The sequence below is a fragment of the Solanum verrucosum genome, unplaced genomic scaffold (assembly GCF_900185275.1).
Source record: "Solanum verrucosum unplaced genomic scaffold, falcon-dt-bn FXZP01000161.1, whole genome shotgun sequence".
Classification (NCBI taxonomy): Eukaryota; Viridiplantae; Streptophyta; class Magnoliopsida; order Solanales; family Solanaceae; genus Solanum; species Solanum verrucosum.
Genome location: NW_026020127.1, coordinates 438387 through 552523, shown reverse-complemented (window position 1 = coordinate 552523; position 114137 = coordinate 438387). Strand labels below are relative to the sequence as shown.

Here is a 114137-nt window from a genome sequence, read left to right as displayed (position 1 = left end):
CCAAGATAAGCTCTATCATTTACGACATCTAGTTAGCAAAATTGAGTTAATTGTCATTTATTCGGTAAATTTGAATGCATTTATACCTTACTAGTCATGTTTTATTTATTGCAGAATCGAAAATATTACGATATAACTTTTTATAAGCTTGCGTAATCAAATCAGTTTTATACGACGATGTCTGCGTGATATGTACTTTATTGTCGTGTACCGTAAAAGATAGTTATCACGAGTTATGTTCGAGATCGTTTGAAAGTCCAAAATGTCCAAGATAAGCTCTGCCATTTACCATCTAGTTAGCAAAATTGAGTTAATTGTCATTTATTCGGTAAATTTGAATGCATTTATACCTTACTAGTCATGTTTTATTTATTGCAGAATCGAAAACGTTACGATATAACTTTTTATAAGCGTACGTAATCTTTTTATAAGTATACGTAATCAAATTACTTTTATACGTCAATATACTCGTGATGTATATATAATCTATTGTCGTGTAACGTAAAAGACAATTAGTATTATTTATTAATTACGACTGTCTATTCGAAGACATTACGACGTAATCTTTTATAAGCATATGTAATCAAATTAATTTTATACGGTAACGTAACATGCATGTGATATGTAATTTATTATCATGTTTAAATAAATATATTATAATAATCTTTCATCACCAAAGTCTACGATAGGGGGAAAAAGAATTTTAATTTACAGTGTGATTCGGTGTTTTTCATCAAAATCATTAAAAAAAAAAGTCTCCTCCATGTTTCTAACCTAAAAAAACAATAAAACCTAAATTGAAAAAAATAATATATAATCACCAGTAATTATATTACGCTTCATTTAGAACCTCTAATTATATCTTATGAACGTAAAAATAAAGGCTTTTATACATTTTTTTAAATTATGTCCGAGATCGTTTGACAATTCAAAAATACGCAATATAAAATATGTACCATTTACAATATTTAATTATCAAAATTGAATTTACTAAGTTGTATGGAAGATATTTATACTATACAAATCATATTTTATTTATTGCAAAACTAAAAACTTTACGGCATAATTTTTTATCATTATATACGATCAAATCAAATTTATACGATGGTGTACACGTGATATTTAACTTTTTATCACATAATGTAAAGGGCAATTATTATTTATTATGAGTTCAAACATATATATCATTCTTTTCATGACTTAATTCAACGATAGAAAAAAAATATCTTTTATTTGGTGATTCCCTCAAAATCACAAAAAAATAAAATAAAATAAAATAAAAATCTCCTCCATATTTTTGAAGTAGGTAAAAAGTAATAACTCCAAATTAAAATTTAGCATTTTCCATTTATTATTTATTTCTTTTTTTGAGTGTGTGGATATATGCACGTGGCATTTAGAAATAAAATAAAAACAAATAGCCCATGCAGGCATTCAGATATGTACATATATATAATTGCACTTTTAAGCCTTTACTTATGTATATATTTCGATTTGGTTCTTATAGTTTTTTACCATACATATTTACCCTTTAATTATTCCTACTCAAATTCATCATTTTCAATTTTTGATTCTTTATAATTCGATTTTCGATTTAACCAGTAAAAAAAAGGCTCATATGATCATATATACATGATATTCATTAAAATATAAATAGTAATAAAAATACAAGTCCAACACAATTTTCTACATTGATCACTTTTGTTTAACACATAATCGTTCGAATTCCTTCTAAAAACCCATACAATAAATTGAAGAAATAACATTAATAGTTTGCGTTTGTCACAATCAAATCTAAAATGAACATAATATTAATTTCCGTCGAGAAGAGAAAAAGTGTTGTAATAGAGAGTAATGCTAATTTGTGTTGCCTACGACTAAAATAATACTAAAATTTAAGAAAAAGGATAAAAATGTTAAAATCATTAATATATAATACTCCTTATTTGGATTATCAATTTAACCATTAACAAATACATCCTCTTATATTAAATACCTTTATTCCCAATTTGTTTAAAATGTATTTGACTAGAAAACCACAAGGACCAATATTAATATTTATCCAAATTTGATATACTAGTATTACAATTTTTTCCATTTGAAGAAATAAAATTTTAAAAAATACCATATATTATATGGTCCCTACATTTTCATCAGTCAAAGACTCCATTGACTGTTCTTTTCTTCCTATATAAAGAGGCACTTTCCCCCCTACGTTTTCTCTCAACCGTGCCCTAATTCTCTAATGACTTGTTCAAATTCTATACGTATATATATATAATTGTCCATTTCCGGTAAGCGGCGAACTGAAAATGGCGCCCAAGCAAAAATGTGCGACGGCGGCGACGGCAGTGACAGCGGCGGCGGTGAAGGAGGTGCATTACAGAGGTGTAAGGAAAAGGCCGTGGGGAAGATATGCGGCGGAGATAAGAGATCCGGGGAAAAAATGCCGTGTTTGGTTAGGTACGTTTGATACCGCTGAGGAAGCAGCGAGAGCGTATGATAAAGCTGCGAGAGAGTTTCGAGGTGTGAAAGCGAAAACTAATTTTCAGATTGTGATGCAGCCGGCGGATGTGAATCGGAGTCCGAGTCAGACTAGTACCGTTGAGTCATCGTCTGCGGCGGTTGCGGTTGCGGCGGCGACGGTGACGGTGACTGCGACGGCGACGGCGGCGGCAATGGTGGAATCGGTTCCGTTGGATCTAAGCTTAGGAAGCTCATCATCCGTTGGTATTTTTAGCAACGGTGTAGGTAAGTTTTTGTTCCAGAATTCTCCTACCGGAGGAATCACTCCGCCGATGTACTATTTACAAGGACCTGGAGTGATTCGTAACGGCGGCGGCGGTAGTGGAGATGGAGGTGCTGCTGCCGGCGGCCAGAGTGGGATGATGAAGAGTGAATCCGATTCATCAACTGTGATAGATTTTATGGGTAACGATCTCAAGCCAAAAGCTAATTTCGACCTTAATCTTCTTCCGGCACCGGAAGACATGTGAAAATTCTTCTGTATGGATCGGAAAGTTGCCGGAGTTGATGATCGGAGATTCTGCATGCTTTTTGAACTTTTGCTTTATTTAATTAGTTGTAAGCTTGTTTAATTAGCGTTAATTCCCCTTTTAATCACCAGTAATTAAGGAAAAAAAAGATAAGGGAAACTATAGTCTAATATATATTTTATATATATAGGGGAAAACGATGACGTTCTGTTCATCGAGTTACTAATGTGAATATCGAAAAATTTGAACTTTTAAGAAAAGAAGCTGGAAATAAATAAATCTTTTCATGTTGTTCAAGTGCTATGGTTTTAGTAGAGTATTGTATTTGCTCATATTAGCATAGACTGTTTACATCATATTTTTTAAATATAATATTTTTCAATCTTACGTGAACGTGGAATGATTAGTTTTGTTATTGACGAAGGCCGGAGGAAGTGATGATGGTGGTGGTGTAGCGGTGACGATTAAAGGGAGAAAGAAAAGGATAATTTGACACGTGTGGGTTAATGATAGTATGGACATTGCACAAATATTGAGGCAATAGATTAGGTTTGACCGCCAAAGAGAAAAAAGAAGTTATTTGACAATTATGGACCTTGTTGCCACGTGGACTATTGCTTAACTAATTTAATCTACTTGGTTTATTTATATCCAAGTTAAGTAAAAGTCTAATCAATAAAATAATAATTGATACTTCCTCCGTTTCAAAAAGAATATCCTAGTTTGATTTGGAATGGAGTTTAAGAAAATAAAAAAGACTTTTAAATCTTGTAGTTTAAAATTAAAGTTATATCAAATGTACCAAAATGCTCTTTAATCTTGTGGTCTTAAACATGTCATGTGGAAAGTTGAAGTTAAAGTGTTGTAAAAAAAAATGAGTCATTCTTTTTTAAACAGACTAAAAAAAATGACGTCATTCTTTTTTAAACAGAGGTAGGGAGTAGATTTTATGAATATTAATAGATAGTTACATGTTTGGACAAGTGGATAATGATGAATATATATATATATATATATAATGCATAATTCGTTGTCCAAAGTTGTGACACATTATCGATTTTTACCTTAAAAAGACAATATTGTTAATCCAAGCTAAAATTAAATAAGCATATATTTTAAGCCAAACTCTTGTCTAGTATATCTATGTAAAATAAAACATTGAACAAATTAAACGAGTGCATAAAAAAATATATTATTCATATATGTGTGTCATTTTATATGATAATTGTTTATCCCTAAATCAATATTTTGATGTCGTTCAAAAACATGCAAATTGAGATGATCAAATAATAACATTATTAATGTTATTTTGCTTGTTAAACGTAGTTAAGATAACAAGTGAAAATAATAGGTAATAAAGTAATTGATAAGATATAAGTAACAAATATTATTAGCATATTTGCCAATATGATAGTCCGATAGCGTCCATCGAAAAAGCACAGCTTGAGAGATTTAGGTTAGAGAACTTCAATAACAACAAGCAAACAATGAAAATTGTAATGGAATACTAATAAGGAATACAAATACATTTAAAGCGAAATTCTAGGAAATGTCTCACGTGAATTTTGTTCCCATAGTGATCTACATCTGCACGTTATTTCTGTTATATGTAGAACTGTGTAATCGCTGAAAGGAATTGTGGATTCTTCAAAAATGGTTACACTCTTTAACTTATCTTGAACTATAACTAAAATTTTACTAGCCTTGCGGCTTTGAAGTTCAAAATCAAATTGACCAATAAAGATCAAAGGTCTGAATCTTCGGAAATGCGGACAAATTTTATCGTACAAGCTCATACATTGAGGTTAGTACCACTTTTACTATGTTATATTTGATTTGTCTTCAAGCTCCATATCTTATCATTTGATATGTTTAATTATTGAATCCGAATCTCAAATCATACAATAATAATTTTAGAAATTAATAATATTTTTTTCGATTCACATTTTTAGTATTTTATCAACGATACGTAACGTTTATGCGTCAAACCGAATGAATAATGATGAGCGTGGTGGTTGGTAATATATAGGAGTAGTTCAGTAGGTAGGATAGACCAAAAGGTATAATAAGTGTAAGTGTGGATTGGAGGATTAAATTATAAGGAATTATTTGATAACTAATTATAGTTATGTAGTAATAGTAAGGCATATATTTATAAGAAAAATTATACATTAGTTATGCATGATATTATTCTCCGCAAATTTACTTTGTGGGATTACATTAAACAAATTTTTGTTATTGTTGTTGTCGTATTAATAATTCCACCTCTATTTTATATAAACTACAATAATATATAGATTCTTTCATAACTAGTATAAATATTTTATGTATTTCTATATTATAAATTAAACGTCATATTATTAAATTTATATATGAATAATCTATATTATTAAATATGATATTATTTATATAAAATTTAATATCAAATAATTCACTTCCGCATTATCTACCAAATGACCTCGACAAATTAATTATTTTATTTTTTGAAAGTTATTTTCACAGTCAGAACTCGTGACCTCCTGATCATATTTCACTTACTTTATTTTACTACCAAAAGTAGTTTTGGCGACCATGAAAGGGCCCATGTGGAAAATGAAATGAAAACGCGGCTGCCGCATTTTATGGGTCCTGGTATTTTGTGGTTTACCAATCTCACTTAATCTTATTTTTATTTATTATTATTTAATTACCATATTTTATTTATTATCTTACTTTTTTTATTAAAAAAAAAACTAATAAAGAAATACTGTCAAATAAGATGGAAAGGAAGGAATATTATTTGTCAATTAGAAGTTCGAGAAAAAAAACTAACTTTTTTCTTATTTTATCGTTTGGTAATTGTTTTTGAAGAAAATGTACAAACAACTAAATAAATAAAATATTTAGGACATAAATGTGGTTTAAATAGTCAAAAGTTCCTCTTGATTGATATTCCTTAAAAGGCATGTAAAAGAGAAATACGATAGATAATTTAAAACAGAAAATATGATTAAAAAAATTTCCTTCTAAGCTCTCTATTCCCACTTAGTGGGATTTCACTGAGTTAGTTATTGTTATTTAAGCTCATATTCTCTTCCTTGTTCAATTTCAACATCCAAGTGAAGTTGATTCCACTCACTTACCATATCGAGAAATAACCGAGGTACACGAAAATTTACTCAATCTTTTCAATTGAGACCGTATAATGCGATCACATTCTGTGGTTCTATTGTAATTCACCATTTCACAGTTTACATGAGTGTCTTTAACCAAAAGCTCCAAAACTAATGACAAGAATACATGTATATAATTAAAATATACAACACACTGTCTCTGGCTTGCTCGGACTCTCCAAAAATGTTATCGCACCCGAGTCAGATCCTTCAAAAATACACTATTTTTAGAGAATCCGACACGCACCCATCGACATTTTTGAAGAGTCCGAACAACATAGATCTCTTGCACTGAATTACATCTATGGCATTTATAATTGATTCCTGATCTGTATAAACCACTATACACATTTTCTAGCCACAAAACAGCAGCATTGTATCTGGAAATCTTCTCACTAAGCCTGCGATGGAGTTACAAGGTCTGCGGATGGGATTCATATTATCCTTCCTTTGTCAAAAAATTATACTGTGTAAGTAGGATACGAACAATGTTTTTGTTGGTATATGTATAAATTGTTGAATCCTCTTGACGTGAAAGAAGTTTCTAGTGTGAGTTGACTCAAAAATTGTTCGAACTCAGACAAGCAAAGGAGGTCCATTCTCAACAGCTGTCCGAGTATGTTCGTGATGATGACCATTGTGATGGTGTCTTGTCATTTGGATGTGGTTTAAATGTGTTCTTTTCTTCGCATAAGGAGCGTCTCTCACTGTATAAAAAATGAAGAGTGATTCATCAACGAGAAAGCATGAAACTCGTTTACTTTCATCGTGTAGAGATACATCTTCACTCGAAATTCATTTCTCAAAAACACCATGTTGACAACAATAGACATGAAAGAGATGGGAAATATATTTGACTATGGATATAGAGCATGTTATGTTGAAAAACTCTTACCAGCCATTCTTTTAGCGCGGAGGATATTTTGCCGCCTTTTCCACCAACATGTTATGCATGTAGCGATAACTACAACAGCGACACACGCCCCTAAGCCAATGCCTATTTTGGCACCAACAGTAAGATGTGGTCCACATGTTGGTAATCCAGGAATACCACAAAGGCCTGCATTATCAGTAAAACTGAAAGCATCCAAAGTAAGTATTTAGCATAAGTACTAATGAACAAAAAAATTCACAGTTTTTTTATCTGATCCTCGAGTTTATACACCGATGAATTGTCATATTAGTTTCACCACATGAATAGTAAGGTTTAATTAGCATCTCTGCCTTAAAACAAATGACACTGACACCTATTACCGCAGCATTTCTTTTAAGGAAATATGCTAAATGTTACTGTTAGAATTTGGACATACGTTAATTGGTTATAGCCTCAAAAGACAGTGATGTGGCCCAGAAAGAACCCTAGTTAACCCCCGTTTACCTAGCTATCAGAAAGAAGCCTAGCATATTTATTTGTTGAATATGTGGTAATAGTTAACGCCCATCCATCGAAGTAGCTAGTGGATTATGGAAGTTGGTGTCAGGTCTAACCGCCAGTTGTGGATGCTAAATCAATGGAGTTTAACGGTACACTTGTTTAACCTTAACTTATAATGTGTTCTAATCAAATGCTATGATTGTAGACTTCTTTGTTCTTTTCACAGTTATCATCAACACAAAATGGTGACAAGGAGACCTTCATCGACGCATCTAGAAATTGAATATCTACCATAAGTAGTATGTATTTTTGACGATAAAAAGTTGGACAAAAGAAAAACTACGTGAAAGTGATGCTCCCTCCGTTTCAATTCATTTGTCTTACTTTCCTTTTTAGTCCATTTCAAAATGAATGTCTCTTTCCTATTTCGTCAAACTCTTTAATTTCAACTTTCCACATGGCATGTTAAAGACCACAAGATTAAAGGATATTTTGGTACATTCTACGTATCTTTAGTTTAAAACCATAAGATTCAAAAGTCTTTTTTACTTTCTTAAACTATGTGTCAAGTCAAAACCAGACAAATAAATTGAAACATAGGGAGTAATTTTGGTACATTCTATGTTTCTATAGTTACGATGCAATTTCTGAAGGATGCTTCACTAAGAAGAAGCCTTATGCTAAGAACGTGCAGTTAGGAGAACATACTTGAAGCTAGCTCTGTGCAAGAGCCTTCCGCCTAACGCTGCAGGAATTTTTCCGGAGAGCAAATTGCCGTTGAGATTCCTGTAATAAATAAAGTAGTAAATTAGAGCTCTTTATTGATCCATCAAATGTCCTCAACTGAGCTTGTTGAAGTATCTTACAGTGTCAGTAACGACGTCAATTCCCCAAGGCTTTCAGGAATCGACCCGTTGAAGGAATTGTATGAAAGATCCCTGTTGTGCAACTTTTGTTAGGTAATCACAAAGTGAGGATTTAATCATATAAACAACCAACGAACAGTATGCACATTCACTACTCCCGCGGCACATATAGATGATAAAGAACAGTAATTATATATTGAATGCCTAACATACTCACAGAGTAGATTACAAAATTATTCTGTTTCCATATTTTCAGATACTATTACTCTGGCAGCTAAGAATATAATATCAAGTAAAGAAAAGCACAACTCTCCGCAAATGTACTCACAATTTCTCCAGACTAGTTATTGTTCCAAGTGCTGAGGGAATAGGCCCGTGAATGTTGTTTCCACTCAAATTTCTGTAAAATACACACAAGCAAAGCATAAGTCAGAGAAGATCATGTTTGAGAAGTGGACGCCGGCATTGCAATATACATGAACGAAAAGACATTCTAAAAGATGCTCAATATTGAAAACCTCTTAAACTGGAAGTTATATAACCGCTTAGTATGTAATTCCATCAGACAAATTATGTCCAATAATTTTGAAAAAAATGTCAATATATTGGCTAAAACTCATATTGATCATCAACTCCATTTTAAGCAGTAGAAGATCGTTGGAAGATACACATCTTTTATCCAAATAGTATATTCAAAAAAAGCAGCATTTAAACTTACATGCTCTGAAGATGACGCAATTGAGAAACATCATCTGGTAAGAAACCTCGCAAACCTTGGTTGTCCAGGTCACTGTGCTTACAGGAAAAACAGACAAAGAGGACACATATTAAGATAAAATAATAAAATCACATAACATAGAAAGAAAGCCAAGTATAGTCCAGCAAAACTTTTAAATTGGGGTGCAGAACATCAATAGAAGGAATATATGTTGAAAGTTTAGATACTGGAAAAGTATATTTTATTCATAGTGTTTCTACAGTATTTATAAGAGAACAAGTAAAGACCAAATAAACTAATCAATCCCTAATTCTTAGGAAATCCTTGAATCAAGGGATTTCCTCTAAACTATTTTCCTAGAATAATCTATTCTAATCCCATATTCACAGGAGCAGATTCTAATCAAATCTGCCAGCTTTATTTGTGGAGCAGATTATAATCAAATCTGCCAGCTCAATGGTGGAGCAGATTATGACTAAATCTGCCTACTCATTCAACATATGTCAACGAGAGTGTTACAATTACGTGTGTGTGCTTGTGCGCACGTGTGGAATGGGAGGAATTTTTCTATCTAAGGTCAAGGTCAAGAACGTACAGCCCATCGATGACCCATTTATTGCTGGAGTTGTCAAACTGACAATCTACTCCACTCCATGGATGTTGTTGCGGAAAACATGGATCACCATTCCACCCAAAACGAAGGGGAAGTCCAAGTGCAAGTTTCAGTGACTGTAAAGACTTTACTGAAAAAGAAAAGAAGATAAAGACTATCTTAATTAGAAAGGCACAAGCTTGACCACGGAACAATGGAAAAAATAACATACTACATTTGGCCCCTTTCGAGAGTGTAAAGTGTATGAGATGAAAAAACATGTAGCATCCAAGAAGTACAAGTGAAACATTTGACTTACCTTCCTCTGGTAATGTTTTAGATTCAACTGGTATAACCTCAAAAATCTCAATGGCACTAATGATGGCATGAGTCCCCGTTGTTGGATGTAATGTGATTGTCAAAATCCTGCCACTGACTGGAATGGTTGTGTTCAGTACAAGAGCACTGTTAACACCCCCCGCTATTCTCACAATGTCAATATCTAGATACACAATGTTACCATTAATCGAAATGTCAATAACCCTTTGTCCCACATCTGTAACTGAAGGATCAATTTCGGCAAAGTGTAACCAGACAGAGTAGTTTTTGTTGGGATCGACTTCTATTGTGTGCGTTAAATCCGGATCGTTGTCGGTACTAACAAGAGCAGTTTGGTAAAGAGCTTGTGGATAGAAGTTTGGAGCTACAGACGCTGACTTTATGGTGCTTTTAGTAGATATAGGCTTATCAGAATTCTGACCAAAGGTCATAATTGAGCTCCAGAACCGATCCCCACCCCAACGGTCCCCATTGTAGTCAACGTCAAACTTTGGATTCTGATCTCCACAGCTCAATCTTTTGCTAGTTCTAAAGATTGTCCCTCGACCAAATCCAGGACCAGAATAGTATGCTTTCTCATCTACTTCTTGAATCTCGATTGCGAGTATAGCAGGATCTCCATGACCAGTGCTGTGGAAGCAAAGTGAGGTAGTACCATTCTCAAGAAATACAAGAGTTTCAACAAATGCTCGTTCATCATGATTACTCCAACCAGACGGCAAAGAATAAACCAAGGTCCCTTCAACAGAAACATCAAATAGAGGTTCGTTATCAAAACTTGGTTCTTTAACCAATCCAAAGTAGATCCTCACTGAATAGTGGCCATGTGGCACTTTATCGATATTGTAACAATTATCAGGACCCTCTGATCGAGGGAAATACCGTAATGTGTCGAGTGGAGGTGTTATGTAACTTGGGCGGTTTGCTTTCGTACGTATGCCTCCTGTATATCCAAAATCTTTATGCCAGAGGGTATTTGTCGGGGAACTACGAACATCATTTTGAGCTCCGCAGCTTATTCGCGTTACATATGGTGCTGCAGTGAATAAACAGGATAGATAATTAGATTAGTAAACAAAAGAGCAACTTGAAAGAGGCTAATCAATAATAAAGGAGCAGCCTTTTTCTTTTCATGTAACAGTGCTAGCAATGGAAAGAACAGCAGAAAAAGTACATATAGGGAAGCAATAACGTCTTATAAAGTTACACTAACGTTGTAACAATTTATTTATTTATTGATGACCATGGTGTCCAGGCGAGTTTTCGTGCACCTCGACTAATTCCAGGGGACATATGAGAAGAATCACCTAGTATGTTTGCACCAAAAAAATTTATCTCTTATGAAAAAACCAGACTTCTAGCTGCTCATTAAGTTTGTGAAGACACCTCACTTATTTCTTTTTCCTCTTTAACACAAGACTCAAGATACTTCATCATATCATGGAGTGAAGCGATTAGAAATTTTGCAAATATACAGGATTATACTGACGAGCACGTGCAATTACGTTACGAATAATTAGGAATCCTGTCTTACATCCAATAACATACTCATAGAATTAACCACAACCAGCCAAGTACTTGCAAAAATCTAGCACATGAGCTAACTATTTTCCAAGACCATATAAAGAGTCTAATCGCAACATCTCACATGCTTGTGGCACTTCCAACACAAGTTAAGATTAGTGAATCAAAACTAAAACATTTTAATGCAGACACAATTACAGCTACATAATTACAACTAAATTCACATTGCATAAAAAACATAAAAGGAGCTGAGACGGGGAGAGTTAAAGAAGAACAACAAAAGTTGGATTTTTTTTGAGAATGCTGCTATGAGTTTTCTTCAATTTGCTTCAATTCCAATATTGAAAATTTAGGCACCATAAGGTCCATGACTAAATCCAACAACATAATCATAGAACCAACCACAAACAGCTAAGTACTTGCAATTAGTTAACATTAGACAATCAAGCCAAACAAATCGAATTCAAACACAATTTTGCATCATCCATTAGTCGAGTTGCGCTCAAACTGGCTCAGACATAACGAATATCAAAGAAGAAAGTTACTCAAAACATGTTAAAACTACATAATTTAGACACCCTTTAAAGTCCTTCATCAAATTCACATCATACAAAAGGAAAAAATAAACATAAAAGAACCTAACCAGGTAGACAAAAATCAATCCTGAAAGCAAAGAAGAAGAGCAAAAAGTGAAATTTGAGCATTTTGAGTCCAAATGCTGCTCTGAGTTAACATTAATCAATCAAACCAAAACAAATTGAATTCAAACACAAATTTTACATCATCCATTAGTCAAGCTGCACACAAACTGACCCAAACATCACAGTTATCAAAAAAAAAAAAGTTACTCAAACACATTATAACTACATAATATAGACACCCTTTAAACCCCTTAATCAAATTCACATTATACAATAAGAAAAAGAGAATTATAAAAAGGAGCTAACCAGGTAGACAAAAAGCAATCTTGAAAGCAAAGAAGAACAACAAAAAGTGAAATTTGAGCATTTTTAAGTCCAATTTCTGCTCTGAATTTTCTTCAATTTGCTAATAATTTCTTGAAATACATTTCCCTTTTGCCCATTGTGGGAACCAACCACCATAGATAGAGAAAAGGAATGTAGACTTAGCATAGAGTAATTGATGGGACGTGCAGTAGATAGTACTTGATTATGGACTTTTTTTGGTTCATGATCCTATGCTTATGCAGCCTACTGTTTCCCCTGTACCCTTGCTTAATCAATTGCCACGTGGCTTTACCAAACATTAGGCTGAAATTAATTCGGTAGGAGGGTGTGGAGGTCGTGCAATACAATAGAAAACAACATCTCTACTTCCACGAATTAGTGGTAAGGATTGTGTAGACTATACTCTCCTCAAACGTCACATATAAAATTTCACTGAATATGTTATTATTGTAAATACTTCATGGTCACGTGGGATTTGAAGAAGGAATAGTTTATTTTAATGCAAGTATTAATAGATGTTTTCACGATTTGACTTCGCAACCTATAAATTTACACGAAAACTCTATTGTTGCTCTATAGCTTTCTTTCATTTCAACGTCTATGGCCTTTTTATTATCTTGAAACGTTAAATAATACTAGTTTTTTTAATTTTAATATAACTATTAAGAATTTTATAGTAGTTATATTTAAAAATTTAATGAACGTTTAAATAATACTCCCCTTCCAGTTCCTAATTGTATGTCTTCAGACGAACTTTATTAATTAAATAAAATGTCCCATTTGCAATTTGAAAAAAAAAATACAGATCTTATTTGTACCATTAAAGATAAAGAAATTATTTTCAATAAATACGGAAAAATAATACTTCAATGCCGTTATGAAAAATAGTAAATGACGAAAATGACTAGTAACTAAAATACTAGGAAAAAGAATAACAAACGTGGAAATATTTAGAAGCTACAAAATGCGAGTGCATGATAAGAGCACACATATGAGAATATTTCCCTCCAAGTTTTGGAAAAGTGAGTTGGGTCCCATATCTTTTTAAATTTACATTAATGTCCTTTAATTAGTGGGAAAATGTTTGAATTTGTTCATGCTTCATTGGACTTTGATACACGGAATTGGAATCAAATGGCCATTAATCATTGCGCCATTAACGGGTGCCAAAGGTAGGGGCTCCTCCAATGCCAAGCTAAATTAAAATCGGTGAATTATGACATGTAAATTATAACGGATATGATATGATATGATATGATTTTATTTTATATTTTAATATTTTTTTTTGATATGCTTATAAATTATCACGTTGGAAAAATATATTCAAAAAATGTAACATGCAAGTTATGATTGGCTGATATGATTTTATATTATATTCAAGCTGGAGGTTATGTTTATTGGACTAGTTATAAATCATGTTGGATTGTTATTGCGTTAGAGTTGCAAATAAAGAGGAGGAATTTAAAGAAATGCATTTTCTAAATGTGGCATGTAATCATGACAGAATCGATATGACTTTCTATTATATGTATTTAACATAGATGTCTTGTTAAACTAGTTACGATATGACATACTATCTGACTGGTTCATATGATAAACCGCCCTACTCCTAAGCTCTCCCCTTCTTCTTCATCATTTCTAATTCATTTTTCTTCTTCTTTATAGTAGATTTTCTCAACCATCTTCTTTTTCTTCATTTTGTTGTCTTTTTTTTTTCTTTTTCTCGTTGATTATTTTTTTCTTCATTGGTGAATGTCTTTTGCAAAAGTGAAAAACCACTGTTGGGACGAAATCATTACCGGAGAAGAAGAAGTTTGATGAAAATCACAATTGAGATTTAGGTGCGACAAAATAAAACTCGATTCGTCCAATCAGTCCGACTCGTTTAAGTTTGGGCAGGTCATTCATGAGTTCAACCCATTAAAAGTTGGGTTGATATGTAACCTGAATCGGCTTATGAGCTATCTTGTCAAAACATTTTTAAAAAAAAACTTTTTTCTAATTTGATATGTTATATATAGGAATAATAAATATATTTTTTATTAAATATTAAAATATTTTAAAAGACCAAGTAAAATAATTAAACTTGATAAAAATTGGATTAGATTGGGTCTTGACCCGTTATGTAACCGATTACCTAACTCATTTTGACCCAAACAAAGTTGAGTTGGGTTGGCTCTATGGCCCGATCATTGTTTGAACCCATTATGACCCGTCAAATTGCCACCCCTAATTGAGATCTATTTTTTTTAGGAAAAATTACTTGGATGAGTACCTTTTAATAAATAATTACTGATTTTAGCGATACTTTTTATTCATTATTCCCTTTGTCCCTAATTACTTGTCCATTTTGACAAATCAAGAAAGGACAATTTTTTTTTTACCTATTATACCCTCAATTAAATAACTAATTACTTTGAAAAATATAGAACTTTTCATCCACTTCATAATTAATAGGGGTAAAATGGTAAACTCACTATGTCATTAATTGATTTCTTAATAGGTGTGTCAATTCAAAATTGGACAAGTAATTAGGGACAAATGGAGTACAATTTATAGCAATACATAACAATACTATATTAAATATGCAATATGTATTAAATGTGAATTATGTATGCAATATATATGTATTATAATTGTTTTCTTAAATATATTATGTTTGTTTGGTAAGAAATTTATACATTGTATTATAAGTGTATTAAAATGTATGATAAATGTACTACCCATCAATAAAATTTGTATTATATGTGAATAATAAATTGTTATTTGTAATATATATTAAAACTGCATTATAAATGTATTAAAAGTGATCAAGTGAAAAAAATATTATTGCTATAAATGATAAATATTTTTTTAATATAGTATATTTATGTAAGTTCCTTTTTTTTACAATGACATTTTTCTCTAATTTTTTACCCGAATATAACCCTTTTGACTTTTAACCCCTCCATTATTTAAGTTTTGCCACAATGAAATTATTTATTCATGTGTTATATAGGTTGGCATCATTATTAAAAATTTTAAAAAGTGTATAGACATTTTGAATGATGCTAGTGAAATAGCTCTTTCGGTTATATTTTAGTTACTTCACCTACACATATCATTAGATTTTAATCGAAGTGTGTTCGATAAACAATTCAAACAAGTTATCTGCACACTTGATAATTCACAATATAAAAATCGTAAAAATATGGACTTCATTATTTTTCCCATTCACTCAAATAAATATTATCCCTTTAAAAAGAAAAGAACACTCAGGAAAACTAGTATTTGTAATAATAAAATAAAATCGTGGTAATGATTTTAGGAAGAGATAATTACATTATAGTGTATCTCACAAAGTTACATTACAAATTAAAATCACTATACATGAAAATTCACCATAATAAATAAATAAATAAATATAAAATATATTGGTAAATATGTATAAATGGCAAGAATAGTCTGGTTTTGAAAAAACAATTTTCTGGAGAAATTTTTAATTTCTTCTCAACAATAGAAAAACTTATTTTGCTTCCAATTTAAAATAGTTTTATATGTTAGCCAAACACCTTAATTTTCTTAAAAAGTTTTTTTCGTCAAAATAAGTGTTTTTGGTCTCTTAACAGCAATGCCAAACTGGCTCTTTGTTAAGATTGTTAAATTATAATGAAACTCCATCATTGCTAACAAGTAACAATAGATTCCGATTAATTTTTTTTTTACACTCACATCAAATATACCTTGAAATTTTTATCTTTTACCATGAAAAATTGAATGGACCCAGTTACTTCATTTCCAATGAGATACTGGGATTGAATTTTTATTTCGAAAATCATCTTAATAATTAACCTTCATTCTCCATCTCAATCGACTTACCAAAAACACTTATTTTCCGCCCCTATTTCATAATTAAACTCCACTATTGTCAATAACATATTTTTATAATTTTTTCTTTCACAAACTTAATAAAAGATTGATGTCCAATTACCGTTAAAGTTTGAAGTTTCAAAATTTGAAAATTGAATTTTCGCAAAATAAAAAGAATAATTATGTATTTTGATCTTATTTCGAAATTTTTGGGTGATTTGGAGTAGTTTTTGGATGAATATCATGCTTACAACAACAACAACAACAACAACATACCCTGTGAAATCCCACTAGGTGGGGTCTGGGGAGGGTAGAGTGTACGCAAACCTTGCCACTACCTCGTGCGAGGTAGAGAGGCATGAATATCATGCTTAGATTCAACAAAAAAATAAGAAGTTAACTTTTTGTATAAGTCATATATAATACTGTATATTATTATATATAATCTGTATAAATACCTTTTATAATTATATAAAAAAATATTATATATTATGTGTACAATATTGTATATAAAATTTTAAAGCATTTTTGTAATAATAAATATTGAAATTTCTGTATATTATTATAAACCGAATGTATATTATTGTATACTGAATTAAATTTTGGACTAAAAATTCGTAAGACAAGTTTTGAACTATATTTTTATTTTATAATATTTAAATTAGATAACTGTACTTCTCTGAAAATTTTCCCAATAATATAACCATATAGTAATAGTTTGGGAAAATTGTACATAATGACAAACTATTAGTAATTCAAATTAAATGGTATAACCACACTTTGATTTAATTGTGTCCTGTAGCAAACTGTTTGCCTGCCGCCACTCTCCCTCAGACTCTCGCTCGCCACTCTCCTCTCTCGCTCACTCCCTCTGTGCTCGCCTCTCTCGCTTTATACAACAAAATTGTATAAATTGTGTTTATGTTTGTATAAAGCGAGAGAAAATTGTATATACACATACAAATACATATATATTCGTCTTATACACTTATAATTATATAATAAAAATATTTCCCTACCTAATTCTCTTTTGCCTTTTTTTCTTTCTCGTTTTATACAACATAATTGTATAAATTGCGTTTCTCTTTGTATAAAGCGCGAGAAAATTGTATATACACATGCAAATACATATATATTCATTCTATACACTTATAATTATACAATAAAAATATTCCCCTGCCCAGTTTTATGTTTGTATAATGTATAATTTATGTTTGTATAAAACGAAAGAGAGAGCGATTTTTGATATACAAATATTTTTGTCAATGATTTATACAAACGAGAGGCTAACAACAATTTATACAAATGGTCTGCCAACGAAATTATACAAATCTGAAGAGGAGCCAACGAATTATACAATTACTTCTTTTTGTATATATGTATAGCGAAATAGACAACTTTCAATTGTATATATAGCGTGTATATGTATAGCGAATTATACATATATATTTGCCATGAAACGCAAGTATGCAAATTTTGCTATAGCATACAAATATAATTTTTTTGTTTGCTATATGTAAAAGTTGCTTTAATAACATTGTTTTTCTTTTTCTTTGTGGCAACCAATATATTTTTTTTGGCAAGTCAAAAAATTAAATATAAATATTTAGAAAATCTTTTTAATGATAACAAGAAGCTTTTAAAGAATTTTGCAGTGAACCTCCCATCACTCGGCGTCACTGTACCGCTTCCGTCCGCCGCGAACCACCGTGCCCATCGCCTCTTTCTTACCGGCCCCGATGCCTTCTTCCGGTGCGGCGGTTGATCCATCTATCAAGAGTTCATCATCGATACCTAATCCAGAGGTTGAAGAGGATGAAGACGAGGAATACGAAGAAATTGAGGTTGAAGAGGAGATTGAAGTTGAAGAAGAAATAGAGGTAGAAGAAGAAGAGGTAGAAGAAATGGAGGTAGAAGAAGAGGTAGAGGAGGAGGAGGAGGAGGAGGAGGAGGAAGAAGTAGGAGGCGAAGGATCAATTTCACCGAATGTAGATGATCAAAAAGGTTGGTGCTTTGTGTTATCAACTCAGTATGCTGATATCTAAGTTGTTGATCATTCTTATTTGAAGAATTAAAAGGTCAAAAACACACCTAAGTATTTTGATTTGTTGAGTTTCATACATGAACCATACCAAAATGTTCAAGTGAGGTGTGTGTTCGATAATCATTTGGTGATAGTTTAGTTAGGAAACTCACACACCCTATGATTCAGGTATAAAACTAAAAAAATAAGAATTGTTTTTGATCCTTCACTCTTATTTAAAATAACACATGTGTATCTACTTTCGTGCTATTTTTAATTGTCTGTATGCTCTTTGCTTGCCTGCTATTTCATCAGAAGAGGTAGAGGAGGAGGAGGAGGAAGAGGAGGAGGAGGAGGAGGAGGAGGAAGAAGAAGAAGAAGAAGAAGAAGAAGAAGTGGAGGAGGAGGAGGAAAAGGGAGAGGAAGAAGAAGTACAAGGTGAAGGATCAATTCCAATGAATGTAGATGGTAAAAAAGGTTAGTGCTTTGTGTTACCAATTCTAGTATGCTGATATTAAGTTGTTAGTCATTATTATGTGAATTTCTTTTTAGATACAATACTTGGGTATCTACTTTTTTGCTATTTTTAATTGTACTTATGTGTCTTTGTATTGCTTGCCTGCTATTTCATTAGAAGAGGTAGAAGAGGAGGAGGAGGAGGAGGAAGAAGAGGAAATACAAGGTGAAGAAGAAAAAGGTCAAGGATCAAGTCTACTCAATGTAGATGATCAAAAAGGTTAGTTCTTTTGTATTATCAACTCTAGGATGCTGATACTTGGTTCTTAATCATTATTATGTGTTTTTTTTTTTTTGGAAATAATACTTGGGTGTCTACTCTCTTGCTATCTTTAATTGTCTTGTCACTTTTGCTTGCTTGCTATTATGTCGAGTAACTTTCATTGTTTGTCTGGTTGTTTTTCATGCCAAATCATTGTCATTTTGTGAGAAGAAATTGAACATTAATTGACTTAGGGAGAAAAGTGCGTCTGCTACTTTTAAGTCTTATTGGGATTTCTATTTACGCTCTCATGCAAGCTTTTATTTTTCATGCCTTTTCCTTTTTGATTTGTGTCCGTTTTTAGGGTGTGTGTGTATGTGTGAGTGTGCGCCTGAAGGAGACTTAGAGAGCCAATGACAAAAAAACATTCAATAAGAGTATGCATTATTTTCCTTTTTAAAGAAACAAATCAATTTACATTTAAAACTTGCCTTTCTTGTGATTTGCCTCGGATCTACTATTGTCGTTTTATTCAATGCTATTACCCATCACATATTTCTCCATTTGCTTCTCTACAAGGCTTCAATCTTTTATCGTTATCTACTTTGTTTCCTCCGTTTGTTCTTTTTTGTCATATTCCTGATAACTTATCCAATTACAATTTTAATTGCCGATGCATCTATTTATTTTCTTGAAACTGGTACATGTATTCCTCAGCATACCTCCATACCCCGTATACTAGCCACCTCCAAAAGTGTGCTTACATAGACAACTAATTACAAAAAAGCCTAGAAAATCCACCATCTGTATTTCATCTACTATACATTGTTCTGTACACCAAAAACATAAAGTAGGAATGTTGTTACTTTCTAAAAAAATAAAATAAAGTAGAAATGTATTTCCCTCTGATCTTCCTTTGCAAATTCTCTCATTCCTCTCCTTCCATATGGTCCACCATATGCAAGCTGTGACAATTTTCCACCATCTCTTCTGGCTTTTGCTCCCTCCCCTTTTGATCTAGCAGTTCAATAGATTAGCAGTGTACTCTGGCGTTGTCTGGCTTTCCCAGCCAAGGTAATGAATAGGGACCAGACTTGGGAAGTTACCTTGCAGTGGAGGAAGATGTGGTTGTTTGTTTCATTGGCTCCTTACTAAGAGGGCATATGGATGCTAAGCAGTGTTATGAAAGGCACTTGCCTTTCGCCTTTGGTGACAAGGCGAGGCGAGGGGTCATCGCCTAGTTCCAGCAAGGCAAGGCGACTTCAGCGCACCACGGCGAAGGTGACGTGGCAATGCAATAGGCGTCACCTTTTTTTTTTTTTTTGATCATTTAATTATCTGATTTGATAATTAAAAGCCAAAATTAGGGTTTTTTTTGGGGGTATTTTTGCAAACTTCACCTTCGCAAGACTGCTCCTCCTCTTCTCCTTAGATTTCGCAAGTTGCGCGACCCCTGGAGACCTCTGTCTTCGCGAATCGTGACTGCTGCTCAGGTACGACTGTAGGAGCCCTTTTTTTCTTCTTCTTCAGAGTTCAATTCTTCTCTTTTTCTCTTCTAGTTCTTCTCTAGTCTCTACTCTGTTTTTCAGTACTGAGACTATGCTCTGATTTTCAGTGGTTGTGGTAGTGACTAGTGAACTCCCTCTGTTTTAGTGGTAGTGAACTGAGTGCTCTATGTTGTAGTGCTCTGCTCACCACAATCTGCATTATGCAATTTGCCTATATTTTTTTTAATAAAATAATCTTTCTATAATTACTTTTCCCCTACTTAATGTAGTTTTATACTAATTAATATAATATTTATTTGTCCATAAATAGTGAATTTGGACTTTTAGTATCTACTATTAGTTTTTGAATTGAAATATTTGCTAATATATGTTATTGCTATTAAGATTTTGGATATTTATATATGCAATTAAAATTTTAAATTTTTGGTATTAATTGGCGCCTTAATTCAAAAAGGAGAGCGCCTTGCCTCATGGCGAGGCAGGCCCTTGTTGCCTTTTGTTGTCTTTCGCCGTCTAAATCACTGATGCTAAGTGATATTTCCTTTTCTGTAATGCCTTATGGGTGAGACATGTCTTTCTTACTACCTGCCAGGAGAAGCATGGCACCTACTAAGGTGCCACGCTTTTTCAAGTAGCTTTCCAGGGTTCTCTATCTCTCCCTGTCATCTTTAGAAGGCCTATCTTGTAGACTCTGTTGCAATTTCCCATTAGCGTTGGGACTCCATTTGATGATATCAGGCACATTGATAGTCCCTGTAAAGATTCCTATTCTGCCAAGTAGAGCAATTACTCTTTAAACCTCCCAATCAATCAAAAACCTCCCTAAGCTATCTAGATGTTCTCTACCATTGCCAACTTAAAAGGTGATACCCTTCCTCGGGTTGGGCAAGAATAACCTGATTGTCCTTCATAGTCCAACTTCATAGGTGTCAATGGACTCATAAGTGCACAGTGCACTACTGCCCATTTTGTCCATACTTCTATTGTATTACATTCTTCCATAAGGCTGGTCTATCTTTAGCATATCTCCACAACCATTTCTTAAGTAGACTGTTGTTTTGGAGCTTTAGGTTTCTAACCCCATACCTCCCTACTCCTTACTCTGTTGCACCATGTTCCATTTCACCCAATTGAAATCTTTATGTTCCCTTTTGCCATGCCATATGAAGTTTCTTCTCAATTTGTCTAGAACTTGGAGTACTTTGGCAGGCATATGAAAGAGAAGAAATCACATAGGTTGGTAACGAGTCAAGAGTACAATGGTTGAAAAGTGGAGGCAAGAACACAAAGTTCTTCCATCGGATGGCTAATTACCACGAAAGATACAATCCATTGACTTATTAGAGGTAGAAGGTCAAGTCATCACTGAGCTGGAAGCAATCAAGAGTGCCATTCAAAGCTACTACCAAAACTTGTATGAAGAAACTGAAGAGTGGAGACCTGATCTCAATATACATGGTGCAAAAATCATTTCATTAGAAGATCAGATGTGGCTACAGAGGAACTTTGATAAGGAAGAAGTATGGGAGAGCATCAAGTCATGTGCAATTGATATGGCACCTGGCCCAGATTGTTTCAATATGAATTTCTTTTATATGTTCTGGGAGGTAGTTAAGGGTGACATCATGGGTACAATTTATTATTTCCATGAGCACCAAGCATTTGAAAGAAGTTTGAATGCTACACACATTGCCCTTATCCCTAAAAGAGCAGGAGCAATGGAACTAAGGGACTTTAGGCCCGTTAGTCTGATTTCAAGAGTGTACAAAATAATTGCAAAAGTACTAGATGAAAGACTAAAAAAAGTAGTGGAGAGACTGGTCAACAAACATCAAATGGATTTTGTGGAAGGAAGACAGATTATGAATGTTGCCTTAATAGCTAATGAATATATAGATACAAGGATCAGGGGTGAGGTAGTTGGCTTGATGTGCAAATTAGATATTGATAGGGCCTATGACTGTGTGAATTGGGGCTATCTACTGAGTGTTTTGAAACAGATGCGTTTTGGGGAAAGATGGCTGAAGTGGATTAGTTTTTGTATTAAAACTATCAGGTTCTCTATTTTAGTGAATGGAGAACCTACTAGTTTTTTTCCCGAAAGAGAACTAAGAAAGGGGATCCTTTATCTCCTTTCCCGTTCATACTTGCAATGGAAGGACTTAGCAACATGATGAGAGTAGCAATTCGTAACAATTGGTTGAGGGGTTTTCAGAATTGCAGAGGGTGATCTAGAGATATTTCATCTGCTATATGCAGATGACACTATCATTTTTTGTGAAACTGTAGTGGAGCAAGCTAGCTATATTAGAGTCATGCTGGTGGTTTTTGAAGCCATCTCTGGTCTAAAGGTGAATTGGAGGAAAAACAATATTTTCCCTATTAAAGAGTCACAAACATTCAAGTCTCTTCTCCTTCTCAAAATATTCAACTATCTTGCAAGTGTGCTTGGATGTGGTGTGGATACTTTACCCAATGAGTACTTAGGCATGCCTTTAGGCAGGAAGTTCAAAGAGATAGAAATATGAGATAGAATTATAGAGAAGTCTGAAAGCAGACTAGCCCAATGGAAGTCACAATACTTATCTTTAGGGGGAAGGGTCACATTGATTAATTCAGTGTTGGATTCCTTGCCCACCTATATAATTTCTTTGTTTCTCATCCCGGACAATGTGGTGGAAACTGAACAAATTAAGAAGAAATTTTTGCGGAGAAGGAATAAAAGAGGGGTTATAATCTGGTAAAATGGGAAGTGACTCAATCTAGCAAAGGCCAAAAGAGGACTAGGAATAAGGAATCTGAGGACCCAAAACAATAGCCTTTTGATGACGTGGCTTTGAAGATTTTGTGAAGAAGAGTCCTCTCTTTGGAAGCAAGCAATTATTCATTAGTATGGGCATACCAACTCTTTGTGCTCAAATGAGGTAAATACTACATATGGGGTGGGTGTTTGGAGGGCAATCATGAAATTCCCTTCTAAATCTCAAGTCCCAAAAAATATCCCCTATCTTCCTAATATGTTGAACTGTCAAGTCTATTTGGCAAGATGTTTTCTACAAACTTGGGAATTCATCTTTCATAATCACGTCCTCAAAATTTTACCCTCCTCCTATTTCCGACATTGAATGAGATATTTTCCCGAAAATTATCTTGCCCATTCAAGATATCTCCACAACCCACAACCGAATGGCAAAATGATAACTCTAGTTCTCCAATCCCCTCCATAACCTCATTTTAATCTACTATCACCCCCCTCCACTATGCTTGTACCTCCACCTCAAACCTCCACAACCATTTACCCAATAAAATTGTTAAAAACCTTTAAATCTTCAACTCCCAATTCTCCCTTTTTTTTGAGGAGATGTGACTGTCTCCCAACGCACCAAATGAAACTCTCTTGCCCATCCTCCGCATCCCATACAAAATTTCTCTGAATCTTTTCCTACTTTTCAGTGACCGAAGTTGGAGCAAGGAACAAAGACAAGTAGTAAGTGGGGATGCTCAGCTCCTAATAAGCATTTCTTTCTGCCTTTGGACAAATATCTTTTTTGCCACCCTACTAGTCTCTTCTCAATCCTCTGAAGAATCGAATTCCACACCGTTTGATTCTTGTTCGTAGCGCCTAAAGGTACTCCAAGATAGGTAGTTGGAAGGGCCCCAACCCTACAATTCAAAACTAGAGCGAGTGATCCAAGTTATTCACCTTCGCAACTGGAATAATCTCACACTTCCTCAAATTAATTTTGAGGCCTGATACCATTTGAAACCAAGTAAGGACTTGGCCTAGGTAATCCAATCGGGTCTCACTACATCACACATAAATCAAGGTATCATCCACAAATAACAAATGAGACACTGAAACGGTCCCTAAAATTTCAACCACAACATTTAAATCCTTCAAATTATCCCTAGAACACTTCTATTCATCATCGTTATCTAAGTTTCTGTAACAAAAATAAACTTCGGTGGTAGGGGATCCCCTTGTCTCAAACCCCTTGAGCTCACAAAAAACTGCACATTATTACTATTTACCATGACAAAAATCTCACCGAAGAGATGCAAAAATGAATCCATTTCCTCCACTTCTCCCGAAACCCAATTTGTAGCATAATAAAATCTAGAGATCTCCAATTCATATGATCGTAAGCCTTTTCAATGTCAAATTTGCATAACACAACCTCCAAAATTTGTCTACCTTTCACAAAAGCATTTTGCGAAGTAGAGACGGTCTCGTCCAACACCTTCTTAGTGTAATGGAAAGCACCTTAGAAATGATCCTATAGATGCTTCCCACCAGACTGATAGGTCTATAGTCCTTCATGTTCGATGCTCCAACCGTTTGGAGATGATGACTATGAATGAACCATTCATACTTTTCTTGAATTCACCTCTATCTTGGAACATGACAATTGTATCCATCACATTGGTTTTGACCGTTTTCTAGCACCGCTGGAAAAACGCCAAGAGAAACCATCAGGACCAAGCACTCGTGTATTCATGTCTCATGCACATGCACTAGTGGTGGTATCAAATGGTTGAAGAGGCTACAAAGAATTGTTGTAAGATACAATAAACAAGTTATATTTAACGCATTGGGAGGTGGTATCACATCTCTTAAAAGGTTTGGTGTGCTCAAGTGACGGATCTCTTGGAAAGTGTCCTTGGAGGTTCATATATTGGATATAGACTCTGTGGAGGGCAAGTGATAACACATGACAACAAGAATGAGGCCGGGTGGCTAGAAACATTTTATTACCCTATGGATTTGGACTATGGGGATATATCATGAAGAGAGATGAAGTTTAGCGATCACATCACTTTTAAAGTTGGCAGTGAAGTAGTTCAGATTTTGGAAGGATAGGTGGTGTGATGATGATATTATGATAATTTCCTTTCTGACTATCAACAACATTTTGGCCAAAAGGATATGATGACTCATGAGGTTTACAAGGCAGGACATAAGATGACATATTTATTGGGATTTGAAGTTCAGGAAAAATCCACAAGATTGGGAGAGATAAATTCCAAAACTTGATGAAATGTTTTGTAAACAAAACATCACACAGTTGGAAGAAGGCACTTAGGAATTGGGATGGAAGGTGGTATTGTTCTAGCCTTCTAGGTGAAATTCCTAGTACCACAGGTTACCTAAAAGAGAGGATACAGGTTTGGGGACCTCTTTGTTTTGATTTTTAGTGAGCCAAGGGAGGTTTATTCACTTTTTTTACTGGCTGTAAGGACTAAGGAGGGTATTTGTTTGAGACAGGTAAGGCAGTAAGGAGGGTATTCTGATCGCCGAAAATCTTACTGGAAAAACAGCTATGTTACTAATGCTTTATGCAAACGATTGACAAGAATTAGAGCACTGCCTGTCACAAGTTAGTTGTGGTACTTCCATAGGGTGGATGGTGCTGAACCTCTTTGGTATATCATAGTTGATGCCTACCTACTATTTAGGATGTAATGCTCTATTAAACTTTCAGAAGAAAGAGAAGAAGATGCACAGGGATGCTCTTCCTTTGACCCATGTGGGTACTTTGGAGATTGAGTAGGATAGACTTTTCTGTTTTTTGTGAATTATTGGTGTACGCACAAGGTCACCTTTAGTTTAGCTGAATTCCTATCTTGGTTTTCACATGACCTCAGTAAAATAATTAATTTATAAAAGAATTTCAGAATATAAGAAAGGAGTCTTAAAGCATGGACCAGTGGCGGATCCAGGATTTAGAGTCCGTGGGTGCCAAATAGACTTATCGATTAAATTAATTTTATATTTGATTAAAGTATTTGTCTTTTCGATATATATCATAAATCAATCAATAAAATGTAAATAATAAGATATTACACTTTTATTGAGTATTTAATCAAATAAAAGAAAAGTCAAAGGAGTAATAATGTAATTAATTTAATTTAAGTCAATAACAATTATAAAAAAATAAAAATAAAAATTGTGCCAGTGCTTGGAGCCTTTTTTTTTTCCTTAAAAAACGTCTGCATCAAATTTCTCAAAAAAATAGGTACAAATGGGATTCGAACCCACAACATCAGCCTTCTAAAGTTGCCCTCCTACCATGGCACCACAAGACAATTTTGTTCTGTGGGTGGCACGCTTTATATTTATATAAATATTATATATATACACCTATGTATATATAGAGTTTCTGTCGAAGTTCGGGGGTGGCGTGGCACCCCCAAACCTCTGCATAGATCCGCCACTGGCATGGACATAGACATGATCAGGCACAACTTGAGAATAAAGACACATTTTAAATTAGGGAACATGATACCATTAGTACAATATTTTTGTGTAATTTAAACATATAGCTTGGAATTGATATTTAATAAATAACAAATCATGAAGACATTATTTCATCTTAGCAATGTTATAAGGTGGCATACTTCTCATAAAGATTTAGGGGTGACCAAACAATCTAATATAGGAAACAATCTGCACATTTTGTATGAATTCAGGAAGGCTGATGTGTAAGTCAAGGATACAAGTCTGAGGAGAAAACGGGATCTTCATCAAAAAATAAAAAAGGTACATGATAGTGTCTGACGTGTGTCCTCATGTGTGTTATTTGTATTGGTGTTTAGCCCATACAGTCCAGATATATTACTATATTTGGGTCTTCTCATACAAAGGTCGATTCCATTGTTTTTAACATGTTATTAATATTAATATCACTCAACAACACCTTACCCAGATTAATATCACTTATCTGCAGAATTCAGTAGAAATTTCTTTCAACTTTACATGTGCATTGAACAGTCTTGATCTCAAGATGTAGGGTTGATCCAGGAAAAAAAGAGTCTAGAATCTTCTTAAAGTGCTTCTTTTGTGTTTTGTGCTGATGTTCTCGTTCTGGGATGCACTAAGTTTCCTGTGTCCTTGGGCGATCTGTTAGGATTACACAACCTCTTTTTCTGTTTAGACTGACTTCATCATGGAGGTTCTGCCACAGAGAGCTTGCTTGTGTTTTATGGTGGAGACATTTACATTGGCAAGAGTCTTTATTGATATATTTCTTCCTTGTAGATGGTATCCAAGTTCTGGAACCTTTGGCGCTTGAACACCTGTTAAGATCAGACTTTTCTTCTCAACAAGAACTTGTAGCAAATTTACCACAGCATACCCCTTTGATTGAGGGTGCTAATGAGAGTTGCAGAATTTCTGATTCAGATGGAACAAGGGAGAGGATAGATGGTGAGAACTTGTATTATATCATATGGGAACAGTGGGTAGTTTTGAAGGAAAGATTGTATATGGTATTCTGTAGACTCACAGAGATCCATTTGGAGCTCTTGCAGGAAAAAGAACCTACATAGATTCTGATGTTCAAGCTTCTGGATTTGAGGATGGTGAAACAAATACTGAGAGAATTCAGCGTTCTGGTCAAGAACTGGATGCTGAAACATTGACTGATGTTTCTGGCAAGGTGGCTATTGGTGTTCAGTTTACTGATGGAGGTGATCAAGAAGCTATGGACGATTTAAAGCAAACATCACCAAGGTTTTAGTTATACTGCCGATTCCTTGTTCGGTATTTTTTGTTGTAGTTGGAAGTTGCGGGTTTATGCTGCTTTTGAATGTCTCTTATTGGAAGTTCTTTTCCATATAGTTTTAGTAGAACCAAGTTTGATAGTATCTAGTCTTTCCAGGTTGGATGTTCTCAAGACAAGGCAAAGAAGTTCGTCCCCTGCTGCTGATTCTAGGGGCGAAAGCAAAAGATTAGCAATGAGATGTGAGTTTTTTGCCAGGGGTTGGTGCATCAAAGGGAACTCTTGTAGATTTCTTCATATAAAGGATCATGTGACTAGCCATGATAAGGATGGTGGTCTAGATGATACAATGATAAAAAGCAAACTTGCAGATGACAAAGGTAATCCTGAACCGTAGTCCTTTAGGGTTTTGTTAACTTGTACTTTACTTTGATATTGTGAAACCTTGCTTAACTAATTGGGACGAGGTTCCTTATTACCTTTAGGTTTGGAAGAGAGTGGCAAAAGATCAGTGCTGGATGGTTCTTCTGATTCAGTACAATCAGCAGTTCAATCTGGAGAAAATCTGAAATTGAGAGGTGACGAGGAATTGCATATGCGTACAGATGGACCTTCGTCCACCCCAGACTTCAGAAGAGAGAGTCTTGGATGTAAACCGTACTTGGCTGGTTATAGCACCTCTTCTTCACCATTACTCAAAGATGGCTTCTTACATAAGAATATCCTCCATGATGGAAAGCTCAACTCAGTCCTGTTGTCTGACAGTTACCAAAATACAGTAGTTTCCCCTTACACCTCAGGTTTGGATGATATGAATCATAAGAGGAACCGGTCTGTGTTTGAAAAACATGGTTTGCGAGTCTTTAATGACTCTGTAGATAGGTTGTCTCATCATTGTTCTTCTTCGCGGAACATAGATGCCCTTGATGATCAGAAGCTTTTGGATTGTAGCCAAGAGTATTCTTCTTCTAGATCCACCTCTTTGCATCATAAGTCTTCAGCATTTCCTAGTTCCAAAACTGAACTTTCTCGGATTGATTTATCATGGGACACACGATACTTATCTGATTATAGAACTATGGCGCCTTTTGACAATTGGGAGCCATCTGTTCCTTTTCGACCATCATTCTTGCTTAGTCAAATGATCGGATGTCCTGAAAGTCTATATGATCCTATTCGTGATAGTATTGATCAAAGTAATGTAGGAGATGGACCCTCAAAATTGTCTTCCTCTGCAAAAGGAGGGCCTGTAGTAACCAAGCATATGCAGGCAAATGCTGATCCAGTTTCAACAGGAACCTTGGGTCCAGAACAGAGCTCCAATAAAGTTCCAATTTCTGGTAATATCTACCATAGAGATATATTGCCTGACAACCTGTCCGAGAAAGATATGTCTACTAATGAAACAGATACAGCAGATACAGCAGTTGCTCATCAGGAAATCAATACCTCTTCAAAAGAAGAGAAGTATTCAAGATCTGCAAACCTCAGAGGTGCCACAAAAGCAGATAAACAATTATCTACTGAACTACCGCGCACCAGGACCAGAAAAAAGACACAATCAGAGTCTGAGAAGCTCAGACACGGAACTGAAATTGATATTGACCGGAAGACAGACAGATCTGTGAACAAAGAGTCTAGAGTTATGAAGCATTTTCATGCTGCTCTTGTAGAATTTGTTAAAGAACTATTAAGGCCAACTTGGAGTGAAGGTCTCATGAGTAAGGATGCTTACAAGATGATAGTCAAGAAGACAATTGATAAAGTTGTCAACTCTTTGCACCCCAATCAGATTCCTGGTACGGCTGAATCAATCAGACAGTATCTTGATTTATCTCAGCAAAAACTTGCTAAGCTCATTGAGGTCAGACATGCTTCGAAAATAATACCTATGCTGTAAAGAGTTCAGTCCATGTGAAGTCTGTTCATTCCTAATTTGACAAGTTATTTGTGTTTGCAGGCGTATGTGGAAAAATATGGAAAATCGTGATAACATTAAATGAGCTTTGGTCAGCATAAGGGGTGCGTGGATATATATGGAAAATCTTGAATCTATTAAATCAGTTATGCTAAGCATATTGCCAACAATAGTGAATTGGTAAAGCACAATTTTGTGAGCCTAATTTGATACTTCTAGGGGTTAGAATGAAGACTTCGAAACCATTTATTTTGTGTACGGATTTTGTCTGTTTAGCTAGGAACTTTTCTGCTACCTTTATGGGTTGGAAGAATTTTTCTGTTGTGTTTACTGAGTTGTAGCACTTGTGTCCATGACTGAAGTCAACTATCATATATCTCATTGGGGTTATAGCAATGGCAGTTCCTAAATAGGTTTTTGTGATTCATGTTGTTAAGAGTATTGAGTGTTGTTAGTTTAGAATATTAAAATTGTTTAAGGTTTTAAGCTAAATGTTGTCCGGGTCGTACAAATATTATATTTATATGTGTTTGGCACCTACAAATAGGCGTCATTTATTGATCAAATTATCAAGTCATCAATATATCTGCTCCTTTTCTCTTATTCTCTGATCACATTGGTTTCAATAACTTCTGTTTTCATTCTTCTGGCACACAAAGAGTATCATGGTCTATTCCACTGGCTTATGGATTTTACTTTGAGATGGTTTCAACCTAAGAAAATACACTAAAATATGTAAAAAGAAAACTTACCTTCTGCCTATGGCACTAATCAATATCTAAATAGTACTTCTCTAATGGGGACTTGGGCCAGTGAAAAGGTTATCTGAATTTGGTTGTACATAACTTACGAAAATGTAATATGATGTAGATAGATTTTTTAGATTTTTTCAGTTACCTCTCAGGCTACAGTAGGTATGAACTGAGTTTTTGGAAGGTTCCTGGATATGGAAATTTCAAAAAAACTTGCAAGGATCCTGATGTAATCACTGCACAATCTTTGTGCTTTGTTTGTTTATAAAATGCCCATTTATCAGAAATGAAAATGTAGAGAACTTATAGTACTTCTTTGTATTTGCATATAATTTTGGTTTTAGATGAGTTTGATTGGAGAAACATGATTCATGAGGATTCATATAGCCGGCCCCAACTGGTTTGGGATTGAGGTGTATTAGTACATGTTGTAGTGGGAATTAGGGTGGTTCGAAATCGGATCGAAGCCGATAACCCGAACCAAAAAAAAGTTATTCGTTCATCGGTAATGGGTTATTGGTTAGCAATTTTGGTAATGGTTTTGATTTTTTTATTATCGGGGTATCAATTCTTAACTGTTTGAAGCTTTTTCTTAACGGGTTAACCGATAACCCGATAGTAAATTAAATAATTATATTTATACCATTTGGTATATAAAGTCCTTGACTTAGAGTTTAGTTTCATACTTTTATTTTAGGTTGTCTCAAACTTTCGGTTATTCTACAACGTGACAGTGTTTGCTTTTGAGCAAGATGCATTCTGGCAACTCATGTGCATGGTTCATTTAGTTTGTCACCTTGTTTCTAAGTGATTTTCCATAATTTATTTTGTGTCAAATCTTAACGGTTAAATAGTAAACAGTAACAAAACTTACTGATAACGATCAATAACCGATAAGCCAATATCTTTTTTTTTTGAGAAGGTAACATTTGTGGGTTGCACTGACACCATATTTACAGCAGAAAAAAAAAGACATATAGCTGACTCTAATTCTAACAAGTTCCTAGGATGTCTATAATTGAGTCAGTGTCTTCTAAGTATATTTGTTTACACCAGAAACAAAAAAGTCTAATGTAGTTTAGTTTGATCATCTGTAGATCCCAATTTTTGCTCTCAAAACATCTTGAATTCCTTTCCTTTCCTTTCATATTGTCCAGCAGATACAAGCCGGGACAATCCTCCATCTGTCTTTGTCAGCAGCTTCTACTCCTGCTTCCTCCCAGCTATATAGCAAATGAGTTATTTTGTTAGGCATGACCCAACTAATACCCCTAAGGCTAACAAAAATTCTCCACAACTGAGTAGTTGTCCTGCACTGTAGAAACAGATGGCTAACTGTCTCAACCTGTTCACCACAAAGGTAACATCTGGAACACAAGGAGAATTTCCTCTTCTTGAGGTTCTCTTGTGTCAAAACAGCCTCTCTTGCCAATAACCAAGTAAAACAGACAACTTTGAAGGGGATTTTGATCTTCCATATATGCTTCCATGGCCAATGTTGTCTTTGTAGATTTCCTTGGTTCAAAAACTTGTAAGCAGAGGTCACCCTGAAACTACCTTTGCTATCCAACTTTCACCTAAGTCAGTCTCTTTCTTCACTAGTCCCTTTAAATTCCTCCAACATTCTGAAGAACTTAATGACTGAATCAATTTCCCAGTCATTGAAGTTCCTCCGATAAGCCAATATCTTAACGGTTCTATAATGGTTTAGCATGTCTACAAATTAATAACCGATAAGTCAAACCGATTAACTTCAAAACCGAACTGAACCGAACCGACCGATACGCAATTCTAGTGGGAATAGTTTGACACTTTCTGTATGTTGATGTTATCAAAGGCTAAAAGCGAAAAAAATTCCCACTATAGTTGCGTTGTTGTTGGAGCTTTAAGTGCTAACCAAAAACGATGTTCAACTTCAAGGCTTAAATGCGCCTCAATTGAGCCTTCATTAACACCCATTCTGATATTGAGTAAAAAGTGTTTTGACATTTTGTCTTTTTGTATTTGACTGCGTAACTATGTATACACAAATTGATGGATCTTATAACATTTGGCTAGGCGTTCCTACATTGTTGAGTGAGGAATCTGTTGAGACCATAGCCATATGCTTAGGCTTTGACTTATGAATTTGGAAATTATCTATGATGTAGTGCCAAAAAGAGAAACAAGAGAGGAAGTATCGGAGAAATAGACAGAAATAGCGATTGGAGAAGGAAGTATAGAGAAAATGAATAAGAAAGAAATGGAGAGATATCAATTTATCAAATATTATTTAAGTTAAGTGTATAGCAAACAAATTTTGTAAGTATCCTATATATAAAGTATGAACTCTGAATTTGGAATTCCTAAAATAAAGAAATTTCTATCTATAACTAGGAGGTAAAAACACCAATAGATAAAATCTTATTTCTCGCTAAAAGACGAGAGAAAATCTCATCTTGCTACATGTTCAAGGTGCTATATGTCAAGAGGCTGAAGTAAACAGCCATTTATTTCTGCATTGCAAGATAGCTACAAATTTGTGGAACATGTTCGTTTGTATACTCGGGGTTAATTGGACAATACCCAGAACCACTTTTGAGGTACTAACACACTGGCAAGGAATTGGGAAGAGAGTATCAAAGGAAGATTGATGGAAAAATGTCCCTGCTTGCATCTGGTGGACAGTATGAAAGAAAGGAATGAGAGGTGCTTTGAAGGGAGGGTTAGCAGCTCCCAGATGGTCAAGATGAGATGTCGTAGTCTTTTGTATTTTTGGTGTAAGCAAGATTTAGTGGGGGAAGTAGATAGTTTAGTGGAGTTTATAGGCCAATTGTGAATTTTTGAAAATTTGTTTTTGGATTTGAGAATATGGCACCCCCGTAAATCCCTACTCATTAATTTCTTGATGAGTTCTTTTGTGTGAATACAAAGTTACCTATTTCAAAAAAAGGAGAGAAAATCTCATCTTAAAGATAAGATTGTCTTTATTTAATGCTTCAATTACTAGATAAACCTAAAAAATATCGTTCTCCTATGATGATTGGAAACCAATATAGGTTATTGTTGCTTTTGCAACTCCTTGACGATTTGAACCACTAAATGTTGTAGCTGAGATTAGAAGATGAAGAAGTTCATTAGGAGTTGAGATTCTGGAGGTACTTGCAAGATTGGGAGGTCACATAGTTCCAGACTTCGATGGAGTTGCTTAAAAAAACAAAGTACGTCACATGGCAACCATGAGTCATGACGTACTTTTGGTTAAGTCCTATTATGGGAATCTTTTGAATAGGAAGGAGTCTATTATTCCATATCTCGGGGTGTGGATTGCAAGATATGGTAACACCACAAGAAATGGAAAAATAGACTCCTTCCATATCTTGTGTTGTGGATCTTAACACACTATTTTGTTGTTGTTATTGTTTCTTTCTTGTAGACGTTATACTGCTTTCTTATTAACTGCTATGCTTTCTTCTTCTTTTATTTGGGTTTGATGCACTCGAGCTGAGGGTATTTCAAAAACAACCTCTCTACTTCCACGAAGTAGTAGTAAGGTTTGTGTACATTCTACCCTCCCCAGACCTCACTTAGTGGGATTTCATTGGATATGTTGTTGTTGCAGTGTGGATCCCCAAAGTACCGAGAAAGGTGTGTTTTTTCCACTTGCTAGTTGTGAAAGGGGTAATATTGATGGCTGAGAACTTAAGGAAGAGGAGGCTTACATGTGTCGGTTGGTGTTAAATGTGCGAAAATTTGGGTGAAGATGTCAATCTCCTCCTTTTACATTGCCCAATGGCATTAGTTTGTGGTGGGAGTTACTGTATTGGTTTGTCTTCAATGGGTGATGCCAGGCACAGTCAAAGAAATACTGTTTGGCTGGACTTTTCGAGGGCGGGATAGAAGACACAGGGCGTGGGATGTGGCTCCACTTGCACTTATGTGGACTTTTTGAAGAAGAGCTTTTAACAGTATAGCAAAGGGGCATCAACATAGCCTCTAGATGCTTACTATGCGAAGAGGCACTGGAAACCAACAAACATTTGCATTGCGAAGTAACAACACAAGTATGGGCTTTATTCTTCAATTTAGCTTGCCTAAACTGGTGTATGCCAGAATACACAGCAGACTTATTGAGCTGTTGGATCAGAAAGGGGGGCAGCAAGAGTCAAAAGAAGTGGTGGAGGATAGTACCTGCTTGTATCTGGTGGAATATTTGGAAGGGAAAGGAATCAGAGGATTTTTGAAGGAAAAGAATGCTCAATACAGAAGTTAAATGGAAAGTAAGTATTTCCTTAGGTTTTTGGTGTAAAGAATAAAATATAGAAGAGGAAATCCAATTAGTGGATTTCATAGGTTCTTTGTAATGTAAGTTCTGTTTCTTTTTCTTCTTTTTTTCTCTCTCTTCTCTGTTAATACTTTTTGGAAGTGGCCAGAATAGCCCTTAATGCTGAGGTAAGTTACCAGTTTCAAAAAAAAAGTATAGCGAAGGACTATGTACACCTAAAGAATAGCTTTGTATCCTTGATTTCTTTTGGTACACCCATGAGGTTACATTAGTTAGGTATAGAAGATCAGGTGTTGCTCCTAGGAAGTCATTTTTTGTAAGATTTTTTGCTTTTTGGTATACTTCTTGTTATGTAGGTATTTTTTTTTAAACTGGTAATGTTGTAGTCTTCGGCATATAATGCTGGCAACCTTCAAAAGAGAAACAGGGAGAAAGGGGAAGGAAACTACTTACAATGACCCTAACAGATCTACTAATTCTTATAAATCTATGTCGATCTTTTAACACCAAAAACTACTTACAATTCTAATTCTTGTATGTGGGTATTTTATGCCCTTTGCTTATAAAAGAATTTATGACCTGACTAAGAAGAATGAGTTGTAGTTGATTCTTCATTGAAACAAGTTAGTTTAAACAATCACCAACGTAATATTACTGAGATATTCAACCACTTGATGAGTACTCAAGAGTGGAGCAGGATTATAAGTCGGAAACTATGAAACCAAAATTGATGTAGTAACCTGCCAGTCCTGTAGATTCCTTCTAATTCCAAGTCCAATAAACTCCTCTTGTAATCCTGGATGTTTTTTACTACAATCTCCTTTTACTTTTAGATGGACCTTCATAGGGTGGAAGAGAAGACACCGGGCATGGGTTGTTGCTCCACTAGCAATTGTGTGGACTGCGTGGAGAGAGAAATAGGAGAATTTTTGATAGCATACATCTAAGGAATAGCCATTTGTTCCTGATTTCCTTATGGTGCACCCATGAGGTCCTTATATGTATAGAAGATTGGGTATACTCCTTATACGCGGGTGTTTTATGCCCTTTGTTTATAAAATCTTATTACTTGATAAAAAAAAATAGTTTCCTTTTGGCATGAAATAACAACCCAGTGTAATCTCAAATGGAGGATGGTGTGTACGACTGTAGGCATACCTTACCCCTCCTTGTGAAGGTAGAGAGGTTGTTTCTGATAGACCTTCGACTCAAGTAAAGCAAATTAAAGCATGTATGAAAAGGGAATACATTACGAAGAAGTCATGATGAAATTAATGAATAAAAGAACAAAGGCAATAACTAATAATACGATGTGCCAACAACAAATTAGACGACACTCGATTACTTACTAACCTACTACCCTAATCCTCGACCTCCATATCCTCTATGTAGGGTCATGTCCTCGGTAAGCTGCAGGTGTGCCATTTCTTGTCTAATCACCTCTCTCCAATGTTTTTTCGGCCTACTTCTACCTCTCCTCACCTCAGACCTGTCATGGGATTCTGTAAACGTTTAATAATGTAAGCCTCACCATTTTTTCTCCATCCGCCTATGACTACATTTTTTTGTCATAGTTTTCTTTAATCATGTTTAGTTCCTCTTATTCATAACGTCTTGTCATATAACTGTTTTTTGTGTCTATGATGCGTTTCCTGCACTTCATGTATTTCAAAATGTTAATTTATAATGCGCTTTTCTTCATTAAAATCCATGATTTAACTGCGCTTTGTGCTTAGGCTTAAAGCTAACTGTAACAAGGAGATTCAAGTTGAATGTAAGTGACCCTCTCACGCTCTAAAACTAGAAACTAAAAGAAGAGATTTCCTGTTAATAATTATTTTGATATCACTGACTTGAGTACGTATTCTCTTTACAGTTTCAGTAGCAGATTGAAAATGAGAAGCACCATTTGTGTTAGTTGAGGTAATTGGAAACACTGCTGCCTGCAAAGTGCTCAGCGTATCACACTTAGGACTGTGTCCACTTCTGCTTTCAGTGTATATGCTGCTTCTTTAGTCTGTCTTCTGGTTTGGTGCTCCTATTCCTCACTCTTCTGTTCTTTTATATCGCCGTGTTCTTCTCTTTTATCTGTTTCCACATCACCTATGTTCTATTCTTTAGACTCGTGAATCTTCTGCTTCTTCATCTGTTTTACTCATCTCTTCTATATGCTAAAATGCTCAATTTTTAATTTTACAACAGTTTTGGGAAGCCCAAGCATAGAACTTACTTGCTGGAATCTATTGTCTAGTTGGTGATTCTGAAACTTAGAAGCTGTCACTGTCTGATTTCTAGTCGATCCGTTGCCGGCTCGCAATGCTTTTACTTGACATACCAAACCATCTCACCTGTTCTGCTCTGGTCTAACAAGCCATGCAATCATTAATTTCAGAGAGGCTTAATACATAGTTTACCCCCGAGTTTTTTTTGAAAATGGTAATGTTGTATTTTTCAGCATTAAGGATATGCTGGTGACCTTCAAAAAACAGAGGGGAACAAAAGAAGAGAAAAAAATACTTACAAATTACAAGGATCCTAATAATTCTACAATTTGTTCTGTTTGCTCTAAACCTTTCTCTTTACACCAAAAATAAAAAAATACAATACAATTTTACCCTCGAGGTTCACACTCCTTGATCACTGGAGTCGTTACACACCAAATCTTTCAAAAATGTGTCTAATATGCCATTTTTAGCTATGTGGCACTTGCGTGGTCTGCACACGAGGCGAGTAATGCAAAAAACTGGTATCTGAAGCTTTATATGGACAAACTATTCAACTTTTTCTTGAATCATTTCGTTTTCCCCATCCCTTATTTCTCCATCTTCCCTTCCTTTTACCTCTCCGGCTTCTACAATTTCACCCTACTCCTCCATAAAGAACTCTTGCTACACTTGCTACTGGGTTTGACATAATTCTGATGAAAAAAATCATTTGATGGGTAAGAAATTGAGGTAGAGAAAAGTGGTTAATGGTGACTAAAGACGGTGGTGGAGATGAAATGGTTCTGGGTTAATTTTTTTTGCGATTAGGGCTCTGACTTCTGAGGGCAGACTGGTGGTTGCGATTGCTGTAGTGAAGGCAGCCTGGCCATGGTAGCAATAAAGGCTGATTGCAGGTTGCATCATGTAAAGTTCATTATAGAATTCTCCACTTTGAATCGTAAAACAAGTCTTCGAACTTCTCATATGAAGCATGAAACAAACTTCAAATTTGTATGTATTAGATACTGGAAGCTTAAGAAGGTAAATGAGAAAGAAAGGAAATTGCTATTGATAATAGATTGTGCAAGAATCTTTAACACAAATTACAACCAAGAATTAAGAAATTTGTCCATATGGAGTGGACAAAATTCCCTGAAACTGATATTCAAATATTTACTCAATCCTACCTAAAAATAATCCTAACCAGATATTTATAGGAAACATATTGTCTACAACAAACTACTAGAAAAATTATAAAGACTAATCTGATAGTAGTTAATGATATTGGTAACTGCTGGAGAATATCTTAGGAGGCAGTTGCTTAATGTTTGGCTGACTGTTTCCATCTGCAGTTCCAGACTCTCTATTTCCCCTTTCATGCTTTCTTTTTCTGAAATATGTCTTCAAAGGTGGGGTCATATCAGTATGATTTCATAACAATTGGAAAACACTTAAAACAAAACCCTTCTAGTTTCCGTACTTAAGCATGTTAACTTTGGCTTAAAATATTTATGGATAAAGCATGCTTGTCTGCTCCAATCACACACATTTAAGATATCCAATCAAACACATTTAATACATTTACAAGCACCTTGACAGTATGCTTTTTATGAGAAAAGAACCTTGGTAAAGACATGCTTTAACTCATCTTAAGGTCCTCCCTTTTAAGCAAAGGTAGCTTCAAAGTCAATTAATGGTCATCAAACACTTGGAATCTACCTTGAATGCCATCACAAAGTCAACAACTACTACCACCATTAATGGCTACTATTAGGGTTCATGAGTTCTCAACTTCAAACCTTCAACATATCTCATAAATACGGGGAAATCTTAGTAACTTAGTTGGTTAGCTACCTGAACTTTATCCTTGTTGATGAGGGTTTGATTCCCCACCTTGTAATCCTCCCCAATTTTCCTACCCCCCAATTTATTTATTTTTAAAAAATATCTCATAAATACTCTTAACCCTCACTAATATTTTCATTAGATGAATTGGAAGTGGTGGAATTACTTAAATAGATTAAATCTTGAAGATCAAATTTTGGTGTGTTCTTTATCTATTTGAAGATTAATCAGAATGGGGGGTGCTACCTACGTACATGATTGATAGATAACTACGGGAAAGGGGGGAGGGGTGCTTGATTCGAGAGAGGCATGAGTGTAATTTAATCTTATGGTGTATTCATATCCAGTGATAAGGGCCTCTTTCTCATTGAGAGAAAAATCTATGGATTACAAGGCTGATCATGTTAATATTGAGTTTGTGAGTTGTGTTAAACGGGTAAAGTCTGTGTACACACTACCCTCCCCGAACCCCACTCGTGGGATTACACTGGGTTTGTTGTTGTAGTAGTAGTAAGTTGTAATTAGCTCAAGATACCCCAAAATCTCACCTTAGCTGAGTGGAAATGATGCCTTGGTCGAATGGGGTGGAGAGAAATCATATTCATAAAAATGTGTTCATAACCCTCTCTCCTCGACCCTAGGCTGTTTAATAGTTCCAGACCTGATGGACATGCATGCTGACAGGGGCCCGGGATTGCCCATGCTCGCTAAATCCCACTGTGCTGTTTTTGGATGCATGCCTTGTTCTGTCCGCACACATGGAAGACTCTTACAAACAACCTTTAGTAAAATGCTCATAACTTTAATAGGATGACCAAATGACCAATGATTTGATGCGTTAGAAACTAGAGTTACAGTGCTTTAATTTGATTCCTTATCCAAAGCCTAATTCATTTTAAGTTGGGAGAGATGAACGTTTGAAGTTAAGCCTTGTGTTATTTTGTTTGGATTTTTGGCCCCTTCTGTACTTTTCAACTTCCCTTGTTCCTTAGGCTTACATTAGTCACAAAATCACTTACAGTTCATGCCAATAACCTACCAAACCATGCTTTCATCATTTCGATACTCAAAACTATTCTCGGAGCTGCCTGCTGTAGTTGAATGAAGTTTAATTCAATCTTTTATGGAAGGCATAGCTAAAAAGCTCTGTTATTGTGATTATTCTCCTTCACCCTTTTTGTCTTCTCAATGTTTTAATAAAGCAAAGCAAAAAAACAAGTTGCATTTTTCTAGTCTGGAGTTGAGCAGAACGTATCAAAGAAAAAGGAAAGCGGTCTTGAGCCAAACAGTGGTCCTTAAGTGCAAATGAGCGGAGCTGTTTATGTAGAAAGAGTTCATAAATTCCCTTCAGGATGGGCTCTGTGACTGTTCATGGGAAATTTTACAGATGAGTTGCAAGAACATATGACTGTCTAAGCCTCCATGTTCACGAGGCGACAATGACTTATTAGTTTGCATCATGATTTTGTCTTAAAGATCCTTTCTGATTTCCAACTCGTTACCTTGAAGATTCTGTGTATAGTTTACAATTATCCTCTTTACTAATATCTTGCAGTCTGTTGCCTCTGCAAATTACACATGAGTAATATTTGTGTGTATTACTCTGAACACTAATTATAGTAGATGAGGTATCCCAAAAAATGGTGAAATTATGGTATACTACGGATTATGGTGTTTGGTACTACACTGGGTATGTTGTTATTGGTACTACTGTGGGGTTTGACATCTTTAAGTACGGATGGGTTTGGAGGTCCTTAGTGCATGTTACTCTATTATTAGCAACATAGTGCTTTTGTTGTATGTGCACCTGGATTTTGAGTATGTTGTTGTTGGTACTACTTTGTGGGGTTTGACATCTTTATGTGCCGATGAGTTTGGAGGTCCTTAGTGCATGCTACTCTATTATTAGCAACATAGTGCTTTTGTTGTATGTGCACTTGAATTTTGTTCCTGTCACTATTTGAATGTGAATATTAGCACTAAAGCTAGGATAGTAGATGAGGTTATCATTTCATGGGTTAGCGAATACTATGTGCTATAGCTCTTGGCTGGCAAACTGAAAAATGTGATTTTTAGAAGAGTTGATGGAGAAGAACAGAATGACTCAAATCCAGGAAATGCAATCGTATAATAACACATCCATGAAACAACACCAAATGACTCAATCCAGGAAATGCAATCGTATAATAACACATCCATGAAACAACACCAAATGACTCAATCCAGGAATGCTGCAACCATGGAACAACGCATCCATGGAACAAGACCACAATGACTCCATTGAGGAATAAAATGAATTCTCTTTCAGTTGATCGTGGTATGCCCTTTGCTAAGATATGTGTTTGGTCCATTTGGTATCACAACTTTCAATTGGAGATCTGTTTTTAAGTTGTTAACGTCATGTTATAAGTTGTTAACTGATTCATTTTGAGTTTTTGAATGGTGGTATAGTGTTGGACACACCAAATCATAAGTTGTTGGAACTTCTTCAAATACTAATGTGGAATACAGTATGCTGGACTCATCTAGGAGAATTCTTGTTTAAAATTGTTAAACTTGTTTACTTCATAACACATATGGTTCTGACTCTACTTCTATTTCATCCTAGCAGGAAAAAGTATTGAGCCACTCCTCTGGAGGGCACACATTGTTTGCTAATTTCTCTCAGCTTGAGCACTGTTTATGTAATTGATACAGCAGGTTGGTCTCCGAATTGACTTGTGAAAAAACGCTAGTGTCATATGCTTAACATCCGCGTGGTGCCATAAACGTAGTCCATGACTACCTTTTGTGTACATTGAACGGTTGGATCAAACCCCATGGTCCCTCTTTGACACCAGAATGTCATGTCCCTAAGAAATGTTACATCCTCTTTAGTTCTTCATTGATTCTGTTATTTGCAGCAATTTGAATGACATGGAGACAGTGCTGTTGGTTTTAATAGGTATTGAGCTTTTGAAGGTTGTTCTAATGTGTTAAGGTTCCAACTATCTTTAAGTTGCTATCTTATTTTTAAGTGGATAAACTTCATGATTTGTCTATTGGAAAACGCCTCTCTATCTCAGAGGTAGGCATGAAGTGTACGTACACTCTACCCTTTCTGAACCCTACATTCTGAGACTACACGGTGTATGTTGTAGCTTCTTGATTTGTCTTTCGAGATCTAATCCTTTTGCTATATATCCTTTCTTGCTATTATACATCCTTTTACTGTCATTAGCTGCACAGTATTAAAACAAGTTCCATAATTGTGGACTCAGGGCCTGATGATATCACTAAGTTATGTTGCTCGGATCCTCAAATGCGCGCTGGATCCTTGTCGGATCCTTCAAAACTGCAAACTTTTGGTCAACTCGACACAACGAACAACTTTTTTTTTGGAGGATGTGAATGATACAACCAGTGCCATTTTTTGGCAAATTCGACAACATTTTTGAAGGATTTGTGCAAGATGTCGTAGAGTATGGTCATTGTGTTGATATCTCTTATTTTATGCAATATCCTGATATTATTACTCTTATCTCGCCAACCAAATGACTATGAGTAAAGATTTTTTGAAAAGTATTTTCTTATATTCAATTTCGTATTGGACAAGAAAGGAATTTCTTTTGTGTATCCATTTTCAATATTATACAAAATTAGAATTTGATTCTTGGTGTAGTTTAACCCACATCTTCCAGCACACCAAGCTTGAAAAGGACAAATTTTAACCTTTGGTCATGTGACCAAAGTTTCAAATTTATCAAATATCAATCGATACAAATCGAATGATGATGATGCTCTATTCTTGTGATTTACTCTCTTTCGCTCCGTCTCAATTTACATGACATCATTTAACTTTGACATTCTTTTCTAGACAGAGTATAAAGGAGTGCACATTAATTAAAATAAATGAAATATTGTCAAATTCACAAAAAAAGAAGAGGTAAATTAAATTTCTAGTTCCAAATTAAATATTTATCTTTAACAAATAATTATATTGAACCAATTCAATTCATTATGAATATGTAATTTCAAATCATAACTGCATAGTGGAAATATATGTAGTAATATATACAACTTCTTGTTCTTGTAATTTTTCAAACTTGTTTTGAAAATGAATTCTTTTAGTTAATGGTATGTTAAAAATAGTCTCTCTAGACTTCACTTTTAAAATTATGTTAAGTTATTTTATTGTATTTCACCTTGTTTAGACTTCACTTTTGGAATCACATTGAGTTATGTTATTGTATTTACTAATTTGATATAAACACGTGATACCGATAAATTTCTAGAGAATCCCAAGTAAATCCTAAATGAAGGCAAGTGTTCCATTATTATAAAGCAAAAGAAAAGGACAATATTTTAATCTGACAACTGACACTTGTTTGGCAACCCATAACCTACTCATCCTCTTTGGTGGGTCCCAAATTCATCCTTATCCAAAATTGATTTACCCCATCCAAAATCCTTTTTTTTTTCCCCAAAATTTTTAACAAATTTTTTAATTCATAAATTTCGAATATTATATCTGATAAAGTATATTTAATTCTTTCACTTATATATAATTCAGAATTATTAATCGTTTCATTATTTACGATCACAACAATAACGACAATATACGTAGTAAAAATTATATAAATCTCATAATAATATTAAGAGTTAATTATACTTTATTTTTATTATTTTTCAAATTTATAAAAAATTCTTAAAATTATAGGATTTCATATATACCGGAAACTTGTGAATACATAGCTCATAGGATGTATTCGAGAGAGGATATCGATATATCTGAGAGGAAATTTTATAATTTTTTTAAATGGTAGATAATTTTAAAGATTATGATAAAAATAAAATATGTATTTATATAATATTTTCATTTACATAGCTAATGAGTGAACTAATTTATTTGATTTTATATACATTTAAGTGTTTACTTATATAAGTTCAAAATTAAAAATATACTATCAACTAATGTCAAGTTAACGGATACTTTTATGTATTATACTCTTAATCAATTATATGTTCGATTATATTATCATGTCTCTTTATTTAAAGGTAAACAATATATTTCTTGCGCAAAAAGATAAAAAAGTACATATTTTAAATAATTTAAAATTTAATATGATAAGTCAACGGTATATATTATCCACTTATCCGATTAATTCAGATCATCGTGTAATAACTAAAGATTAGGCGATATATTAGCACCAAAGCTCTATAAATTTAACCCAATTTTTTTTTTCCATTTATTGTTTTGGTATTATTTATTTATTTTTTTAATAATAAAGTAAGAGTTAAAAAATATTGAAGCAAAAAAGATGGTTCTAGATGGTTGGGATGATGTTATGGCTGGGCCTCGTCCTACTAATAGATTTCTAAAGGACCTCTCTATCAACACTTCTGGTAATCACTTTTTATATTACCTTCATAATGATGGTATTTAATTTTATTATATTTATTAAAAAAATATTACATTAGAAGTTTTAGATTCGAATTCTTGTTTTAATTTTTTTTTCTAATAGTTTCTTAATAGATTGTATGCTTTGAGAGACTACAATGAAGATATTGAATAACAAATGAGACATTCGATGTTGAAATACTTTATTCTATCAGACTTCAATTCTTAATTTGATATGTTATTATTAATAGAGATTGTGGTGGGGTGATATCTTTATCCCTAATTAGAGATTATATGTTTGAATTATGAATATACCAAAAAATCTTGTTAAAAACGTTAATATTCAAAAGTAGATCTTTCCGTATAAGTTTAAATTAATCAAGATGAATAAAAAAATAATTATGAATTCAAATGAACTCGTAATTAAAAGGCTATATTTACCGCGGATTTCTTCATCAATCTGGAAATTTAAGAAAGGGAAAAAAATTCCATAAACTCTAAGATAATATCCACTATAAATATATAAGAGGGACTAAGCACACACGTCTCGATCGATTGACGTGTGGGCTGCTTGCATATTAAAACTCTCAAAATATCACATATGCCACATATATTATTTTATAAAAAAATTAAAATATTATAAAATAATTAACAATAAATTATAAAATTAAAACAAATAAAAATAATATATATATTAGGCCTGAACTTGTCCATGCTTTTGTGTCTTACACATAATTTACCAAAAAAAAAAAGAAGAAGATATTTTATACATATACACCAAACCAAAACTCTTCTATTTATACTTCTACTAGGCAAACAACCATTTTTACATTACAGAGTTAAAGAGAAAAGAGAAGAATAGAAAAAAAAAAATGGTGTTAATTGAAAAGCTTTGGGATGATGTTATGGCTGGACCTCAACCTGACAAAGGCCTTGGCAAACTTAGAAAGTCCATTACTCTAATCCAAACTCATGGTAACCTTTTTATAATATATGATCCTTTTTTTTTGTTGTTGCTATATTTATAAACTAAATTAGAACACTCTTGTTTAATTATGATAACTATATAAATTAGTGTTATTTCACAAGTGAGATTTGAGAAAGATGATGTATGTGAATTTTATTTTTATGTTGTATAGGTAGATTGACAAGTAGAAAGACTGTTTTTTTAATAGATCGACAAGATTCCATACTTTTTTTTTTTATAATATATGATATTTTGTTGTTGTTATATTTATGCAATAATTTAGAACATGTACACTTGTTTATGATAACAATATATTATATATTAGTTATTTCATAAATGAAGTCGGAGAAGGATATTTTGTGTATAGATTTTACTTCTATGTTGTATAAGTAGATTATACAAGTAAAAAGCTGTTTTTTTATAGATCGATAAGACTCATACTATCTTGTATCTAATATATGACCATCTATTTTTTTTTTGGTTGTTGTTGTTATGTTTATGCACTAAACTAGAACAATCTTGTTTATTGATAACAATAAATCGATGTTAACTCATAAGTGGGGTTTGTGAAATTTTATTTAATTTCTATATTGTATATAGGTAAATTGAATAGATCAAGAGATTGTTTTCAATAGATCGTGGATAAAATTTATGGTATTCTTTTTATAAAATATGATCATTTTTTGGTTATATATATGCAATAAATTATGCAATATTCTATTATAGAGATCTAGTAGAAATCACAAATAAATTTTATTTTTATTTTTGTTCTTTTTCTTTAATATTCATTGGGTAATGATTTTAGGCGGGGAAGGAGGAGAAGGAGCAAGCAAGAGTTACCAAAGGTCTCTGTCTATGCCGGGCTCGGGCTTGTCGAGCCCAGGGACACCGGGAACCCCGGTGACCCCAAACACTTACTCGCCAACGGCGCGTAAAGATAATGTGTGGAGGAGCGTGTTCAATCCGGGGAGCAACATTGCCACCAAGAGAATTGGTGCTGAAGTCTTTGACAAACCGTCTCACCCCAATGCTCCCACTGTTTATGATTGGTACGTCCTTTTACCCCCTCAAAAAAAATAATCAATAATCAATTTGTAACTGTCAGTTGAATGAGGTTTTTTTTTCGTCTCACAAGTAGTTGAAATTCAAATCTTACAAAAGGTCCACATACTTTGGGTCCTATCTATTTGTGAGATAAAAAAAAGGTCTCGCGCAAATATTGTTAGTTTGTGACATATAAAATTATAAAAAATACATAAGAATAATAAACAAGATGAATTTATGTTTGATGTAATGACAATTTACTTTTTAATGATAATGTAAAGTTGAATTTTTAACGATAGGTAATTCCTTGTGACGAGTTTGATATGATAACTTGAAAAATAGAATAATAATTTACTATATAATTTAAATTTCTTTAACACAAAAACTCATAAAGAGATATTATTAAACAACCTTATAATTTAGTGGTATCAGTAGGGGAACTTAATAATTTCAATTAAATTCCTTTATTGATTTAATGGCAGGCTCTACAGTGGGGATACCCGATCCAAGCATCAGTGAAATGAAAGAATAAAAGATTTTGGGTCGTGACAGAGCGGTATCTGAATAATGTTACATGTAAATAACGTATTTTCCCTTTTTAATGTACGAGTTGCTATGCTACAGAAACATGGAGATTAATTAGTGGATGTTAATCCTATGTTTTCTGTTAATGCATTATTATAAGTATTAATTAACTAGTACTAATATATGTGTAATTAGGTTTTGATGAAAGCTAACTTGAGTATATTCAGTGGCATTCTAGCTACTGCTACTACTATTATATCCATTAGTAGTAGATTAGTAGTACTATAATAATTTTTAAAAAAAACTATAATGTTGTTTTGCTATGTATTTTGAAATAATAATAATAATAATAATAATAATAATAATAAGTTTGTTGTGTATATTTTTTTTTTAATGGTAAAGTGATTATCTATTTCTGTTTATATTCGAATTCGATAGATAATGAGTTGATTGTTTTGTTGTTTGTATTATTGTACATGTTGATTTTCTTAATGGTTAGTATTTGTTGCTCTCTCCTGATTAGCGTTATTTGTTTTGATATTTTATTATCAATTTGTCATGAAACACGAATTTATCAGATTGGTGTTTTTCATGTGTATTAGAACATGAATTGATTTTTTTGAATTTAATGACGAATTATGATGGATTTATTAGGTAACTAATGGTCATCGTGAATTGTAACTAACATAGATTATTTTAATGGTCATCGTTAGTCGTAAGTAACATAATTTATTTTTGAAATTTTGAGCTCATAAAATATGATTTATGAATGTAATTGTGTTTCGTATATATTAATATATGTTATTTATTATAAATAGGGATAAGGGTCTGAAAAATACCCCAACTTTGGTCGGATTTGCTGTTGCGATACTAAACTTTCGTGAGGACCTATTACCTCCCTAGACTATTTAATACCGTATTTTAAACATATATATTTGTCCACGTGGACATAAAAAATAATGCAAAATTATAAATAGTAATGTGTCCACGTGGGCACATATATACCTTTAAAATACATTTTTAAATAGTTCAGGGGGTAAAAAATACGGTATTAAATAGTCTAGGGAGGTAATAGGTCCTTATGAAAGTTTAATATCGCAACAGCAAATTCGACCGAAGTTGGGGTATTTTTCAGATCCTTATCCCTTATAAATATAATCTAAATATTTATCACGTCGCGTAATTTTTTCAAAACTTATGAAGCTCTTATGTTCACGCTACATTTGTGGGCCGGCATCAAAGTTTGGGTCGTTGCAATCTGGGCCGTCTTGTTTGGTTAAGAGAAAAACAGAGTTTTCTAATCAAATATTGTCTCGATTTTAATTTATGTGACATTGTTTGACTTGATACAATTTTTTTTTAAAAAAAGTTTAAAAATTTGTTTTAAAATATTCCTTGACTACTTATGTAACTATAAATCATTTTATTAAGGGTAAAATGAGAACTTAAAGTTAAATTATTTTTAATTATAGAATGATGACATTTTTTTCTGGGACAGAATATAAAGAAATTTGTCGCCTAAATTGAGACAAATAGACTAAGAATTTTGCAAATAGTTGAGAATCTTACTAGCTTAGTTTGTTGGTTACCTGAACTCCTACTTTGTTGGTGAGAGGTTGATTTCCAAGTATAGGGATGACAATATGGGAGGTTTGGGGAGGGGGGGGGGGGGTGCACAACATGTTTAAAGCTATGAGGGGCGGGTGAGGCGAATTTAAAATTGTGTGGGGCGGGGAAGGATGTGGAGCGGGTAGAAGTGGTTTTTAAAAAGAGCAACTTACATAAATGACTATATTTATAGGGTTATTGAAATTCAATAGCTATAAGTATGCTATTTACCAAAAATGACTATAGTTTATATGTATATCTAGCTATATTTGTGTAACTTTTTTTTATTTTTTTAATTATACAATGATACAATTATAATTAGAGTGCACCAAATAAGATATTTACTGTAACTGAATCCCTTTAATTATGTCCCTAAAATTCTCAACTTCTCAATTTTAAATTAATAACTACCTAGTCAATGCATATCCACTTGGATTCCAATCCGTTTAACAAAAAGATTGAGATACATCATATTCAATTCTTTAATTGTCTCCATTGTTGTTAGTCAAGCATAAAGGTATTCACTTAATTTTTAGTTAAATTGATTTATCACTTTCTTGTATTTATTGAGATGAACTATCCTTCAATTCACATACCTTTAAGCATCTAAAGGTTTGATTTTTAACGCAACACTCATGCATACAAGTATATACACCAAAACATGTACTCTTAAATTTATTAAACTGCACCGGTGTAAGCTTCTCTTCAAATTATGAACTATGTTATGATTTTTGTATGTATATCTACATATGTGGGGCTTCAGTCAGGCGATTTAACATAGATAATCTAATTTCCTACCCACGGTTAATATATTATGTGTACGGTTAGCATATGAATACTTTGTTTTCAAATGGATACAAGTATTTATAAAACTTAATGTATCAATATATCAAACAAAGTAAAGTATAGCAATTTAGCATATGAACAAGACAATTTAAATATGATTTACCTTATCAATACAACTATATAGTATACATATAAATACCCTTGTTGTTAAACAAAAAATGGATACAGTGGACAAACAATGTTGCTTCAAGTATTTTAAAAAAAAATACAAACTTAATGTATTTATGTATCCGAATGTACTTGTATGGTTAATCAACTTTTCAGCTTGTGTTAATATTTCAAAACAAACGGTTAGCATAAGAATACTTTGTTTTCAAATGGATACAAGTATTTATAAAACTTAATGTATCAATATATCAAACAAAGTAAAGTATAACAATTTAGCATATTAACAAGACAATTTAAATATGATTTACCTTATCAATACAACTATATAGTATACATATAAATACTCTTGTTGTTAAACAAAAATTGGATACAGTGGACAAACAATGTTGCTTCAAGTATTTAACAAAAAAATACAAACTTAATGTAATTATGTGTCCAGATGTACTTGTATGGTTAATCAACCTTTCAACTTGTGTTAATATTTCAATACAAATGGACAACCAAAAAAATAAAAAAGCAAAGAAATATGATACAATACAAGTATTCTAATGTATAAGTATTCCACTGTATTAATATATCAATACAATTGGAGGTATAGGGTCATTGTGATTCTTTGTTCTTCTTTCATCCTCCATTGCAGTAATAGAGCCTGAAAATTTGGTTTGCTTTTGAGTAATACACCAATCGAAAGAAGATAGTTCATCCAAAAATTCGTCAAATAAATGTATACATTTTATAACCCAATCCTCGCAATACTAATTTCCACCATTGTAATGGACAAAACAAAATTTCAAACAAAACTTTGTGAAAATAGAAGGAAAATATAGATGTACACAAATATAATCGTCATAAAAAGGAAAAAAAAAACACAATTGCAAGAGTCCTAATAAAGAAGAAGCATAAAAATCACTCCTAAAATGAATCGTGAATTTCAAGGACTTGGGAAAAAAGGGGGGGAAATGTGATATTTGAGTGAGAGTAATGAAAAGTGATGAAGATCGGTAAACATGGGAACATCACCGTAAAATGTGTCTAACTATAATTGATTAGGCGTGTGATGATAATTTTGTCATTTAATACTTATTTATATACATATTAGAAAAATTGATTTTTATTTGAATATAATTATTTTTGCTATTTAATATTTAATTGTATCCATAAATTAAAAAAAGAGAGTAAACAATAGCTATATAACTTAAATGTATATTGATGTTTGCTATATTCTGAAGTTTTTCCTTTTAAAAAACTAACGTCGGGCGGGTTGCAGGTTTATGTGGGTTTATGTGACTTCAAACTTAATTTTAACTTTTTACATGTTATAAGAGTGATAGAGCATTATCATAATTTCTTTAAAGTTAGTAAAATATTCAAGATAATACATAAAAATGGTTCAATCAAAACTAATACAATTTCTTATATGCTTCTCATTTGACCTCTAACAAACAAATTTTTAACTCATTATCTATTAAGTTAATACAAGAGCAACTTACAAAAATAATTATATTTATAGGGTTAATGAATACCAATAGCTATAAGTATGCTATTTACAATAAATGACTACAATTTATATCACTTTTTCGCTGTATTTTTGTATAGTTTTTTATTTTTATTTTTTTTATACATTAATACATATTTAAGTACAACAAACTAAAAAAGGAATTGACTCTAAATATAACCCACTATCCTTACATTACGTCCATACAATGAGCAACTTCCCATAATTAACTTTATAACTTTAAATTACTCATTTAAAGACATATCATATCATATTCTTTATCAGTTTAACAAAAAATGTGATACATCATACTCAATTTTCTTGTTGTCTCCATAATTCTTATTCCGGCGTCATGAAGGTATTAATATTTTTTTTTTGTTAATTCAAGTTATTGTATGTAAGCAAATTGTTGAATTTGTGAATGAAGGTTAAGTATTTCGATTTTGAATTAGGTGAACTACATGGCAAAAGATACACTAGTTGTTAAACAAAAAATGAATACACCAATATAGAATACAATGAATACGTTGGATACAACTATACTTGTATTCCCTAATCAATTTTTTATCTTAGATATAGTACTTATCTATCTAGATATAACTGTATTCGCAAATCAGCATTTCAACTTGTGCTTATATAACAATATACGTATCTATGTATATAAATATGAAAACATTTCAACATTGTTGTTAAGCAAAATATGGATACATTGGACAAACGAGCAAAAAAGATACAATTTGTGGGTATAAAACTGAATAAGTATGGATACATTAGACACATGAGCAAAAATATATACAATTTGTGGGCATCAAACTGTATAAGTATTCTTGTAAATAAAATTTTGAAAAGGCAAACAATATTGTATTGATGTATCCAACTATACTTGAATTCCCTAATCAACTTTTTAAATTTGACAGAGTACTTATGTATTCAAATATAATTGTATTCACAGATCAACAATTCAACTTGTGGTTATATAATAATACAAATGTCTATGTATATAAGTATTCTACTATATACAAAATTGACAATCAAAGAACCCTTAATCTCTTTTTTGTTCATGTTCTTCTTGTACTCATTTTTTAACAACTATATACATACGAAATCAAATTTTCTAACAATTTCAATACAAGAGGACAATCCATAATATAATGACAATGACACACAATACATGTGTTGATATATATAAGTAAATGACATTAAACTAAAACAAATAAAGCATACAAATCTCAATTTCATTTTCCTCTTGTTCCTGCTCGACCGCTCTTTTTCCAGACCACTTGAATCACAAGATTAGTTTTCATTTTTGAACCTTTTTTCCTCTTTACTAATTTCGCATGTTCGATTTCTTCAAGCAGATTTAAGGGTATATGGTCATTAACCTTTTTTGTTCTTCTTTCGTTCTCCATTGCAGCAATAGAGCCTGAAATTTTGATTTGTTGTTGAGTAATACACAAATCAAAAGAAGGTACGTAGTTCATCCAACAGTTTGTCAAATAAATGTATATCTCTCGTAACCCTCCTCGGAGTATCAATTTCAGCCATTGAAATGGATAAATAAATTCTTGAATCAAAACCCTATGAAAATAGAAGAAAGTGTAGATATATGATGTTCATAAAAATGAGATAAATATGCAATTAGAAGATATCTGATGGATACAAAATCACAAAAACCGCTCCTGCAGTGATGTAATGGATCTTGAATTTGAATGAATTTGGGGGAAAAAAAAATCAGAAAGTATGTGATTTATGAATATTGATGAAAGAGAAAAATTTGATGATGGTAAACATGAGAAAAGATCACAAATGTGTCTGCCATAATTAATTAGGCATTCAATAATTACTTTCCTATTTAATATTTATTTATTATATTAATTATATATAATTTTTTTTATTTATTTGTACATATTTAACTTTGCTATTTATAGTCTAATTATATCCATATAACATGAATGTTTGCCATATTCTGAAGTTTTTCCTTAATAAAACTTAATGAAAAAATAAATTTGTTTTTATGAATTTAATTTTTTAGTATCAAACATAACTAGAAAAAAAATTATTAAAAAAATTATGTGCAGCGGGTCTATGCGGGGCGGGTTAAAAATGAAAAAAATTGTTATGTACCGGGATTAAATTTTTTGCGAATTAAGCTCAACCCATCTCATCCACGTTTCGCACCGCTCCATTGTCATTCCTACCCAATATAATCCCTCTTTCATTTCCTCTTCCCCCACCCCCAATTTTCATTATTACTTTTAAAAAAAGTTTGCAAACAGTTTTATTGTGATCCCTCTAATATAAAAATTCCACATAAATTAATTAATTTCATTGACGATATATTTCTTTTCTAGGCATAATACATAGTTTTTAGACTTAATAACTAAAACTTAATTCAACACAAATTGTCTATTATCTATCCCTTACAATGGAGACATTGTATATGGAAAACAATATAGGGAAAATTGTATATAATAGCAAACTATTAATTCAAATTAAATGCTATAAATATAGATTGATTTAATTGTACCTCATAGCAAACTGTTGCTATTTCACCTCTCTCTTGGTGAATCTCGCTCGCCACTCTCGTTCTCTCCCTCGCCTCTCTCATTTTTTATACAAACGCAAGTGTATAAAGTGCGTTTGTGTTTGTGTAAAGCGAGAGAAAATTGTATATATACATATATTTTCGTTCCCCTCTCTCCCCTCTCCCAGATCTCGCTCGCCACTCTCCCAGATCTCGCTCGCCACTCTCCCAGATCTCGCTCTCTCACTTTATACAAAAAACACAAATTGTATAAAATGGGTTTGTGTTTGTATAAAGCGAGAGAAAATTGTATATATACTTATATTTTCGTCCCCCTCTCTCCCCTCTCCCAAATGTCGCTCGCCACTCTCCCAGATCTTGCTCTCTCACTCGCCTCTCTCACTTTATACAAAAACGCAAATGTATAAAATGCGTGAAAATTGTATATATACATATATTTTTGTTCCCCTCTCTCCCCTCTCCCAGATCTCGCTCGCCACTCTCCCAGATCTCGCTCGCTCACTCGCCTCTCTCACTTTATACAATTGATCTTTTTGTATATATATACCAAAACAGATTATACAACTGCTTTCTTTTGTATATGTATAGCGAAATATACATATTTATGTTTGCTATGTAGCACAATTATGCAAACTTTGCTATAGCATACAAATATGAATTTTGTGTTTGCTATATGTGAAAGTTGCTCAACAATATATGGGTACATCTCTATTGATACATTAGTGGTGTTTTACCCGTGCTGAGCATTGACTCAATATTCTAATAGTAAAATAAAAAAAAATATTAATATTTAAAATTTTAAACTTTAATCGTGAATTTGAATATATAAATTGATATTTCATGAAATGTAATATATATAAATTTGAAATTACATAAAAATTATTATAAAACATAATAATTAACAGATTAAATTATTTAAAATGCATAAAAATGTACCAATAAAAAAACTTGATTAAATCTTCAAATTTTAACTCTATTACATAAATTAGAACGAAAAATACGTACAAAAAGATTGAGAAATTTTTCACTAAAAAAACATGAAAACATTTCATTTATAAAAATACAAGATAACTATTTGTGATAAAAATTAAAATACAATGCAAAAGTAGAATTGCACGTGGCACTTACAGGGACGTAAGCTTTTAAATACCAAAAATGCCCTTATGATAAAGAAAGGGTAAAACGCGTCTGTCAAATGCGATTTATATGTAATATGTGTTTCTTTCTCTTTTGCATGCTCAAGTCTCATTATATGATAGGTTTTATAAGAGGTATAAGTAGGTCGACATGATACACATACAATTTATCGAGAATATGATTCTAGATAAAATAATATGACAAAGTCGATAATTTGGGTAGAAAGCTAGTAATAGATAATCGAGAATTATTTAATTTTCCTCGTGTTCTTCAATTTTATTATTACCTATTTTTTTCTTAACTTTGTTTATCATACTATTTTTTGTTGTTGACTTTTTTTCTCCATCATTTTTTATTCCATTCGTTTTTGTTTCTTTGGTTAATTTTAATTTGACATGGATATTTAAAGATAAATAAAAATAAATAAAACTTTTGAATTTTGTGATCTTAAATTAAAGATAGGTAAAATATATCAAAATATGTTTTAATTTCATAGTCTTAAACGTGCAATGTGAAAAGTTGAAATTAAAAGTTGTCAAAAAAGGGAAAAATGTTTTTTCCGAAATAGACTAAAAAAGAAAGTAGAAAAAAGGCATAAATTCCCCCCTATACTTGTCCTGAAAAATCAGTTACACGCTTAAACTATTATGACGGCCTATTACACACCTTTACTATTTAAACTGAATTTACTACCACCTTGAGACGTCACACCACTCTCACAGCATGTAGTGTATTACACTCAATTGCCACATAAGCACTACATCAGCGCCACGTCAGATTTTATAATTTCTTTTTGTTTTCTTTTCTTTGTTTATTAACTTTCTTTTTGTTAACTCTATTTTACACTAATTAATTATTGAAATTCTCTAATAATTATATCTTCTTTATCACTAAATCCCACCCACGTTATCACTAAACTTTCTTTCTCTAATAATTCACTTTTAAGTAGTAACTATGTGTAATATGTCGTCATGATAGTTTAAGTGTATAATTGATTTTTTGGGACAAGTTCAAGGGGGAATCTATGCCTTTTCCCAAGAAAGTAAGACGAACAAATTGAAATAGAGGAAATATATGACATCTTCGCTATTTTTCTTTTTTCAAGAATTGATTTTAATATGATTTACTTGAGTTGAGGTTCCTTGAGAAGATGACTATTCCTTTCTTAGTTGTTTTGGGAAAAATATCTTAGCAAATTTATTTTAAATTTTAAATTTTATATGCGTGAACTCTTTTACAACCACATAAATGTATATAAAAAAGATTAAACTCACAATTAAACTTCTTTTTAAAACTAATATGACCCTAAGCTCCTATATTCACTTCTATATAATATTTTGTTTTGTTATTTTTAGGGAAAAATATCTGAAATATTATGGAAAAGACCTTTTACCCCCTGCACTATTTAATAGTGTATTTTAAAGGTACATATGTGCCCACGTGGACATCATAAATATTGCATAATTATAAATAGTAACGTGTCCATGTGGGCACAAATATACCTTTAAAATAGACTATTAAATAGTGCAGGAAGGGTAAAAGGTGCTCCATAAAGTTTGGTATTGTAACAACAATTTCGGCCAAAGTTAGAGTATTTTTCAGACCCTTTTCCCGAATTTTTATAATTTATAGTATTATTTTTTAGTAATTTATAAATACATTACATACTAAAGAAAACTTTTGGCAAAAATGACGTCGAAATTTTAGATCACCAAAAATTCATGGATACACGAAAATCGACAAAATGGGGGGTTTACCTGCTCTGGGCTCATTTGGCCTTGAAAATGGGACGGTTTGGCCGTGGGGACCAACTAGATCCATAATTAAGGTCTTAATGGACGTCCATGATAATTTTTGGCAAAATTGACGTCGGAATTCTAGAACACCGAAAATCCATGGACTATAACACACGAAAATTGGTAAAATGAGGGGTTTACCTTCTCTGGGGCTTGTTTGACCTTGAAATTGGCCCGGTTTGGCCGTGGGGACCAACTGGCTACATAGCTAAGGTCTTAATGGACGTCCATGAATTTTTTTGGCAAACATGACGTCGAAATTCCAGATCACCAAAAATACATAGACTATAGCACACGAAAATTGGCAAAATGGGGGTTTACCTGCTCTGGGTCGTTTGACCTTGAAAATGGGCCGGTTTGACTGTGGGGACAAGCTGGCTCCATAACTATGGTCTTAACGGATGTCCATATTTTTTTTTGGCAAAAATGACGTCGGAATTCTGGATCACCAAAAATCCATGGACTATAACACACAAAAATTGGCAAAATGGGGGGTTTACCTGCTCTGGGGTCGTTTGACCTCGAAAATGGGCCGGTTTGGCCGTGGGGACCAACTGGCTCCATAACTAAGGTCTTAACGGACGTCCATGAAAATTTTTGGTAAATATGACGTCGGAATTTTGGATCACCAAAATCCCATTAACTATAGCACACGAAAATCAGCAAAATGGGGGGTTTACCTGCTCTGGGGATTGTTTGACCTTGAAAATGGGTCGGTTTTGCCATGGGGACCAATTGACTCCATAGCTAAGGTCTTAACGGACGTCCATGAAATTTTTTGGCAAAAATGACGTCAGAATTCTGGATCACAAAAAATCTATGGATTATAGCACATGAAAATAGGCCGATTTGGCCGTGGGGACCAACTGGCTCCAGAACCAAGGTCTTAACGGACGTCCATGAGAATTTTTGGCAAATATGACGTCGAAATTCCGGATCACCAAAAATTCATTAACTATAGCACACAAAAATCGGTAAAATGAGGGGTTTACCTGCTCTGGGGATTGTTTGACCTTGAAAATGGGCCGGTTTGGCCGTGGGGACCAACTGGCTCCATTGCTAAGGTCTTAACGGACGTCCATGAATTTTTGTGGCAAAAATGACGTTGGAATTTTGGATCACCAAAAATTCATGGAATATAGCACATGAAACTAGACAAAATGGGGGGTTTATCTGCTCTGGGGCATGTTTGACCTTGAAAAAGGTCGGTTTGGTCGTCGGGACCAACTGACTCCATAACTAAGGTCTTAATGGACGTCCATAAAAATATTTGGCAAAAAATGACATCAAAATTCCGGATCACCAAAAATCCATGGACTATGCACACGAAAATCGGTAAAATATGGTGTTTACCTGTTGTGGGCTTGTTTGACCTTAAAAATGGGTCGGTTTGGCCGTGGGGACCATATAGCTCTATATCTAAGGTCTTAACGGCCGGCCATGCATGAATTTTTTTGGCAATGAGCCGGTTTGGCCGTGGGGACAACCTAGCTCCATAGTTAAGGTCTTAACGAATGTCCATGAATTTTTTTTTTAAAAATGACGTCGGACTTTTGGATCACCAAAAATCCATGGATTATAGCACACAAAAATTGGCAAAATGGGGGGTTTACCTACTCTGGGCTCGTTTGACCTTGAAAATTGGCCTGTTTGGCCGTGGGAACCAACTGACTCAATAGATAATGTCTTAACGGATGTCCATGAATTTTTTTGGCAAAAATGACGTCAAAATTTTGGATCACCAAAAATCCATGAACTATAGCACACGAAAATCAGCATAACTGGGTTTACCTTCTCTAGGGTTCGTTTGACCTTGATATTGGCCCGAATAGGCCGTGGGGACAAACTCGCTCCATAACTAAGGTCTTAAGGGACGTCCTTGAAAATTTTTGGCAAAAATGACGTCGTAATTTTGGATCACAAAAATTCTATGGAGTATTGCATACGAAAGTTAGCAAAATTGGGGTTTACTTGCTCTGGGCTCGTTTGACCTTAAAAGTGGGATGGTTTGGCCGTGGGGAACAACTGGCTCCATAGCTAAGGTCTTAATGGACGTCCATGAAAATTTTTGGCAAAAATGACGTCGGAATTCTAGATCACCAAAAATCAATGGACTATAGTACATAAAATCGACAAAATGGGGGGTTTATCTGCTCTGGAGTTCGTTTGACCTTGAAAATGGACCGGTTTGACCGTGGGGACCAACTGACTCTCCATAACTAAAGTCTTAATGAATGTCCACGAAAAATTATGGTAAAAATGAAGTCGAAATTCCGGATCACCAAAAATCCATGGACTATACTGGGCTCGTTTAACCTTGAAAATGGCCGATTTGGCTGTGGGAACCAAATGGTTCCATAACTAAGGTGTTAACGAACGTCCATGAAACTTTTTGGCAAAAATGACGTCGAAATTCCGGATTACCAAAAATCCATGGACTATAGCACGCGAAAATCGGTAAAATCTGATTTTTCTTTCTTTGGGCTTATTTGAACTTTAAAATGCACATGTTTGCTCCTCGGGATGAACTCACGCCATTAATAAGTTTGTAATGGACGTCCATTAAAAATGTTGGTAAAAAACAAGCCGAAATTCTGTATCACCAAAAATCCATGTAGTATGGCACACGAAAATCGATAAAATTTGATTTTTCTTGCTTTGAGGCTCATTTGAACTTGAAAATGGGTCCGTTTTCCCTTTCGGGATGAACTCACGCTATTAATATGATCGTAAGGACTTCCATGAAAAGTTTTGGCAAAAAAAATGGAATCATGTACCAATAAATATAACACACGAAAATGGGTAAAATCTAATTTTTCCTACTTTAGGGTTAGTTTGAACTTGAAAATCCACCTGTTTGCCACTCAGGACCAACTCTCCCCATTAATAAGGTCCTAATGGAATTCCATGAAAAATTCTATCAAAAAACAAGACGAAATCCTGTATCACCAAAAATCCATGGACTATAGCACACGAAAATCGATAAAATTTGATTTTTTTTTTGCTTTGGGGCTTGTTTGAACTTTAAAATGCGTTTGTATTCCTCCGGGACCAACTCATGCCATTAATAAAGTCGTAATGAATGTATATGAAAAAATTCATCTAAAAAAATCGGGATCACGTATCATAAAAAATTCGTAGACTATAGCACATGAAAATTGGTAAATTTTGTTTTTAACATATGAGGATCTTTTAACTACAAAATACATCTGTTTGCCCCACGGGACAAACTTACTCCATTAATAAGGTCATAACATCCATGAATAATTTTGGCCTACAGGATCACGTATCATAAAAATCCTTGGACTATAGCATACATAAATTGATAAATTTTATTTTTCCCGTATTGGGCTCGTTTGAACTTGAAAATGCGTTTGTTTTCCCTTTAGGAAAAACTAATGCCATTAATAAGGTTGTAACGGTGTCCATAAAATTTTTTGGCAAAAAACAAGTCGGGATCATGTATCACCAAAAATCCATGAACTATAGCACACAAAAATCAGTAAATTTGGTTTTTCTGCATTCGGGCTAGTTTGAATTTGAAAATTCGTCTGTTTGCCTCTCGGAACCATCTCATGCCATTAATAAGGTCGTAATGAACATCCATGAAACATTTCGGCCAAAAACAGGTTGGGATCATATATCACTAAAAATTCATAGACTATAGCACATGAAAATCAGTAAGCTTAGTTTTTTTCGCATTGGGGCTTGTTTGAACTAGAAATGTGTCTGTTTGCCCCTCGGGACCAACTCACGCCATTAATAAGGTTGTGATGGATGACCATGAATTTTTTTTGGCAAAAACAAATCGGGACTACGTATCACCAAAAATCCATGGACTTTAGCACACAAATATCAGAAATATTGTTTTTTTCCACAATGGGGCTTGTTTGAACTTTAAAATGCATATGTTTACCCATTGAGACCTACTCACGCCATTAATAAGTTCGTAACGGACATCCATGAAAATTTTTGGTCAAAAACAAGTCGGAATTACGTATCACCAAAAATCCATGAACTATATAGCACACAAAAATTGGTAAATTTAGTTTTTCCCGCATTTTTTTCCAGGTAAATAAAAAGCAATAAAAAACCAAGCAAAGCTGTACAGAAAACAACCTGCTCCAAAAGGTCCAACCCAAACAAAAATAAAGACAATAAAAACAAAACCAAAAGAAAAGCAAATCAGAATATGAAACAACAAGGATTCTCCTTTGAGGAAGATGCATCTGGAAGAGAACAAACCCATCACTCCTTGAGCTCCGAAACTCTTCACCTCTGAGCATGATTTCACCATTACCATGGATTCTTCAGCAACCAAGAAATGATGTTCAAGGCAACACATTCATTTCCCTTTCCCCAACAAGCTCCGATCAGGTAAGACGAGATCTGTATTGTTGCTTATTATACCACGAATAGTCACCTCAGCATCTCCCTCTCTTTAATAAGAACTCTTATCTTATTAGTTTTAGCTACTAAGGACCCGATATGCCTTGTTTGTTCACCAACTAAGCATTTTGTCCCCAACTTTCTTAATCACCCTTGCTATCTCTTATCTAGAACTCAATGGATTGAACATCAATTGAGATTGATACCACCATCTGAGCTCCAAATTTTGGATGACAACAAGAATTATTAACAACTAAAAGATGAAATCTTTGCAAATAACTTTGCAACCTTTTTACAAAGACAAAGAAAAACACCTTTTTTTAAATCCTAATTCCTAATGTGGTATCCCCGGACACCCCAAAGCTCTCACCAGATGCAAATACATACATCAATTGAACTTGCTTGAGACAATAGGGAATGAATGAAAAATGCTATATGTTCAACTCGTAACAGTTGTTTCTGTGAGACTAATAACCTGCAAAAATGTTGTTAACAGTTAGTAATGCTTCTTCTGATCTGTGGTGTGCCTATTTTGTCCATGTTTAGTATTGCTTTGCCTTCATTTGTGATGTCATGATATTGATTGAATTGGAAATCACTTGCATGAAAAACCAAATTCTCAAAATAATCCGCAAGAATACTTCATTCCCCGAAGAAATGATGAATTCTTGCTGATAAACTTCCCCTTAACTCATTAATCTTATTCACCTCCAAAGCAACACTCCACGAAATATCCCACCTCCCTTCCAAAATTTGAACCATAGCCATAGAGTCCGATTCTATAATGACATGCTCAATCAATTTATCCTTACAAAACAATAATCCTTCTGTGATAGCCTTAGTTTCAGCCACTATAATTGTAGTAACTTGTATTTTGAAACTTTTAGCGATAACCAAATCCCCTAGATGATCCCTTATGCAGAAAGTTGTTGTGCTGGGTCCAGGATTACCCTTAGATGCTCCATCCGTGTTACATTTCAACCAATTGATAGGGGGAGACAACCATCTCACAATTTTGAAACTATAGTTAGGACTATAGCCCTCCAGTGCCTTAACAATATGCACCCAACTATTGCTATCTGACTCTATCTTGAATCTGGATTTCATCACCATTGAGATAGTGACATTAATTTCCCAAAAGAAAAAGACCCATCAGGACAGACTCACATTATTAATAAGATCGTAACAGACATCTATGAAAAATTTCGGCCAAAAACAAGTCGGGATCACGTATCACCAAAAATTCATGGACTATAGTACATGAAAATTGTTAAATTTAGTTTTTACTATATAGGGATCGTTTTAAGTTGAAAATGCGTATGTTTGCCCCACGAGACAAACTCACGCCATTAATAAGGTTGTAACGAACGCCCATGAATAATTTCGGCCAAAAAAGTCGGGATCACATATCATAAAAAATCCATGGACTATAGGACACGAAAATTGGTAAATTTGGTTTTTCCCTTATTGGGGCTCATTTGAAAATGTGTATGTTTCCCCTCGGGACAAACTCACGCCATTAATAAGGTTGTAACGGACGTCCATAAAAAATTTCGGCCTAAAACATGTTGGGATCATGTACCACCAAAAATTCATGGACTATAGCACACAAAAATTGGCAAATTTAGTTTTTCCCGCATTAGAGCTCGTTTGAACTTGAAAATATGTTTGTTTGCCTCTCAAGACCAATTCACACCATTAATAAGGTTGTAACAGACGTTCGTGAAATTTTTCGGCAAAGCAAGTTGGGATCACGTATCACCAAAAATCCATGTACTATAGCACACGAAAATTGATAAATTTGGTTTTTCCCGTATTGAGGCTTGTTTGAACTTGAAAATGCTTCAATTTTCCCTTCGGGACCAACTCAAGCCATTAATAAGGTCATTAGGGACGCCCATAAAAAAATTGGCAAAAAACAAGTGGGGATCATGTATCACCAAAAATCCATGAATTATAGCACATGAAAATTGGTAAATTAGATTTTTCCCCTATTGGGGCTCGTTTGAACTTGAAAATACGTCTCTTTGCCATTCAAAACCAACTCACGTCATTAATAAGGTCGTAACGGACGTCCATGAAAAATTTCAACCAAAAACAAGTCTAGATCACGTATCACCAAAAATCCATGGACTATAGCACACGAAAATTGGTAAATTTTATATTTACTGCATTGGGGTTCGTTTGAACTTGAAAATACGTCTGTTTGCACATCGGGGTAAACTCACGCCATTAATAAGATAGTAACGGATGTCCATGAAAAACTTCGACCAAAAATAAGTCGGGATCACGTATCACCAAAAAATCCATGGACTATAGCACACGAAAATCGGTAAATTTGGTTTTTCCCGCATTAAGGCTCGTTTGAACTTGAAAATTCTCTGTTTGCCCCTCGGTACGAACTCATGCCATTAATAAGGTCGTAACGGACGTCCATGAAAGATTTCGGCCAAAAACATGTCGGGAAATATAAAAATTTCATTTCAAAAAATTTCATGATTACATGCATAAATTACCGGTCAAAGATAAACTGTTTGACTCTTGTAAAACGAAAAGTGCCACATAAATTGGATAAAGGGAGTAATATATGAAAATGACTTATATGATACACGATATTTCAATATTATTTTATATATATCGAATATCAAATATCAAAAATATTTAAAATGTATACCATTTATCTTATAATTCCCGAACCCCCATATCAAAATTTTTAATTCGATATGATAATTTGATATCTATTATATATATCATGGGCAATAAATAAAATATATTAATAACAAACTATTATCGTACAAGAAAGGAGAAAATCATTGTCATCGGTTTAAAAACAGAAAATCAAACATTATTATGAATTCTGTTATTTTGTTTTTGTTTTTATGTGTTTTGTTTCAGAATCTATCTAAATATTCTTCACTTACAATAATTTAAACATATAACATCACTTGTTAAAATTATCCATTTTAGTCATATTTTTGGGTAACTTGTGGATAATTCTATAAGTAAATCAGTAAAATGATTACAAGAAGGAATTATTAATAAACATTATCTTGAACATCACCTAATTGTATTTTAATAAACATTCTCTTGAATATTATTTTAATAAACATTCTCTTGAACATCACCTAATTTTATTTTATTGCAGAAAGAATATTACATGTACATTATTTCTTAGTGTAGGACTTATTTCTATAAAACAACCAAATGTTAGTTATTGGAATAATTTAGGTTTATAGTAATAACTTATATTGTTCAGACTTTTAAAAAAAAATGTTGTTATACTTTTATTAATTCTTTAAAAAATGTGTTACTTTTAAAGAATTCTACACGTATTCATTGATATATTTAAAATGTCGAGGAGTATAACTAATTATTTAAGCTTTGAGCTACTACCTCTATAACTTATCGAAGCAATGGGTTATAAGCTTTATATATATATATATATATTATGTTATTCACTTATATGATGACAGTGTCAAATTCATTTAACAACTTTTATATTTTATGTTAAAATCAGATTATGTTATTCATGCTCTAATAGATAGACACCCATGCTTAGTAAATATTAAGTTATCCCACATTAATCAACAAATATAAATTTGTATCATTAATCTAATCTAAACAAAGAAATGTAAAATATTTACTAACTTACGTGTTGTGATGTTTTTTTTTTTGGGTACGTGATAATGTTTTACTGCTTTAAACTATATAATATATCTCCTTTTTTTTTTCTTGGAAATCTCAAGAATATTCATATGTCATGTTCTTGCTTACTTTACTTTCTGTCATATCTTTGACTAAAAAAAATGTCTTTCCATAATATTCTTTTGCCAGACATTATATTATACTTCCTCCGTCCTAATTTATGTGAGGTACTTTGATTCGGCACGAAGTTTAAGAAATAAAGAAAGACTTTTAAAACTTGTGATAAAAAATGAATGATAGAAATTTGTGTTGCTGTAAATCCTTTCATTAAGGGTAAAATATACATTTTATAGTTAAATTGTTACTTAATATAGAAATATGTTATTCTTTTTGGGACTGACCAAAAAGAAAAGTAAGTCACATAAATTGAGACTGAGGGAGCACTATTTAATAACGATCTACGTTTCTTCAGGACCAAAGCAAACACTACACGTGAAATTAGGATATAAATAATGATATAATTTAACCTTTTTTATTTTTCAATTATATTAAAGAGAATTATACGAAATCAAAGTGGAAGTATATATATATGAGATAATATGAACATACTAATAGCCATATAGCTTCTTTTTTTAACCATATCGGTGAATATAAATTACAGTAAATCTCATTAAATTAATATTAGTGGGACTATAAAATATTGTTATTTTATAAAGGTATTATTAAATCGATAAATTAATATTTATTAATTTAAAGAGTGTTTTGAGATCCAATGAAAGCTAATTTTGATTACATCAAAATCATTGTATTTTACTAACTTATGTATCATATTTATTGAATTCACATAAAAATAAATTTATTATACATAAAGTACAATGAATACATCAAAATCATTGTATCTTACTAAATTATGTATCATATTTATTGAATTTACATAAGAATTCTTTCATTATACATAAAGTACAATGTATATGATTCATTGTAATATATTTTTTTGAAAATGATATAATACATTTGGAACCAATTAACCGTAGGGAAACACTTATCGCATCTAGAACTCTTCACAATTTTATGGTGCGTTTCGAAAAGCCAACACTGGAACTTTTGGATGCAAGAAGAAAAGTTAGAGATGAGCTTCAACTAGATTTAAATTTTAACAAAAAAAAAAACAAACACACAATAGAATCATTTCACTAAAAGGCCTTAAATATATTTGTACTTTCAAAGAATTATCAATTTATAATATTAATGGGACATATATTTATTATAGGATCTTCTGAAAATATTTTCTCTTATATCTTATCGAAATGAATGATTTTTTTTATTGACCCAAGTTGAGACCGAAAATATTTTCTCTTATATCTTATCGAAATGAATGATTTTTTTCATTGACCCAAGTTGAGACCGAAGGAAAATATTATTGAGCTACCAATTACTTCCTAGTTTTATGTAACCTTTTTTCTTTATAGTAATTCTAAAAAGAATATAAATACAATAAAGTTTTTCTTTATTTGAAAACTTTTTAAATAATTATTTTATATCATCTACGATAACAATTTTTTTCAGTATAATTTCACAAGTGAAATTTGGATAAAGTGATATGTATACAACCTTATTCCTATATTGTGAAGTTAGAAAGCTTGATTTGCAATAATTTTAGTCTCCGCCTATAGTACTTAAACAACACTAATAATTAAATGCAAATATCGTGGCTTAATATCTCTCTCTAAATATAAAATATTTCTTTAGCTATATATTTGTCTTCTTACTCTTTGTTTCAAACAAAATTCCTTCTTCATAGAGAATCAAGAAGCATTTAGAAGAAAAAACATGCTAGGAGAAAGTGATGAGAAGAATATGGTACACAATTTCTCTTGACCCCATTTTTTGTTTCTTAATTAGCTTTTAGAAGAGAGTATTCATTCATGATTTCATTCAACACTTTTTCCCTTGTTCTTTTTTGCAGAAAATCAACTTCATGATCATGGAGAAACAAAATATCCAAGATCAACCAGAACAACAACCACAACAACAACAAACCCTAAAATGCCCTCGTTGCGATTCATCGAACACCAAGTTTTGTTACTACAACAATTATAGTTTGTCTCAGCCAAGACATTTTTGCAAATCTTGTAAAAGGTATTGGACTAGAGGTGGAACCCTAAGAAATGTCCCTTTGGGTGGTTCCTCTAGGAAAAACAAAAAAATCCAGAAACCAAATTTTGTTACATCTTCTACAAATCTTGGTCCTAATTTTCATGAACCCCAAGTTGTTGTTGATCATACTAATCCTTTGTTTAATAATGGATTATCCACTAACCCTTTTGATCCAAACATCCAATTTCCAAGATTGTTTAATTTTTCTAGGGTTTCCAATAATGAAAACCTTGGATTAGGGTTTTCTAATGAGTTCAAGAAGATCCAAGATATTGTAACTAGTACTAATAACTCTAGTTCTTCACTTCTTTCAAGTTACCCTACTTTTGGATCTTCTTTAATATCTAGTTCAAGTTCAAATTTGACCTCCCTTATAGCTCCTACACTTCATCAACAAAACCTCATTACCAACAATGACAAATTTCAAGATTCTAATTGCCATGAGCTTAATCAGATTGAAGATATGAATTATGTTGATAATCCTTTTCTTTCTTGGGCTAGTGATTATGTTGATCCTTCAAATTTAGGGTCTAATTCACTCCCTTCTCTGATCTAAGGTAAGAAAAATATTTTGTATATCTTTTTTACAATCTACCTTATTTTTAATAGTAATATTGGTCTTCCCTAGGTAGATAATTTTTTGTTTGGTTTCTTTCTTCCTTTCTTCAGAGCCTTGGAGCAACAATAAATTTATCTTCGTATGACCGATAAGTTACGAGTTCGAATGATAGATCTTGCCTTAGGATAACTAAGCTACCTACAATATTACACCCTTGGAGTGCAGTCCCTTCTCAAACCCTACTTGAATGTGAGGTGTTTTATGCACTGTTCTTCTCCTTCTTTCTTTCAAGGCTGATGGAAAATATTTACCGAAAGTAAAAAGAGAAACGACATGACTTAACATGGATGAGCATGGTGCCTGAGTCAACTTGGGGTAACGTATTAGACTATTCTATCAAATATATTTGTTACTCTTCATCAATACAGTCATCGGTTAATTCTATACATCAAATTTCTGATGATTTGACAAAATATCATATAACGTGAGATTTGAATCTTGATCTCCCATGGTTCTAGAATCGGAGTTTAGTTCATTGTTTATTATATGTATATATATATAATATATATCAGATAGGAATAGTTACCCTTGATTTATTTTTCGTATACATTTTTCTTTTAATTTCAGTTTCTAGTTTATATATGGGAAAAATATTGGGTATAAAATTGGTATACAAGAGAGGGAGATCTTGTTTTGTAAATTGACTATCAATCAATTATTAAGTTGGTCATGCTTATTTCTTGTATACTTTAATTTGTTAATTATTTATGCTAATATAGCTTCCTTACTATTTATGTTTTCCCTAAAAACCTTAAGTCCTTATGTAATGGACTGGGGCTCGAGCTTTGAGATTGTAAAATTTCTATTAGAGACCCTTTTTTTTTTTTTTAGGAACTTTCGCAAATAGCCACTATAATAAACTTAATTATGCTCCATAGCTATAGTTTGCGTATTTATGGGCTGTAACTACAATTTAAGCTATCTCGTTTGTATAATTCGCGGGTACATTTGTATAATTCAGTTATTTTTGTATAAACTCGAAATAACGAATTTACACATTTACACAATTACAAATATCAGAAGTGTAAACAGTTATACAAAATATATTATACAAATTATGAATTATACAAAATTTATACAAATTATATTATACAAACGTGCAAATTATACAAAACTAAAAAGCTGAGCTGCGTAATTATGACTAAAAGTAGGCCACGAACTGTAATTAAGGCAAACTATAGCTAAGTTAAGTAATTAACTATTATATGTTTGCTTATATACATAATTTTCCTCTTTTTTTAAAAAAATTTAAAAAGTTTCGTGCAACATGTATTGAGCTAGTATGTGCAAAAATATTGGACGGTTAAGCAAAACAATTGATGGACAACGTTTGTTCCTCCAGACCAACGTAGGTCATTATTAAGGTTGTCACGGACGCACATAAAAAAAATTTAGCCAAAAATTCAAATATCACCCAAAATTCATGAAACACACGAAAAATAGAGAAATTGATATTTCCTGTTCTATGCCTAGTATGAACTTAAAAATACATACGTTTGCCCTTCCGAACCAAAGTGTGTCATTAATAAGGTCGTCACGGACACCCACAAAAAGTTTCATCCAAAAACCCTTCATGATCAAATATCACCTAATTATATCCATCGACTATAGCACAAGAAAAACCGATATATCCTGTTTCGGGCCTCGTTTGAACTTGAAAATGTCAACCAATGTGTGTAATTCATAAGGTCATCACGGATTCCCACAAACAATATCGTCTCAAAACTCGTCCGGATCAAATATCACCCAAAATTCATGGACTATAGCACATGAAAAATGAAAAAATCAGTATTTCCTATAACGGGCCTTGTTTGAACTTAAAAAGGCCTAAGTTTGCCCCTCCTGACCAACGCGCGTCATTAATTAGGTCGTCACAGACGCCCACAAAAAATTCAACAAAAAACCCGTTGGGATTAAATATCACCCAAAACCCATGGATTATAGCACACGAAAAATGGAAAAATCGGTATTTCCTATTCCGGACCTCTTTTGAACATGAAAATGACTATGATTTGCCCCTAAGGACCAACACATATCATTATTAAGGTTGTCACAGACGTCCACAAAGAAATTCAGCTAAAAACCCATCGGGATCAAATAACACCCAAATTCATGGACTATGACACACAAAAAATGGAAAATTGGTATTTCCTGTTCCGGTCCTCGTTTGAACTTGAAAATTCCTATGTTTGCCCCTCTAGACCAACACACATCACTAACAAGGTCGTCACGGACGCCCAAAAAAAATTTCGGCAAAAAACCCGCTGGAATTAAACATCACCCAAAATTCATGGACTATTATAGCACACAAAAAATGGAAAATCGGTATTTACTCTTCCAGACCTCCTCTTAACTTTAAAATTCCTACGTTTTCTTAATAAAGTAGTCATGGATGCCTAAAAAAATTTCAGTCAAAAACCTATCGGGATCAAATATCACCCAATCGCACATGAAAAATGAAAAAAAATCACTATCCGCGCTTTCTTTGACCTTGCAATGCCTATGTTTGCCTCTCCAGACCAACGTGCATCATTAATAAGGTTGGTATGGATACATAGAAAAATATCAACCGAAAACCCGTTAGGATCAGATATCACCCAAAATTCGTGGATTGTAGCACACGAAAAATGAAAAAAATTATATTTATTATTCTGGGTCTTGTTTAAACTTGAAAATGCCTACGTTTTACACTCCAAACCACGCACGTCATTAATAAGGTCGTCACGGATGCTTATAAAATGTTTTGGCTAAAAACCCATCAGGATCAAATATCACCCAAAATCTATGGACTATAGCACACGAACAATGGAAAATCTGTATTTCCTATTTCGAGATTCTTTTGAACATTAAAATGTCTATGTTTGCCAATACGGACCAACACGCATCATTAATAAGGTCGTCTCAGACTATTTAGACCAAAAATCCGTCGAGATCAAATAACACCCAAAATTCATGCACTATAGCGCATAAAAATGGAAAAATCATTATTTTCCGTTTCGAGCCTCGTTTAAACTTGAAAATTTCTACATTTGCTCCTCTGGACCGATGCACGTCATTAATAAGATCATCACAGACGCCCACAAAAAATTTGAGCAAACAACCCACCAAGATTAAATATCATCCAAAATCCATGGACTATAGCACACAAAAAATGAAAAATCAATATTTACTGTTTCGAACCTTGTTTGAACTTGAAAATGTTTACGTTTGCCCCTACAAACCAACGTGCGTCATAATAAGGTCTGTACGGACGTACATAAAAAAATTCGGCCAAAAACCCATCGGGATAAAATATCACCCAAAATTCATAGACAATAACACACGAAAAATGAAATAATCGGTATTTCATGTGCCACGCCTTGTTTAAACTTGAAAATGCCTATGTTTTCCCCTCCAGACCAACGCGCATCATTAATAAGGTTAGTATGGATGCACAGAAAAAACTTCAGTCGAAAACCCGTCAGGATCAAATATCACTCAAAATTCATGGACTACAGCACAAAAAAATTTGAAAAATTGATATTTACTGTTATGAGCCTCGTTTGAACTTCAAAATGCCTACATTTTCCACTCCAAACCAACGCGCGTCATTAATAAGGTTGTCACAGACGCTTATAAAAAGTTTCAGCCAAAAACCCATCGGGACAAATATCAGCCAAAATCCATGACTATAAACCACGACAAATGAAACAAATAGCTATCTTAGCGATAAACCCGTCAAGATAATATATAGCACACAAAAATGAAAAAATCAGTACATCCTATTACGGGCCTCATTTGGACTTGAAAATGTCTAAGTTTGCCCCTTCGAACCAATTCACATCATTAATAATGTCGTCAGAGATGCCCACAAAAAATTTCGGCCAAAAACCCATTGGGATCAAATATGACCCAAAATTCATGAACTATAGCATACGAAAAATAGAAAAATCAGTATTTCGTATTTCGGGTGTCATTTGAACTTGAAAATTCCTACGTTTGCCCCTCCAAACCAACGCGCGTCATTATTAAGGTCGTTACGTACGCCCACAAAAAACTTCAGCCAAAAACCTATCGGAATCAAATAATACTCAAAATTCATGGACTATCACACAAAGCTAGAAAAAACAATGTTTCCTATTCCAGGCCTCGTTGGAACTTGAAAATGCCTACATTTGCCCCCACCAGACCAACGCGCTTCATAAATAAGTTCATCATGGACGCCCACTAAAACTTTCAGCCAAAAACCTGTCAGGATCAAGTATCACCCAAAATTCATGAAATATAACACACGAAAAATGAAAAAAATGGTATTTCCTATTTCGGGCCTCGTTTGAACTTGAAAATGCATATGTTTGCCCCTCTGGACAATGCACATCATTTATAAGGTTGTTAGCGATGCTCACAAAAAATTTTGGCCAAAAACTCGTCGGAATCAAATATCACCCAAAATACATGGACTATAGTACACGAAAAATGAAAAAATTGGTATTTCTTGTTCCGAACCTAGTTTAAATTTGAAAATGTCTACATTTGGGCATACGCGCGTCATTAATAAGCTCATCATGAACACCCATTAAATGTTTCTGCCAAAACTCCATTAGGATAAAATATCACCCAAAATGCATGAACAATAACACACGAAAAATGAAAAAAATTGATATTTCTTGTTCTGAGCCTCATTTGAAATTGAGAATGCCTACGTTTTGGACCAACACACGTCATTAAAAAGGTCATCACGAACACTTGCAAAGAAAATTGGCCAAAAGCTCGTCGAGATCAAATAGCACCCAAAATATATGAACTACAACACACGAAAAATGGAAAAATTGGTATTTCCTGTTTGGAGCCTCGTTTGAACTTGAAAATGCCTACTTTTTCCCCTTCTGACCAACATGCTTCACTAATAAGGTCGTCATGGACGCCCAAAAAAAATTCAACCAACAAATATGAGAAAGTAGTCACCAAAAAGAGGGCACGGTGCTACAACAAATAAGATATGAGAAGTTAGTCATTGGAATGATGCATGATGCTACACAAATCAAATATGAGAAAGTAGTCTGAAAAAAATGTACGGTACGCAAATGAAATATGAGAAAGTAGTCACAATTAAAGATACACAGTGATCCAACTTTTTCTAACACAATTGTTGGATAGACGAGCGACATATATGGATAATAGCCGACCGCCAACAACGGAAGCTCTTTGGTTCTCTACCAAGAACATAGAAGCTCAGACATAATGTGAGAAATATCAGAGAAGAATATTATTGAACTATGTATCTACAATATTACATTATTACTCTACATAAGACTCTTTTTCCAACTTGGACACTACAATACAATCCTTTTCTAAGTGATTCTATATACTATTTATATTCTTATTCCTATTCTAAGTAAGATTGTATATTATTATTTCTATGCCTATTCTAACACCAGCTAATATTGGAATGGGATGAGGCAAACAACAGAAAATCAAATATTAGACTCATTAACTCTTGTTACTGGAATCAGCACTTGTGTAATCCGAGCCAAACATAGGTGTATATCCCTTAGATGAAATAATATGAGAATGATACTTTGGTGGACATAATTACTTGGTATATATGCTGGTGGGAGGTGGCAGGTATCCCGTGAAATTAATTGAGGTGTGCGCAAGCTGGCTGAGGCACCACGGGTATCAAAAACAAAATGATACTTATTATGCAAGTAATTAATGGAGTCCTTTGGTGGATAAGAAAAGGATGAACTTTGAGCTTCAAGTTATATTGTGATCTTTAAGAAAATTATATAGCATTGTTTACCAAATCCATACAAAGAACAACTGGAATATCCATTTTATCAAACTTACAAAAATATTGACAAACACCAAACCAATGTAAGTGTAACAAAAAAAACTAATCCTTAATCGTAACTGGTTGATATTACCTATACAAAAAACAACTTCAAGAAAGCAGAAGAGCTCCCAGACAGCACAGTTACAAGAGAACCTAATGAAGTCTCTATTTGTGTCACTCTTATACGAACGACATGCATCAGGAAAATGGTAGCCAAAGAAATTGAGAAAAAGTTCATTGACTTTCAATCTTTATAGTGCATGAAAGAAAATCAAACTAAAAATGTTCAATTAGAATAATTTACTCGCTATAGCTTGTCTGAACTTGGACTTACCTTATTTTAAGACAGATGCTTCAGCTGCTCCGAGCTTCCAACACAGGGGTCTGATTTTTTGCAGATTTCTCTTTTCAAACTGCTTCACCATTTGTTCCTCTTGAATTTTGTTGCAAGTATCACTAAGTTGACGCTCAATCATCTAGGAAGAGAAAAACAGAAGAGATCCTGAGATATTTCTCTTCAATGTATAAGTCTTTTATGAAGGATTTCCAATACAAATCAACAAACTTACTTATTTTCCAGTTATTTTCTTTCGCTAATAGGAAAGTAAGAAACTTCTATTAGCGTAAGAGTTGAGTTGAGTTGATTGTGTGATGTGCAGCGTCAATATATGATGGCTCCTTGTTGTCCAATGATTTATACTTTTCTAGGAGTCAATATTGGCTTGCCCCTTTCCTCTTATTAGTCAATAGGTTTGGAACCCTATACAATTGGCTTCTTACCACTCTGTCAATAAAATTATCAAAATTCCAATTTGCTTCTCCATTCTTTGAACTAAAAAGAAGGAAGGACCAAGTGTTGCAGGTCTGCTGCTTCAAATCCAACGACCTTAAGCCCTCTTGGGGAGTTCTTTAAAGGGGTACCTCATATAAATAAAAGGCATAAGGTTTGATCCTACTCATGTAGATTCCGCAATTTTTCCAAAAAGGTAAGTTCTTGACACATGTTATCTACATCATGTTGTGGATGCTCATGTGACTCGTCTTATCCATCTCTACAAATAGTAAATTGGATGCCACTTCATCAGCAAGTATCATAAGGTAGCCTTACAATATGATTCAGTCTGCCCTTGCATCATTTGAACATCAGATCCAATAGAAAACTGAGTAAACGTCAGTTGAATATCTCATAGCTTTAGCATGGGTAAATAGATACTTTTCAGGATGTTTACCCCTAATTGGCATAGAGTTAGATCTAAAGTAAGGCATCATAGGAGATATATTAGGTAATCACAAAAAAGATTGGTTCTATAAAATTAGGACCAAACATATTTGTTCTTGCAGAGTTGTTGCAGAGTTGGGAGTAAAGTTTGTTAGTACAAAAAGGATATAAGGTAGCACATTCACTTTAGTGTAGCCTTAGAATATAATGAATCATGCATCAGATTTATAATTGCCTCAAAAATGAATTTGACGTAGAAAAGTTTATGTAACACATCATAGGTCTCTTGGCATGCTTGGAGTGATTAAAGATGAATATATTCCACCATTCTGCTAGAAATCCCTTAGAAGAATTGATAAGAGGAAACAAATTGCAAACAGACCCATGAATTTCAAGTTCATTCTGGGAGATGCTTTATATATATCAATTCTCCACAGAAACTTCTAATGGAGCGATGGGATGTATTTTGTGACATATTCATCGTTAACCACCCGAGCATGCCCAAGAATCCTATGATGAGGTGTTACCTAAACTTTTCAAGTTAAAATCACTTTTCTAAGGAAATTGTAATTTGAAAGAATGATTCTTTAATTTCGCAAGCTACACAAACCAGGGAAAATGTGGTACCTTATATCCCTTTTGTAATGCAATCCTTTGCTGTTAATTTTGCAAGATTAACAAATATCACATGATGCAATCATTTGGCCTAATTTTACAGAATCTAATTAAAATCTTCCTTGTGATGCCAAATTTTTGTCCTATATTCCATTCGATGCCATCCTCTAGTCTTGACTTTATGTCAATAGGAGTTGACATCCAACAAAATATCTATTTCAAAGCCAGGAGATGATCAAACCATGTTTATTTAGTTTCCTATTAGATCAAGTGTTCATGTGATATAAGGGAAACCTGAATCAAATTTTTTGGCCGAGAATGCTCTTGAGAAATGCCAACTTATGACACCTGAGGCTGAAATGACATCAAATCAACAACCCTTTGACATGAATAAGTTGAGTCACATAGTGCCATAGTGCCATCAGCCAACACATGCCCAATATCAACCAACACTTTCCTTGTGATAAAAGTGGAAAACATTATCTTGCTTCTAGTAGAATGAAGCCTAGAAATCAAAGAGACGTCTGCAAAAGAATCAGAATTGAAGCATCAACTATTGTGATATTAAGCAAAATATATGATGGAGTATCATACTTGAACTTAGAAACTTACTATCTGCATCTATTTCTTAACAAAGCACTATGTGATATACTTAGTCAATGGTTTTAACAAAGATAGAACATGAGCTCCTTTTTGTTAACTTTTCATAATTCTTTTACAGTCTGTAACAAAGCTCTTGAATTATGAGAGACTATACAAAAAGGCTATAATCACATTGTACTACACTATACTTGCATAAAATTCTAATTTTACGAGTGTGACGAAGTATGCTTTTTTTTTTTTTTGAAACTGGTACTGTTGTATTCCTCAGCATTAAGGATATGCTGGAGACCTTCAAAAGGGGAACAAAACAAACAAAAAAAAGAGAGAAAGGGAGAAACTACTTACAGAGAGCCTAACAGATCTACAAGCTCTAATTCCTCAATAAGCATACTCCTTATTAGATATCATCTATGCTTCAAAGCACCATACAAATTGCTTGCACTTATTAGATATCATCTCTTTGAGATATGTAGCTTTCCTTTTCTTTTTCTTTTCAGTATCATCTATTGTAGCTTTCTGCAAGTCAGCATCTTTCCCAATCTGAAGATTTTAAGAATAAGTTGCAGCACTGCTATTCCATACTTTGTTCGAAGTAATTATACAGGTGCGAGAAAAAAAAAAGAGACTAAACAAAGAACAGGATAGTCCAATTCCAAAAGAGAGGATATGTCAGCATCAGTTTTCTTTTTACAGAATTTCTTTGTCATAAAGAATCATAAGTAGATATAGAAAAACCAATAGTATCAATCCCAAACTAGTTCGGGTTGATTCTATGAGTCTCTACCAACTATGTTGACGACTGTTTAACAAATGCAAGTAGCAACCTAGGCAGGTCTTTGGTGAATGAATACGTTTTTACCATACATTTACACATTTATCACAGTGAAATGACTAACCACCTTATCAGAAAACACTACAACATAACACTTCAAATAACTATAGGGTTGTTAAAGGCTCACTTAAAGCACTCTTAAGCCATGACTCTCAGCGAAGCCCAGCTTGTGCGCTTCACCTCGCTTAATTGGTGCTTTAGTGTAGGCATCAAGGTGTTAAGGTGTGTGAACATTCAGTAATAGGCTCTGCCTTAAAGGGGCACAACATCATATGTATAGCTTAATTATACAATTTTCCATTCTTTTGTCCACCGATTTATAGTTTGTATTTGTAATTACATTCTCTTGGCGTTTTTCTTTGCTAAATCCAATGCTTTAGTTTGTTTTTTTTAATAAACGAGAAATCCGTTTGTGACCCGCCCTTTGGACCCTCCCTAGGGTGTAGAAATTATGAAAGCACATCATTGCTTGATTTTCATATTATAGATCTAAACTCAACTATTAATTAATATTATTTCTTCTTGCAAATATTATAATTTAGTAACTCAGAACTTCATGTCTTTTACCCTTAAGAAGCAGTAGTAGCTTTATTTATTTTAGATGTCATAAAGTATCAATAGACACACTTAGTAAGAGCACTTTGTATTCCCAAATTTCTACCATTGTGGTCTCAATCGCACTACTCATAACTACCGTCCTTATCAAAACCTAATCACAACTAAAGTCATCTAAATATTTTTCTTTTCTTGTACTCCAAACTAGTACTAATGTTAATGTTTAAATGTATATTATTTCTTATAGGATTCAGTAAAAAAATAATCAAGAAAGCATGATTAGGAAACTATGAAGACAAAGCCTTGGCAAATCCAAAATTTAAACTCTATAGGTGTCTTACAAGGGGACAGGAGAAAGAGTGGACATGGAAGATGATATGAAAACCTAAGGTGCCTTACAAAGTGAATTGTTTCACTTGGCTTTTGGCAAAAGAAGTTGTCCTAACACATGAGAACCTGACAAGAGAGGTCATCAGTTGGCTTCTAGGTGTTATATGTGTGGAAAAAGCTGAGACAGTCAACCATCTTTTCTTACATTGTAAATGGACAGAACAACTATGGAGAATGTTCACTAGCGTGAAGGGGATCAGATGGGTGAAATCAGGATGCATTAGAGTTGTACTTAGTAGCTGGAAAGGGATGGAAATGTTACAAAAAAGGAGAGATGGAAGATTGTCCCAGCATGCATTTGGTGGTCAATCTGGAAAGAGAGAAACAATAGGAGCTTTGAAAATGTGCAGAACAGTCTACATCATGTCAAAATGAAGTGTTTAGCTCTATTTTACTTTTGGTGTAAACATAGTTTATTAGCTCAAACTGAAGACATCTTTGATGTTCAAGATTTTTTATAGGCAACAAAAATAGACTTGAGCTTTTGATAGATTGTAATACTTTTAAAGGGGAACTACACTTATACCTGTGGATATATAGAGTAATATTACCCGTTTCAAAAAAAAACTCTACAGGTTCACTATTTAAGGTTGGTAGTATCGAGCCCATTCTATTTTTTAAATTACAGATTCAGACATACTATTCATTCCAATTTTACTAGATTTTTACGCATAAATTTATATTTTGTGTCGGAAGTACTGAGTGCAAATGAAACCGGAACCGCAACATTGTATGTGCCTCTTATGGAAAGCCAAACTTGCTATTAACACCAAATCTTAAAACAACCTTGTGCAACAACATCCCGTTCATTAGAAAATAGAATGAGATTTGAACCTTTTGTTGGTCAAGCATTTATGACTAGTGGAATTGAGAAATGAGAAAAGGTTTCTACTTTAATATATATCTCTTTACTTTTACACTCTATCTTGTGACACTTATTAGGGAAAGAGAAAGGTAGTACAAATAGTATATTTCTATTTAGTTTATAACGTCCTATAACACTACTTGTACCAAGTCGGACCACTCTAGTAATAACTTGTTGAAACTGGAATGACCTTAGGTAGAAGGGTTTTAGACTACTTGCAAAGACACAGTAGTTTAAAATATGTTTTCTTTATAGGGAGCTACTTGAAGAATATAGAAATCTATCAAGGTAAAGAGAAACGACTTTCGCACATGTTATGATCGCAAAACCCAGTATTATGGTGTTATTAAAAGTCATTGCTTCGTGCTTAAAGCGATAAAGCAATCCAAGCGAGGAGTTATTGCTTCATGAGCGAAATCATGCACTTAAAAATCTATGTTGCTAGGACTCTTCGCACATGTTATGATCGTAAAATCCAGTATTATGGTGTTATTAAAAGTCATTGCTTTGTGCTTAAAGCGATAAAGCAATCCAAGGGAGGAGTTATTGTTTCATGAGCGAAATCATGCACTTAAAAATCTATGTTGCTAGGACTCTTCCAAAAATGTTGACGGGTGCGTGTCGGATCCTCCAAATAGTGTATTTTTGAATGATCCGATGCGGGTGCGACATCATTTTTGGAGAATCCGAGCAATTTAGCTTCAAATGATGACATGCAAAATACTCCTAACCTTAAGCGGACGATTTTTTGCTCAAGTATGAGAAGTTGGAGTAATACCAACTTTATTATAGCATTAAATCATATGTTTAGTCTTTTTAGTGTTCCATAATTTGCGCTTTATTTCATTATGTATATCTACTTATATATTCTATTTTATGTATGATGATTATTAGAGAAAGTGAAAGGAAGCCACAAATGGAATATTTCTGTTTAGTTTATAACATCCTATGCCACTTCTTGTACCAGGTCAGGCCCCTCTCACTATGTTGCTCGAACTCTTCAAAAATGTTCGAATCCGTGTTGGATCCTCCAAGAACAAACTACTTTTGGAGGATCCAACACGCACACGTCGATATTTTTTAAGAGTCTGAGCAACATAGCCTTTTAGTAATGACTTGTTGAAATTAGAATGACCTTAGGTACAAGGGTTTTAGACTACTTGCAAAAACACAGTTGTTTAAACTTTAAAGTACGCTCACTTTATAGGAACCTACTTTGAAGAATATAGAAGTCAATCAAGGTAAAGAGAAATGACTTACACACATGTTATGATGCCAAAATCCGGTCATGGTGTAATTAGAAGTCATTGCTTCATTGCTTAAAGCGTTAAAGCAATCCAAATAAGGAGACCATACGCTTAAAATGATGATGCGCAAAATAACCCGAACCTTAAGCGGACAATTTTTGGCTCAATTTTGAGGCTTTCGATCAATAACAACTTTATTATAACATTAAGAGGGTGTTTGGATTGACTTATTTTTAGGTATTTTTGACTTTTAAACACTTTTTATTATTAGAGGTGTTTGGCAAAGACACAAAGTGCTTACGCACTTTACCTTATGCTTAAAATGTACACAAAAAAAAGAGCCAAAAGTTAAAAGTAGGTCGCTCCTAATTTTGGCTTTTTTCTTTTAATTCACTCAAAAAAAGTTCATCCAAACACCCCCCTAAATCATGTGTTTGGTATTTCTTAGCGTTCCACAACTTGTGCACTTTACTTATCTCTTTACTTTTATGTTCTACCTTATGATGATTATTAGGGGAAGATAAGGAAGTCACAAATGGTATATTTCTACTTAGTTAATAACATCTTCTAACACTACTCGTACCAAGTCCGACCCCTTATAAATAACTTGTTGAAATTGGAATGACTTTAGGTAGAAGGGTTAGACTACTTGCAATGACGAAGAGTAGTTTAAAATATGTTGAATTTATCAAAAGCTACTCAAAGAATATAGAAGTCTATCAAAAAGAGCACATTCCCTTTTTGTTTTTTATCATTTTGACGGTAAGAAGGGAAGTCTTGGAGCAACTGTAAAGTTGTCTCCATGGAATCAGCCATTGATTTTTGCATCAAGATAGGCTGCCTAACTACATTGATGGAGTATGGCCCTTGCCCGGATCCAGCGTAAACACAAGATGCTTCATGCACCTGGATGCCCTTATCATTTTGACATTAAATCTGTAGATTTGATTGACTAGACTCCTCGCTAATATAAGAACAGCTTATTCACGACCAAGGAAGAATACTATCTTTTATGCAAGTCTAATAACGGACTTGAATACAAGTACCATCAACATAATGCTTCTTCAAACATCGATGATCAATATCTTTAATACTATTTGGAGTCTAATTCGCAAAAGCTTAACTGCTATCAGTATAATGTTACTTCAAGCATCCTTGATCAAGCCCACTTAAATAAATACCAAATGTTGCCTGTGACCTTAACTTAAATCGCTCATGCCTGAAGCCATCAACGTTATGGTTTCTCACTACCTAAACCCTCTATGCCTCTTTTAAATGTATTAGCAGTTTAACATTTACATCAAGACACTGCACTTTAAGGCTGCATACACATCACCCTACCTAGATCACATTTATGGGGTTACACTGGATATGTTGTTGTTGTTGTGCACTGCACTTTAACTTGTGCACTATAATGATACTGTCATTCTTCCCTTGTAGGAAAAGTTGATGCTTCTTGAAGAACTATTACTCCCAAATCTCCAAGTTGATTAAAAAATATGCAACAGCCATTTTACAATTGGGAGAAAGCAACACATCGAATGTTATTCCATTCATAATCAAGTACTCATGATAAAGCTTGGGTTACAAAAAAATTAAATGCTTAAAACAATCAAGAAGTAACAAAATGCAGCTTGTCTTTCCTCATGGCTATAGCCTACATGTACTGTATAATAGCTAATGAACTGTAAGCTTTCTCAAGTTATCACCTTCTTAATTCCATGCCAAGAGGAAGATCAGGAAATCAAGAGATCTTGATTTGATTAGGGAGTCTGCTGCATCCCAGAGCAGGAGGCGGTGGAAGAGCCTGATAGGAAGATTAGCAGAGAATATGATATGAGTTTCCGTTATAATAGAGAACTGTTTAATTCTCCTTGAATAAGTAAAAACAGACATTCTTATTTTGGGTCAAAAAGCATTCTCACATAAGCAATTCTTTCATTCACTTCTGCAATTACCAAATAATTTAGGCTATAGGTACATTCAGTCACGTATCGAGAGATCTTGTATACACAAAATAAAACCTCATCTTAGGGGAAATATTTCATATCCTTAAAGCTGGACATGAACGAGGCTGTAACCTAATCCATAAAAATACTTGATGTTCATGATCGAACATACAAAGTTAAACCAATATTAATTTTGTGTTGGTAATTGCAATACAAATACAACAATGAGCATGTTCTGCACAAGGCACTGAGAACTCTGAAAAAGTATGCAACTAATTCCTCGAATGAAGGAGCTTTTCTAGCAGATTTTAGTTACTATCTTAATGCATGTTAAGTCAACATATAAGAGTGGAAACTACTTAGGTGAGCTCACATGTATTATCAAGACCAAAATCAAGAAATTCTGAAACATAAACGAACCTGCTTCAGAAGGATCTGGCATTGTAGGAGAGTTAACTGGTGTAACAGAATGAGAAGAAGGTGCTGGCACAGCATAAGGGACTTGAGGTACCACATTGTCCATAGTACGTGCAGCCTGATAATTTTAAAAAAGCATTCATTTAGATTATCATAGTTTCAAAAGGAAGATAAATTTAACTTAGAAAAGTTTAGGGAATACCTCAGCAAAAGGATCTTGGGAGGAATGATTAGAGATGAGCTTATCATATAACATACTCCACCAATTCGTGAGAAATGCCCCTGAAGATTTTATAGCTGAAACAAATAGCAGAATTGAATAATTGTACATTAGCACATCACCACAAATAAAATGATCAGTCACTATGTTGTGCACATCCCTCCAAAATAAAAAAAAGAGCAATTAATACAATTTTATAAACACAAAAAGCATTTTTGAGAAAAAATTACCCTAGATATGTGCACCACAACATTCAAAGAATGGCATTATCTATCATTCTCTTCATTCTATTCGTATGAATACTTTTGGTATGTTACACTCTCTTTAACCCAATTTATATGGCATACTTTACTTTTTCATTTGTCCCCAAAAAATGCCACCTTTATATATTTAAAAATACTTTAAAATTCTCACGTTACTGTGATGATTTATAGTCACACATGTTTAAAGCTTATTTTAGACCACATGTATCAAAGGTATTTCATAATTTTTGTGGCCCAATGACACATAAATTCGAATATAGAGAGAATAAATTTAATTTGTGCCACAAGACTTTCGTTTTTTCTTAAACTATGTGTCTAGTCAAACACCATACAAAAATTAAAATGAAATAAAAGGAATAACATAGTTCTTAAAAAAACATGATCATCACTAAAAGGGTAGCCCGATGCACAAAGAATCCTGCATTCACCCAACGTCCGGAAAAGCCCCGCAGCCCAAGGGGATGTGACCTAGGCAGTCTACCCTGAGTTATAGATCATGCGGATACAACTTTTAAAGAAGATAATCACAATTAAAGCACAGTAATGAGTTCAAATCTGCCATAAATTTAAAGAAAGACTTGCCATCATCTGTGGGATTTTCAATAGCAACTCCACGCGCGAATGCATCGGCAGTCTCATGCAACCCCTTCTTAACCAAGTAATCATAGATGCACTTTTCAAGCCTGAAGAATTGCCAAAAGAATCTCATTAATTTGATGTAAATTGTTTTCCCCTAAAACATCTTCTCAATGAAGATGCCTTCCAACATTAATTTAAAGGGGAAAAAATCAAACTTGACCCTATACTATCTAAAATTCAAGCCTGAAGGACAGCCCCGTGCACTAAAGCTTCCGCTGCACGGGATTCAGGGAAGGACCGAACTACAACGGTCTATTGTATACAATCTTACTTTGCATTTTTGCAAGAGATCGGACCAGACCACAAAGGTCTATTGTACGCAATCTTATTTTGCATACTTGCAAGAGATTGGTCCCACGGCTTGAACCCGTGACCTTCTGGTTGCTTTGAAAGAACTTTACCAGTTACTCCAAGGCTCTCCTTCTGCCTAGTGAAAAACTATTTTCTTATTTCTTACGCTTGTCTCCTATCACTTGCTTCAACAAATAATCATACCTTTCCTTTCAACTTCTAAAACTTAAAAATGTCATCAAAACCCTACTGAAAAATCTCTCCAAAAAATTGTTTCTCAAGATAAAGCACGTTTTACATAAATTTCTCTGATTGAAAAAAACATTCAAGCATAAATTAAGAGGGCATAAAAGGAGAAAAGAACATATATCATAAAAAGTTATAAACTTATACTCACATCTTTTCAGAATTCCCTGAGGCCATGATCCAAAAGAGAATGGAGAAAGGGGAGAAAATGAGAGTGAAGATAGATTGGGTAACAAGATTTGTCTGCTGAAAACTAAATGGAAGAAAAGATACAAACAAACAATATATACTATTGACTTGAAAAGACTGAGTGATAAAAGAGACAAGAATATGGATGCCAAATAAAGGCAAAAAAAAGAAAAATGATATCTATATTTTCACTATTAAAATGGAAGGTTATTTAATATAAAGTGTGTAATAAAATATATGGAAATCAAATAAATGATGGGTGAAAATTTGTAAAACAAAAATTGTATTGACTTGAAGTGAGTGAGAAAGAAAAGAGACGAGAAAAGGATGCAAAAAGAAAATCTACAATTTCATTGTTAAAATGGAAACAAATTCATTATAAAGTGTGTACAATAAAAAATATGGCATGTGCAATCAAATGAAAGAAAATTTACATACCAACAATTGTATTGACTTAAAGAGATTGAGAAAAAGAAATCTACATTTTCATTGTTAAAATGGAAAAAAAATTCATTATAAAGTGTGTACAGAAAAAAAGGTAAACAATGCAGTAAATTGAAGGATGAGTGATAATTTGGTTAATAAATAGAATAAAAACCATATGCCCAAAAGAATTCATAGCAATAAAAGTATTCTTGTTTCGTCTCCACAACTAAGATTTTCTTTAAGATTTAAAGCTTTTTCTTTTTTAATCAATTAATTCTTATTACGCTTTTTTTTCCTTTAAGAATTTTCCTTTTATACGTTTGGTACAATGCAGAAATAATTTATTTGCTTCTTATGCCTTTGACTCTTAAAGTCATCGGACAATTTTAGAAGTTCTCCTGAAAAAGAATATTGAGAGAAGTTTAAAAGAAAAAACTTTAAGGTGTCAGGTAGTTATCTATTTAAGAAATTGATTTGTTTGACAAATTTTTTTAAAAAATTGAATTTAAATTCTTAACTATTTGAGAACATTTCTAAAAGTGTTTTCAATGAATATTTTTAAAGAAGTTTATGAAGGTAATCTTAGGACCTTGTATGCTTGGACAATTCAATTTTATTCCTAGAAATTTCCTTTGTTTATTAACTCCGGAGTGGAGAATTAATATTTTTTAAAAGAGGATCATGGAATAGTGAAAAGAAGAAGAAAACCCAATTTGTATGTGTTCAAAAGAATGAGGTAGGCATAAAATCACATGAAATGAAGTTGTTTTCAAATACGTACGATCTCTTTAAAAACACATAGACTTACCAAAAAATAAGATGCAATAAGAATAAATAATCTATGTAAGCGATACCAATTAGCTGTGGTTAAAGTTTTAATAATGATGATACATTTACATTAGGTCCACTACTCGGTACTAGTCTTTTGGTCTAGTCAGAAACTATATGATCATTTAGAAAATGTGGAGAATTTCTAACACTAAGAAAAACTACATAATAATTTAAAAATACTGGCAAGACACTATTTTTTATAAATTGACGAGTAAAAGGGGATGATGTAAGTAAAAGAGAGGGTTCTTTTTTTGTGAGAATTTATATTTACAGTTAAAAAAAATTTAAGAAGTGATCATGACTAGTTTGTGATCTTAGCGTGGAATCAAGTGTAAAAAATAAATGGTGAAATTTTTCGGTAATTGTTAGAGAATTTGTACAAATTGATTAGGTAATTGTGCAACTGTGCAAAAGTCGCATACTTAGTAGAATTCACTTTTTTGGGGGGTTTGAGTAAGGTGTTTCAATGAATTTTTTTTTTTACCTTTATCAACTAAAATTCATGTTTGCACAAGAATTTATTAGTTGCGTTGTTCCCTTTTAATTGTAAGAATTGGGTTCTCTTCTCTTATTTGACTTTGCTCTACAAAACAAAACTATTTTGCATCATTCCCAAGCAAAAGTTACACTACAAAAAAAAAATTAGCTACAAACTCGTCACTTGAGTGTAGCTATTTTTTATTTTTTGAATGTAATTTCTTGCTTAGAATTGATGCATGATAGTTTTGTTTTGTAAATCAAAGTCAAATAAGAGAAGGAAGCTCAATTCTTAGAACAAGGCAATGAACGAATGCTTGTCCAAACATAAATTAAGTTGACAGAAGACAACAAATTTTAATTTTAACACCTCACTCAAACCAAAAAAAATTAATAAAATTCTACTAAGTATGTGACTTTTGCACAATTGGACATTTACCTAATTAATTTGTACAAACCCCTTATCAGTTACCAACAAATTTCACCAATTATATTTTACACTTGATTCCATGCTAAGATCATCAACTAGTCATAATCACTTTTTTAATCTTTTTGACTATAAATATAAATCCTCACAAAAAACTCTTCTTTTTTACTTCAACCCCTTTTACTTGTCAATTTAGAAAAATTAACTTTTTCTTTTACTTGTTCAATTAAGCAATTTAAAAGGGAATTACAAACAAACAAAAAAACAATTTCACCACTACCATTAAGGAATCATTTTTCAAACTAATTGAAGTACTAATAGTCAATTCCTTCTTTTTTAAAGCTCGTGCCCACATAAATCAGAACAGAGGGAAAGATATAACCTAACCTCTATAAAATCCATCGTGTCTTTAGTCATTGTCTTCACATCATGAGCTTTCTTTTGTACTTTATCTGCAGTACTAGTCTCTGATTTCTTCTTCAATCTAGAGAAGACAAACTTACAAGTTCTAATAAACAATTTATAAATGTTAAGTAAATTTTTAAACACAAATTCAGGATGTGGGCAAGGCTAAAGCTACTGGGTTCGGTGATTCTGTGAAGTAGTATACAGGCTTATAACTTCGCCCCTATTTTAACGCATACACAAGCCCATGTTATAGATACACACATACATGTTTGAGTCAAAGCTAACTGGATTTGAACAGACAAATATTATGTCATGCTTAATACTACCTATGTTAAATAAATTTCATAACTAATCAAACTATGTCATACAAATAATTGGAAAAAATATCATAATCATCTACCAAAACCAATAAACAGGTGGGAAAAGGTACCTCAGAATAAGTAGGGGATGAGGAGAAGCAAACACGGGAGACATTGCCGTGGAGAAACAGACATTACATGCAAACACTTCATTCCTGAAGTTGTTCTTAAGAAATTTCCATGCATTGCCTCATTTTCTGAACAACTACAAGATGGTGGCAGAACCAGGATTTTCAGTAAAAGGGTTTAATATATATAGAAGTAAGGACACGAAGAAGACAAGGGACTTCAATATGTATCTCTATAAACATAAAAAAAGAAGTATATTTTTCCGGAAAAGGGGGTTTGGATGAACCCCGTTGTGCCCCCTATCTAGTATGATAAAAGTAAAAATCCTTAATTTCTCCTTTAGCCTGCCTATCACCAAACTTTTAAGGTGTTTCTGCTGAAAACTTGTGTAAATCTTCACCTTGAAGAGTTTCACTTTCTTCGTAATCCTGCATAAAGCTCTCACATTTCACATTAGAATTTTAAGTTGCATTTCTCCCTTGAATACTGATAAAATCATGCACAAAGTTGCAGAAAGATATCTCAATGACCAAAAATATTCTGGAAACAAATTCACACTGGATATCGTAACCAAAACAACTACTAAATGTTACGATCATGGGATCACTTATGAGTATTCAGCTTATTCTGGCATGTTCTTCCCTTAAGCCAACATGCGTAAGCATATTATCGTTGAAATCACTAAAACTTGCAAGGGCAGAAATTGTGCGCTGAAAAGCTTTAGCTGCCAGGCCACTTTAGGTAAAACATCCTGTTAAGGACAGGATGAAGTCTTTGAAAATTGTTTCTTTTGATTTGTACTCATAAACTGGGACTTGACAATTGATAGTCAATAGCAGGGGCAGCAGTGCAAGCTCCCTGAGAACAAACGAACTTAAAGATGAACCTGAACGGAATACTATAATGAACAATGCAGATAAAGTCAACTTTCAGATGCTATAAAAATTCAGGGGACTGACAGTTGAGCTCCATTCTTGATTACATACTTGTTGGCGAGCCTTATTTTCCTCTACAGGTACAATAAAAGGAAAAAATCAATCAGAACAAAGAATTAGAAACCTCAAATTAGCACGAATCTACTGTACCACTAGCTCAAATTCATCATTTGTACAATCTAAGTTTTAGGCATTTCCGATATCCTCTGTATGGTCAAAGCAATAAATTTTCTTGGCAACTCTTCTGGAAAAAACATGCAAAGAGCAAAGCACTCATCATATCCATGGAACAAAACATGTAAACTTGTGTGCTACTTCCCTACTTCTTTCCGTGTATGTTTTCTTAATATCATGTTTATCCTAAACGCTATTTCAAGGAAAGTAATCTTCGTTAAATAGCTAAGGAGAGGAAGATAAAGAAAAGAACACCATTGGTGAGATTGAAACTTTGCACCTTCGTAATGTAGGATGGAAACACAACCACTAAGCAGCATCTATTTACTTTTAAAAATGCATAATACCGTCTCTTTCCGTTGACGCTCAATTTTGCAGGACAAAGATACATATTCGTTCTGTTAACATTGGCAACACTAAGAAATGGATGTTTTTGCCTCTGCAAATCATAGGCTCAATTCTCTATTTATCTGTTCTTTAATTCTAAGTCACTCAAAATTAATAAAATTACATGCAGATATTGCTTCCCAAATCACAACATTTGCAACAGCATGAAGACTATGGACACAATACAGATCTGCAGTAAAGCTGATACGAATCATCGCATTCATCATTCATCGATAAGGGCAGGGGCGGAGCTACAGTGTCTTGAGGGTGTCCAATTGGACACCCTCCATCGGAAAATTATACCGTACACTTAAGTAAAATGCTGTTCAAAATGCTTAAATTTAATACTTTGGACACCCTTGACTCAATAAGCCACTGCGGCCCAGCGGATGGAGGCTCACTTGTGAAGCCCATGTGCGCAGGTTCGAATCCCCAGTAGCTACTCATTTTTATAATCATTTTTAAGAGCTCCTATTTATTATTTTTATAATCATTTTTAAGAGCTCCTATTTTATTATTCCTTTAATTATCTAAGGTAATTAAAGGACTTTCTAAAAAATAGTTAGTAAATTTGTTAGAAATCTATAACTTAAAAATCTAATAAAGCTTATTGAATTTTCAATGAATTTGACTTTTTATTTCTTTTCATCAAAGTTTGAAATAAAACTTAAACGTAATTATTAAAATGATTTCATTTTAAGTTGAACCACCCCCTTTCTTTTCTATTTTTCCTTTGTTCATTTACTTCATATTAAATTAAACACAAATAATTAAAGCTACATATCATGCAATTTGATTTTTAAAATTTTGGAACATTTATACATAAAAAAATATATTAAGATTACGTAATTCGATTTTAAATTTTTCACTGCACCCATTCATCAACTTTTTTTTGCTTATGTAATGTTTGGACACCCTTCGTGAAATTTCTAGCTCCGCCACTAGATAAGGAAACCTGAAGAGGCAATGTTCTTATTGCAACAAACATTCATTCTAATTCAATAATGCAATCAAATTACTTTTACCTTCATTGTCATCGAGCTCTTGCAAGTACTGATCAGCATCCAAGGCTTCTACGCACCCTACACAAATATGAAGTTGAAAAGCAGAAGCAACTTAGAACCGTAATTCTGCTAACATTACGCTATCTCGTTATCTTGAGAGAACAGTGAAAATCAAAGCTTCAAACGAATCCACATTGAAGATATAAATGACAAACATAGATGGAAAATGCAAGCACAGAAGCGCACAGGCACAATCCTTTGCAGTGTTACATGAGAAACTTTGCAATCTACAAAAGTTTCTTTTACTCTAGCACCTAGTGGCTGCCAGAACAATAAGATATTATTGATACAATTCTAAATCAAGGCTTTACAAATTAGAAAAGAAAAAAACACATATTCATGGACCATATTTTGATCTCGCCAGCACAGAGACTGTCATAGTAGAAGTATGTGAGATACACCTAATAGACATGCAGTAGACATGGCCAACCAAGCAAACCAACTTCATTTCTGGACCAAGCAAACCAATAATGAACAAAGATTAAACCAAATTCGGATCACTAACCTGTGCCAGCATGTGTGACGGTTTTGCCCATACACTTCTTATCTTGAATATAACCAGTAAAAAAAAAACGCCGCTGATGCTAGTCTATATTGTCCTTGGCATAGTTACCACATATCAGTCAAAACCGAGCTGCAAAAGAAGAACAATCTGAAACCTACAGCAATCACTTTTCAACTTTAAGTCATCCTGACAGCCTATTCTCCCCAGAAGGCTCCACTACCTTGAGTTCCAACGCACCTCTATCATAGGGTTCCTCAATCATCTATTTTGCAGTATTTAAACTCAAATCTACTATAAATTATATATACTTTGGATAGAGAGAAAGTTTGTCAGCTGATGGCACCATGCTACGCGACTTATTCATCTCAAGAAATAGTGAATTGGATGTAACTTCTTTTGCACGTACATGAGGTAACCTGTCTCTTGCAGAACTTCGCCAAAATATTTTATTCGGGTTTCCCTTGCATCATTTGAACATTTAATTTCAATAGGAAATATTTTGCTAGATGTTCAACCATACTGACATCGACTCATGACTAAAGTATAGCATCACAATGAATATATTGGGTGTCATAGAATCTATCTATACTACCTTAAAAGCATGAACTCCCTAACTTGAATGTTAAATTACTATAATACTCCCAACTTAAAACACCAAATTTAGTATATATTCTATATTTTATATTGTATTTATTTAGTTGTTCTATATTATATTAAAAGTTGGCACCTATACAAAACAAATAATGTCTATAAGATAATATTAGTGAGATAAGACTAATTACATGATTGAACCTCATCAAATTGAAATAAATGTATACATTATTGCATTTAACTAATAAAAATTTTCATTGACCATCTTCATAGGTTTGTGTGAAAAAGAGATATATATGACGATCCACATTGAACATTCACAAAAGAATCTGCAATATTATTTTTTGCTAAGCTTATTATTCAAATCTTCGCTATAATAAGCAATACTATATTTACTATAACATATATTTTTGGAATTGGTAATCACGTGCAACGCACGTGTCAAAAAACTAGTTGCAACAAAAGGATGAAATACTAAGGAAAGTCATTAGATTTTATAAAACTAAGACCAAATGATTACATCACAAAAGAGATATTTGGTCTCACAAAATAAAAAGGGAAGGATGACACTACAAAAGGTATATATAATATAGAAGTATTTCCAATGACTGTAGCCTGAGAGTTTCACGATTCATGCATTCAAATTATAATTGCTTCAAAGAAATGAATTTAACTTTGAAAAGTTTAGGTGACACCTTAGCATATGATTCTTGAACATGCTCTGGAGACTAAAGATGAATATATCTGGAACACATCCCCCAATTCGCCAAAAATCCCTCTCAAGTCCTGATGGCTAAAAAAGTTCCAAGTATGCCCAAGAATTCTAAGTTACTTTTGGTATTTGTTTTAACAATCAATTCTCCAGGGGATCTCTAGCAGAGTGGTGGGATGGGTTCAATGATATATTCACCTCTGAGCAGGCCCAAGAATCCGTTCTAAATCACAAGTTGAGAGTTATATTTTCGGATTTTCCCCATTTTCCTTGTTAAAATCACCAAACTTGGATAGAAAGAAAATATTAGCTTATCCAATCTGCTATTTGACGTGAGTTTTCCTGTGAGAACAGAATACAGTTTTCGACAGTTGTTCTTTCTACTTGGAAGTACTAAGCTATGGCGAAAAAAATTGACAGTTAATGACAACAGAAACGACTACCGAAAAGTTGAACTAAACATGCACGTGATGTTAACTTTTTCTGTTGATGTGAAAAATCAATAGGAACACATACATTCGACCCGCGGTATTTAACTAAACAACGTAGCATGAATCTACTGGGTGTGTGGCTCTTCTGAACCAAATATGCAAAAGTAAAGAAACTCACCTGACCAAACATTTGGCAAGATCCAACTCATAAAGGTTGCGTGTTATTTTCCTGCTTCTTTCCACGTCTGTTCGCTTGGTTTCCCATTTTATCCTAAATGCTTAAAGGAATCTTCAAAATGAAATTGGAGGTAAAATACAGAGATGATAGGTAACTCGCAACTCAATAAGTAAGCCAATGGCAAAAAAGAGCATATTCTAAGCATCAGCTTCAGAATCAATTACAGCTCCTAATAACCACAGTTCTTCACTTACTTGTAGGAGAAAGAAGTAAGTGGCATTCTATTGGTTAGAGATCATACCTTGCTCTCTTTTTCTTCTTTCGGTGCAAGGAAATTTACCTGAAAAGTGGTTGGTTTTGGTGGATTTCTATGATGCAATCCCACATTGTATAGGTTTTTGCACAGGATGGCACTGGTATAATAATTTGATAAAGCTGATTTATAGTCTGATAGCACCTGTCAAAAATGAAAAACAGCACATTAAAATTTTCTGATAGCATAAAACAGTTCATTTCCAGTTGATCATTCAAGACGTTATACGTAATTTAAATTTAATGAATAACAAATATGGAAGAATTTATTTTTTTCGCCCGGTAGAATGCATTAGGATTTTAAATTAAATCCACCTTGTGTTGGCGAGGGATGAGGTAGACCACGAGATACGCATGTAAACAGTATGACACAATTCCAAGAGCCTTCAATTGAATAAGTTTGACTAAATCACGCCAACTGAAAAGTTTGAAGTCACCCGAAATTCGTGGACTTACAGAGTAAACTCTTACCATTACTTAAATCTGCGACCAATTATTGTTTTCACTTGATTTCATTTGGTCCCATGTGAACTTATAATCCTAATTGCCTGCCAAGTGATCCTAAATAGTGACAATTGAAAAGCTGATTTGAGAACTTCACTTGTTTGAAGAATGGTTGTAAAATCTTGTACAATTCCAGGAATTACGTGGTGCACAAGTGATATATAGAACTTCTTAGAGAACCAAAGCCCACATAATATTTTCCGTTCAGGGCCTATAGTCTCTACCAACTACTCCTTCCATTAACTTTACTTGTCCCCTATTCCAAAAATAAATCTTCACTTTTACTAGTCACTTTTAACATATCAATAAAAGACAATTATTGTTTTTCTATTTTACCGTCGACACTAATTACTTATTCCCCAAATCATTTCCAAGACCTAAGACTATACATCAATTGATATGAGTGTTGCAGTAAATAACAAATACCAATCATTGTTTCTTAAGGGGCATGTAAAGTCCAAAGTGGACAAGTAAAAGTGAACATAGGGAGTATGTTGACGATTGTTAAAGAAATTCAGTTTACCAACTTAGAACGATCTTAGAACCAAAGGTGACTTCCTTTATCTTTCCCTAATAGATGGCTTGGGGAAGTGCATTTACCAGGGGAAGCAGCGGTGGAATTTTGATTACGTGGGACAAGAAAGAATGGCTAGGAGAACTGATTAACTCTGGAAACCAATCGATTCTATGCAAATTTATTGGCATAAACCAGGAGATGACATGGTACCTTAGTGCAGTTTATGCTGACAACAATAGGGTCACCAATAGAAACCTTTGGAATGAGCTAATTACTAGCAAAACTTTTTTGTGAGGGGCCTTGGGTGGTTTGTGGTGACTTCAATGTGACTAGGTATGTGTGTGAAAGGACAAACTGTAATAGGATCAATGGGGCAATGGCTGAATTTTCTGATTGCATCAACGACTTAGAATTGGTAGACCCTCCTTTATTTGGAGGGTCTTACACTTGGAGAAGAGGGGAAAGCCAGAATAGTGCATCCAGAATCGACAGATTCCTATACTCTCGTGAATGGGAAGACCGATTCTCTCAGGTTAAGCAGACACTGCTCCCAAGACTGGGTTCTGATCACAACCCAATTCTACTATCTTGTGGTGACTGGGAGTTCAAAAAATCCTACTTCAAATTCGAAAATTGGTGGCTAGAAATTGAGGGATTCAGAGACAAGGTGAAGGAATGGTGGAACTCTTTTCCAAATACAGGAAGACCATCTTACAATTTGGCAAACAAGCTCAAGCTCCTTAAAAAAGAGCTGACACAATAGAGCAAAAGCCACAGATTGAACTGGAAGAAAAAGAAAGAGGAGATCCTTTTACAAATCAGCTCCTGGGAAACTCTTCAAGACCAAAGGGCCCTATCTGATGATGAGCTTTTGCAAAAATCACATCTAGCTATGGAGTTTGAGGAGGTTGCCAAGAGAGAGGAGATAGCTTGGAGACAAAGATCAAGAGTTAAATGGCTGAAACAAGGTGATAAAAATACCAATTTTTTTCATAGAATGGCCAATGCCCACAAGAGATGCAACTCCATAGAATCCTTACAAGTAAGGGGTCTCACTATCACTGACCCAGAAGTCATCAAGGATAATGCTCAAACTTTCTACCAGAAAATGTCCAAAGAGACTGAGCACTGGAGACCTGATTTCAATCTCCAAGTTGCACCAGTCATCTCCACAGAAGATCAGACATGGCTGCAAAGGAATTTTGAAGAAGAGGAAATCCTAGAGACCATCAAGTCATGTGCTATTGAAAAGGCCCCTGGGCCTGATGGTTTCCCAATCAACTTCTACCTAACCTTTTGGGAGTTTGCAGTAGTTTTATGACCACCAAGTTTTTGAAAGAAGTCTTGAATGCTACTTATGTGTCCCTCATTCCGAAGAAAGCAGGAGCAGCAGAATTAAGAGATTTCAGACCAATCAATTTGATCTCTGGGGTGTACAAAATATTGGCCAAAGCATTAGCTGAGAGAATGAAAAAGATCATAGGGAATTTGGTCAACAGACATCAAATGGCATTCATCAAGGGAAGACAAATAATGGATGCAGCATTGATAGCAAACGAATGAGTAGACACAAGAACCAGAGGAGATGTGGCTGGTCTAATGTGCAAACTAGACATTGAAAAAGCTTTTGATCATGTCAACTGGAACTATCTCCTAAATCTCCTCAAACAAATGGGTTTTGGAAATAGATGGCTAAAGTGGATAAGTTTCTGCATTAAAACTGTTAGGTTCTCTATTTACGTTTTTTTCCCTCCGAAAGGGCACTTAGACAAGGAGACCCCCTCTCCCCTTTTCTCTTTATCCTAGCCATGGAAGGACTCAGCAGTATGGTTAGAACAACTCTCCAATAGAATTGGATAAGGGGTTTCAAGCTTAATAGCCATGGTGTGGGTGATCTGGAGGTCAGTTGTCACCTGGTTTATGCAGATGACACTATAATTTTTTGTGAACCTATAGAAGAGCAGGTCTGGCATATCAGACTGATGTTAACTGTTTATGAAGCTGTATCTGGTTTGAAGGTAAACTGGAGGAAAATCAATTTATTTCCCATCAAAGAGGTAAACCACATGCAGACTCCGGCTGGCATCTTAGGTTGTGGGGTGGACAAACTCCCAACTGTTTACCTTGGCATGCCCCTTGGTAACAAACATGATGATCTGGAGATTTGGGATAGCATCATAGAGAAGACAGAAAAATTATCTCAATGGAAGGCTCAGTACATATCACTTGGAGGAAGAGTCACTCTTATAAACTCTGTCCTAGACTCCCTTCCCACCTACGTGATGTCATTGTTTCCTATCCCTTCCAGTGTATCTAAGAAATTATACAGGCTCAGAAGGAATTTTCTATGGAAAAGAAACAAGAAGGGTGGGGATACAATTCAGTGAAGTGGAAGGAAACTCAATTGAGCAAAAACCAGGGAGGACTAGCCATCAGAAACCTAAACTTACAAAATCAGTGTCTTCTCATGAAGTGGTTATGGAGGTTTAGTGAGGAAGAAGCTTCACTCTGGAAACAGGTCATCTCTCACAAGTATGGTCAAGAAAGTCAATGGGTCACCAATGAGGTCAACAGTACTTATGGTGTTGGTGTGTGGAGAGCTATCAGATCAACATGGACAAAAATGCAAGGAAATACCAGAATCAGAGTTGGAAATGGGCTCAGAACTCTCTTCTGGAACGATCTCTCGATAGGTCAGTCCACTCTGCAGGAATCCTTCCCTGATTTAATGCTATTAAGCTACAATCCTGAAGCTACAGTGGGGGAATGTTGGTCTCCCCAAGGTTGGAACCTAACATTTAGAAGACATCTTAACGGATGGGAAGTGGAGAGGGTGGCAAACATGCTGAATGTACTAGGGGTCTTCACTGGCACAACTTCTAATCCAGATTCTTTAAGATGGAAATACACACAAGATGGCATCCTCTCGGTGAACAGACTTTACAAGAAGGAAAACAGCTGCTCAACACATGGGGAAGTCTCAAAGCTCTGGAAGTCCTTATGGAAGATTAAGGCCCCTACTAAAATCAAATGTTTCGCTTGGTTGGTGGTCAGAAGGGCTTGTCTCACTCAAGAAGTTCTCCAAAAGAAGGGAAGGACACTTGTACCTAGATGTTTTTTGTGCAATGAAATTGGGGAAACAAATAACCATTTGTTCCTGCATTGCAAATTTACTGCTCAACTATGGCATCCATTCTTTACTCTCACTAACGAAGAGTGAACAATGCCTGAGCACACAGCTGACCTGTTGAGCTGTTGGATCAGAAGAGGTGGCAGCAAAAGCCAGAAGAAGTGGTGGCGGATGATACCTTCCTACAGTTGGTGGACAGTGTGGGAAGAAAGAAATGGGAGATGCTTTGAAGACAAAGTTAAGTCCATTCATGATGTAAAATGGAGCTGTCTAGTCACATTATTTTTTTGGTGCAAGGAGAACTGTATAGAGGAAATGGATGAATTTGTCGATTTCTTAGGAGCTTTGTAAATCTAGACTCTATTTTCTCTTCTTGTGAAAAGCTTCTGAAGATGACCAGCGTCCCTTAATGCTGAGGAATACAACAGTACTTTTGTCCCAAAAAAAAAAAGATAAAGGAAGTCACAAATGGTATATTTCTACCAGTTTATAACATCCTCTAAACACTATTTGTACCAAGTCGGACCCCTTAGTAATAACTTGTTGAAATTGGAATGACCTTAGGTAGAAGGGTTTTAGACTACTTGCAAAGACAAAGAGTAGTTGAAAATATGTTGAATTTATCATAAGCTACATGAAGAATATAGAAATCTATCAAGGTAAAGAGAAACAACTTCTACACATGTTATGATGGCAAAATCCAATCTCATGGTGTTATTAAAAGTAATTGCTTCGCCGCTTAAAGTGATATAGAAATCCAAGCGACGAGTTATTGCTTCATGACCAAACCAAGCGTTTCGAATGATGATGAGCAAAATAATCCTAACCTTAAGCGGACAATTTTTGGCTCAACTATGAGGAGTTGGATTAATACCAACTTTATTATAGCATTAAATCATACATGTTTGGCATTTTTAGTTTTCCATAATTTGCGCTTTACTTCATTGTGTATCTCTTAAATTTTATGTTCTATTTAGGATGATTATTAGCGAAAATGAAAGGAAGTCACTGTTAGAATAGAATAGGTAAACACAATCCTACACCAAATAGGAATAGTTTATAGTCTCCTATTTGGTAAGGAATAGTATTATATAGTGTCTATAAATAGGGTTCTCTATGTAATAATTAGAACTACAATTCAATAATATTTTCCCCATATATTGCTCGCATGGTATCAGAGCATTGGTGAGAAACTTACCCAAAAATATTTTTTTTTAAAAAGAAAAAAAAAAGGACAGAATCCGGTGACTGTAACAGCTGGTTTGCATTGTTGTCTTGTTTTACAAGTGTTGTGCCAAAACCCACACCACCACGAGGTGCAGGACACTCAGGCGAGCAAACCCCAGTGGGATCCTCTGAGTTTCACCTTGTCACGCGCCTCCGGCAGTTCCAGGCTTGCATCATAATATGTCTTTAGGGATTGATATTTTTGGCTCCAAGAATATAGGTAGTTCAAGTGCTATGATCACTTCAGAACCATTAATGGGAAGCTCAAACTATTTAGCTTGGGCTTCCTCGATTGAGTTATGGTGCAAGGGGCAAGGCGTTCAAGATCACTTAACCAACAATACTTGTGTGGTAGATTGAAAAGGCAAAGGCTAGTGAGACAGCTAATAAAGTCAAAGCACAATAGGAGAAGGTTGATGCTCAATTATGTAGTCTCCTATGGCGATCTATCGATTCCAAATTGATGCCCTTGTTTCGCTCATCCCAAACATGCTATTCAGTTTGGGAAAAGGCTCGTGCTTTATATACTAATGATATATATCGATTCTATGATGTGATATCTAGAATGACTAGCTTAAAGAAACAAGAATCCGATATGTCTACTTACTTGGGACAGGTACAAACAGTCATGGAGGAATTTGACATGTTGATGCCAATCACTACAAATGTGGACAAACAACAAGAACACAGACAGACGTTGTTTCTAGTTCTTACACTTGCTGGACTTTCTACTGACCATGATTCAGTGCGTGATCAGATTTTAGCTAGTCCTACCATTCCTACAGTTGATGAATTATTCTCTCGTCTACTTCGTCTTGCTGCGCCTCCCAACCACAAAGTAGTTTCATCACCGACCATTGACTCATCTGCTCTCCCATCTCAAACCATAGAAAAACGAGCATATCAATCTATGGAGAATCGACAAGGAGGAGGTCGTCTTGGAAAACCTCGATCCAAGTGTAGTTATTGTCATAAATCTGGACACACTCATGACATACGTCATAATTTGCATGGTCCACCACCCAATTATGATCCTGCTACTCTAAAGGAATATAACGAGTTCCTTCGTAATCGTGCAAGTAAGCATACATCTTCACAAGAAGCAGTTGTTGCTCCACCTGATCGACTATCCCATAATGCTCATATTGCTCAATCAGAATATGATGAGTTCCTTCAATATCGAGCAAGTAAGCAAACGTCTCCACAAATAGCTTCGATTGTTCAACATAATGCTGTTGCTGCGGGTAATTCTTTTGCTTGTGTTGCACAGTCTAATACTCATGGATCATGGACTCGGGCGCTTCTGATCATGTTTCTGGTAACAAATCACTTCTGTCAGATATTGTTTATTCACAAACCCTTCCTGCTATTACTTTGGCCAATGGGATACAAACAAAACCAAAAGGGGTTGGAAAAGCCACACCCTTATCTTCTGTCACTCTAGACTTTGTTCTTTATGTCCCTGGTTCTCCTTTTAATTTGGCATCTATTAGTAGTTTGACACGTGCCCTACATTGCGGTATAACCTTTTTTGATGATTTTTTTCTCATGCAGGACCGCAGTACGGGACAGACGATTGGCACAGGACATGAATCACAAGGCCTTTACTATCTTACCTCTTCAAATTCCTTCACAGCATGATCTGTTACAGATCCTCCGGACCTCATTCAAAAACGTTTGGGACATCCGAATCTATCTAAACTGCAACAGATGGTGCCTAGTTTATCTAGTTTATCCAAATTAGATTGTGAGTCGTGTCAACTTGGGAAACACACTCGTGCCACATTTCCACGTGGTCTTGAGGGTCGTTCAGAGTCTATTTTTTCATTAGTTCATTCTGATGTTTGGGGTCCTAGTAGAGTCAGTTCCACCTTAGGATTTCGTTATTTTGTTAGTTTCATTGACGATTATTCGAGATGTACTTAGGTTTTCTTAATGAAAGATCGTTGTGAGTTATTTTCTATATTCAAAAGTTTCTTTGCTGAAATAAAAAATCAATTTGGTGTTTCTATTCGTACTTTTCGTAGTGATAATGCCTTAGAATACTTATCATCCCAGTTTCAGGAGTTTATGTCTGACCAAGGAATTATTCACCAAACATCTTGTCCATACACTCCTCAGCAAAATGGTGTAGCGGAAAGAAAGAATAGGCATCTCATTGAGACTGCTCGCACTCTCCTCATTGAATCCCATGTTCCGTTGCGTTTTTGGGGCGATGCAGTCCTTTCATCTTATTATTTAATTAATAGAATGCCCTCATCTTCTATTCAGAATCAGGTTCCACATTCCATACTATATCCTCAGTCACATCTTTATTCTATCCCTCCTCGTGTATTTGGGAGCACATGTTTTGTTCATAACTTAGCCCCAGGAAAAGATAAATTAGCCCCTCGTGCTCTTAAATGTGTCTTTCTTGGTTACTCTCGAGTTCAAAAAGGGTATCGTTGCTATTCACATGATCTTCGCCGATATATTATGTCTGCCGATGTAACATTCTTTGAATCTCAACCTTACTACACATTTTCTAATCATCCTGATATCTCTGAGGTATTGCCCATACCTCAGGTCTTGCCTGTACCGACTTTTGAGGGACCTACGGTATCTTCTTTATCTCCATTTATAGTGCCACCACTCCTAACTTACCATCGGCGTCCCCGTCCAGCAATAGTCTCCAATGATTCATGTCATGTGCCGGACCCTGCTCCCACTGCGGCCTTGCCTCCTGCTAGTCAATTGATTGCACTTCAAAAAGGTATACGATCTACTCGAAATACTAATCCACATTATACTTTCTTGAGCTATCATCGTTTATCTTCACCCCATGATGCCTTTGTATCATCTTTGTCCTCTATTTCCATCCCTAAGACTACAGGAGAAGCACTTTCTCATTCTGGATGGAGGCAGGCTATGATTGATGAGATGTCAGCTTTACATTCGAGTGGTACTTGGGAGCTTGTCTCCCTTCCTACTGGTAAGTCTACTGTTGGTTGTCGTTGGGTTTATACGGTCAAAATTGGTCCAAATGGTCAAGTCGATCGGCTGAAGGCTCGCCTTGTTGCTAAAGGGTATACTCAGATATTTGGGCTAGATTACAGTGACACTTTCGCTCCTGTGGCCAAAATAGCATCAGTCCGTCTTTTTCTATCTATGGCTGTCATTCGTCATTGGCCTCTTCATCAGTTGGACATTAAGAATGCTTTTCTGCATGGCGATCTAGAGGAAGAAGTATATATGGAGCAACCACCTGGTTTTGTTGCTCAGGGGGAATCTAGTAGCCTTGTATGTCGATTGCGTCGGTCACTCTATGGTCTGAAACAATCTCCTCGAGCTTGGTTTGGAAAGTTCAGCACAGTAATTCAGGAGTTTGGCATGACTCGTAGTGGCGCTGATCACTCTGTGTTTTATCGGCATTCAGAACCAAATTTGTGTATTTATTTGGTTGTTTACGTTGATGATATCGTTATCACCGGCAATGATCAAGTTGGTATCGCTAATTTGAAGCAGTATCTTTTTCAGCATTTCCAAACTAAAGACCTCGGCAGACTGAAGTATTTTCTTGGTATTGAGGTTGCTCAGTCTAGATCAGGTATTGTTATTTCTCAACGCAAGTATGCTTTAGACATTCTTGAGGAGACAGGAATGATGGGATGTAAACCCATTGACACTCCTATGGATCCGAATGTTAAACTCCTTCCAGGAAAGGGGGAGCAACTCAGTAATCCTGAAAGGTATAGACGGTTAGTTGGAAAGTTGAATTATCTCACGGTGACTAGACCGGACATCTCTTTTCTTGTGAGTGTTGTAAGTCAGTTTATGACTTCTCCTTGTGATAGTCATTGGGATGCAGTTGTTCGTATTTTGCGATATATAAAGTCAACTCCTGGTAAAGGACTACTCTTTGAGGATCAAGGCCATGAGCATAGCACCGGATATACAGACACTGATTGGGCAAGATCACCTTTTGATAGACGTTCTACATCCGGATATTGTGTTTTAGTTGGAGGTAATTTGGTGTCATGGAAGAGTAAGAAACAAAGTGTGGTTGCTCGATCCAATGCAGAAGCAGAATATCGAGCAATGGCTGTAGCAACTTGTGAGCTAGTTTGGATCAAACAGTTGCTTGGAGAACTGATGTTTGGAGAAATCGGTCATATGGAACTTGTGTGTGATAATCAAGCGGCCCTTCATATTGCATCAAATCCAGTGTTTCATGAGAGGACTAAGCACATTGAGATTGATTGTCACTTTGTAAGAGAAAAGATACTCTCAGGTGATATTGTTACCAAATTTGTGAAGTCAAATGATCAACTTGCAGATATCTTCACCAAGTCCCTCACCGGTCCTCGTATTAATTACATTTGTAACAAGCTAGGTACATATAATTTGTATGCACCGGCTTGAGGGGAAGTGTTAGAATAGAATAGGTAAACACAATCCTACACCAAATAGGAATAGTTTATAGTCTCCTATTTGGTAAGGAATAGTATTATATAGTGTCTATAAATAGGGTTCTCTATGTAATAATTAGAACTACAATTCAATAATATTTTCCCCATATATTTCTCACAGTCACAAATGGAATATTTCTATTTAGTTTATAACATCCTCTGCCACTTTTTGTACCGAGTCGGGCCCATCTAGTAATAACTTGTTGAAATTGGAATGACCTAGATAAAAGGGTTTTAGACTAGTTGCAAAGACAAAGGGTAGTTAGAAATATTTTGGCATTATCGAAAGCTACTAGAAGAATATAGACGGGAACAAAGTAAAAAAAACAACTACCACACATGTTATGATGGCAATATGATGATAAGATTCGTTGAGTGTCATTATGGGTCAATGTTTTTCCTCTTAAAATGATAAAACAAGATAAACGAGGAGTTATCACTTCATAAGCGAAGCCATGCGCTTTAAATAATGACGTGCAAAATAATCCCAAAGATAAGCAGTCAATTTTTGGTTAAACTATAAGGAGTTGGATTACTATCAGCTTTTATTATAGCATTACATTCATACATGTTTGGTATTTTTTTCAATAACTTGTGCGCTATACATCAACTAAATGTGAGCTTCAGTTCTCACTATACTACAAGCCCAAAGATCTTGTTGTTTTTTGTACTTAGTGCACTTCACCCCAAGGAAAGTCAGTTCTCGTCTTTGCTTCAACCCCATAGATGATCTTGTTGCTTTTTTGTATTTCTTGCTTTTGAAAACATTGTAACCTCATGGTCTAGTCTTGCTTGATGGTGTGATCACTACATCAACAATGATGAAAGTGGGCCAAAAAGACTAATGTTTTCATATGAAAGGCATGGTGCTCAAAGCTTAAGGAGCTAGGTAATAGTTAAGGTTTTCCTCTTTAAGTAGAGTTCATCCTTTTCCCTTTGCGAGAAAGAATTCCTAGTCTTATCCGATGGAAAGGCGGTGAGGCAAATTTCTAATACTTAACAACACAAATCTTATGTGTTAGTCATTGTTTTCTGAGTTTAAATAGGGACGGGCTAGTAGGTGTTCAGGAACTCAATGCTAATTGAGCTAACATTCTTTTCCCCTTAACCAATCAGTGTTCCCCTTCTTCTTTTACTCTCCCTCCTATCTTATCCACCAAATGATGCACAGATAGGATGTCCCCATTCATTATGTCATTATGTCATTATGTGAATTAAATATTATATCGCAATGCAGAAACTTTCGTCAATCTATGCACTCTACTCTTGAGGTGGTCTCTACCTCAAGAGACCACAGCCACAAATCACTTGTTCGAGAAAATATCTGCAGCAAAGCAGGCACAGTCCCTTTATGTTGTTTTATCATTTTGATAGTAAGAAGGGGAGTCATGGAGCAACTGTAAAGTTGTCTCCATGAAATCAGCCACTGATGTTAGCATCAAGATAGGCTGCCTACCTACATTAATGGAGTATGGCCCTTGCCCGAATCCAGCGTAAACGCAAGATGCTTCATGCACTAGGATGTCGTTATCATTTTGACACTAAACTTGTAGATTTGATCGACTAGACTCTCTGCTAATATAAGAACATCTTATTCACGACCAAGGAAGAATGCTATCTTTTATATAAGCCTAATAATGGACTTGAATACAAGTACCATCAACATAATGTTTCTTCAAACATCGATCATCAATATCTTTAATAGTATTTGGAGTCTAATTCACAAAAGCTTAACTACCATCAGTATAATGTTACTTCAAGTATAGTTGATCAAGACCACTTATATAAATACCAAATGTTGCCTGTGACCTTAACCTAAATCGCTCTTGCCTGAAGCCATCAATGTTATGTTTTCTCACTATTAATACCTAACCTCTATGCCTCATTTAAATGTATAAGCAGTTTAGCATTTACATCAAGACACTGCACTTTAAGGCTGCATACACATCACCCTACCTAGATCCCACTTGTGGGGTTAGTCTGGGTATGTTGTTTTGTTGTGCACTGCACTTTAAGGCTGCATACACATCACCCTACCTAGATACCATCATTCTTACCACTTGAAGGAAAAGTTGATGCTTCTTGAAGAACTATTACTCCCAAATCTCCAAGTTGATTAAAAAATATGAAACAGCCATTTTACAATTAGGAGAAAGCAACAACATCGAATGTTATTCCATTCATAATCAAGTACCCACGATAAAGCTTGGATTACAAAAAAAATAAATCCTTAAAACAATCAAGAAGTAACAAAATGCATCTGTCTTTCCTCATGGCTATAGCCTACATGTACTGTATAATAGCTAATGATTTGCAAGCTTTCTCGAGGTATCACCTTCTTAATTCCATGCCAAGAGAAAGATCAGGAAATCAAGAGATCTTGATTTGATTAGGGAGTTTGCTGCATTCCAGAGCAGGAGCCGGTAAAAGAGCCTGATAGGAAGATTAGCAGAGAATCCGATATGAGTTTCCGCTATAATAGAGAACTGTTTAATTGTCCTTGAATAACTAAAAACAGACCAACATTTTCATACACTCACAAAAATTGGCATTCTTATTTTGGGTCAAAAAGCATTCTCACATAAGCAATTTTTTTATTCACATCTGCAATTACCAAATAATTTAGGCTATAGATACATTCAGTCATGTATCCAGAGTTCTTGTATACACCAAATAAAACCTCATCTTAGGGGAAATATTTCATATCCTTAAAGCTGGGCATGAACGAGGCTGTAACCTAATCCATAAAAATACTTGATGTTCATGATCGAACATACAAAGTTAAAAACGATATTAATTTTGTGTTGGTAATTGCTACACGCATACAACAATGAGCACGTTCTGCACAAGGCGCTGAGAATTCTGAAAAAGTATGCAACTGATTCCTCCAATGAAGGAGGCTTTTCTTGCAGATTTTAGTTATGACCTTAATGCATGTTAAGTCAACATATAAGAGTGGAAACTACCTTAGGTGAGCTCACATGTATTATCAAGACCAAAGTCAAGATATTCTGAAACATTAATGCAAGGTATTTGAAAACAATAAAACGAACCTGCTTCACAAGGATCTGGCACCGGAAGCACAAAATTTTTAGGGGTATCGCCATTTGGTTCCATCTGCATAGTTTGGTCAAAGTAAATGCCTTGTCCCTCTCCCTCATCCTGGAAGGAATAAAACCTTGACAGTTATGTCACAACATTAAAAAAAATTGTTGTTGTATCAGAAATGTAAACATACTTTGGCCTCCCACTGTTGAGGCATATTTGGAATCTGCTCCATCAGGAGGCTGCATGACACAAGAAAATCTAAAAGAGTTAGAAATCTTCTGATTCACCAACTTCAACAACCAAATTGATGCTTTCACTATGCAATATCATAGCAATAACTAGTTATCTAGGAAGATTAACACAGAGAATTAGATAAATTCAATTTTACGGTCATAATTACATTGCGCAAGACCCAATGGACACATGATTTTTTCAAGAACAAAGCAGCACAGATATAACATGAAGTTACATGAACAAGACAAACACTAAAAAATAAAATACATCAAGTGCAGAAACGTTGGTTCGGATTAGCAATAAACATAACAAGTTATTACCTAGAATCAGTTACAAACGCCGCCCCCAGACTCGGACGATCCACGTCAAGAAATCTTAACTTAGGTGTCACTTCGTCCTCAGGCATCCTCAGATGGCATGGCTCTTGCGATCTCTCAGGACTAAATGCCGGCACCACAAGAGATATATTATGTGCCTATAGTTCAGACAAAAGAGTGACATCACAAGGGAGACATTATAATCTATAAAATTAAGACCAAACGATGCATCGTAGGAGAGCTAACTGGTGTAACAGAATGAGAAGAAGATGTTGGCACAGCATAAGGGACTTGAGGTACCACATTGTCCATAGTAAGTGCAGCCTGATAATTTATAAAAAAAACATTCATTTAGATTATAATAGTCTCAAAAAGAAGATAAATTTAAGAGAAAATGGTCAAATGGATTTGAAGTAAAGGAACTATTAGTAAAAAAATAATTTTACTAATTTTTGAGATATAGTTGATTGATTGAGATTTGAGATTAATAATTAAAGGAACTATTAGTAAAAAAATAATATTTTTTTTGGTGGGTTCAATTGGATTTGAAGTAAACCCATACTGATTTTTCTCAAATCAGATCCAAAGTATTTTGGGGTGATATAAATATATGTAAACTTATCTACAATTGATTTAGGTTGATTGATTTTGCAAGAGTTTTACATGAGTTAGAAAATTTGTTTGGATTCAACAATAGTGAATCCGGTGAAGATGGTGGTGGCAGCACGACTTAGAGTTGGTGAAAGATGGGAAATTTGTTTATATTGCTCGAGAAGAAAGAAAACAAATAAGAAAAAAAAAATTAAAAATGCATATATTTATTGAAAAGAGATATTAAAAATAAAGTTTTAATAATAGTTTTTGATGCTCACTCTCCCAAAGAGAGTGAAACACACTCACTATGCCAGCTAAGCATTTAGGGAGGTAATAATTTCAGTTTTAAACAGTACAGGGTGTGATAGGACCTTGATAAAATTAAAGTGTGTAGTTGAGAATCCGGATATACGTTGAGGGGGCATTTGACCATTTTCTCTAAATTTAACTTAGAAAAGTTTAGGGAATACCTCAGCATAAGGATCTTGGGCGGACTGATTAGAGATGAGCATATCATAGAACACATTCCACCAGTCCGTGAGAAATGACCCTGGAGATTTTGTAGCTGAAACAAATCGCAGAATTAAACAATTGTACATTAGCACATAACCACAAATCAAATGATCAGTCACTATGTTGTGCACATCCCTCCAAAATAAAGAAGAGCAACTAATACAATTTTATAAACACGGAAAGCATTTTCAAGAAAAAATTGACCCTAGAATAAGTGCACCACAACATTCAAAGAACGGCATTATCTATCATTCCCTCCATTCAATTTGTAAGGATACTTTTGGTATGTTACACTCTCTTTAACCCAATTTATATGGCATACTTTACTTTTTCATTTGTCCCCAAAAAATGTCACATTTGTATATTTAAAAATACTTTAACATTCTCACGTTACTATGATGATTTATAGTCACACATGTTTAAAGCTTATTTTAGACCACATCTATCAAAGGTCTTTCATAAATTTTATGGGCCAATGAAACATTAATACAAACTTAGAGAGAATAAATTTAATTTGTGTCACAAGACTTTCTTTTTTTCTCAAACTATGTGTCTAGTCAAACACCATATAAAAACTAAAATGAAATCAAAGGAATAACAAGGTTCTTAAAAATAACATGATCATCAATAAAAGAGTAGACCGATGCACGAAGCATCCTGCATTCACCCAAAGTCCAGAAAAGGCCCACACCCCAAGGGCATGTGACTAAGGAAGTCTACCCAAACCCAAGCAGCAGTGGCTAATTTAGCGTCTCACCCTGAGTTATAGGTCATGCGGAGACAATTTTTAATGAATGATAATCACGATTAAAGAGTTCAAATCTGCCATAGATTTAAAGAAAGACTTACCATCATCTGTGGGATTTTCAACATCAACTTCACTCGCGAATTCCTTGGCAGACTCACGCATCCCCTTCTTAACAAAGTAATCATAGATGCACTTGTCAAGCCTGGAGAATTTCCAAAAGAATCTCATTAATTTGATGTAAATTGTTTTCCCCTAAAACATTTTCTCGATGAAGACGCCTTCCAATATTAATTAAAAGGGAAAAGAATCAAATTTGACCATATACTATCTAAAATTAAAGGCAAAGTTCCTCCTATGCACGGGGTTCAGGCAAGGACCGGACTACAAAGGTCTATTGTACACAATCTTACCCTGCATTTTTGCAACAGATTGGACCAGAACATAAAGGTCAAGTTTTCGCAGTCTTACCCTGCATTTTTGCAAGAGATTGTTCCTACGACTTGAACCCGTGACTTTCTGGTTGCAATGCAACAATTTTACCACTTACTCCAAGGCTCCCCTTCCACTTGGTGAAAAATTATTTTCTTATATGTTACGCTTGTTTTGTATCACTTGCCTTAACAAATAATCATACCTTTCCTTTCAACTTCTAAAACTTAAAAATGTCATCAAAACCCTATTGAAAAAATTTAAAATATTTCCAAGATAAAGCACGTTTTACATAAATTTCTCTGATTGAAAAAAACATTCAAGCCTAAAATTAAGAGAACATAAAAGGAGAAAAGAACGTATATTATAAAAAGTTATAAACTTGTACTCACATCTTTTGAGAATTCCCCGAGTCCATGATCCAAAGAAAATGGAGAAAGAGGAGAAAATGAGAGTGAAGATAGATTAGTTAACAGGATTTGTCTACAAAAAATTAAATGGAAGAAAAGACACAAACAGACAATATATACTATTGACTATAAAATATTGAGTGATAAAAGAGACAAGAAAATGGATGCCAAATAAAGAAAAAGAAAAGAAAAATGATATCTATATTTTCACTATTAAAATGGGAAAAAATTTATTACAAAGTGTGTAATAAAAAATATGGAAATCAAATGAATGATAATTTACATACCAACAATTGTATTGACTTAAAGAGATTGAGAAAGAAAAGAGATGGAGAAAAAGAAATCTACATTTTCATTGTTAAAATGGAAAAAAATTCATTATAAAGTGTGTACAGAAAAAAAGTATGGCAGGTAAACAATGCAGTAAATTGAAGGATGAGCAATAATTTGGTTAATAAATAAAATAAAAACCATATGCACAAAAGAATTCATGGTAATAAAAAGTATTCCTGTTTCATCTCCACAACTAAGATTTTCTTTAAGATTTAAAGCTTTTTCTTTTTCAATCAATTAATTCATATTACACTTTTTTTCCTTTAAGAATTTTCCTTCTATACCTTTTGTACGAGGCAGAAATAATTTTATTTGTTTCTTATCCATGTGACTCTTAAAGTCATTGGACAATTTTAGAAGTTTTCCTGAAAAGAATATTGAGAGAAGTTTAATAGAAAAAATTTTAAGGTGTCGGGTATTTAAGAAAATTGATTTGTTTGCCAAATTTTAAAAAGGATCTGAATTTAAATTCTTAACTATTTGAGAACATTTCTAAAAGTGTTTTCAATGAATATTTTCAAAAAAGTTTATGAAGATAATCTTAGGACCTTGTATGGTCAGAGACTTCAAATTTATTCCTAGAAATTTCCTTTGTTTATTAACTCCAAAGTGAAGAATTAAATTTTTTTAAAAGAGATCATATAGAAAATGCGGAGAATTTCTAACACTAAGAAAAAATTACATAATAATTTAAAATTACTGGAAAGACGCCTTTTTTTTATAAATTGACGAGTAAAAGGGGATGAAAAAAGTAAAAGAGAGGGTTCTTTTTTGTGAGGATTTATATTTACAGTCAAAAAGATTTACGAAGTAAACATGACTAGTTTGTGATCTTAGCATGGAATCAATCAAGTGTAAGAAATAAAGGTGAAATTTGTCAGTAATTGTTAGAGAATTTGTACAAATTAATTAGGTAATTGTTCAACTGTGCAAAAGTTACATAGTAGAATTCACTTTTTATAGGGTATGAATGAGATATTTCAATTAAAATTTGTTGTCTTTTATCAACTAAAATTCATGTTTGCACAAGAATCAATTCATTGTCTTTTTCCCTTTTACTTGTAAGAATTGGGTTCTCTTCTCCTATTTGACTTTGCTCTACAACCAAAACTATTTTGCATCAATCACAAGCAAAAGTTATACTAAAAAAATAAAATTAGCTACAAACTCGTCACTTGAGTGTAGCTAATTTAAATTTTTGAATGTAGTTTTTGTTTAGAATTCATGCTAAATAGTTTTGTTTGGTAAATCAAAGTCAAATAAGAGAAGGGCGCACAATTCTTACAAGTAAAAGGAAAACAAGGCAATGAATGAATTCTTGTCCAAACATGAATTTTAGTTGATAAAAGATAAGAAATTTTAATTGAAACACCTCATTCAAACCAAAAAAAAGTAAATTCTACAAGGTATGTGACTCTTGCACAATTGGACATTTACCTAATTAATTTGTACAAACCCCTTAACAGTTGCATGCAAATTTCACCATTTATATTTTGCACTTGATTTGCTAAGATCATCAACTAGTCATGATCACTTCTTTAATCTTTTTGACTATAAATATAAATCCTCACAAAAAAACTTTTTATGTTTACATACTTCATCCCCTTTTACTTGTCAATTTATAAAAAAAATATACTTTTTCTTTTACTTGTTCACTTAAGCAATTCACCATTAACATTAAGTAATCATTTTAACTAATTGAAGTACTAATAGTCAATTCGTTCTTTTTTTAAAGCTCGTGCCCACATAAATCAGAAAAGAGGGAATGATATAACCTAACCTCTACAGAATCCATCGTGTCTTTAGTCATTGTCTTCACATCATGGACTTTCTTTTGTACTTTATCTGCAGTACTGGTCTCTGATTTCTTCTTCGATTTTCTTTGCATTTTTTGCCATGGATCTTCCATGCTTGTTTTAGATTTCTCGGTCATCTCGACGATCCTATCCCCTGCATCTTCCACAGTCCAATCGTCATTGAATCCTTTATCATAGTCCGATTTTCTTTTATATTTGTCTGATGCATGGTACTCCTTCAACATACACATGAACAAGAACAAAACGTTAGAAAAAGCTTCCGTTAGCTGCAAAAACTATACTGTACTCTTTCTCAGAAAATTAAAAGAAGAGGATGACACTACAAAAGGTATATAATATATAAGTATTTCCAATGACTGTGTAGCCTGAGAGTTTCACGATTCATGCATTCAAATTATAATTGCTTCAAAGAAATGAATTTAACTTTGAAAAGCTTAGGTGACACCTTAACATATGATTCTTGAACATGCTCTGGAGATTAAAGATGAATATATCTGGAACACATCCCCCAATTTGCCAAAAATCCCTCTCAAGAACTGATAGCTAAAGAAATCTCAAGAATTTTAGTTACTTATGGGATTTGTTTTTACAATCAATTCTCCAGGGGATCTCTAGCAGAGTGGTGGGATGGGTTCTATGATATATTCACCTTTGAGCAGGCCCAAGAATCCTATGTTGAGGTTTCACCCGGTTTTCTCAATTAAATATCTCCTTAGTTAAAGCAATTATAATTGTGTGAGTTTCTGAATTCTCAGGCTGAACAGTCTTAAATAGAGTGTGCTAACCTATATCCCTTCTTAAATGGCATCTTTTGCTCTTAATTTTACAAGATCAAATATCAGAATCTAATGTCTACCTCGTGATACAACCATTCTGTCCTAACACTGACACCTAAATACCACCACTTTTTAAACAAGTGGTATATCCGCTCTAAATCACAAGTTGAGAAGTATATTTTCCCCCTTTCCCTTGTTAAAATCACCAAACTTGGATAGACAGAAAATATTAGCTTATCCAATCTGCCACTTGATGTGAGTTTTCCTGTGAGAACAGGATTCAGTTTTCGACAGTTGTTTTTTTACTTGGAAGTACTAAGTTATGGTTAAAAAAATTGACAATTAATGACAGCAGAAACGAACTACAGCTAAACATGCACGCAATATTTACTTTTTCTGTTGATGTGAAAAATCAATAGGAAGTACAACAAGAAATAAATAAGAAACCTTAAAGAACATATAAATTCCACCTGCAGTATTTAACTAAACAACGTAGCATGAATCTACTGAATGTATGGCTCTTCTGAACCAAATATGCAGAAGTAAAGAAATTCACCTGACCGAACATTTGGCAAGATCCAAGTCATAAAGGTTGTGGGTTAATTTCCTGCTTCTTTCCATGTATGTTCTCGCTTGGTTTCCCATTTTATCCTAAATGCTTAAAGGAATCTGAAAATGAAACTGGAGGTAAAATACAAGATGGTAGGTAACTCGCAATTCAATGAGTAAGCCAGTGGCAAAAAAGTAAATATTCTAAGCATCAGCTTCATAATCAATTTCAGCTCCTAATAACCACAGTTCTCCACTTACTTGTAGGAGAAAGAACTAAGTGGTATTTTAAGTCACTCGAGATTCATGGACTTACAGAGTAAACTCTTATCATTACTTAAATCTGCAATAAATTCTTGTTTGATTTCATTTTGGTCCCATGTGAACCTATAACCCTAATTGCCTGCCAAGTGATCCTAAATAGTGACAATTGAAAAGCTGCTTTTACAACTTAACTTGTTTGAAGAATGGTTCCAGGAAGTACATGGTGCACAAGTGATGTAGCACTTTCTAGAGAAAGCCAACATCATGCTAGCCATTTAGGGCCTATAGTTTCGACCAACTACTCCCTCCTTAACTTTACATGTCCCCTATTCCAGAAAAAGAATTTCACTTTCACATGTCACTTTTAACATTCAAGAAAAGATAATTATTTTTTCCTATTTTACCCTCAACATTAATTACTTATTTCTCAAATCATTTCCCAAGACCTACAACTATACTTCAATTAATATGGGTGTTGTGGTAAAATACTCATGCTAATCATTGTTTCTGAAGGGGCGTGCAAAGTCCAAAGTGACAAGTAAAGTTGTGAACGGAGGGAGTATGTCGACGACTGTTTAAGAAATTTAATTTACAAACTTAGGGAGGTCTTAGAACAAAAGGTGAATGAGTAAGTTTTTATCATACTAACTGTGAGAAAGGAGAAAAATATTATTGAATTGTATATCTACATTAGACTTCTTTTCCAATTAGGAAATTACATTACAATCATTTTCAAAGTAGGATTCTATATACTATTCATATTCCTATTTCTATTCCTATTCTAAGTAGGATTGTATATACTATTCTTGTTCATATTCCTATTCTAACACTTCCCCTCAAGCTAGTGCATACAAGTCATATGTACCTAGTTTGTTACAGATATAATTAATACGAGGACTGACGAGGGGCTTGATGAAGATATCTGCAAGTTGATCACTCGACTTCACAAAATTGACAGTCAATCTTAATGTGCTTAGTCTTCTCATGAAATGCTGGATTTGATGCATAATGTCGATAAAACACAAAGTGTTAAGTTCTTAAATCACAGTGTTGAACTTCCCAAACCAAGCTGGAGAAGACTGTTTTGAACCATAGAGTGACCTACGTAATCGATATACAAGGCTACTAAACTCTCCATGAGCAACAAAATTAGGTGGTTGCTCCATATAGACTTCTTCACAATGCAGCGGTCACCGGAAAGTGCTCAAAATCTTGTATAAAACATATGGATCATCTTGGTATCAATAGATGTGTCGATATTTAACAAGAAAGTCATTGAAAAATTGATCGAAACATGCTCATACGTCGGAATATTAGATTTGATGGCTCAAAAGTAGTCACAATCTGAGAAATAAAATTATATGAATAGGGTCGGAATGATGGCACAACCCTACTGAGAAAGAGAATTATAGGTAGGGTCGGAATGATGGCAAAAAAATGGCACGGAACTATGCAAATTAAATATGAGAAAGTAGTCACCGAAAGGATGGGAAGGTGCTATACAAATGAGTTATGAGAAAGTAGTCACTGAAACACCCTGTTGTGCAAATTGGATATGAAAAGGTAGTCACCGGAAAGATGCACGGTGCTACACAAACACCGGTGGATATGGGGTTGACACAAAACAGTCCTACAATGTCGTCTGAAACTGATGCACGGTCACATGTCTAACTGAGCTTTCTTCCCCTGGATATGGTGTTCATGCATATATCATTGGTCCTACTTTTGTTACATAACCATTAGCCAAACGAGTGGCATATATGGGTCATAGCCATCCCGGTAGCGGAAGCTCTTTGTTTCTCTACCAGGATAGTAGAAATTTTGATACCATGTGAGAAATATAAGAGAAAATATTACTCTCTTTGTCCTAATTTATGTGACATATTTCGTTTTTAGAAAGTCAAACAGTTAAGTTTGATCAAGAATTTGCTCGTGAAATCGTCAAATTTTTTAAAATGAAATTTATATATTTGCAAACTATGTAAAAATACTATAAGTCACAATAATTGACAATTCAAAATATTTAAAAGATATATGAAAAATTTATGGTCAAAGATAGACTTATTTGAATCTCAAAATCTGAAATGTGTCATATAAATTGGGACAGAGGGAGTATTGAATTGTGTATCTATATTATTACATTGAAACCCTATTTATAGACACTACATTACAGTCTTTTTCAAAGTAGGATTCTATATACTATTTCTACTCCTATTTCTATTCATATTCTAAGTAGGATTGTATAAACTTTTCTTGTTCCTATT

At 34.0% G+C, this 114137-nt stretch overlaps 5 protein-coding genes and 1 long non-coding RNA gene across 7 annotated transcripts; 3 read left to right on the top strand and 3 right to left on the bottom strand.

Annotated features, from left to right (window-relative positions):
- Nucleotides 1-2276: 2276 nt before the first annotated feature.
- On the top strand, nt 2277-3096 carry LOC125826005 (ethylene-responsive transcription factor 4-like). Its single transcript, XM_049505298.1, has one exon. The coding sequence runs from the start codon at nt 2313-2315 to the stop codon at nt 2994-2996; it is 684 nt and encodes a 227-aa protein (XP_049361255.1). The 5' UTR covers nt 2277-2312; the 3' UTR covers nt 2997-3096.
- Nucleotides 3097-6430: 3334 nt separating this feature from the next.
- Nucleotides 6431-12709, bottom strand: LOC125826018 (receptor-like protein 4). The gene is made up of 9 exons (XM_049505314.1): nt 12510-12709; nt 10019-11074; nt 9703-9850; nt 9108-9179; nt 8718-8789; nt 8390-8461; nt 8232-8309; nt 7044-7225; nt 6431-6855 (listed from the first exon to the last, which is right to left on the bottom strand). Exons 1-9 carry the CDS (start codon nt 12568-12570, stop codon nt 6725-6727), a joined length of 1872 nt encoding a protein of 623 aa, XP_049361271.1. The 5' UTR covers nt 12571-12709; the 3' UTR covers nt 6431-6724.
- Nucleotides 12710-18096: 5387 nt separating this feature from the next.
- LOC125825999 (protein FRIGIDA-ESSENTIAL 1-like) lies at nt 18097-30645 on the top strand. The gene is made up of 8 exons (XM_049505291.1): nt 18097-18383; nt 18718-18879; nt 19037-19138; nt 27668-27835; nt 27940-28141; nt 28290-28510; nt 28616-29994; nt 30091-30645. The coding sequence occupies exons 1-8, from the start codon at nt 18119-18121 to the stop codon at nt 30118-30120; spliced, it is 2529 nt and encodes an 842-aa protein (XP_049361248.1). The 5' UTR covers nt 18097-18118; the 3' UTR covers nt 30121-30645.
- A 13723-nt stretch (nt 30646-44368) lies between these two features.
- LOC125825970 (dormancy-associated protein 1-like) lies at nt 44369-47379 on the top strand. 2 transcript variants are annotated; one of them, XM_049505260.1, is made up of 3 exons: nt 44369-44498; nt 46266-46509; nt 46987-47379. In XM_049505260.1, exons 1-3 carry the CDS (start codon nt 44414-44416, stop codon nt 47021-47023), a joined length of 366 nt encoding a protein of 121 aa, XP_049361217.1. In that variant the 5' UTR covers nt 44369-44413; the 3' UTR covers nt 47024-47379. The 2 variants fall into 2 exon arrangements, with proteins under 2 accessions (XP_049361217.1, XP_049361215.1); XM_049505258.1 differs by lacking the exon at nt 44369-44498 and adding an exon at nt 45328-45468.
- Nucleotides 47380-73284: 25905 nt separating this feature from the next.
- On the bottom strand, nt 73285-108223 carry LOC125826051 (uncharacterized). The gene is made up of 11 exons (XM_049505350.1): nt 108117-108223; nt 107397-107497; nt 106505-106599; nt 105687-105764; nt 105444-105598; nt 105080-105128; nt 104895-105003; nt 81225-81322; nt 75968-76166; nt 75318-75475; nt 73285-73665 (listed from the first exon to the last, which is right to left on the bottom strand). The coding sequence occupies exons 1-8, from the start codon at nt 108140-108142 to the stop codon at nt 81279-81281; spliced, it is 657 nt and encodes a 218-aa protein (XP_049361307.1). The 5' UTR covers nt 108143-108223; the 3' UTR covers nt 73285-73665; nt 75318-75475; nt 75968-76166; nt 81225-81278.
- Nucleotides 108224-111175: 2952 nt separating this feature from the next.
- LOC125826052 (uncharacterized) lies at nt 111176-112076 on the bottom strand. The gene is made up of 2 exons (XR_007442922.1): nt 111926-112076; nt 111176-111729 (listed from the first exon to the last, which is right to left on the bottom strand). It is a non-coding gene; the product is annotated as an uncharacterized LOC125826052 (long non-coding RNA).
- Nucleotides 112077-114137: the final 2061 nt, after the last annotated feature.

Excerpts from the sequence above, each read along its gene's own strand:
- LOC125826005 (XM_049505298.1), top strand. The coding sequence starts at position 2,313 with ATGGCGCCCAAGCAAAAATGTGCGACGGCGGCGACGGCAGTGACAGCG.
- LOC125826018 (XM_049505314.1), bottom strand. The coding sequence starts at position 12,570 with ATGCTCAAATTTCACTTTTTGTTGTTCTTCTTTGCTTTCAAGATTGCT. Across the intron at positions 11,075-12,509 it reads GATTGCTTTTTGTCTACCTG|CACCATATGTAACGCGAATA; the intron begins GTTAGCTCCTTT and ends TATTCACTGCAG. Across the intron at positions 8,310-8,389 it reads TTGACGTCGTTACTGACACT|GAATCTCAACGGCAATTTGC; the intron begins GTAAGATACTTC and ends TATTTATTACAG.
- LOC125825999 (XM_049505291.1), top strand. The coding sequence starts at position 18,119 with ATGCCTTCTTCCGGTGCGGCGGTTGATCCATCTATCAAGAGTTCATCA. Across the intron at positions 19,139-27,667 it reads CAATGTAGATGATCAAAAAG|ATGGTATCCAAGTTCTGGAA; the intron begins GTTAGTTCTTTT and ends TCTTCCTTGTAG. Across the intron at positions 29,995-30,090 it reads AACTTGCTAAGCTCATTGAG|GCGTATGTGGAAAAATATGG; the intron begins GTCAGACATGCT and ends TTGTGTTTGCAG.
- LOC125825970 (XM_049505258.1), top strand. The coding sequence starts at position 45,366 with ATGGTGTTAATTGAAAAGCTTTGGGATGATGTTATGGCTGGACCTCAA. Across the intron at positions 45,469-46,265 it reads TACTCTAATCCAAACTCATG|GCGGGGAAGGAGGAGAAGGA; the intron begins GTAACCTTTTTA and ends TAATGATTTTAG. Across the intron at positions 46,510-46,986 it reads GCTCCCACTGTTTATGATTG|GCTCTACAGTGGGGATACCC; the intron begins GTACGTCCTTTT and ends ATTTAATGGCAG.
- LOC125826051 (XM_049505350.1), bottom strand. The coding sequence starts at position 108,142 with ATGGACTCGGGGAATTCTCAAAAGAT. Across the intron at positions 105,129-105,443 it reads GCGTTTGTAACTGATTCTAG|CCTCCTGATGGAGCAGATTC; the intron begins GTAATAACTTGT and ends TGTGTCATGCAG. Across the intron at positions 81,323-104,894 it reads GCCAGATCCTTGTGAAGCAG|GCTCTTCCACCGCCTCCTGC; the intron begins GTTCGTTTTATT and ends TCTTCCTATCAG.